The 125,412-nt window shown below is 42.8% G+C and overlaps 2 protein-coding genes, 1 long non-coding RNA gene and 2 other non-coding genes across 9 annotated transcripts; 2 read left to right on the plus strand and 3 right to left on the minus strand.

Moving 5' to 3' along the window:
• Positions 1 to 25,883: 25,883 nt before the first annotated feature.
• Positions 25,884 to 31,675, minus strand: NR4A2 (nuclear receptor subfamily 4 group A member 2). Of its 2 annotated transcripts, none has more exons than XM_061363785.1 (8): positions 31,410 to 31,675; positions 30,746 to 30,868; positions 29,709 to 30,574; positions 29,053 to 29,182; positions 28,876 to 28,964; positions 28,250 to 28,452; positions 27,547 to 27,725; positions 25,884 to 27,456 (listed from the first exon to the last, which is right to left on the minus strand). In XM_061363785.1, exons 3-8 carry the CDS (start codon positions 30,570 to 30,572, stop codon positions 27,200 to 27,202), a joined length of 1,722 nt encoding a protein of 573 aa, XP_061219769.1. In that variant the 5' UTR covers positions 30,573 to 30,574; positions 30,746 to 30,868; positions 31,410 to 31,675; the 3' UTR covers positions 25,884 to 27,199. The 2 variants fall into 2 exon arrangements, with proteins under 2 accessions (XP_061219769.1, XP_061219768.1); XM_061363784.1 differs by having other exon boundaries at positions 28,801 to 28,964; positions 31,410 to 31,674.
• Positions 31,676 to 49,760: 18,085 nt separating this feature from the next.
• Positions 49,761 to 49,832, plus strand: TRNAA-CGC (transfer RNA alanine (anticodon CGC)). The gene has a single exon. It is a non-coding gene; the product is annotated as a tRNA-Ala (tRNA).
• A 196-nt stretch (positions 49,833 to 50,028) lies between these two features.
• On the minus strand, positions 50,029 to 50,099 carry TRNAG-GCC (transfer RNA glycine (anticodon GCC)). Its single transcript has one exon. It is a non-coding gene; the product is annotated as a tRNA-Gly (tRNA).
• A 2,012-nt stretch (positions 50,100 to 52,111) lies between these two features.
• LOC133217929 (uncharacterized) lies at positions 52,112 to 58,290 on the minus strand. Of its 2 annotated transcripts, XR_009727010.1 has the most exons (5): positions 58,167 to 58,290; positions 54,710 to 54,815; positions 54,170 to 54,263; positions 53,877 to 53,920; positions 52,112 to 52,355 (listed from the first exon to the last, which is right to left on the minus strand). It is a non-coding gene; the product is annotated as an uncharacterized LOC133217929 (long non-coding RNA). The 2 variants fall into 2 exon arrangements; XR_009727009.1 differs by lacking the exon at positions 58,167 to 58,290 and having other exon boundaries at positions 54,710 to 55,860.
• Positions 58,291 to 59,829: 1,539 nt separating this feature from the next.
• Positions 59,830 to 121,300, plus strand: GPD2 (glycerol-3-phosphate dehydrogenase 2). 3 transcript variants are annotated; one of them, XM_061363786.1, is made up of 17 exons: positions 59,834 to 59,936; positions 73,991 to 74,098; positions 82,083 to 82,254; positions 85,629 to 85,753; positions 86,797 to 86,894; positions 87,952 to 88,115; positions 103,525 to 103,689; positions 104,463 to 104,607; positions 109,443 to 109,636; positions 111,667 to 111,801; positions 112,057 to 112,232; positions 112,731 to 112,862; positions 113,333 to 113,491; positions 115,997 to 116,109; positions 116,205 to 116,283; positions 116,403 to 116,501; positions 120,246 to 121,300. In XM_061363786.1, the coding sequence occupies exons 2-17, from the start codon at positions 73,997 to 73,999 to the stop codon at positions 120,369 to 120,371; spliced, it is 2,184 nt and encodes a 727-aa protein (XP_061219770.1). In that variant the 5' UTR covers positions 59,834 to 59,936; positions 73,991 to 73,996; the 3' UTR covers positions 120,372 to 121,300. The 3 variants fall into 3 exon arrangements, with proteins under 3 accessions (XP_061219772.1, XP_061219770.1, XP_061219771.1); XM_061363787.1 differs by lacking the exon at positions 59,834 to 59,936 and adding an exon at positions 73,402 to 73,496; XM_061363788.1 differs by lacking the exon at positions 111,667 to 111,801 and having other exon boundaries at positions 59,830 to 59,936.
• The last annotated feature ends 4,112 nt before the right edge of the window (positions 121,301 to 125,412 follow it).

Raw genomic sequence — 125,412 nt, forward strand, 5'->3', positions numbered from 1 at the left:
CAAATAAAAGATCTGTCACATACCTACACCCTAAATCTAACAGAAGTTCCTTAACCTTGAAATTCCCTAACCCATCTGATTCAGATGTGGCCAAGCCTCATGAACGCTGTTTCGATACTGTCTTAGTTCTCTCATAGCCTTTTTACAGTGAAACCTTCCCAGGAAGCAACATCTTCCTGGGGAATATATTTTATTGAAGATCCATGTGACATGTTTCAAAATACAATAGGAAACATTCTCCTTTGCCCACTGCCCCACCACCTAAGATGCCAGAATCTCAGCAAGACAGGTAAAAGTAACCTACCATTTTAAAACTCCCATTAAAGTATTTAATATTGGAAAAAGAAATAATCATAAAGTGAGAAGCTATAAAATCCAAAAAGTTTCTGTAGAGTGTGGGATTTTTAAAAATGTCAAAGAGAAATGCAATAAATATATGCTAAGATAAAACTGTAAGTCGCAAATTATTAAAGTGTGAGGCCAGTATTAGAAAATTCTCCTTATAAATAAGTAGAGAAAATGCAATCATTCTGCCAATGAAAAGCAGTTGATTACAATAAATAGTGTTTGAATGCATCTCATATGCTTTCAATGCAATACACACCAAAGAAGAATTGTAAAATTGCACGGGACAATTACAATGAAGACAAAATATTCTTTTGAAATGCAAGTAATTTTTTTTTATTTTGGAGTTGCCATGATCAACAGTGATCCCCTGCATCCAAATCACCAGACAAGGCAGTAATAACTTGCAAGAACTTACACTGTAGACAACACAGAGTCCACCTTGTTGAATTCAGAAAGCCCTGTTCACTTCACCAGGGAAAGGCAGATCTATCCCAGACAAATATCTGGTGGTACTGCCTTTAGAAACAAACTTGTCAAACCCTGCTAGTTGACAATTCTAATGACAGTATCAGCTTTAGTCATCAAGAGAGCTTCTACATGGCAGTCAAAATGCCCCCAAAATGCAAAGTTAAGCATAACATAGTTTTCCCAATGTGCTGAAAAGACTGTGATAAGAAAGAACTCTAGTTTCTTTAAGCCCTCAAGCTTGATGTCTGCATTGGGAACCAAAAAACCTCCAGCTTTTACAAACAATATGACAAACAATCGTAAAGTTTTCAATTGCATTTCTTTTACTACCTTTCTTCTCAAGTAACTGGTTTAATTCACTCAGAAAGAATAGCCTCTTAGCACAAGTCCGTTAAGTACTGGCGTCTTGACAATTATGGTGTAATGAACAATGAAACCCTCTGCCGTCCCATTGGGGTTAGCTGTGGGGTACTTTGATTCCTTTTGTCAGACATGGGAAGGTAAAGCAGACAATGCCATACACAGCTATCTCCTTGCTAAGAATTTGCAGAACTTCGTGAGCACCCTTTCCCCTATAGCTTTAAATTTCATTTTTCCTACTTTCTGCTGAAGATCGGCAACACTGAAGGGTCTTTGACCTGGCTGCCAGTGCTCCTTTGTAAAATAAAGACACGACCAACAAAAAGTCAGATTTTCTATAGTTGGCATGGATTTCAACTGGTAATATGCCTATATTAAGACAAGGTAAACACAGAGATAATTTTGACATTGCTGTAACACTTACCTACTTTGGCGTTTATTTGCCCAGTCAATGTTGATGACTGCCATCCCCATAAATCAAAAAAGTAGAGAGAACATACAGGTGATGTAGTACAACCTTCCAACCACTAGCAATTTTATGCACGTTCTTTGGGCTTATGTTTTACCTTAGGTGTTTTTCCCCCAGCTACCTAACAAGTTACAGGGATTCCGCCATCCCAGACAAACACTTCCTAATGTCTATGGGTAGTTAAGAGCCAAATAAAACAAGAACACAACCCTGATTAATCAGTACTGGTAGCCATTATTTCATTTCCCTTCTGGTTTCTGTAAACTGAGTACTACGTTCTGCCAGAAACCTTGTATTTCTTTTTATCTGCTGTTTATAGTGTATTATTAAAAGTAATGAATTATTTTATTGGCCTCATAATCTCCATAAGAGACACATAAATGCTGTATGTTGCTTTACTTGCTCGTTGCGAATCAGCTTATCTTGCACAAAATGTATATCCAGCCTGGAACACGAGAGCTCCATACAAGGAACGCCGTATCAACAACTTTATGTCAGTTTCCAGAAATAGAGAAATACATGAACAGATGAAGATGCAGATTTCTTCATCTGCTGATACTTTAAGCTACCACACCTATCGTAGATCTGATGCTATCTCTATAGAGAAAACCCTTTAGCAAAACAATCCCACTATTTTGTTATATACCAAAAAGAAAAGAAAGAATATAAGCTGATAAAAATTATTCTATATATTAATATTTCTATAAATGTCCAATATCTGTCAGAAGTTCTCTCAAAGAAACATGATTTTTTTTAATATATTGCTCTGGAGAAAAATTCACATTTCTGACTAGGACCAAAATGAAGAAAATCTTCTTTGTACTCAACAGAGAGCAACAGGAATGCAACCATTCAGCAGTTTTGGTGCATTTGAACTGCAGAACAACCAACTCCTCACAGAGTTCTCAGTCTGAAATGGGAGAATTACCACTTTCCAGGATTTTTAAAGCTTGGATTGCTTGTATTCAGCTAACAAAAAATTTTGGTCAAGTAAAGGAAATCAGATAAGGGAAGTTCTACTGCAGGGTAGGCATTCCAAAATGTAACGCTTGGATTACTTAAAAAATAATTTTACTGAAATTAATGGGCCTCATGTCTTTCTAATTATTCTTCTAGTACCTCCCTACTTTCAGTAGCACTTTTATTTTTTTTTTTTTATAATTGATTACAATCAGATATCTTCAATTTATCCCACATTCCTCAAAGTCTGGTAGTCTAAAGACTAATCCTTTGGAGCTACTACCTTTCATATAAACCCCAGGTGGATTCCAAGTGTGCCATGATTACTAGACCCTGGATATTCACCAGTTTCGATCATATTTATCATACTTGCTTCATTTCCTAGGAGAAAGGGTCTGATTCATTAAAAATTACATGCCCCATTTAAGCAGGTTTTCTGCATACTTTACTCGAGAAAAAATGCTGAATGCATTTTTTCCACATAAAAGTATGTCTTTTTTTTTTATTTATCAACCTTCTATACCCTACCTGTAAGTGGATGCCTCTCAGTCATGTACCCTAGTGGTACATAACTCCTGAGAAGGGAGAGAACAAGCATTTCCAACTTCCAGCTCAGAAACTACAACTATTTCAGACAGAACAAATGCCACACATTTTTACTGTTTATGGCATTTTTGTGGTTTTATTCAAGCACTTCAATTCACACCTTGAATGCCCTGGAATGGTTAAATTCACATGAAGCTTTGAAAGATGATAACCAAGTATTTGTGGGTCAGATGCAATCCAAATAATACCAAGGGCTTGAGGTTCTTTATTTCAGAAGCACAGACTTTCACATTACTGTAATTTATCTATCTTTATTACTTTGGAGATTTAAGTGATCATTTGCTGTTAGCCAATGCCACACTTAAACTCAGGAACTTTTAATAACATCTAGGATGAAATTCACTCTTGGGCACAGAGCTCAAACACAGTTCTCTGGTCCACCTGAAGGCTTCAAGACAGAGTTTACATAGTCAGGCACCTTTGCACAACCCCTATATTATGACAAATTTCATAGCTGAGGGAAAGATAAAAAAAAAAGCCTTTTCAACACTTCCCTCATGAAAGTTTTTTCCTTTTATTTTCATTTTGATTGGGGGTGAGGTTATAGGATAAGGAAAAGGCATTAAGACGAGGTAAAACAACCAGCAAGAAACAAATACCTCTAGGGATGCTGATGATCAAAAAGAGTAAGAGAAAGCTGTTCTCTATTAGCACACTGTTGTTTTGGAAAGCCTGAAGTCAATACTGAAACTAATACTTCCATATCTTTTAAATCATAGGAGATCTGAGAGCAGAAAGTTGGGTTTATAATGATCCCCTCTCATAAATGACTACCAGAAACTTGGAAAAGTCATTACTAACATTTCTAGAGTACAAGTGAATTCTGAGCATCGATATATGTCAAAGCATGATTTTTACCTAATAACACATTAGTCACTGTTAACCAAAACTCCCCAGTATTTGCCAAGTCTTGCGGATATTCAACCCATAGGAAAATGAAGGTGGTATCTGATACACAAGAGCATTGGCAGAATTGACAAGGACTACCTTTTAAGCAGTGACCAAGCACTGAGCACTTCCATAAGAGAAGCTAGTACTAGCTTCAGAGAACACCCACTGAATATTACATGTAAGAGTTGCCACATACCTTTATGGTTAGTATATTCAGGCATAAAGAAACTTAAAAGTATAAAGAAAGATTCACCTATAGTTCAAATGTATAATTCTAAGTTTATATTTAACAATAAAAGATTAGCAAACTGAGTAAAGCACTGCATCTCTTAATCTTGCCACTGTTTAAAACGTGATGTTGTGCAACTGTTGCAATAATCTAAACCCCATCTTAAGCAAGCAGCAGTGGTATTATTAATACACTAAAACACTACTAATTACAACACACTTCGATTAAGAAAAAAACCACCCCAAAAATCAAGATATTTGCTTGCAATGCAAGGCGCATTTATTCCATAACACACTTTCATGATACCTTGAACTGTTATGCAATATAACCAATGACTGAATCATGCAGTGTCATGGATGTTCTTGCAGAAGATGGTTACTTGCTAACCTTTACTAAGGTGTAGTAACAGCAACAATGAAGAATACACATTCTTAGTCCCTGTGGGTGTCATTGAGTTTTGCATGTAGAATTGGAATGCCCAAGAAATGCACATATCAATGAGGAAATAATCTTTTACGTACCCATATGAAGAACTGTCACAAAAACATGCCTAGAATGTGACTGCACTAAAATACAAGTTGTCTGCGTAAGAACAGGGAATCAAGCTGTTCTCTAACTTTAAGCTTTTGAGCTCCATTTTGAACTCAGTAATTATACAACACGAAAAGTTGGCAGTTAGCATGGAGAACAGATTTAGCTGCTGACAAAATGCTACTATTCACAAAAGTTCAACCAGTCAGAATTTCAGTTATTCGGAAGTGAACTACTTGCAGAGTTATGGGTACGTTATTCAGTAGTGTCTATTCCTCAGCCTAGCAAAAGCCATGACAAACTATACAAAACTTTCCCATAGTATATAACAAAACTGAAAAATGCCAGTTTCAATTTTATCTGGAATAAACAGAGAAAAATCACACTGCAATCAAAGTTTGACTTAGCTTTTATTAGTCTCCTGTTAAATTAGAACAAGAGTAAAGATGCCAAAGGCTAATTTTTTTTTTGCCATTTTGAAAAAACTTAATCACAGCTTCGCCTCAACATGACTTTTGATACTGGTTACACAGTTTCTCCTGATTATTCAGAAGATGAATGACTCGCTCAGCTTTTGGAGGCTGCACACATCCTAACCCACATATTCAGGCATACCACCTACTTATGCTTACATCAACCTGAAATCTGTGAAACAGTTACGCCAATGACAGTACAGAAAAACATATGCTAGGCATAAACATATCCAATATGTAAGTACCACTATGCGCTCTCATTTCTGCATGCAAACAGCGTATAGTTCTGGAGGGTTTTTTTATAAAACAGGATCCAGTTAAAATTTTTTAGAACTATAAATAAAATTATTTTGCAGAATTTCCCTCTCTTAAACTTAAAATGCTCTTTTTGTGCATGTTTTCCACTTGTTTTACTACCCAGACCACTAATGTCCCCCTACAAATATCTTACAATTTTGTAATCCTGGTGTTCCTACAATTTCATTTTATCTATTTGTTAAGTATCTCATGCTAGAATACATCTTTCTGCAGACACCATTTCAGTCAGCACCTACCTTATCAATCAGGTTTGCTCTTCTTTTGTATTGCTCTGCGTGCACAACTTTGCATTTTTGTACTTTGTATTATACCCAAAACATTTAATTACGTTTAAATGAAATAAAGAAGGCACTTAGTTACGTGCTAGTAAGTTTCCCTCCCTCATGCAGAACATGGCATTCATCCCAGCCAGACCATGGCAGCAAGTTTAAATTGTCCAGAGTGTTAACTGGGAGAAGTGCCTCTGACATGGAATAAAACTCTGAAAGGCATGGGTGGGAGGAACAAGAAGAGCTTTAAAGATTAGAAGGCCTAATGGAGTTTGGAGGGGACGCATTTTAAATCTATCAAACTCTGACATTTGAGGTAGCTTTATATTTTGCTTTAAGAATAGTACAGACCCCAGTGAATTATATAATGGAATATGTCTCCCCAATGTAATCAAAGTTGACCTAACAGATTTGTCTTTCTGGCGATACAATCTACTAGAAATCTTTACTGTAAGGAAATCAGAACCAGATTCTAATGACAAAGAGAAAAATCACTTTTTAAATATATAACAGGCCTAGAGAAAGCAATTCCTACCAATTATAAATACCGCAGTGAAAAGCGCCATCAGGAAACTCATAGCTCTCCTCTCCCTGACCTCTGAGGAGTGTGTGCCCTGCAACACCGTGACGGGGTTCATGCCAGCAGATCCAAGAGGAAGGCTAGCAAGGAGAGCAGAGTTCAACATTGCTTGAAGGAGGTTAGGCGCTGCAGTCCACAGGCCTGAGACAGGGAACAGCTATAATTAAGTAAATATCCCAATACAGCACTTTGTGTAATGCACAGGACTTCACCATCAGTATGTACCCTCAGCTTTCCTAAGCAGCCCATAGGAAAATGGTGTTCCCCAACTCAGAGTACCTGGAGTGCCAAAGGAAGAATCCGGTTTCTTTTCCCTGCCTGTGCTGCTCAGGTACTTCAGATAAGGGTTTGTGATGGGACACCTAAAGGCAGACAACAGCAATGGTTCTGACACTGCACATGGAAAACTGCAGGGCTTGTTTGACCATTACTGGGGATGCTGAATAAGTGCACCCCATTTAAAAAAATACATGCATATATTTATTAGCCTTGAGAAAAGAACTCCTTTCTCATCTAGAGCAACAAAAGGAATGGACACCAAACTTGTATTATAAAAATATTTCAAGAGGCATTTTTCCAGGTCTGTGCAAAAAGATATGGCTCTGAATTTGCATAATAGTGAATTGAATTTATTAAATCCCTCCATTTGAAGATATGCAAATGATTCTTCCTCAAAAACATTTGATCATAACCCAAGTCAAGTTCACCTGTTGCTAACTAACCTCAATTTTAGAATTGCTGTAATTGCAGAACGTAAGGCAGATATCTACGAAGTTAAGAGCGAAGAGTAAAATTCTAGAAGTTGATGCACAAATTCAGATTTACACTTCCAAGCAAATGAGCAGGAGAACCTGAATCAAAATGCAGAGCTGCTGCTAGTCTCATTAACTTGTGCAATAATGCCGGTCAGATTCTATTTCTTAAAATACGTTATTCAATTAATTTTGCCATTAAATAATTTGCTTGATGAATCGATTCTTTCGGTAAACAATGATTTACATATACCATCAACTTCTGTGTGGGCAAAACTGATTTTTCTGTTGGCACTAACTGCCAGTTTTCAGAGCCGGTAGGGGAGGTGACGGGGTGGGTTAGCAGGTGAACTGAGGGAAACTGATACAGAGCTTCTGGTGTCAACAAATCCTCAGGTGACCAAGGCAGCACCTTCCTCTGCAGCAGAGGGTTTAAAGCAAGTTCAGCAAATCAACAGGGTCACCGAACAACCCTGTTAGCTTTCAGCTGCTGGGAACCTGTGTTCATTCAAAGCAGCAATAAGGATGGTGACACACTTGTATATTTTTCCCTGGTTTGGTTAGCTACCAAGATCCCCCTTGGCTATTCAGTGCAATATGAGGACTCTTAAGGATAATTTTTTGCTTAGATATTTATATGACCAGTGAGAAATGTTATAACATTTTTAAAAATGAGGCTTTCCAGTAAGCACCATCAATTTCCTTAAAATGTTTGCTGTGAAACCTTTATCTCATAGAAAAGCTAAACATAAGGATACAGAGTCAGAGAAGAGAGATTTCTGCATCTATTTGAAGAAATCTCATCCATAAAGAAACAAATTGCCATGGTAATTATCACTATCTTACTTGTAATTGTAAGAATAACCGTACATGCTTTATACATATGGACCGTTCCCATTCCGTTCGCTTTAATTCTCTCTAGAAAGAAATGATCTTTTATGAAGCATAAGTATTAAATGTGTTCTGGCAACCAGGAAACAGTGGCTTATTGAGGTGCCCTGCCACAGAGCAAGCCCCATCTGCAGATCTTGAAACGTTCCTGATAGTGCTTCAGAACAGTATGCCCAGAGACTAAAACACCAAAGGTACTAAGAACACTAATTCAATATTCATCAGCAAACCTGAAAATTACCATTAGGATAGTGCTACTGAAAGAATCACAGATGTAATCTGCATTATAGCAGAGTTAGTTTGCATTAGACTTCCTCTCAAAACTAATTACTGAAAAACAAGGGTTTGTATTATCGACGTTATGAATTATTTAAATATCAGGGGGGTGAGGAGATCTACTGTGGTTTGAGTTGTGGAGTTTTTTTAAACTGTGGCAGAGCATCATGTAAAACTAAAATTCAAATTTGCATTATAAAGCTATACATGGATTAAAATTTAGTTCTTCTAGTCACTGCAGATAATCCATTCTGAAAGACCTAATAGTGACAGTACTCATATTCCTGGTCCAATTAGTCAGTGGAAACAAATCGACAAGATTTTCTAAACAGTGTCCAGCTACCTGTCAGGATTGACAGCTATCCGCCCATTCACCCAGTCTTCAAACACAACAGGTGATACCCACAAGCGTAAAACCTGTGTGTTTACTCTCCAAATGTTTGTTAAACGCTTGTTGGCAAAAGCCAGTTTGGTTTCCACTTTCACACAATTAGTTGAAAAGTCATATTGTGGGCTGGCAAAGCTCAGCATGGAGCTGCAAGCCTCCAGGACTGCCCAAGCCAAGAACAGAGGGACTCAACCCTCATTCAAGCACAGGGATGATTAACCCCAGAATATCGGTCTAGGGAAGGTTTGTGGATTGCAGGCAAACAACGTGCACTTAATCCATGCTTGGTGCATGGGAGTTAAGGCAGGCTATGAAAGCACAGCTCTACAGCTACCTTCTAAGACCTGGTACCAAGAAGTGATAAAGACTTGGCAAATGGATACAGGACTATAAGTGAGTCAGTCATTTTGCTTACCTGGTATATGGCTATATATTTTAAAGGCTGCTCTTTCATTGCATACATTTTTCTTGGGGATGGTATTTCTAAGTATATGAAATTTCAGGGAGCACATTTCTATTTCCAAACAGGATTAACCAGGAGAGATATTACCATAGGAATGAGCAGTTAAAAATAAATCCATCTGCTGTTGATGGAGAGAAAAAGGAGAATCCAGTTCACAGCAAGGACCACCTCCCTATCTCACGATCAGGGCTTTTCCAAAGGGTACAGCTCATCACCTCCTAACAGGACCAGGCTACAGGACTTGAAAGACCAATTTCAGCAAGCCCTAAGAGAAGAACCAAGCACTGAGAAAGTGCTTGCAACCATTTAGACATACTACAATACTAACAGCTAACTGCTCTGTGAAAACCTCAAATTTCAAGATTTGCAATAGAAAATTGGCATTTACATCTTAATCTTGGTGTTTGTATGCCTAAACTGTATTTAGATTTTCTATGCTTAAACTGTATTTATTGCTCTTGAGGATTAGTACATAAAAATGATATAACAATTTATTAATCCTTTTGAGTAGAGAAAAATCGGATTCCAACCTCCTTTTTTAATTTAGTCACTATTGGTGCAAATTCTTACTGAAGCTAATGACTGCCTGCATAAGGAAAGGACTAGGTGCATGCTTCAAATGTAACCAAGCACAGTAAAATTATCTCATTAAAAAAATAAACCTTGATTTTCACATTACTAGTTGCATCCCAGCTTTCTTGTCATTGATTTGGGGAAATGTTTTATGACTCATTTCATGATGAGGGTTGGCTCACAGCTGTGAACTTAATATATTTCAGAAGAAAAAAGAAAAAATTTACCTTGCCCAAGAAAAATATTTACAAGTAAGGTACAGACACAGTAACCCCTCATTCATTACACTGAAAGCTTTTTGCATTTCACCTGCTGAAATGAACATTTCTATTAAATATTTTTAATGACAATAAAGCCCTGTGTCTGAGTTCTGAGCCTACAGCTATAACATGCACAGCACACGTGTGTTGGCTTACATTATCCTGACAACATGCAGAACAGAAATTAAGCTTATGTGACTGCATGTCTGATGGTCCAAGGCAGCACCAGTGCTGATGTAAGACAGGCAGGTAAGCGACTGCAAGGTTTGCAGGTAGATCTGGATATTATGCCTGTACTGAGGAATCACCATGTCCCACAGGCAGCAGGGTAGTGCGCAAAGAGGCTATCTGCACATACCGCTGCTCCAAAGACTCACATTTAGCTGTGTCTGATCTTGGCATTTTGCTTTATTAACACAAACCAAAACTACTTCCTCTTAAGATTGATAGCTTCTGTTCTCCTGGACAAGGACTGAACAGCCCACGTGGCGAGAGCCTGTGTACATGTGTACCTGTGGGTATAAGGAGCCGCACATGCCCTTTCGCATCCAAAAGGCTCAGTCAGCAGTCTCCTATTCAGTCAGCAGAATCACTTGCTGCTTTCCCAGAAGAACCAGCCCCAGCTGGCAAGATAAGTATCATTTTTAACACGAGGCAAATGCTACCTGTACTAAAATCATGTCTAACAAAACAAGGTCAAACTCCATAGTGAGAAATACTACATCCAGCAGGTAACTTCTATAACTTAACTTCTGCTGCAGTGTTTTCAACAGGCAGGCACAGACCTTAAATTAAAAAGCATTAAGATAACAAATGGCCTCATTTCATAATTTATATATTTTTCTACTGAGATAAAAGAGGTGGCCAGGCCATAAATTTGCAAGTCCTAGTACTGCAAGAGTACTTCAACTTACTGCTTCAATAGTTCTATCACTGAAAATATTGTGCAAGATTCCTGTCTATAAAATCCTATGCCATAACCATGTCTGGGTACAGAGTGTTTCCCAGCTTCTCAGCCCCAAAATTAAAGCACTCAGAGTATTTTTTGCAATTTGTGTTTCATTAATTTTGGCTCATAGATGCTTACAGCAACTGCCCTTTAGAAACCTGGAATTAGAAATCTCTCATTAGTCAGATTTTTCTTCTGCATGGAACTGCAGTTGTAATATCATTTATGTAATATATATGTAATACCATTTACAAGTAGGGGAAAAAGGCATAGATTTAACTTATGGCATCAAAAAAGAAAGAGTGTTATAATGAGTACTTCAAGCAGATACTGAGGTGGAAAAAAGTGCAGTGTTGCACCCACACCAAGAGTGTGGTTTTGGTTTACACAACAGTCTCCATGGGAATGGAGCAGCATGAAATTGGGTTTCATCTACCTGATACACAACCCATGGAAACTTCATCGCAGCTGCATTGGGCTGAAGGGTCTCAGAACCAGTACAGAATCAAGCCAAGTTTGCCAAGATGAGAGAGGCGTCCTTCGCACTCTCCCCAGTGACACCACTGCCTCCCCTGAGGTGTTCCAGCTGATCCAGGCTTCATCTGGTGGTGATGAGGAAGTCTTGCTTCAAAAGTCACCTGTTCCCACCTTCCCCAAGAGGACAGGGCGCAGATCTATTAAAGCGACTTCACAACTCCCTGACCTTACACTGAGAACTGATCAGCCCTGAGTGCTCTCCAAAGGGCAAGGAATATAAAAGTTCAAAATATCCTACCATGTGCAATCCTCCTACCTTTTACTCCTGACACATGTACATGTAGCAGGAAAATGGAAGCAATGGTTTTTTTTACTATTTTTTTCCTCAGGTTTTTAGCTTTTAAGTTTACAAACGAACAAACAAACAAAAAACACTATTCCTATTAATATATGCAATAAAACTTTAAGCTGGAATATTAATTCTAGCTCTTAGTCCTTCATAATCTCTTTTTTTTTCTACAAAGACAGCTACAGGACTAAGGTGTTCATAAGAATCTGTGCACAACACTTCTGCAGCAGTCATTTAAGATCTAACAAATTTTATCATCCATGTCTTTTGCATCTTCACATATCATAATCATTTTGAAAGCTCCCACACATGTTTTCAAATAGTGTCACTCTATATGAGATAGACAAATCAGATTGTTATGAGAGAGTCTTAATTGCATTACATCATCTGAGTTGTAAATATTTGTCTAATTATTGTCCAGGTAGGCAATCAGCAAAAGAAGAGAAAAATCCATTCTTTCTAACCCCAAAACAAAACAGACTTCCATTACTCGTAGGCATACTGTACTATATCCTTCTCAGACACACTGCAACAGTGGGTAAACACAAATGGCTTGAGGAGATGCATCACTTTTTCCCCTATTAATGCTTCAGGATCCCTGGCTTCCAATGTTTTGCAGTCCTCAAGGCATATTTCATATATTGTTTTTAAAGCTTATTATAGACCCTGAGGAAGAAAACTTAGATCAAATACAGTTTGACAGGTAAAGGGCATTGTGAAGGCTCCGTAAGCGTATCTGCTACAGGGGGAATGTGCTCACAATGTAGAGCACCCTTTCTGTGCCATGCAGAAAGATGTACCTGTATACACTTTTCCAAGCACTCCTTGCTCCAGTTAGGAAAATCATCATTTTACTTCTGTGAAGCATAAGCACTACCTTACTCTTTTCATGCTTTCCTCCTCACTGTCACCTCAGTACTGTGCAGACCAGCTGCAGAAACTGCAAACTGAGAGGGCAGAAAAAACAGCATCACAGAAACTCTTCAGGTTTGAAATAATGCATGTAAAACTAAATCCTTTTGTACAAAAATCAATGCACTTCACAGCAGCTATAGGAAAGCCTAGAAACAAGTGGACATTTTAAAAAGTCCTTCTGCTTGTCCATCAATCCAGCCAAGAGGAAAAGCTTACATTTTCACAAACAGTGAGCATTTTTATGCCTGTAACGTTGGAATATCTTAATGGTAGAGGACTCATTACCTATCTTATCCTGTAAAACATTTGTATCTCTGACATGTCTAGAGGCAGGTACCCAGAGCCTACACACAAAACAAATGGCCCTGGTCAACTTCTTTTAAAAGTTGCATTTTGATATATATAATGTATTTTGTTCTTAACATAACTCAACAATACTATGTTACTCTCTTCAAGACAATAGCTGTTAGACTCGGAAGGGTTCCTGCAGTAACAGTTACAGGAAGAAAAATGCTATAAAATAGTACATTACAGACCTCTCCTTTTAGGTACTTGGGATTATAAAATACCTAAACCTGTTACTGTAATAATTTCCACTTCTACGATTCCATCCAAAAATCTCAAAACTTTCTGCTCAGTCTTCACAATGCTCATGTCTATCTTCTAATTTTTCCACATACTTGACAACAACTGCTTTTAACAGCCGAACAGCCACGTACTGAGACATTACACAAGAAATTGGATGAGGCTTTGAGCAACCTGGTCTAGTGGAAGGTGTCTCTGCCCATGGCACAGGGGTTGGAACTGGATAAGCTTTAAGGTCATTTTCAACTATTCTGCAATTTTATTAAATTTATTATAGGAAAAGCAGATGAAAACAGCTCTGAAAATAACTTGGAGGTCAAAATTATGTCATTTATTAACTTCACGTAATCAAGCTCATTTTAGTTGATGCATAAAAAAAAAAAGAGAGAGAAGAAAACACAAGACGATGACAACCACAGCTATTCCTTCAGTGTCCATCGGCTTCACACACTCAGCTTTGGGCTGAGCCCACATCACTTATGCCATGACTCTGATTCTCAGCAAGGACACAGCTCCACATGGTGTCACAGCTGCCGAGGTCTCCTTGCATGCCCTGCAGCACTATCATCAGGGAAATATGCTGCAAGAAAGATCTGAGAACAACTGACAGCAGATTTACTATATATCTCACAGATTTAGTACTAAAGGCCTTCATAAGACTCTGGAGAAGCAGCTAAGACTCGGCATAATCTAATACACAGACAAAGAAGAACAATGTGACTGGTGGTTATCTTTAACTATATAATGGGGTTTGATCAAGAGGCCACCAAAATGAAGATCTTCAAGTAGAACAGGCAGTTTTTCAAACCTGAGGAATTACACCTTGTCTTTGACCTGGGGGAAACCTATCTATCTTTTAATTGCAGCCTTTAAGTCAACATGCTCCAGCTCTTACTTTCCCAAATGCTTCCTAAACTGAGGGTTGACTCCCTCCTTAGAGCTCCTTTTTCCCAAAACAGGAAGACATTGCTTAAAGCAGCACCAGTCCTGTTCCCAAGTTCTTCTGATGGAAGCAGATCAGCCTCATAACCTGTGTATCACATCAGTTCATATAAGTGACAGAAGGACAGACATTTAATTTACCCCACTCAAACAAGGACCATTTCTTCAGGCCTTCTCAAACAATGAGTAACCCAGACCTTGCTAGCAGTTGTGTGGAGCTGACAGGCTGAGACACATCGCAGTCAGATGTTCATCACACGCTGAGCACACAGGTGGCATCATACAAATACCTCACCACACACTGAGAGAAAGAGAGAAAAAAGGCTGTTAGGTAAAGGAGGAGCTGAACGCAGATCAGTTGCATCCTGCAAGTTAATTACGCTGATTCTTCTAAATAGTTGCATAAAAACTAAAAAATTAAAAGTAGGAACCTGAAATACATGATTGCACAGCAATGTCCAAGAAGATAACAAATGCAGTATTACCATTCAGCAGCTAAAGTTTCTGCTCAAGACCCAGCCTTAATGACTGGCGACTTCTGGATTAGCAGAAGCAGGAGAAGTAGCAGATGATCTTCCTGGGATGTCTGATTTCAGCACTGTTCAGTGCTAAAACATCCTGATTTCCTAGGTTCCAAATACTTGGAACACAAGGTAACTCAAGGGACTGTTCTGTTATTTCGTTAGCGTGAGCCATACGACCTTAATGAGGTTAAAGTAAGCTGCAACACATTAAATTCCAACATTTAATGAACCCAGGGCTCAAAAGGTGCTGTGTGTTTGCTTTCAGAAGTCAGCAGAACTTCAGGTCCCCAAGCTACGACTGATGTGTTCTTGCTTTGCCATCACTAACAGCTTCATTAGGGGCAGCCCTGCTGTAAACAGCTACCTGAGCAGGATATAGCTGGTGCATTGGAGAACAAAGCACCAGTCCAGCAGAAGGACCTCCAAGGCAGAACGGCTCCCCTCCCTCACCTACCTGCAGTTCCTGCCTGAGAGGTGCCCAACACACTCCAGCCTGGTACATCCCCAGCCTGCCCCCTGGCCTTGGGCAAGGTGGTTGCTCTTGCATCAAACTAAACATCTCTAGAGGAAATAATTAAGGTAGGTTTGTTCCCTTGAATAGTTGTGTTTTTTTTCTTGGGGGGGGGGAAGTGTTAATTATGGGTTTTTTTGAGTCTCCCTTAATATTTTGAGTTCATTTGTGCCCAAATCAAGGCGTTCAAGATTTCAGCTCAGAACCAAACCAAAATGAGGTGCTTTTCATAAAGATTTATTGCTGATGCCTACGTGATGAGGACTTTTTCCTTCTTCAGCTTTTTTTTTCTCTAGAAAGTTGGTATTTTTCACTGCTTTAACCCAGGAAATTCTAAAAACGTTTTGGGGGTGGTTTTGGTTTGGGTTTTGGGGTGTTGTTTTTTTTAGATATTTGATGGATTCTATTTGCGTTTTCCCCACTGCTATCTGGCAGGAACATATAATCTTTCCTTCAGAAAGTATGCACATCTACAGGCAATACAGAGAAATGCCACGTGGTAAACTTAAATACAGATACACTCTCCCCAAACCTGAAATTAAGCTATTGTTATTACACCGTTCAAGGGACTGAATGACTACTAACCATAATTTAGCTAAGATCAAGTGTAAAATCTGTTTAATAATACCCGATACATCCTCTATCTGGGAGATTATATCCTGCATTTGCAGGGCATTGACTCAATAATCTAATAGGTCTTTTCCATCTCTGACTTCTATTAGCCTATGAATTATAACAAAAGGACCATTAGGCAAACCATAATTGTGGAAACAGCCTTTGACACATGAGACTAACTACTGCCATGGTACAGAAAAAAAAAAAACAAACCTAAAATTAAAACATGGACAGACAACTGAAAGTAAAGCTTTCCTTTTATCCAAGTGTTAACTTGCTTGATTAAAATAATGAGAAAACCTCAGTAAGTCACAGAGAAGGCACTTTTTCTCTGCATCTTGTTAGGTAAAACTGCCCTGTTTTGACAGCACTGCAAATGCTGTTTTGTCACTGAAGGTGGGACTGGGGTTTATGCGGGACACTTCCCTCAACTGCTGCATCTACACAACCAAACTTGCCTAGAGGTCCAGATTATGTTGGCAGACAGCCTTGGTTCTGCTGGGGAAGGTCCCATGCCTTGGCTTCCCATGAGCTTTACCTGGGGAAGGAAAAAAGACAACCCAAAAAGCCCAGAAAGGGCACAAAGCACGCAGCCAAGGTTCATTGCCTGTGAAACTGCTGGGAACAGCTCTGCTTATCATACATTCTTGCAAATAAGGTCATCAGCTTTGCAATAACCTTAGGGAAAAGAAGAGTTAACAAATGAAGTCACACATTTTAATACATTCACAAGAAATGTAAACCTCACAAGAGCCTAGCAGTGGAGACACCTGCAAACGGGATCAGCAAAAAAAATCAGATTTCATCTCCCTTCCGCAAGGGTTCATTTAGATTTCTGAATGGATGCTGCTCACTGTGTTAGCAGTGCCCAGCTAGTGCTCTCCCTGGTTAGTTCCCTGCCAGAACCAACGTGAAACAGAAGGGCTGCTGACATGGATGTGTTATTTCTTCTGAGCATCCGCCCTTCCCTGATGGCACATGCAGCTGTGGACACTGCACCCCAAGACAGTTCTTCCGCAGGGGGATTGCAGGACCTTTGTGTCCACCTGAAACTGACCAAAGACCTGGGATCCATATCAGATGTGTGAATAGCTGAGTTAATTCCAGAGCTATTCACTGAGCATGAAGGCAACCACACATTCAAGTCCTGCACCGAGGCCTCGATGCTCTCAATGCACCTGCACAATGCTTTCGGCAGGTGCACAGATCCCCAAGAGTGAAGAGATTTAATATCGCAGGTTAGGAAATGAACACATCATGAAGTCCTGTCTCAAACCCACACTTTCACAGTCAATACTGCAGGGAAGTCACCCCTCCATTCACAGAAAGGGTTAGAGGAGCTCATCAGCATTTGGCATCAGCGAAGAAAGCCCTGCTGACACTAGACATGAACCATGATCGCTGCCTTCCTAACAAAAATCACAGCTTTCAGGTTTTTGTTAAATTCCTCAAGCTTGATCAATAAGTACTTTTTTTACATGAACAACTATTCCTTTTTTCGTTATCTTCTAATACAACTGTTTATGCAAAACACATTCATTAAAGACAGTTCTGCAGTATCATCTGTTTATGCTGCTATTTGCAAATACTGCAAAGAAAAAGCACTGGCTAATATCTTACCTTTACAGATTCTACTGCTTCCAAGATGCCTAGCTGTAGGAACTGCAAACTGGAGCCAAGCCCACGCATCCATTTGTTGTACAGGGCTCCTTGCACAGCTGTGACACTGCACCATGGAGCAGACTTGCAGCACATCTGCTCGGCCAGCCCCAGCCCTCTGTGCAAGGATGCTGCCAACTGCCTTGCCGTGCCAAACCGGGTGGCAGAGAGGGTTTATTATTGTTTGTGAAACAGAGGGATATCCAGTAGGGATTAGGAGGACTCTCAAGATCACTTCTGTTTGTGACTCGAGCAGGATTTGAAAACAGGTCTTTTCAAATGGCAGTGAGTAAAATTACACATTTCTGCAACAACGTGCTTAGAGCTGTATTAACACTTTCATTTTAAAAATCAGTTTTCCAAGAGGTTTATGAGTTGGCAGCAAATATTCTTCATGAGCTAACAGAGGCCACACCTGAATTATTTTCTCATTAAAATCAGATCCTGAGAAATATCCATGCAAAGAGCCTGTTGACTGAACAGAACCCATGAAAAAGCATATGGGCAAAACCTGTTTGGGTTAAACAAGAAAGCTTTACCCGTTTACAGTGATGACATGCTTGCTTTCATCACCTGCTGTACTTTATAGCCACTGAGTTCAGCAAACAGCCACAAGCAGTACAGGAAACAATCCTGCACTCGCAGGAGCGACAGTATGAGTTTAATAGAAATGTTAATATTGACTCTATGACAAATACAACAACCACATTTAAACAGGCTACTCAGTATTTCATTCTGCTGGGCTCCTGCGTTCAGAGAGCCTGGGCTGCTCCATTTCGCCTTTTCACCTCAAAGTACATTTTCCAGCTTTCATTTTGTCCACATGCCCCATGACAAGCTCATTAAACTCAGTTACATTTCCTTCCAGCTCAGATTTAAACAGTTTCTTTAAAGTTACTTCCTTCTCACTAATACCCGTGATCTGCATTATTTCTGCACTAGAGAGCAAAGCAAGAGTTAATCTGGAAAATAAAGTCATCCTGAGCCTGGCCCTAATTCCTGGACCAGGCTTGTCTCAGGGGGTCAGAGCAGGTTGCTTTCACTTATCAGTTTCTGTAGGGCCATCTCTAACCTGATTTTTTTAGTTGTTTGTTGTTTTTTTTTTTGGGGGGGGGGTGGAGGAGGGGGAAGAGGAGGGAGAAAGGGGAGGAGTGGAACAAAAAGCCCCACAAAAATATTACTTTCATCTAAAAACACGACAGACTTGCTGTCTGCCTTCCAAATCACCAGTGCAGATGCTCAAATACCCTGAGCTTACCACCATCAGCTGTACCAATGTCCCCAGAAGACTTGCCCAGAGCCAGCCTTACCTTGATGTTCCGCTCGTGGCCCTTCCAGCCATGCCAAGGTGCTCACAGCCTGGCCCTTTTTAATTCATCTTTCATGTAAGATTTTGTGAGGCATCACATTACAGTCAAGTACGTTGCTATCTTCCCCATCCCCATGCACTGCTTTGTAATTCAGTCTAAACCACTGCATTTGATGGCATGGGTTCTTCTGCATTAAAAAAAAAAAAAAGCCTCAGCACTCCTATTTTTCTCCATGTTTGGCTGAAGAAAGAACACTGCAGTATTAATCCCGATTAAATATTTGCTGGACTTGTAAATGAATTGTGGATGTACGAATAAAAACAACACGGGATTTCTCTCTGAAATCGCACTCCAGTGCAAAAATATCTGCAAACGTTCTCAGGGTTTGTGCATCCTCTGATCACCACAGAAAATTAACCTGCTTGGAGGGTCCACAGCACAGCTACCTCTAGGATTACAAAAATAATCATTCCTATTTCACCCTTGTTTACTGCTGCATCTTTCTTGCCTAGGACTTTAACAAAGGCACAGACAGCAGATGCTTGTAGTTCATTTTAGCTAACAATCTCATTGGTTTCACTAATAACTTTTTCCTGATTACTTTATGCCATTATTTCATATTTGTTCTGCATTTCTGTTAAAAACACAACTTGAACAAATGTCTTATAGGAAACGTCTTTCTCCCTCATAGCCATATTGGCCACTTACAAATGGTTACAGAAGTGATGTGAACACATTAAATTTATTTTATTTTGTTAGGGAATTAGTTTAAACACAAATTTTGCAGTTTTCAAGTTCTGTAAGCTCCATCTTCAGGAATTAGCACAAAGCTTTATTTTTGTAGATGTTTTTCAGGAGAAAACACATCCGTATATGACTTGAAATTAATCTGTAATAGGCACAACTGTTTTGTTTCTTTGCTTATGCTCTCAGTTACACAGTAGATTATTCTTGTTATAAATATCATAGATACATGGTTTGGGGTTTCCGTTCTTTGGGACTGTCTATCATTTATTGTGTGTGTATACATATGTATATATATATTATATATATATATGATGTTTATATCTATGGTGCTATACTAACAAGTCCCTAGTTGCAGCAATTCGTTAATGCCAGTATACTCATGTGCCTAAGGTTTGTAAAATAGAGTCCAGTTTCAAAGCCAAATTTGTAGCCAGGTAATGAAGCCACACCAGTACTCAGGAATCACATCCATATTATTTAGACACATCATCTAGGGAAATACCCAGTTTTACAGTAAAATAGTAAAAGGCATATTACAGCATCTAGTCACTCAGCTTCCCAAAATGCTTAGCTGCAGCTGTAGGGAAATACTGTCTTTCGAAAACAAGAGACTCCTGAACCTTCATTAAGTAACCTTCACTAAGTAACTTCACAAAACCCCACAAAAAGCATTATTTGCAGGAGCAGCACGTTCCATGTCCACGGACTCAGAAGATTCCTGCTTCTACACTTCTATGTTTGCCATTTCTTGCAACAGGAGGGTAAAATTGTCAAAACTAAGGATGCTAAATTACTTAAATGGCTCTGAAACAAGATTACCCAGCAGCCTGACACAGGTATGGCTGCTTGCAAAAAGGATGTTCAGAACTGGAGAGGTATATTTAAAAAATATATGTGCATATAAATATTGTAAAAAAAAATTAAAAAAAATCAAAAAAAATCAGAGTTTGCAAGGCTACCTGCTTCCCCAAGCTTTCCAAGGCGATGCCCTGATGTCAATGCAGCAGGCTGGGAGCACAGAGACTGTGCATCTCACCGCGGGCTGTACCCCCCCATGCTCAGTACCTCTCAGCCCGGCTGGACCCTACCCCAGGAGCGAAGTGACCCGGCTAGGGTTGCCAGGAAGAGCTGCTCACCTGCCCTTCAACTGGAAAGCAAGGAACTGTCGCAGCAGCTGAGAGGGAGCAAGCAGAGATAAAATCAGGAGAAATATCTGGGACAAAAAAAATGTCATCCCATACCAGCTGGGGAACAGTCTGAAAGAGAATAACATTTAGAAGCAATCCTACAGAATTAGCCACGTCGGTGTTAACACAGGGCGATCCCTGTGTCTTAGAGCTACTGAATCACCTGCAGAACCCTCCAGCAGAGCTTTGTAGAGGCAGCTGCGTGCACCCCGAGAGAAGTGTGACACCCTGCCTCTGTGCAAGCAGGTGGGGTTGCAGCTTGCACCTCTCTTTTTAAATGCTCATGCTTCCTGTTTCCCAAGAGCACATTTAAGAGGCCGAACAGGCAAGGTTACAGGTGCTGCAAAGCTGCAGAGTACCCATTATGATACACGGAGCACACCTTGCCGCAGCCACAGGCCTTGTAACAGCTCAAGAGGCCTCCAGCTGCTGCTTCCTCCTTGTCCCATGTGGAGATCCCTGGGACACGGCATGCCCTCCAGCTCATCCACCAAATATCGTGGCTGTTCTCCTTGTTCCAAGCCCAGACCAAGTACAGTCAAGCAGACACTGCTTTGATCTGAAATGCAGAACCATCCTGTTTTAGCTGCAGTTCCACTCCCCACACCATGACCCAAGCCCATCCCTGGCTCACGGTGATGTCCCCTCCCCAGCACCAGAACTTTCCCTGAGGAGCTGCTGGTATCCACTCACTCCTCCCGCAGCAGAATCCCTTGCTGGCCTTTTACGTTTTACTCCAGAGCTTGTTGCTTCACTTTATTTCTTTATGAAGAAGCTGGAGGGTCCCTTGGTTTCAGGTACATTACCTTAATTCTTTAAGCAAGATGTGCCACAATCAACACCGGCCTCACCTCTTCCTGACTGCATGCCATGGTAAGCACCACCAACACCTAATCCTGGAATCCATCCATGCAACTGCCGTATCATCGGTTGAGCAGCTGTTTCAGTAAAAACATGCAGGCATTTCTCTGCATTTGATTCCAGATCCAAGCCATTTTTGCATGTTTTTTTGGAGAATGGGAACACATGGAAAACACTTTTTGCCATTTATTTTACAACCGGATTACAAATACATTTTATTGTCTACAATTCTGGGTTGTCATAGTATACAGTGTAATTTGCATGGAACATTAAAATAATAGAATAATTAAAACTTTGTCTTGCTGTCTCCTTGTAGAAAACCAAGTTAGTCAAGAAAAAATTAGCTAAGTAACGTTATTTACTATTTATTAACATGCGCATGCCCCTATGCCTTTAATAAGATCTGCAACGAGCATTAAAAGCTATTTTTGCCAGTGCTGTAGAGTAGATTTGTCCTATTAAAGCCATTACTTCAATCACCAAACCTGAAGTGCTGCGATTTAGAACATTAACCCAGCACACACAGCAATCACCACTGCTGCCGAAAGCTGACTGTAACAGCCACCACTGCAGTGAACCAGAGGGACTGAGGCCCCAGCCCTGCCAAGAGAGGTTACACAAATAAGCTGTGTGGCTACGTAAGAAAGTTGTCCAAGTATCGTTTCCCCTAAACAGAAACAGTAAACTCTTTCTGCATCCTCAAAGTCACTCCGTCATGAAAGAGGAAGCTGAGGATAAGAGTGTTAATTGACCAAACCACCCAATAACATTATAGAAGTTCTCTCATCTTAGTGAGGGTCCCAAATTTACCATCGAGATTCGGTGTCATACAAAAACTATTGTATACAGGTTTGGAATAAAAATTAGAAATTATCTGAATAGACATGAGGCCTATTCAGCTAAACATACTGTTTGCATTTATCCAAAATTAGTTCTATCATCAGTCAGTCAGTAGCCTGGCACGTTCTTCATCTTACAGAAAACACTGCACCGGCAACTCAAGCAATCGCAAATCGTCTTGCGGAATTAAGCAGGGCTGCCGTGCTAGTACTGTGATAAACCAAATCCATTTATATTGCATCTGCACTAAGTTCCAGTTGTGCAGAAACCCCTTGCCTCCGGATTTTTACAAATCGTACGCCTGGCAGGGTTTTTTTGCAAGAGAACACAAATCACCTGTTTTGTCAAAACCAGCTCTTCTGGTCCTACTTACACCACACTAAAATGTAACAATTCCATAATTTACCTAGAAACGCACTTTGAAATAAAATAAAGTAAAAAAATAGAAAAAAATAATCAGACAACCAAAACAACCCCAAACCCACAAAGCTGAGGTTTCTTTGCAGATCGTCTGCCTCCAAACCAGCCCAGACCACAACAGTCTGGCAAAGGCTACTACTTGCTACTAAAATAGGGGAGGAAAGACAGGGGGAAATCAGAAAAACAGAGAGAGCACACCATATAGAAAATGTCAAATATGTCAAAACATTCATGAATACCAACATCTCCCTCTGCACCACAACCAGCTGTAAAGGTTACGTAGGGCTAACGTTTCAGCAAGTGCAGATTATGCAGCAGTGGGTTTACTTATACATAAAAAAATCAGCTACAGGTGCATCCAAAGTGTTTTCATGTATGCAGCCGGCACAGGGATTTCTGCCACCAAAGAAAAGTCAGAAGGGTAAAATCACACAAAACATGAATTTTCCAGCTTTGACACAAATTCCTCTTGGCTGCTCGCTATGTATGTGACATATACAATGAGGATAATTAGGTAAAAGACTAAGAAAGCAAATGTTGCTGATTGCATTCCAAAACTAATAAAGCTCCTACACGGGTCTCGTGCCTGCAGTAATTCATCTTCCTGGTGCTACGCTCAGGGAAGGTGGTTTCAGAATACGTCGCGACACTTTCTTGTCCCTAAGTCACTGATGGTGAATTACATTGGAATTACCTCAGATGAGCACAGTTTTATGGAACTTGAAGCGTAACACATGCAAGGCATACACAGCATTACCCAGGCCCCCAGATAAATGGAGCTTAAATTAAATATCTCAAGTTGAATACGATGTACTGTATAAGCAAACACCTGCCCTGAGCTCATCCCCAGTTTGTTTGGCAAGCGTGTAAAACCTGGTGTGCGTGGGGGGCAATCACACCTTTGTGCGATCTTCTCATCCTTCCACAGCAGGAGGAGAAAAGTGCCCAGTGCTGGAGAGAAACAACAGGACGGTCCACCACAGACCCACATGGGCTTTGCTGGAGATAGAAATGTGACTTTTGGATAGATAAAGCATGCATCAGTGCATTGAAGGATTAACTCTGCTGCGGACAGTGCAATTGTATGAGACAGAGAAAAAAGTGAGGTTCAAATCAACCCAGCGGCCTGATAACAAACTACAAAAAGGAAATCCTGAGGGAACAGAATGGAATGGGTTTTGTCTGCTTTCTCACACTAGACAAACAGAAAAAGCAGTAACAGATTTTATAACCAGCACAGAGCTAAAATAATTAAGACAGTCATTAATCAAAAACATTGCAAGCTTACAGAAATAAAACCTTTTCATAAATCCTCCTAGTGATACTACCACTTAAAAACTACTCCTTCAGTTCCATATTCTGTGTTGAGCTTCCACTACAAACATTTTTTTAAGTGTCTCTACATAGTGCTTGCTTCTTTCCTTCCATCTTTCGTTCCCTTTCTCCTTCCCGGGGGTCTGCAGAGCCAGGAATGATTCAGGGAGACCCGAGACTCCGGTAGCCCTTTCGTCTCGGCCCTGCCTAGCCTGCCGCGGGAGACCCCCTGCCGCGGGACGCCGGGCGTTGCGACGTGGCCTCCCGCGCCATCCGTCCGGCGCCCAGTGCTTAGTGCCCAGCCCGCCCCAGCCCCCCGCCCCTTAGTCACCCGGTACCGCGCCGGGCCCACCGGTTGGGAACCGCCGGAAGAGGATAGCCCCCGGCAGCGAAAAGGAAGAACCGCCGGGTATGAGGCGGCTACTCCGGTGGGAGGGCTCCTACTCTCCCCTGCGGGTCATTAACGGCGCTGGAAAAGTTCTCGCCGAAGCCGCCTCGGGGAGCGTTCGTTCAGGGAAAGCAGCTGGTGCTAGAGGGGAAACGAGAGCGGTGGAGGCTGTGGTGAGAGCTGAAGTCCCGGCAAGCTCAGCCCCGCGCCGGCGGCAGCACTGAGCTCCGGGAGACAGCGCCCGGCATTGCCCCGCGCCGCACCGCTCACCGGCGGCTGCGGCTCATGCCCCTTCTCACGGTTCTTCTTACGAATCCCTCGCCTAACCAAGAGCCACCAAGTCCCTGCCGACAAAGCCTGCCGACAGGCCAGCACCTCGGGGGTCACACACACACACCCGCTACGGCACAATTCCCTTGCTTCCGCGGGTGAGCGGTGGGAGCGGGAGATGAGCGGTCCCTCGCTTTCCTACATCTCTCACAACCCCCATTTGTCCCCCGTGGGTCTCTCCATGGCAAAATGATTTCCGTGTTCGCACTTTATCCCCCCGGGCATTTGATTTGATTTCTTTTTTTTTTCCGTGGAGCAAGAGGCTGAAGTTTCCTAAATCCCCAGCCGTGCCCCCGGAATCGAGTTCCCTCCTCCCGTTCTGTCCTCTTTCCCGGGACACCCGTGCAGTGTGAGCATCCCCGTACCACTCCAAGCCCCTTTTCTCCCCGTGCCCCTCGGGAAGTTCCTCAGCGCTCAGTGGAGCCGCCCGCTCCGGGAAAATTCCCAGGAACCGGGACTATTTGGAAGGCAACGAACTGGCAGCCCGGGCGCAGGCACTCCCGGACCGAGCCCCTCTCTGCTGCGATATCCCCGAGCTCCGGGGGAGCCGAGCTCGGGGTGCGCGGTGAAGGCGCTCGCCTCAACGGGCGGTCTGGGGGTGTCAGGGCGGCGGCGGGAGCGACGCCGGGGAAGAACCCACCTCCGCGCGGCGGCTTCTCATCCTCCTCTTCCTCTTGCGAAGCAGCGCGCCGGCGGCCCCGCGGCTGGAGGGGAGCCGCTCGCCCGCGCGTCTGTCCGTCCGTCCGTCTGTTCGTCCTCGGGGCGGCTCGCTCCGGCTTCGGCACCGCCACCGTCCCGCGTGGGGGAGGCGGGAGGCTCCGCTCCCCACTTCGGCGGAAAGAAGGCGAAATTCCATTCGTTTACATGTTTTATTGTTGTAAACATTAAAATCGTCTTTCTCAAAGAAAGAGTTATCGAGAGGGAAAAAAATGAAATAAAACAAATAAATCAGCGTTTCGAACGGTCGTACACCACAGAGGGGGGGAAAGGCAGTGACTCGTACCGTGTGCCACACCGGAAACGTACAAAGAAAACCACCACAGAATATGGCAATATTAAAAATATTACTCGAACGTAAAATAATATATTAACCGACAATTTTAGACATAAAAAACCGGAACAAAACAAACCAAAAATTCAAAGTGCTCAGTAATTTCCAGGGAGTTATGTATATTATAAGCACTCTGGAAACAGTCAAAAGCTGCTGCATGCAAGATTTGTTTAGCTTTAGACAACAAAATAATCAAGATATAAACTTCTTTTTTTAATCAACATCAACAGTACATACAACACTTACAAACAAGGGGTGTCGGACGGTGTTTACAAACACGATGTGTCCCACTGGGGAGGAGTTCAGGGTTTGTAATACTTGTGCCCACCTATTTTACAATTGAGAAAATGTTTGAAGCTTAGATAACTACCAGTCTTTATAAAAGCTAACAGACTACATAGTGTCTGAAATACTATTTATAGAATATAGACATTACTGAAATAGCAAGTGCCTATAACATTGTCACCCTAGAGTCATCATCATGCTTTCCTGGTACAGAGAGATTTCGTTTTCTTTCTCTTTAGCCTTTCTCTCTCTTTTTTTATCCTTTTTTTTTTTTTTTTTTTGCAAACACGTTTAGCTTTTATTTTTATTTATTTTTTTAGAATTGTTTTCCATATTTCTTCATAAATAGGCACAGAATAATTTTTTAAAAGCCAAACTGCATCTGATAAATTTACAAGCCTTCACCTTCTTTAATGACATGCCACCCACGTAACATTTAGGTTGTGTATATATTACAGCTTTCTTTTACAGCAGAAAACTTTAGTCTTTAGGAGGGTGAGACTTGTGGGTCACCTTAACACTTTGTCACTGTGTGAGTCTTAGCTGCGTTGCCAGATATGTTCATCTTTTTAATCAGAAGTCCTTAATAATAAATTCATTTATAAGCTGATAATAAAAAGTTTATACCATGGTGTTGTGTAGTCCATGATCTGCATCCATGATGGCCCAGAGCCAAAATGCCCGCTCAGGTTCTGCCTGCAGGAGTTAGCAACACTGGTTTGGGGGGGGAGGGTGGGGGTGTGAGCACCCAGGGGTGCCAGTAGGGGCCCAGGCCAAGTCCCCTTCAGCCAGGTGACGTTTCTCTTCAGTTCAGTGCAAGTGCACAGGAAGAGTCTTAAAAAGGTAAAGTGTCCAGAAAAAGTTTGTCGATTATTGCTGGCGGTGGCACCAAATCTTCCAGTTTCAGGTAGAATATGCGCTGCAGCCCCTGCGTGCAAAGCGTGCGGAGTTCGGGGAGCTTCCCCAAGAGTTTGGACAAGTAGTTGGGGCGATTCAGCCCCCCGTTATTAAAAGTCACATGGTCTTTCAGACAATTCACAATCTTGTTTTGAAGCTCTTCTACCCTCTTGGGTTCTTTAAGCCCATGCCGCTCTGTAAAAGAGAAGGATGCGGGAGGTTACGGGTGGGAGAGGAAGGTGGCAGGAGGGGACAGGAGCTGCCAGGGGGCTGAGAGACACTGACCTGTGACCATGGCCAGGGCAGCGATGCAAGAGAAGGCAGAGATATCGATGTTCATGTTTTGCAAGTTGGAGGAAAATTCAACAATGGAATCAATCCACTCCCCAAAGCCGCGGACGCACTGCAACCGGTGCAGGACTACCCCGTTGCAGAAGATAAGCTTGCCCTCCACTGGGTTTGACCTGGAAGGAATGTGACAACCCCAACATGAGCAGATGAATGAATGAGTAAAAAGGAAAAAAATCAAATAGAAAAAGGAAGAAAAGGAGAAGAAGAGAGAAGGACAAAAGATAAAGAGGGAAGGTGAGAAAGAGGGAACAGTGGGAGAGAGAAAGGAGGAAGGGGGGGAAGAGAGAAAAGCAAGGGGAGAAAGAAAGAGACAAGGGGGGAAAGAAAGAAAGAGGCAAGGCATGGAAGTGTTAGAGCTAGAGACAGGGGAAGCATAGAGAGATAGAAATAGAGATGGAAAAATAGAGAAGAGTAAAAGGGAATAAAAGAAAAAGAACAGAGAAGAGAGATTTAAAAACAAAAAGAAAAGAGAAGATGGGGTGAGAAAAGCTAAACAACTAATTACATGAAGAGCAATAAATGAAGGATTTAAGAGGCACCTAATTACCGAGGAGTTAATAAAATGCAGATCAGTGGACCCTGAAAGGATCTGATTCCATAACGGCCCAGAAGCCCCCCCTTGGAGCCAGGCACTCACCTGTACGCCAGCCGCAGCACAAACAGCTCCAGGAAGGCAGATTCGAAGAGTAGGTCCTGGTCTGTCTTTGGGAGGTCAGTGAAGCCAGGGATTTTTTCTGCCCATCCTCGGATGATCTCCATAGAGCCAGTCAGGAGATCGTAGAACTGCTGGATGTGCTGAGTGTCATCTCCACTCATCTGGTAGTCGGGGTTAGCCTGGAACTGGAAATCCATTTTGAAAAGCGCTTAATGAGGTTCTCTAAAGTATATAACCCGTGAAATTGCTAGCCCCGTTTCTAGTCGGGGAGCTGGGTTTTTACAACAATTAAACCTCGCTCTGACCACGGAGGAAATTAGACGTTCTGGGGCAATTAATCCAGCTAGGAGCAGCACTCCAAGGCGGCCGCTCTCTGCACACAGAGGCCAGTGTGTGCATGGCCCATGTGCGGCCACAGGCAGAGCCCCTGCCGTTTGCCCCAGAGCCGGCCCAGGGCAGGGGGGGGCAGCTGGGTCACCTCTCCCGGGCCACGGGGCGCAGGTAAGTCCCTACGCGAGCTCGGTCCAGCTTACCCTGGAATAGTCCAGGCTGGTCATAGCCGGGTTGGAGTCGACATGGGCTCTCACCAGCGCACTGATCAGACTCACCGGGGGAGAGGGGGGAGAGGGCTCCTGGGGGCTCTTCGGTTTGGATGGCAGGCGACCCCTCCGGCCTTTGAGGCTGTCTGTGCGCACCACTGCAAGAGAGACAGGGCTCAGCCGGGGCCCGGCGCGGTGCAGCCAAGCATGGCTTGGGAAGCATGGCTCCCCCAGACTCACACTCACCCTCCTTGACCATGCCGACGGCCAGGCACTTCTGGAAGCGGCAGTACTGGCAGCGGTTGCGGCGGCGCTTGTCCACCGGGCAGTTCTTGTTGGCCAGGCAGACGTACTTGGCGTTCTTCTGCACCGTGCGCTGTGGGGGGACGGGACCAGGCAAGCAGCATCAGTGGTCAAGTCCATGGGTCCACTCCTGGGCCACCTCCATCTCCCCAGCCTCTGTCTTTACTTCTTATTCCCCCCTCTTTTTTTTTTTTCCCTTTCTTTCTTTCCTTTCCCAACCCCCCCCTCCTTCCCAGGGCTTTTAACATGAGAAAATTGATAGCGTTAACATTTGAGCTAACCTTGCAGCTCCTAGCTGTGTTTTATATGCCAAGAGGAGGAAAGGAGACGCTCGGTAAATACAAATCCGTGGGCATTCATATTATTTACATTCCTTGGAGACCTCCTCTATTTAAAATGATAAGATTATTCAATCAGGATGGTGAAATAAAGAGATCACTTAATGTTACCACAGGGAATTCTGTTCCACATGGTTAGCTCAGCCGCAGCTCTCTGTCCTAACCGATTTCCGTCTGAAGGGGAAAGCGGCTGCTGGCCCCAGTGCCCCCCCGCTGCCCTGCCTGTCACCCGCTGCCCATTGCTGATCACCCACAGCTCACCTTGAAGAAGCCCTTGCAGCCCTCGCAGGTGCGGACGCCGTAGTGCTGGCAGGCAGCGTTGTCCCCACAGACGGCACAGAGCCCCTCGTTGGAGGGGGACCCCCGTGATGGTGGCGAGGGCACCTGGCTCTCCAGCAGCTGCGGAGCATGGCCCAGCTGCAGCCCCGGGAAGGCCATGGAGGGCTGCTTGCGAATGGGGTTGGGGACTGCAAAGGCCTGTCCGTCCACGGTGTGGTGGGCCCCGGCTGGCTCGGGGTTCATGGGAACATGGAGTGGCCCATCGAAGCGCATCTGGCAGCTAGAGACAGGGGTGCCGGGGGGCGACTGCTTGAAGGAGAAGAGGGAGAGGCGGGAGACAGGCGTTTTGCGTTGCTCAAGCATGTGCGTGGTGGCCACGTAGTTGGGGTGGAAGTTGTGCAGGGAGCCAGGGTCGTCCCACATGGGGCCGTGCTGCACCTGGAAGCTGGGCGTCGAGGGGGTCGGGGGCGACGAGGGCTTGTAGTACACGGAGCCTGAGTGGGACATCATCTCCTCGGACTGAGAGGGGAGGTGGCCGTGCTGCTGGTAGCCATGCATCTGAATGTCTTCCACCTTAATGGAGGACTGCTGTCCGGAGAGGGGCATTTGGTACAAACAAGGTGGCTTCACGTCGTAGCTTGTGTTGTAGTTGTCCATAAAGGTACTGAAGCTGGGGAGAGAAGTGGTGGCAGTGATTTCAGTGTTGGTGAGGTCCATGCTAAACTTGACAAACTCCGGAGTTAAGAAATCGGAGCTGTATTCTCCCGAAGAGTGGTAATTGTAGCTCTGGGAGGCCGGGCTGGCTCCTTGAGGCGAGGACCCATACTGAGCCTGAACACAGGGCATGGCTGGAAACGAAACATGGTCATGTACACTCCGCCGCACAACGCGCGCCCTCCGCCCGCCCCGTCTCGTCCCGCCCTGCTCCGCGCCGGGCACCGCGATCCACGGCCGCCGGGAGGGAACGGGGCCGGCGGCGGGAACCCCCCTCCCTCACCGCGGGAAGGAACTGCACAAACCTTCAGCCGGGTGAGAGGCGTTTTCGGGAGAGCCGAAGGCGGACAGCGTCGGAGCTCAGCGGGGAGCGGAGTTTCCGCGGCTTCAGAGCACGAAGGAGGGCTCCAGCCTGCCCGGCGCGCTGGCTGAAACACAGACACACCGACCGGCTCTTCAGACGTTACGGGGCGGCGGCGCAGCGCGGAGAGTCCGTGGGTTGGGCTCGGCTCGGGGGGGGCTTTATAAATTGGGAGGAAACTTTCCACCGGCGGCTGCGCGCGGCTCTCGGCCACCACCGGGGTTGCCCCGCGGTGTCAGGAGGAAAGAAGCCGGTCCGGTTTTCCGCCTCTACAAGCAAGGCGAGAGGCGCGTCCCCCGGCGGGGGAGGGGAGTCGGGCGAAGAGCCGAGGCTCTCGGGGACCGCGGGACCGTGAGCCGCCGCCGGTGCTGAGAGCGTTGACAGCCCGCACCGGGCAGCCCACGGGTGACACGCGTCCACGGGCGGTCAGTCCCGGGCTGGAGAAGCGCCGGGCGTGCCGCGGCACCGTGCTCCCACGGGCGATCGGCGGGACGGGAGCGCGAAGCCGCCGCCGCTACCCCACGCCCCCCTCCCGCGCCTCGCGCGTGGAAACCCGGTGTGCGCGTGGGGACGGGGCGGATGGACTGGTTGCGCGCGCGGGCACTCACCGTAGAGCGGCGGCCCGTGCGCGCATCCAAGTGCCGGGCGGCGGCGGGGAGAGCGGCGGCAGCGTCGCGCCGGGCGGGCGAGGCGGGCGGACTGGCCCTTCCCCGCAATGTGCCTTTGTTTATGTGGGCTCCCCGCTCCACAGCCAACGTGCGCCTCGAGCCCCTGCGCGTCACCGCGCGTCACCGCCGCACCCACCAATCCGCTCGCCGCGGGGCCGGCTCGGCCCCGCCCCCGCGGCAGCGCGCTCCCTTTGGTAAATTTCCGACGGTGACGTCACGCAGAGGGACACGCCCCGAGTGGGCGCCCCCTCGGTCGTCCCCCCCCCCGGTCCCGCCCCCCGACGGCAGGGGAGCCCACGGTGCCGCAGCGAACCCGCGCCGCTCCTCGCGCCACGTCCACGCGCGGCACCTTAAGCGCGGGTGGGGCGTGGTCTCATTTGCATAGAGGGCGGTTGCGTCACTCGCCGGGCGAAAGGGAAAAAGTGAGAGCGGGGCGTGGCGGCGGCGCGCGTGTTCCCCACCCACCCACCCACCCCGCGTCACCATTGACGCAACCGCCCGGCGCGCCAAAAATAGCACGCGACCCGACGGGAGCTCCCCGGGGCGGCAGCAGCTCCCGGGCACCCGCGGGTGCGGGTCCTCGGGGCCTCCCTGCTCTCCCCACACCCGCCTTGTTAGAGGGGAAAATCCCGCTCTGTGAAAGCGAGGAGCCGCGAGCCGCCCCACGCAGCCTTTCATCCACCACCTCAGCTCCCTGCAGACGCGCGCGGTGGTCCTTGTTCCACTTCCCACGCAAAACTGAAGCAGGTTTTATTTTATTCGTCCCCCTGCGCAATGCTGACACGCCACCCGCCCATTCTCCATTAATAGCGCGAGTCCCAGGCAGCACGGGCTGGAGCAGCGTCAGGACTCGGAGCAGAACCGTATTTGTGTCCTGGATGGCACCGTGCTCATTAAAAGCCTATCAGTCATCTTTGCTCTGCAGGTGTGTCAGGCAGCAGCCACAAGGGGTGTTGGTGGGGTTGCTGGTCCAAAGGGGATGCGGAGGGAAGGGAAGGGGTAGTGGGCTACGGAATGCAGCTCAAACACCAGCTCTGTATCGTCCCGCAAGACTCTCTATTGCATCCAGCCTGCAAGAAAAAAAAAGGCAGAAGTCAGGTAACAGTGCTTCCTTTCCCACAGGAAACTGAGTCGGCCACATGCACAGTGCGGCCCGGCTGCTCGCAAGTACCTTCTCTGAGATGTTCAATAGACCCATGCATGCGATATGTGCTCAAGGCTGGGAGAAGACGCTTCCAGTCAAACTCCATAAACACCAGTCTGCGCAGGATGACAGTAAAAGGCAACACTCCCAACATGGCACAGCCTTAACCCAGAAAGTCAACATTTCAACAAAAACCCTACAGAGCACTTCACTATGAACAGTTTATGCAAAGCTGTGATTGTTCCTCCTTAATACGTTCCTCTCGCTGTGAGTCCTCACCCTTCACACAGGCTTTTCCCTTTCAGCTCCCAATGTAAAAACTCCAACACCCAACAAAACAAACTGCTCCAACCTCCTGGTTCACTCGCATCCAGAAAGACAATCTCCACTCTGCAGTTGTGCTGTCTTGCTCCTACAGAATTACTATCGAGATCTATCCAAGAGGAGGCGAGATGATAAAGCTGAGTAAAGAGATCATGTAACACTGTAGGATGCCTCTGATCTCAAGGGCTGTTTAACCATTGCATTAGTCATTTAACGTGCTGCTTTGGCTTCACCCCACGGTGCTTGTCCAACGGACACTGGAGGAGCTCAGGCAGTTACCCCGCACCCATGTGTGCCCTCGGCCACCAGGACACCGCCACAGAGCTGTCACATCACGATCAGCACCAGCCAAATCACAGCAGTTCATATAGTTTGAAGATCACATAAGAAACTTACTGCAAAGGCCCTTTTAGGGATAAGTAACACACCTAATTACCATATCCTTAGAATAGATGTAATATAAATTTCATTACTCACTTAAAAGTTCTAAAGTTAACAGCATAAACTTGAAGTTGAGTAATTAAGTAATCCTTATATAGACACTTATTAAAGTATTTATACATATTATCTTAAATCTACATCTATCATTTTGCCAATTAAAATTAGGACTTTAATTGCAATTAAGTAATTTAATTGCCAATTGAACAGCAAAATTGCTAAGTGACTAATTTTAATGCCTATTTTAATTACCAATCATGACTGGGGAGGGAGCTAATCAAGCAGTATCAGAGTAATGATGTGAAAAAAAAGGGAGAACAAACATTCGAGACTACATGCTTTTAAAAAAGAACTCTAAATTAAATAAATGCAAACACAATTTTACACATGTGGCGAAATGCTGTATTTTGGTGTCTAAATGCAGGAGCACAAAGAACACATTTAATTAAAAAGAACCACCACTCTCCCCCACATGCTGGTGGAAACAGGATGGCATGGATGGGCCCCACACACAGCGAGGCCCTTAGAAAGTGTTGTGGTGGTCACAGCAGGAGCCCCTGTGAACATGTGAGATGCCCTCAACTCCAACAGCCCAGGGTGATGAAGAAACACTGAGCCCGGCCACCACAGGGAGAGGGAGTGCCTTCATTTCCCATTCCTGGGGCCCATTGTGTCTCCTTCCCCAAAGGAAAAGCACAGGCACATGCATGCACATGCACACCTGTGTGCACACATTGCTGTGTCATCACTGCTCCACTCCCATCACTGGCTAGAAGACACAAAGGTGAATCACTGGCATTTTTGACCCGCCACCAAGCATACTCCAAAAAGTAAAACACATCTTCGTGAAAAGGTTCACCCACCACTAATGAGGTTTTCCAGCTTGCAGCTCATTAGAACAGCTTCCATGGGATGATGGACTGCAACTGGTCCCACAGGCCATATTTGGGGATCCATTCACGTGTTGGCCCGCTTCAGGCACAATTGTTTGCAATAAAAGCACAAAACTTCATGTCACTCCAATCTGTGAGCATAGCACATTCCCAAGAGAAGTCACGGGGTTTTTAGGGAACTGATCTGTGGTTGCTGTAGTCCCTCTAGTAGTAGAAAGACCACCACTGGATCCCAGTCATTGTGATTCCATTCCTGGCCACCATTCCAACCAAGCACTGCTGCTGTGTGAAGGGTTCATCACCAGCTTCGCAGCCAGCATGGCCAGACACAGTCTGTGCTGCAGCTCACACCCATGGGGACGACCAAGCATCATAAACTCCATGAAACCCCAGCCTCCAATGTTTTACTAATGCTTAGAGCCTGAACTATGCTATGTGCTGGGCAGCTTTGGGCATAATGGTATCACAGGGACTCTGCACAAAGAAATCCTTTGTTTTGTACAGAGACAGCCTCAGATCTGGCTCCTGGGTCAGACATGTGGGTTTGCTTCTTCTCTTCGCCAGGCCAGCAAGCCTTGGCTTGTGCCCGGTACAACAGCAGCCTCATTTGTGCATATGTGTGAAGAGGGTGCTGCACCAGCAATGCGAGTTCTGCACGAGCACTTTCCCTGTGTCAAAGCACTTTGAATACTTGAGACACACACGGGTGTCCCACCCAACCCATACAAGTGTTGCAGGGTGATGTTTTGGGAGAAGGAAGCTTTGTTTCCTCTTCAACAAAGAAAAAGTTTAAGACTTACAAAAAGGTACTGGATATTGGAAGACACGGTATGTACAAGCGGCTGATTTGACTCCTATCAGGTGTTCCTGCCACAGGCCAGGAACACGTTACCCTGCCAGGGAATGAGGGGCTTAAGAGACAGATCTGGGTCTCCTGAGCAATCATGACTGAGCATTCCCATTCCATGAATGCACATGCCACGAACAAATGTTTACACTGACATCCACTGGTGTTATTGCTGAGACATCAAAAATGAGTAGTGCCCCTCAGGGTGTACCTTCCAGAGGGAAAGAAGACTAACATGTCTTTTTGTCCAACCGGCACTTATTTGCAGGAGGTGTGAAACCCCAAATGCAAGTTCAAGTGGGGAAGGAGGCAGGCTGCATGCTCAGCACCAGCGTTGCACCAGTGCCTGGGCCCAGCACCACCAGGAGCTGCTGAAGATCGGTGTCCTCGTTGTGGTGTCTACAGTGCCAGCACTGACCTCCCCTTCGGGATATACCAGCAGTGCCAGCTCTGGAGCAGGGAATGAGAGCACACGCACCATCCTGTTTTCCTTGCAAGCGACAGATGCCATGAAGTTGCATGCTGATGTGAAGTTAGATCTCTGACTTGAAGTTAGAGCTGTCAGGGCACAAGAGTGGCTCATCACCAGGCTTGGATGCAAATGGAGCAGCCCACAAGCACCCTGTTATTTTGTATTTTCCTAAAACTTCCACAGGAAGTTAATTTTCCCTCCTTTGCTGCTCTTAGTCCAGTCTTGATGCTTAGTGGTGCTGGTAGAATTAGATGATGTAAGGTATTTATTACTATGATGTCTATTTCTGCTTGTATTCTTATTAACATGTGATCATTCAATGGAAGACTATAAAGCTGTATTTCTCCTTTCTTCTCGCCACCAGCATGCACGATGAGTCACACACATCAAGCTCTGCGTGCTCTGACAGCTGCAAACGTACGCCCCAGCATTTGAAGCCCGGCTCAGTTCGGCCACATCATTCACCCAACGAAGATCCATTCACCACCTCATCGCTACCTAGGTCAAGGAACCGAGGTCGCACGGAGCCATTCATCTCTCCGAGCTGAGCTGTGACGTTTTTCCTGGGATACGTTTGATTGATATCCGTCGGGGTGGAAGGCTAAACGGACCATATGGCACGTGTTGCATCCCATATGGTTTCTGCCCATCCGTGCCTAAGCTCCCATTAGCAACAGCTGCCCTCCTCGCAATCCAGCTGCGCGGGAGCCGCCGGCGGAGCCGCGCACCGCCCCGACCCGCTCCTGGCCTCCGAACCCCCGCCCCGCCGCCCGCGGTACTCCCCGCCGCCCGCCGCTACCTGCCGCCGCCGCGGAGCGGGGCCCGCAGCCCGGAGCCTCAGCCCTGGGGACCGCCGGTCCCCCTCGCCTGCCGCCGCCAAGCGCGTCAGCGCCCGTCACCGTGGCGGCCCTGTGACGGCAGCGCCGCTGGAGCTGCCCCGCGTCCCCCGCCCGACCCTGCCCCGGGAGCGGGGCGAGAGCCCCCCGCCTACCCCGCCGCGGTCAGCGCTCCCCGATCGGTTCGGGGCTGGCGGGAGGGGAGGGGGGGGGGTATCCGGATTTTTTTCGTTTGTTTCGGGTTTTTCCACACCCCCCCCGACACCGGGCTGGACTCGCCGGCACTGTGCTGCGCTGGAGACGCTGCTGCAAAAGTGGAATTAGCTTGCTCCCATTTGAGGACCCTGCACCTCTCGCTGCTGTGCACCTCCGGGCTTTGGTGTCAGCTGAGCGTCCCCTGGATGGAACCGAGCCTAGAAAACGGATTGTTTTAAATACCTTGTGAAGTTTCTCTACAGAGAAGGCCACGGAGTTGCTCGAGGGCTGGAGCACCTCTTCTACGGAGACAGGCTGAGAGAGCTGGGGTTGTTCAGCCTGGAGAAGAGAAGGCTCCAGGGAGACCTTAGAGCAGCTTCCAGTGCCTAAAGGAGCCAACAAGAAGGCTGGAGAGGGACTGTTTACAAGGGCAGGTAGGGATAGGACAAAGAGAAATGGCTTTAAACTGACAGAGGGGAGATTTTAGCACTGTGAAGGTGATGAGGCACTGGCACAGGTTGCCCAGAGAAGGTGTGGGTGCCCCATCCCTGGCAGTGCTCAAGGCCAGGTTGGACAGGGATTTGAGCAAGCTGGTGTAATAGGTGTCCCTGGCTTTGGCAGAGGCATGGAACTAGAAGGTTTTTAAGCTCCCTTCCAACCCAAACCATTCTGTTAATTCCATGATTCTAAGATAAACCACACATCAATATTACTTAAACATATACCCCACCTCCACATCCATACTACGACATAGACATAGATAGGATTTTTAACTGTTTTCCTAAATTGTTTGGAAATGCCAAAAGTAGTAATGACACTGCAGGGACTGTTACAGCTTCTCATTTGCTGTTCTCTTCTGAGGTGTTGTTATTGGACAGGGATGCCAGCCAGGCTAGAACAACGGCAAAACAAGCCTAAGATGGTGCCACAATCAGCATGGGCCCCTGTGCTGTCACTGGGCTGGCACAAGGATTTGGACAAGGCAGCAGCTGCCTGATGAGCAGGCCAGGGAAGGGACAGTGAACAAACAGAGCTACAGCAACCCAGTTCTTCCAGTAGAATATCTAAATGTAATCATACTTTTTCCCCCTAGAATGCACATATGGAAGCATGGCGCTGCTCCACATTCAGCAGCTTACTGGGGGCCGGAGGTACTGGGTAGGCACATCTGACTGTGAATAAATCAGGATTGCATTGCAGCAGGAAGGGCTGGCTCTGTGGGGAGCGCTATCAGGACACTCACCGGGACTGCCTGGAGTAAAAGAAATCTCTCTGTATTTAAAAGCATGAGAGCCCCAAGCCATGATTTCCAAGTCCTCTTGCTGTTTGCCGCCCACACCTCCAAAGAGTGCAGTCCATGTTAGCAATGCATGAGAAACTAGGATGGTGAAGGCAATGCAGAGCATCCCGATGGCTGGCAGCTGTCTGTGATGATGGCAGAGGCAGCCGGGGTCTGCGCAAGCCGTCACCCGGCTGCTTTGGGGATTGTTTCAGGGTTTGGCTCCAGGCTGTTCTGTCACCTCTGGAAACACCCCAAAAATGACACTCAAGTGATATATTTATGCCACAATCACTCTAAAATAGCATGAACAGCATTATTTTCCCACATTTTGGTAATTAACTGACAAAACACAGAGAAAACTGGTTTAATTACCTACTTTCTGTAAGTGAAACCCTTTTTGTTGTTTTAAGTGAAATACCTTCTTATTTTGGGAGGGATTTTCTAGACCCATCTGGGATCCTTCCCCCTCATACAGTCCTCAGAAATACATTCTCAGGAAGATGGTGCCATATTTGACTGTGGGAAACCAAAAATTCCCAGTTGTTTTGCTGCCAGCATGACCCTCTCCAGCAGCTGGCTGCACCAGGAAGTGTTGCTGGCCCCATCTCAGGTGAACACCATCCAGAGTGCGTTGTGCAAGGGGGCGATCAGTGCCTCCAGAAATGCCTCCAGATCTGTCTGGGGCTAGCGCTGCTCAGAGCGGGAGCCAGGAAAGGCACTCAGCACAAACCAAGTATTATTCCCAGAAATGTTTTTCATTAGTGGAGCCTCATAACAACAGCAGGGGGTTGCTCAATGGTATCAGGAGCTTTGTCTCACAGGTGCCAAAACCACCTGTGCGAGAGAGGGTGTTTCTCAGGATACCATAGCCTTGTTGTCATTCATCCTGCATTGTGGTTGCTTGCACAAAGCCTCACAGATATGAAACATAATGCTGGAGGAATGTCTGGTCTGACCAAGTTACCACGAGTCTATTTCTGTAATCCCCACCTAGAAGCAGTTTACTGAAGACCTCTCAAAAAATTTACTCTGAGATGGAGTCACTGCCAGAAGCAGCACGTGTTTAGCCTGGTGAATTCACCACCGCTGAGGTTGCTTGTGCAGCCTTGCTTGATGAAACAGTTGTGTACAAACACAACAGGGTTCTAAAGCAGTGGATGCACAGCCTGTGGTTTCAAGGGAGGTGGGCAGAAGTGCCGATGGCCTCACTGAATGTGGTTCCAGGCACAGTGCTCAAGGGCTAATGGGCAGTGCTTCAGGGCCTTATCCTGCCCCTTTGCTCCAGTCTTCAGGAACTAATTTTTCATTGAGGCTGTAAGCCTCGAAGTATCCCAAAATAGAGATATTTTGAGTATTTTACACAATATCTTTGAAAACCATTGTGCTCACAACTGCTGAATGGGAGATCTGTGTGTGCCAGCCCCAGCAGCGCCAGACTCCTCCTCCATGGCAGTGTAGCCTGGGTTGAAATAGCCACAGAAGCAGAACTCCCCAGCTCCAGGCTGTCCAGGGCTGGCTCTGCCAGGGTACCCTGTGTCAGTAGCTGGGTCCCCCTCCCCTGGGATCTGGCTTGGGGCAAGGTGCTTTCCACAGGGATGTCCAGTTTTCATCTTGCTCTTTGCTCAGACAACCCCAGTGAAGGCATGGTTTTGCAAAACTCACTCTCGGTTTCTAGGGGTGACCAAGTTGTATTTTGCATTCATTGCTCTGAGCTAAGTCTGAGTTACAAAACACTGCCTCGTTTTGGCATGAGGGCTGTTGAAGGCTTTTTTTCACTGCTGAAGGTACTGACAGTACCAGCGGGCGTGTGACAGCCACTGAGGTGGAGCCTGGGCGTGCTGTGGGACAACCACCAGAAATAGACTTACCAGCATCGTGCATTTGCCCAGCCGTGCAGATGACCATGACTTTCCTCGATAGCCAGTTCTATGTCAGGTGTCGAGCAGTTAGTGTGAATGCCAGAAAACAAGTTCAGAAAAAAATCTCATGAGAATTCCAGTTACCTCATGGTAAGAGGCTCATACTGTACTGCAGGCTTCAGAAAATAGTGGTAAAATTAAGGAAAAACAATCATGATAGTTGTGAATTTGCAAAACTCATCATGTATGTGATGGCTGCTGTCATTAGAGGTAAATGGGAGGGAGAATAAACCCATTAATGGAGGATGTTAATTGAAAACAGGACTTGTGTAGAGAATGGTGTTCGTAATTACAAGAATACTTATTAAAATACCATTTTGCTTTTCAAAATGCCTGACTTTAATACAGAGTATGAAGGAGTTATGTTTTTAAAAGTTAATTATTTCCAGTGCTTTGAAAAGGGAAGTCTAAGCTGAAAATGATTTACCAAAATTATTAAGACCATTTTTTAATTATCCTTTTTAAAACACTGCAGTAGAGTATCGGCTGAGCCTTAGTTTTACTTTCCCTAAGATGTGTGCTTTGCTTCTCTGTGGACCCGGCTCTTCTGCAGGGCTTGCTCTGGAGCTGCAACCTAGCTGCATCTGCAGTGGGGAGCACAGCTGCAGCCTGTGCTGTGCCAGGGCTCCCAGGTATCATTTTTGACTTGCTGTTCTGGCCTTTCAGGGGTGCTTTGGTCACCCTACCCATGGCAGCATTGATGTTGGTGGCTTTTCTTCATGGTCTCCTGGTTCCAGTGTGTCTGCTCAGGCTCATGCTGTGCTCGCTTCACTGCCTCCTCTTCCAGATAGGTCCTGGCCCACACCCTGAGGTGCAGGTAAGTTTTGTGCCCAAGGGTCTTCGTCCTTCAATACTTTTTGGAGCCCTAGGTTGGTGGGGACCAGCACAGGGTCAGGCTGGCTGAGCAAGGGGCACCCTCTCCCTCCTTTGGACTTCCTGGCCTTCACAGCCTCCTGCCACCTCTGGAGGTGCGCCTTGGGGAGGACCTGGCACTGCAGCTGCTGCAGTTCCCAGAGTGGCTACAGACATCTTGCAAGAATCAAGAGCAAACAAAAAGGAGCATTTTTGTGGGGAGTAAATACCAGTTAGAGCTGGGCACATGTCGTGCAGTAAGCAGCTCCTTGGCACAGCAAGCTGCATAGCAACATCTGCTGCACTGGCGTCTACAGCTCATGCATGTGAACTTCAAGTTGTTAACATAAGCACTTACTACAGGGTTCGTGTGCATGGAAGTGAACATATCATCAGCTCGTGTGCTGTGCACAACCACTGTGTCTGCTGTGCAGGCTCGCTAGATCCTACAGGGATCACAGCAGAAAGCACAGCCTCAAAAATACAGTGAGGACTGCATTTTCCACATCTCTGTAGCTTGTGAGGAGGGTGTCAAAGCTTTGGCCACTCTTGCCCTTCCCACAGCACACCACTGATTTCAGCAAGGCTCTGCTGGAATGTGGTGCAGACGTAGCACTTACGGACACCCAGTGGTATGCAAAGTACCTGCTTTCCATGTCCAGTCCATGAAATAATCATGGAGAAACAGGCAAGTAATAAGGCACAATGAATCACATAGTTGTTTTTGAAACATTTGAAACACAGTAAGTAATGAACACTGATTTGAGACAGAAATAAAAATACTGAAACTGTAGCTAAGCCTGCACACAGAATGGAGAAAAATATTGGGTTGGGGTTTTTTTTCCAATTTTGACTGAATGGGATCTGGTTCTTCAACATGAAAAAAACAATTAAAACTGAGGTAAAAAATAATATTATGAGTACATAAAAATACATTAGTTTTTGGATGAGAGAGCTTTAATAATAAGACATATCATCAGAGAAATCAAAACTGGATTGTATATTCTTCAGATTGTTCAATATGAAAGCCAACAAAATTAGTCCATATTGATGTGATAAGCAAGAAGAAATATAGAATCTTAGAATCATAGAATAGTTAGGGTTGGAAAGGACCTTAAGATCATCAAGTTCCAACCCCCCTGCCACGGGCAGGGACACCTCGCCCTAAACCATATTACCCAAGGCCTCGTCCAATCTAGCCTTGAACATTGCCAGGGATGAAGAATTCACAACCTCCCTGGACAACCTATTCCAGTGCCTCACCACCCTAACAGGAAAGAATTTCCTCCTTATATCCAATCTAAACTTCCCCTGTTTAAGTTTTAACCCATTACCCCTTGTCCTACCACTACAGTCCCTAATGAAGAGTCCACCCCCAGCATCCCTGTAGGCCCCCTTCAGATACTGGAAGGCTGCTATGAGGTCTCCACGCAGCCTTCTCTTCTCCAGGATGAACAGCCCCAACTTTCTCAGCCGATCTTCATATGGGAGGTGCTCCAGTGCCCTGATCATTCTTGTGGCCCTCCTCTGGACTTGTTCCAACAGATCCATGTCCTTTTTATGCTGAGGACACCAGAACTGCACACAATACTTCAAGTGAGGTCTCACGAGAGCAGAATAAAGGGGCAGGATCACCTCCTTCGACCAGTTCACAACATTCCAGCACAGGACACCATTGGAAAACTAAGTCAATTTTTATATCATCAAATCCATATTAAATTAGCCCAGACTTGATACTGATATTGATACTGATAATGAGATGTGGATGTATTGTGGATGTGTTTCTTTGGAGTCAATGGTAACTTCTACGTAAAGGGACAAGAACCAGTTTGGCCAAATTCCCTGTTCCATGAGACTTTGGCGTCAGTTTATTGAGGATTTTTAAAGAAATAAAAAGTTTAGTCTATTTTTTTAATAAATGTCATTTCAGCCTTCCTCATTTACCTTAAACAATGGTCATATAATGGCTTTGTCAGAATCTATTCTCTCTGCTGTATGAAGATCCTATTCAACCTGTGTCTGTGGTGTGTCTAATTACCATTCAGCCTTACATAAAGATACTTTGACATCAGAAGCTCACAGGAAACTAGGCCAGCATTTAGGAAAATCTAAACTGATGCGAACCTCATTGGCAAACACGACCAAGAAAGTAGCTTCTGAAGCAGTAAAGCTATGCTTTCGTTTCACTGTCAAACACACTGCACCTCGCAGCAGGTTAACAACTGGATTTGGGAAACTTATTCAGTGAGGAAAAGAGCAGGAATTAGCCTGATGTGCTGTTATATTGAAAATGCAAACTCAACAGAACTCCAGCCCTGTCTTACAAGATGTTTACTGGCATGGTTCATGTCATGGAGCAAAATGCAGACAGCAGAGAAGAGCCAGTTCTCAGGAGAGCTGGCAGGGGTGGGTGGAACAGTGGTCAGGGAAAGGGCACAACAAACAATTATGGGGGTGTGAGAGAGAACGGGGGGTTTTAAATCTTGTCAGTATATTAAGAAGGTAGAAGGGGCAGGTCCACCCCCTTTCCCTACCAATAAATCCATCCATACTGGGATGATGGAATTGGAGGAAAACTTGGGAAATACCTTCAGCTTGAGGCCTCAGTTAAATGCTGTTACTAATAACATGTTTCATTCTGAGTGGCATCCAAATCACGTAAGTCTGGGAAGGTAAAACAAGGGTGAAAGTCTGCCGTAAGATTAACAAGCAAAATATAATTAACCAGTCTTACAGAATAGGCAAATCACTTCTGCCAATGTTTTGACGGCATTCCCAAATACAGCTCTAACCCATGTCACTGTGCCATTGCTGGCGAGGAGCTGAAGCACGGTGCTCACTCCCCATTGCCCACTCATGCCAGGGCTTTCAGTGCCTGCTGTTTGCAGTTGCTAAGCTGATGTTGCCAACCCTCTGAGGAAGAACAGAAGCAGAACCTGGGTCTCCCAAGTCACGGGTGTTTAAGGTGCCATATGCAGAGGAGGTGGCTCGGGCTCTGTGAACAGAAGCACCGCCAAGGCACCAGAAAGGCTGACCAGAAGCTCTCCCTGCACCCCAAAACCTGAGGTTAAAATGCCCGGCACTGCAAAATCTCAAACCTTTTTTGCAGAAATGTACTATGTGCCTAAATCCTTCCTAAATCCCTTTATTTAACTAGTGCCTGAGTTTCAAGGCTGCAGTACAAGATACTGTGGTTCAGGATCCTGCTTTTTTCAACCACTATGGACTGTTCCTACATTACCTAAGTCAAATCTAAAGTAAAAAATACTCTTCAGTCACAGAATTCAATGGGGCTTTTTTCCCCTGTTTCTCTGTGGGTTTTTTTCCATTGCTACTTTCTGGTTCTGAGTAATCTCTTCTTTCTCAGTCTTAGCATCATAACAGAATAGAAAGTTTAACATCAAGCTCCACTGAAAAGGTTACCATGACATGTACTGGTTTCTCTTCCACAAGGTGAACCTGAGACTCCATGCAGTATATCCCTTAGAGGAATACGTTCACTTGAGTAACAGCAATAAACTCCTGTCCTGGGTTTTTTTCATGTTCCTGATGTCCATTTGCAGCGAAACTTTCACTTTGCTCAGTTTTTTAATTAACAACAAACTCCTGTTGTCCTTTGGCATGTGATGCTTTGTCACATATTTTTTTAGGCTCATTTGCTGTAACATGGCTGCCTGGCAGCAGAACCATGCCAGATGTGATAGTTGTGTTCTAGATGCTCTTCTAAGAAAGTAACTGTGTTAATCTGCTTGCAGTGGTGCAGAGGAATAAAGCAGTTGTTCTAGTATTTTTATAAAATGTAAGTATATACAATAATTACTGAATTATTACTATTGTTATTATTATTATTCAATAATTATAGTATTACTGAGATGAGATAAAATGTAAAGCTTCCAGTTTCCTATCAGCTCAAAAGCAGCCTAGTAACAAAAATGAAGTCCAATGGTTTTTTTTGATAGAGCTATTAGTAGTAACCTCCATTTTGGTTTTCTTTCTCTATAAGCCTGGGTGAAGAAGTCCAGTTTCCTACCCAGATCAGAAAAGTGGAAAAATTTGGTTTTCTATAAGAACGTTCATGATTTCTGAGGCAAAAGCATGCAGAGTATAGCAGGGCCCTGGTCTGCAGAGGTGTTGTCCTGGTTTCGGCTGGGATAGAGTTAATTTTCTTCCTAGTAGCTGGTGCAGTGCTGTGTTTCCGCTTTAGTCTGAGAACAATGCTGACAAGACACCGTGTTTAAAGTGTTGCTCAGTAGAGCTTACCTGGATCATAGGCTGGATATTGGTCAGGGAGTGATGAGCAATTGTATTGCATATCACTTTTGGCTTTCGTTTTTTCTCTCTCTTTTTTGGTATTTCCCATTTCATCATCATTATTATTAGTAGTAGTATATTAGAACAATTGGGGTGCTGCCTGTTTGGGCTGACCTGATCCCAACCTGGGGTTCTCTTCCTATCGAGCTGAGCAGCAGGGGGCGATGGTCCACCCCTCTTCTGCTTCCCACCCACATTGGCACCATTTAGCACAACCAATTACTTGCAGTTAGCACGATGATTGGCATGTGGCTTGGGTGGAAAGCAAAGTGTGGCCATGTAATTGCTAATGGCACAACATTAAGACCAGTGCAAGGGAAGGTATCCAAATTGCCAAGGACAAATGCCAGTTCTGTGGTTCTTCAGCCATGCTAGAGATAGCTTGCCCCTAGCTAGCAGAAGGGATGAAGAGACCCACAGTATCTCAAAATTATTTATTTCCAAAAGACTTACATCTTCCTTTTGTCTGAAAGAGCATTTATGTTTTGGATTCCTGAAGTAACCTGAAGGACATGAAGAACAGAGAAGCAAGAGATTCCCCTGGAGAAAATGGAGCACTGGAAGCTGAAACACTGTTGTGATTTGAAGTAAGAATTACTCTTGGTTTAAGATGATGCGTATGAGCCTTGCCTTCTTGTTGTGCAATTTCAAGCCATCAGAAAAAAAACTTACTTAATATTTGTAATGACATTATGGGTCAGACTGGGTTAATGAGCATGTCATATGATACTTATCACTAGAAGGTGATGTGTTTCAATTTCCAAATGTATTTCCAAAGGTTTTCCAGCAACAACAAAGAACATTTGTTTCATGAGAGGGCTGAAGATATCTCTTCCTTAAAAGTACGACACTTAGCAAGCAAACTGAAAAATAATAGTAAAAATTCTTGTCTATTATATTTCTGCATGCAGGGACAGGGAGAACTGCAAGCATGGGAAAAGGCTGAGAGAGTAAGTCAGGAAATAATAATAGTAGTAGCAATAAAAAAAAGTAATAACAATAATGTATGTTTGCAGGGCTGTGGTACAATATTTTGCAGAAAATTTTAATCAGGCATTCCTTGAACAATTATAAAGTGTCCTGTGGAATGATCTGTCCTAACAAGACTGCTGTGTTCATTTCCAGATCAGCCTCTACCATGGCTTTGCAGGTCAGTCTGTAAACTAAAGGCCTGTGGAAAGGCAGGAGCATTTTGCTGTCTCAATGGCCTTAAACCCTATGCAAACTTGTACAATCGTGCTATATTCCATCTTTCTGAGTTTTAAAAAAACCCTCCTATTTCCCTCAAATCCTGAAATGTTAATTTTCATCTCTGATTAATCTGAAGACCAGTTGAGGCTTCTTTTATTAAGTCATGCAGACTCCTACCTGCTTCCTGAGGGCTAAATTTGGCTGAGAAAACCATTGTAATACTGCGTAATTAATTTGCCAGTCAAATAATTTCTTCAGGGCTATAATTTACTTATCTGTCTGCAACCCTAATGAATCTCCCGGTTCAGTATATTAATCCTGTTTTCTGCCTTTTTATCTCCTTTTTTTAACTCTAATTTTTGTAATTCTTTAATATGGGCTGATTTGTAACCTATAGTTTGGGGATGTTCTCGTGATGTTCTCACTGGGAACCACAAAAAACCAGCTAAACACTTAGCCCATGATGACTTGGAACTAATGGAAGACTTCCTCGCCTTACTCCTCCATTTCACTACAGCAAACAAGGGAGTTAATTCGGTAAAAATCAAAGATGGAAAAGCACAGAAGAAAAAACAATTTGTACTTGGAGGACTGAAGCTTGTCACTTCATTCAAGTTCAGGGTAACACACACGCAGAACTTGCCAAAGCTTACTCTGAGCACTGTATTTCCTCATTAGTGGCAGTAGGTAAAAACCAGTCAGTAAATGCAACGTTGGCAATTCTTTTAGTTGTTTAACTTTGCAAATCACAACTTTGTCCTTGTTTGTTTATTTGTTTGGTTTTTCTACTACATTTATTAATTAAAATTGTTTGCTAAGTGGCATGAATAAGTAGCTAGTGTGTTGTTCATAATCTCTGAAATTTGTCATTTTACAGTTTTGCTAACCTCCAGCAGGAATGTGGTTTTGGTGCAGGATAGGAACACTAAATGAAGTAGAAATGATGTAAGAGATTCGTGAATATTTTGCACTGCTTCATTTGGATACTTCAAACAAATGGATGATACGATTGTGTGATGGAAGAAAAACAACTTTAGTTGTTTATTTCTAAATGGCTGATGCCATTGCCACAGGCCTGGTCCAGCCTTGTAGCAGCTGTGACAGGGGGAAGGAAAATGCTCCCAGGGGAGCAGAGACCTTGTTCAGGCAGAGGAATTTGGGATGGTGCAGGGCAGTGAATGCCTGCGGCTGGGCTGCATTCAGGAAATGAATACTCCTCATGTTTGGTTTATACTGCTATGCTTTGCTGCTGTATTTTACTGAATAAGAGTGCCTATTTTAAGATGGAATTTTGAGTGCAAACATTTAATCCTGGGAAGAAGTTCAGTGTTAGAAACCTGTAACAGAAAGAAATGTAGAAATGCCTATATGTCTGTTCAGAATATCACTGTGATCAGTATGTGGTGCGTACATGAGGTTGCTTTGAAACAGAACTCTTTTCAGGCTAGACTTCAGAAATCCATTAGCTTGGAGAAAAATTCCTGTGGAAAATACAGAGTGAGTTTAAGCATTTATCTAACGAGAATCGATGAAAAATGCGAAAACATGAGCAGATTCAATGAAAACACCCTGGGGACGAGGCAGGCCTCCCTGAAAGACCTGAGGTTTGAGGTACCAGGAATGAGTTAATCCCACCAAGGAATGCGGAGGAGCTGCCAGATAACAGTGACATTGTTTTTCCCTGATGTCAGCAGAGAAACCCAAACACAAAGAGGTGAATGTAGTCTTCAGAGGGAGCTCTGGAGAAAGCTGAATGTCCAACTTGTGCCCTGCATCCCGTAGCACTGAAAACTGCTGGGCACAAGAGAAGAGTGTTTCCTGGAACCGGAGCTGCCTCTAGGCATCTGGGCAAGACCTCAGCTGTGGGCGACAGCTGAAGGATCATGAGATGTGCATGTGGCGGCACTGGGAGCTGTATTGCCACTGTCCAGAACCAAAACGGGTCAATTTCTTTTCCTCAAGTTCAAAGAATGTGCACTTCTGGTAGGCTTGGCCTTATAATTGAGTAGATTTATAGCCATCTGTGGGTCACTTTTTACTTTACAGCTCACTGTGAGCCATCTTATTTTCTCCCGTAGCATCCACCAGTTGAGTCTTGCTTGAATAATTCAATTTATTCTGTATTAGGTAGGTGATGGTCCAGGGGATATTTAGATCTAGCTGCAATGGAAGCGTTGTTTCACTTTAATATAGGCAGCACATAAGCTCTTGTATTGGTTTCATGGGGATAGTAATTAAATACTTGGTGATATGCTTTCATAGCTGCTCTTCTCAGCAGCTTGAATGTGCTCTGCCTTGATCCACCTTCCACATGGGAAGTTTCACAATTGGACTGACTGTCCATCACAGCTGAGAAAGCCATAAAGGCATAGTAATATCTGTATTATTCATTTTCTACTATTCTGAGGTCTACAGAAAGGTAAACAAAAAGAGGGAAAAAAAGGAAGAGAAGGTTTTAAATTGCTTTGTGTTTTTATTGCTGTGGTTGGTATTAACCTACTCTGCACCCTTGGCTCAGCCTCGTTAAGAGCTACTGCTATTCTGTGCTTTGTCTTAACAGACAAATCAAACAGGTTGTGTGTTGTGTTAATTATGAAAATCAAATTCAGTAACTCCTCAAAAGCTGCTGCTAAAAATCTGTTTTGAAGAAAGCCAGGCTGTTAAATGCTGCTTCCTGACAGGATGGAAATCCATGAGTCACTGAGGTTATGAATGTTTAGACGGGGTACATAAAAGGAACTATGCTCAATGGTGAAGGGTCCTCCTTGCCTTAGGTCCCCTGAAACAGATACAGCTGCTTGTGGCGCCTTCTTCTAAGAGTGGACATCAAACACACCATAGTATTATGTGTTATGGGACAGAAGCATCCAGAGGGGAGAGCAGCACATCTCAGGGAGATTGTGCTTACATTCTGAAAATAAATGTGGAGAGCAGGACCAGGTAGCTCCCAATAAAGCTAGTGGAAGTTGCTGGTTTTACTGAGTAATGCAACCAAGAGAACCTGTCTGGGTTGCTTTTCCTTGAGTATCAGGCCTCTACACCTGCCAAGTTCATACTTAGATGGGAAGAATATCCTAGAAGAGGTGCATTTTGTGTCACAGTAAGTAATCTCCTACTGGGCAGTTTGAAAGTTTAGATTTCTTAGAAAAATCTGAGATTAACGAAAATGCACTGAAGAAGCAGGCAGGTTAGGCAGGTTTTCAGGGTCTTCCCTCCTAGCTGCGTGCTCCGGTCCCTTTGAAGCCTCCGGGGGTCCCGGAGGGAGTCTGGGGTACAGATACTAGTCAGGCACCGAGAGGCAGAGACAGAGGAGGAGCGCAGACGTTAAAACGCGGACTGCGGGGAGGGGAGGGGCTTTTCCGGCAGGTACTCCCCCGCAGGCGAGGACGGGCCTTGTGCAGCTGTCGGGCCCCGTTCCGCGCGGCTGGTCGCTTTAGTCCACGGCCACGCGCCGTGCTGGGAGAGCCCTGAAACGCCGGAGGCAGCTACATAAAGAAAGGGAACACGGGCGGGTGGGTGAGTGGGGGCGGCAGGGGCAGTAAGGCTGCCTACCTCTGATAGCGCCCGGCAAAAAACGCCCTACAGCCGGGGATGTAGCTCAGTGGTAGAGCGCGCGCTTCGCATGTGTGAGGTCCCGGGTTCAATCCCCGGCATCTCCAGGCGCTTCTTTTCCCTTCTTTACTTTTTTTTTTCTCAACCCTTCTCCCCGAAGGAAGAAAACGGCGGCGCGTCTTCCCGGTGGGGAATCCCGCGGGGAAAACGAAAGGAAAGCGCTCCCGCCGCAGCGGCCTTTCTGCCAAACACAAAGCCAAAGGAAGAAAAAAACAAACAAACAAAAAGAAATCAAAAGCAAGCTGCATTGGCCGGGAATCGAACCCGGGCCTCCCGCGTGGCAGGCGAGAATTCTACCACTGAACCACCAATGCGTGCCCTCTACATATTCGTGGAGGCCCCCTGCATACCTCAATCGATCATCCAAAAAATGTCTTAGAAAGTGAACAGTGTCTATCTACTTTATTCCTGTAGAGTATCAAAAAAACCTAGGAAACTGCATAATACACCCATCATAAAATCACAGAATCCCAGGCATTTCACATTCACTAAAATGTATGTATGAGAAGCACAGCTGTGCTTAACATACACTTCAGGGAGAATGGCCACCTACCACCAATCATTGCAGAAGAGGTGTTTTCTTCTTCAGTAAACACCTGTCTCTATCTGGCACTACAGATAATGTTCCAGGTTCCTGTGTGAACATACATTAACACCCAAAGCTTCCCTACGGGGTCTCCTGCCTGCTTACCAGTCCTGCGGCAGTCACCGAACTCTTCCCAACCACACATTCAGTTTGTGGAAAGGGTGAAATTTTCCTGCACACACAAAGCAGAAGCTGATCAAAACTTGTGTGCTTAATGCATCTAGAAAGAGAGTCAAAACTGCAATTTGCTCACCAGCCAGTTGAATACGAGGGACAGTATTTCCCAGTCACCTGCAGCCCAGAACAACATGGGCCCACAACAACGGCACCACAGTTCCCTTCCCTAAGCTTAATTGCAACTTCTTCCTTTCCACTGGCAGGAGGAAACACAGTAAATACTTCAGATAATAACTATTGTTTAGGCTATTGCTTACAGTTGCATCTGTCAGCCTTGAAAAACTGTTTTTCCCAGACAAGTGTAGAATCAGAAATCCCAAAGCAGTTAAGCAAAAAAATTCATATTGAGAAGACTCTAATTCACTATTTTAATGTCACTGAAAGTTAGTCATGCTGAAGTAATAGCAACCACTGACCAACTTATTTCCCCCCTTCTCCTACTTCTATTCTCTCATTTCTTTCTTTTCTGGAGAGTTAAGGCACTGCAGGCAAAGGTCAGCTGGCAGGGACGAATCGGTGATGTCTCTGCATGGCCATGTGAGAACCAGCTGCAATTTGTAAGAGAGAAGAGTCCTTGGACCGGCTTTCCTGGGCTGATCAGGGTCATTCACAAAACATGCTGTGCTTCTGAACTGCTGCTTGTTGGGGAATCATTTTGCAGACTGTTGCCACAGTAGCAAACTTTGCACTATTAGCAAGCTTCTCTTGTTCCCAGGGTAGAAACAAAACTCATTCTCGCAGTTGTAGTTTATAATTTAGAGAACAGTTTTCCATGTCCATGAGACAATGGCCTGCATCTGCTTGGAACGAACATCTGTGGATGTTGGATGACATACTGCAGAGATCTGTGTAAATCATAAGGAGTTTGGCAACTCACGTGCCTCAAGAAGCTCAAAAGTGGCTCTAGAGCATGCTCTGGAAACTGTTTTTCAAACTTCATGACACAGGCTCGTACTTGGCTTCCCTTTTAAAATGACCCTATGTAGGAGAGTGCTGAATGAAGGAGAGAATTGAGACTTGTAATATTAGACAATGGTGGTCTAGAGCTTCAGAACTGATGAAAATTTCATAGGATCAGTTCAGCTGATTAAGAACCTGCATCCTGTTGCAGTGATACAGTCTTTCGGACATCATTGGCTTAATCATCACAATGGTTAGGAGAATGCTCCCTGAAAAACCTCAGTGCAGAAGGAGATGTTCTGTGCAAAGACAGCAGAGCAGTGCAGGACCATCCAGTGAAATTACTACCTGAAATTTACATACAAATACTTCATAAAAATAAATGTGTCTCTAGCTGCCAGCCATCAAATATCTGTAATTGTAGGAGTTCAGAAGATGGCTCAAATAGCATCAAGAATCCAACTTCATATAAGGTTACAGAATCTAGGGACCTACTTTTTAGTGAGATTGCTTAAAATGTACTTTTGTATATTTCTACCCAGTATCTGATGAATGGGTGGGAGGGTTTGGTCTTGTTCAAGCCTTTCAGGCAGCTAAGGAGATGCCACAGACATTCACCAGAAACAAGGCAAAACTTGTTACAGGAAGAAGGATTTTCTTTGGCCTTTTTATTCCTCAGAACAGGACAAATACATTTTTTTCTATTATGGGTCTCCTTTAAAGGGACTCGTACCTTGATGCTTCTGCCTAAGGCTTGACACACAGGGCCCTTCCCATGGGCTTTGCTGCTGCAGAGCCGAGCCATGGAACTCCAGGTCTGCTGTTGACCCTGCTGTGTATCTCTGAGGAAGATGCTGTAGCTTAGGGTCACCTGTGGACTCAAACATCCCAAGTTCAGCTGCTGTGGCTGCAGTAGGAACAAGGTAGGGATTGACAGATAGGCAGTGGTGAAACAGCTCAAATCAACTTAAAATTGCAGGTGTGGATTACCTGGGGTGGGGTGAGTGGGTATCACTCATTCTCTCTACCCTAGCACACATGGACACATGTTCCCATGTCATTTGTTACAGGTGCAGCCACCTGCTTTAAAACTGGTGTTGCATCAATCCTTATACTGATAGATAAATCCAAGAAAGTGTGATGCCACAAATGCAGCTGTACTCTTTGCTCAGATGGACCTCTTTGTGTGCTGTATGAAATGAGGATCTTGTTAAAAATAATGCCTGAGGAGTAATTCACGCCGGCCTGAAACATAACATACCTCTTTGTAAGAACCAACTGCCCAATCATCGGTTTCTCATGCTTAACACATACATAGTACTTGGAGAAGTCTAGCCAAGACTTCTTACTGGCCCCCAACATAATGAAAGATAACTTCAGGCCTTTCAAAATGGCTTCTAAGTCCTCTTCAGTAAAGGCTTGCAAAGTGTGCTCTTGTCTCTGCTTCCAGAGTGCAGAAAAACTGTACCATCCCTGGTGAGTTCTCCACTGAGTGGAGTACACGCACATCAACTTGATTTTAACAGGTCACGGAATAAGCCAGGCATTTAAAAATATCCACCTACCCAAAAGGACAAATGAATACATATTGCAGAGCCTTCAGCAAAGACTGTTGAAACAAAACAAACAAAACAACCATGGTAATCTTTTAGGTAAGACTTATAATGTAGAACAACTTGTCAGTGCAGGTTAAAGTTTTAAGGCCTAGCAATTTTGACAGCGTCCCTTTGAGCACAGTGAGAGCACAGGGACGAGCAGGACAGCAAAAGGTCACTTGGTCACACATATCTGCTGCCTCTTTTAAGTTTATCTCAAGACCCACTAGGCACGTCCCAATTAATTATTTAAATCTGCAGGGGAAAATATGTCTGCAGATGAGATACAACAATCTTAAATTCTGGGGAAGCTGCAGGATGGCTGGCATGGTCAAAAATAGTGCTAAGAGGAAGCCAGGGTACAATACCCGATCCACAGGCTCGGACACCAAGGGAAGTCATTTACATCTAGGAATGCTGATTTGTTTCAGGTATCAGCCATGTGGGAACTTAAGGATTTTCCTATATCCTTTCGTTTTCAACTGAACAGTTTTGGATTACAAAAGGTCACCAAACTCAAACTGACAATGATATATGTGGTTATTTAAAATAACTTTTCCCAACCCAACTATTGATTATGTTGCTGGCAATCTGCACAAATTCCTTATGAACATGTGGACACCCTGACAATGTTTGTCCCATGTACAGTTCAAATGGTGACAAACAAATGCCATCAGGCAAGCAATGCTAGTGAAACAGGCATTGGAACAAGAGCCCCAAATCCTGTCTATTCATTATGTACTGGAATATAGGTGAGGGATTTCAAAGTGATTGTATATGTCTTTGAATATGTTTTCTAAGCTTTTCCCTAAACAATTCAATGGAGAACATACCTGGATAAAATTGTATTTTCACATGGGCTGATTCTGGCCTGTCACTGAGAGAAAAAAAAAAATACAGCACAAATTCCAAAAAGCTTTTTGTGTTCTATTTTCTGAATATAATCTTTCACTCTGGCACAAATGAAGACAAAATAAATCATGTTTTTCATATTTCATGCAACAACAAAGATCTTTAAACAATAGAAAATAAACACTCTTAAATAGTCCAAGCAGCCTTGCTTTCTATAAGATACTGTCTTTCTCTTCTCTCTCTCTCCCAGTGAAATTCATGTTCTCTGTTAGACCTACCTCAGCTGTTTGCCCCAGAAGAATACGGATACTCCACATGGCTCCTTTTCACTGCCTGGCTCTCTAGTAGTTAAGTTGCTTGTGCTACCACTGCAGGGAGAGGGCAATTAATTATTGCATTTGTTCTACAACAATGAATGTGACCTGTCACCTTATTCTTTTAAGACTGCAATTTTTTGCATTTGTTTCTGTGACTCAGCCCTGATGTGTTACCTTTATATAACAGCAAACAATAAGACTTAATAATGATAGTAACACATTAGTTTTAATAGAAAAATGAGCCTCTTTCTCTTTTCAGATACACGTGCACACAAACACCGTGGACTTTTTAATCTGTTGCAAGGTAGGGGGAAAATGACTCAACACCAGCAATACAGTCTGGCTCAGCCAGCAAACTGGCTGAGTACATCTCATGTGATGTACTACAGTTGTATTTCTGAACGATACCAGACACCAGAAACCAGAGATGGGAATACTTCTAAATATTTAATCATGGCCATGACTAGGTACTGTTATTTTCTAATGGGAGGACCTACTGCAGGTCCTGCTTGAAAAAATCTCTGTAGAGAAATTTTGCTTCTGTTTCTGTCACTTCATTTCAAGTCTCCTGCCATTCTTACCCCTTGCTCCTCCCAAAGACTTCTTCCAGAAGACAGATTAGGAAAAAACATATTTGTGAACATATGAACAGATTTTCTTCTTATGATACATAACACTGGCATATAGTCAGGCAATGGTGATAATCTTTTTCTCCATCTCCCCTTGCTAATGAAGAGAAACTGCCTTCGGGGTTAAAGAGAAAAGGTGAACGCTCCCTGAATACAATTTACACCTGCTGAGCACATGATTTCAGGCATCTAAAATTCTTGTCTTGGCACTTGTCCCAAGGACCAAGCCACATGCACGGAGACTTAGAAGGTAGCATTTTCATCTAGACATTAAATAAAAAAACAGACTCAAGAGGGTTGAATTCTGTGATACTTTCAGGTATCTAATTTTTTTTGTTTAATGTTGTCAAAATCTGTCATTATTCAAACTTATGAAGACCAGCGTTTACCAACCAGTAACTAAGTTAAAAACCCAGCTGGAAAAGTAACTCAGATAAAAAGATAATGGTAGTTAAAAAAGCCTAATAAAGGGAGGAAAGAACAGCCTATCCCTTGCTTGAGGGTAGCTGAACATGTGAACAGGTAGAGAACCACTCCTGGAAAGGGAGATTGCTAGAAAAATGGGATCCTTATAAAAGTTTTCAGTCATTCTTGGATTTACCTTATGCGAGAAGAGCAGTACGGCACTCACGTTTTTTACTACCCTTTAAGATTTTCCTGGCTTGGAAGAGTTTGTGAAACACAGAAGCTCTGGGGTGCAGAACATATTTACTTGGGAACTGGATGTACACACATTTTACACTTATACTGCCTTGTTTTGAATTGAGAAAAATTACGTAAATTGATACTGACAATGCAGCCACATCTGGGTAGACAACAACCCTGAGGGGTGGGAGGGCAACAAATTTGTGATGATGTTTTGAATATTTGCTAGAGACAGATGAAACAACAACATTTAGTATCATGTTAGTACACACATATACGGGGTAGGTATTCACACCTAGAACTTGTGTGTGTTAAGATTATGCCGAAATTATTCAGCACAAATTGCATTTAAATCCATTTTTTCTTAGTCCAATTACTCTCCTTCCTCTCACACTCTAACCCAAACCAACCAACCAAACAAAACACACACACACACAAACCAACAAAAAGCCCAACCTAAAAAAACCCTGAAACTCAACCAAACTGGACCCTAAAAAAACCAATGAATTCACTTTTGGGCCTTTCCCTTTCATTGTCCATTCATTCTGTCCAGCTGAGGTACTCCTGTAGATTTTAAGCTTGAGTATCTGCTAAATACACTAATTCCAGCTGCCACTCAAGACCTTATTTCCTTATAAGAGCACTGCCATGTGCCTGGGATAAAAACTGCTTCCAGCACTGGTGGCCTGAATATCACTTACTTCGCAAAACTTCTGAAATCCAACCCTTGCAGTTGTTCACTGACTTTAAATGCTACCTAGAGAATTGACAGCCATACCTTGCTATTACAGCATCCAGTTTAGCTCATCTGGTTATATCTGACCCAAGAGGGAGGGATTAGGTTCCTATGGCCTTCCCAGATAGGACCTGTTCCTGACATTTCACTGGCTGACAGGAACAGGGAGTATGCCAGAAGGACACCGTGGGAGGGAGGTGTGGCCCATCCTTCATGGCAGCAGCAGGTTGTTTTACTGTGCCTGATAGAAAACACGTCTCATGCTGCCTATAAAGCACGTTGACTAAATAGTAAGCACGGAAGAACAGCAATAAAAGCAGTTTCTGGGAGACAGCCAAGAAGCACAGTTAGAGGAACTGCTGATCCCCATGTGCCTGGAAAGCAGGGAACCACAGGGAGTACCGTGGAAAGGGTGTGGAGAAGCCCTGCGTGTGTGACACCAACTGCAACAGGGAACTGGTACAGCAGTATGTGGGCAGAGACAGACTTGTGATGGGCTTACGGGTATAAACAGTCATAGGATCAGCTTGTGGTTTTGCCCTTCATGGAAAAGGAGATCCCAAACTCTTGTGGAACCGTAACTGCAGTGCACTAATAATGTAAAGTTGCATAGAAAAAAGCCACAGCTAAAAGTTTAACAATGTGTTTGGGGGGAGGAGGAAGATCCTGGCTTATCACTAATGTGTGCCTCACTTTCTCACTGCAAAAGAAGCAACAGGCAGGAATCTCCAGATGATTCCCCAGGAAACACCTCCCTATATCTCCCTAGGAAACACCTCCCTATATCAGCTGTATCCCTAGGACCCTGGAGCATGGGAACAAAGATGAGAAACAAAGATGACTGTTAGAGACCTAACTCTTAGAATCAGCTCTTCCAAGTCTTGTCACTTGGTACCACAGGACAGAAAGAAGAATGAGGGGATACAAAATCATAGAATCACAGACTGGTTTGGGTTGGAAGAGACCTTAAAGATCATCCAGTTCCAAGCTTAAAGCCCCATCCAACCTGGCCTTAAGCACTGCCAGGGATGGGGCAGCTACAGCCTCTTTGGGCAACCCGTGCCAGTGCCTCACTGGAAAACACTTCTTCCTGATATCTAATCTAGATCTCTGCTCTTGTCAGTTTAAATCCATTCACACTTGTCTTACCACTACCTGCCCTTGTAAAAAGCCCCTCTCCAGCTTTCTTACTGGCCCCATTAGGCACTGGAAGGCTACTTTAAGGGTCTCCCTGGAGAGACCCCAACCCCAGCTCTCTCAGCCTGCTAAAATGTCTCACGGTATCACCCTATCAGCAACTTGCAAGCCTTACCCAAGTGCCCAGGGATGCTAAAGACTAGGAATCTGCTGTTTTGGAGAGGTAAAGAATTGTGAAGCTTTCAGCTCAGGAAGCTCTCAGTAGAGAAAAACAAGCTTGCAATACCCTACGCTGCAAAACTAAACTGAGATTCACCTTGTCCCAGCACTTGTGCTCCGAAGTTCCCTCTCTGTCACACGGCAAGTGTCACCCTGTGGTAGGCTCCTGAGGGCCTGCTGTGCAGCCTGTCTGCAGGTGGAAACTGGCTTTGCTAAGGAGCTGCATTAGCTGCTAACTGCTTCTGCCAAGCCCGGTAGAAATCGGGAGGACAGTGGGGTCTCACGAGAAGTTTCAGTCGAAGTAAAAGAGCTGGCAGGTGTATAAGGACGCTGAATCATCATTTCTCAACCATCTTCATGCCATACTGCCACAGTATGTGCACTGGAGAGGACAACTGAAACATACGAGAATTTCTATATATCCGTTATGCACATCTTATTTTTTTTCTTTCAAAGGTGCATCCTCAGAGATGTAGCATTTTTCTGGTCTAGGATTTCCTCTGTGAATCATCCAGGTTATGAATAGTACAGCTCTACTACAGATCAAGAGATGTGTCGGAAAGGTCCTCTCTCTGCTGCACTGTTCACTTACCCACTATGCAAGCAGTGAAGGATCTACAGTAAACAAATGCGCGTTAATATATATTAATATAATGGTTCTGTTCCCCATAAGGAAGAAACCTCTGGTGACCCGATAGCGAACCACCACCAGAATTCCTCACAATCGACGATGATCAGTTCATTCAAATACGAGTTCCCGGCTGAAAGGCAAGGGCGAACAGCCCCAACGCCCGATCCCGTCCGGAGCCGCAGCCGCGCCCGCTCAGCCGGAGCCCGAGCCCGAGCCCGAGCCCGAGCCGGAGGAGGGGCCGGGCTTCACGCCGCTCTCTTCAGCGCCGGAGCGGGAGGCGGGAACAGGCCCCGGCAGCGGGGCCTAGCTACGCGCGCTGTCCCCTGAGGCAAGCAAGCCTGCCGCAGGGCCCGGCCGCGGCCCGCAGTCCGGGCCAAGCGGCGGGCAGGGCGGGGAGGTGCCGTTGGCGTGAGGGCGGAGCGAGGCGGGGGCGGTGAGTTGCCGGCGGCAAGGCGAGGCGTGCCGCGGCCGGAGGAGGCGCGGAGGCAGCCGGCTGGCTTCCCTCTGCAGGCCGGACAGGGAAGCGGGCTCGGCCGGACTCCTGCAGTAAGTGGCGGTCGGGTCTGGCGGCGGGGGTTCGACAGCGGGAGGGGAGCGGAGTTGTTGCACCTGGGCCCGGCCTCGGAGGGGAGCGGTCCGGGCCTCGGGGCTGGCTCTGCGGGAGCCCCGGCAGCGGGCGCTGCCCCGGCTCGAAGGGTTTTTCTGTGCGCGATCTGTACAGGACGCACGTGTGGTAACCGAGGGTTAAACCGTAAAGTTCCTTTTATTATAAATCGCATCATGACCGTCTTTTCGCTTCCCCAGATCTTACTTTTGCAATGCACAGTAGGAGTTTATGCTGCCAAGGGCTCCCAGCCCACTCTCCCTGTTTTATTTAAGCTTTTGGGTGGGAAGAATAGTAAAAAACTGAATTGTGTGGTTGTTTCATGGAAGTGGTACCAAGTCCTTGGCAGCTGTCCCGCTTGCTTGTGCGGTGTCACCCTGCTCAGGGGCTGAGTTCCATCAGTATCCTCGGACATGGAGGCACAGCCCCGGTGTCTATTTGCACCTTTGTGGGTATCTACATATAACAAACAGGTTTGCAGAACTCATCAGCTAGATTTTATTTCTTAGACCTGGTAGATTACAGTGTCTCCTGTTATTAAAAAAAGAAAAAGTGAATTCTGGACAAGGAATAGCGTAGCTGTAGTTAGTCTGAACTTTGGAAAATGACGACAGTTACTTCTCACATTGAACTTATTAAGGGGATAATTTCTGGATGAGACCATAGCAGTCTTAACAAGTAAGCCCTAAACTTTGTTGCATTCTTACCACTTCAGTAAGCATCTAAAAAACCATAACTATAGGAAAAGATACAAACGTGTATATGTGGAGACTGTGAGTTTAAAGCAGCCACTTATTACCTGTGGAACTTACTCTGCTGTTTACTGTAAACTGGTAGTACAGGTGTATTGAAAGAGAGCTCCTTTCCACCTGTTGCTGGGAAGCAAGGGTTCCCTCCACTCTGAGAGCTGGATTTTTTCACTCTACCCTGCTCCTTGCTATGTGCCCTCGTCTGTCATCTGTGGTGAGAGGCCTGCATCTCAGGGAGCTGTACCTGTTGCAGCTGTGCAGGGCTTTCTTGACAGGCAAAGGCATTGAACTGTATCAAGAGTGGCTACAGGAACACATCTCCACCCTTGCTCAGTTGCAGTGGATTCCCAGCTACTCACAGGACAGCTGCAGAGGTAAGAACTGCTTTCTATTGAAGGCCTGGAGCACTGCAGTTGCACGAGTCTGTTACTGCTGCAGACTCTTGCATTTGTCTTTTAGTGGTCCTTGCGGTCATGCCTAGACTTCTCTGTGTATCTTGTTTTCATTCTCCGTGTTTGCAGTCTGCTTCTGCACTCGGATCTCTTTGAGCCATGACTGCTAGCGTGCAGCATGGTTTCCATCCAGGTTTGCTGCCTGAGCGGTTTGCCCAGGTAATCACATACAGTTTGGCCTCAAGATTCTGAAATCCATTTGTGACGTGATCTGACCATGGATAAGAATAAAGCTTGGAAACCCAGCTGTTCAGAGCGTGGTGTATTTTTAATTGACATTAATCACCTTTTCTCACTTATTCATAGGTATGGTTCCTCAAGTGATGAGCACGGACTAACAGTCATTTAGTAAAGATGCAGTCTGATATTTCAAGATCCCTAAGGGTTGATAGCTAAGGCAAAATCCAGTATTGTCTCTTCTAAAATAGCAATAATTAGAATATAATTAATGTCAGATGTTACCAATTTTATTTAGTTTAACTTTGGATGAAAGTTTTGAATAGACACACATGAAAAATTCTACACACACCTTCTGTCCAACTTACAGTGTAACTTTGTATATATATGGGTATACACTTGGTTTTGCTTAATTATGTGTGTGTATATGTATGCATGTGCAGGAGCATAGTAATAATAACTTTGTGACCTAGGCCTGTTTTACATAATGTAATATTATCTCAGGAGATCTTTTTTTACCTGGTAATTTGTTACTAACAGAAATTTGGAAAGCTGGATGGATGTGGTAGGTTCAGTGGCCATTAAAGCAAACCACTTCCAAATGAAAGCTCATGCAGGTTCCTTTCTGCTCCCTCCTTTGTCTTCACACAAGTCTCTGGAAGCTTTAGCAAATATTTAAAAGAAACGCTCCTTTTCCACAGTCAGTTTGCAATAGTTACTTTCTACTTTCACATGGAAATATCCCAAGGGTTTCAAAAGAAGGGTTTGCATTTGCAAGTAGCTCTGTTAAGCAACAGCTTACTTTTATGGGAGTGCTTGTTTACATGCTGTAGGACTTGGATAATTATTTTACTTTTTCTAAAATATACAGGCCTATGCTGCACATAGTTTCAACCTGAGGTCTGATAGCCTAGTTGTATAAGTCAGTTAATTTACTGTATGTTGTTTGGCCTTTGGCTGTAGTGTGAGCCTGCATTTTTCCGGGATTAGCTTTATCAGTGTGGGTGTGCCCACTGCATCTGATGGGAGCTCATGGGTGTGAGCTGGACTGCAGCCCTCTGCCTCCAGAAGGGTAAGGATAGCTGTGCCCATGATTGACCTGGGCACCTGCCTGTTCCCTTCCTTATGGGCATGCTCAGGAGGGTGGAAGACAGCCAACAAGCCAAGTGCTGGGTAAAGAGGGAAACTAACACAAAATAAAAATTTGTGGCTGAGAGAAAGAAGGAAGGCCTTGTGCTCTTGAGTTGCTCCATGAGTATTTGTGGGTCCAGGCTGTATCTGCTTGAGGGTAAATGATGCAAAGTGCATGGACATGGTGAAGACTGTTGTTTCCGCAACAGCCATTTGTTCTAGGGGTCTGCTGCAGCTGTGCCACAGATCTTGCTAATGTAGATGCAGTCTATTTCTTCCAAAAAGCATTACTTTAGAAAACAGTTGTTATTATGTAAGGAATAAACAATTTGAAATAAAAACTCTTACAGTATCAGGGTATTGCTTCTAAAAGCATTCTGTATCCCGACATAACTTTGAGCCAGGTTCTCAAGTAACTCTCAAAGGGGTTTCCAGATGCCAGATGCACTTGCTCCAAGTTATCTCCAGTACTGCTGACTGCTGATGGAGCCCGCCCGGGTTTTCGTTTCTCTGCTCTCTCCAGGTACAAAGTCTTGAGCTGTGCTGCCCTTTTCTTTACTTGGCAACGTGTTTCTCAAACCAAGGATTGATTCTGATTTCGAAATGTTACTGAATGCATGCCTCTCCTCTGGGATTAGATTTGTGTATGTGTACTATCAGGCCTCAATCTTTATTCCAGTGTATAAAACTAGGCTACTTCCTTGACACGCCTAAGTAACCACCTAACGTGTAGCTATTTTTTGAGCAGGTACCTGTTTGTATGTGCAGGTCTATGTCCAGTCTTGTAATAAGGAAACCATTTTCAAATCCTTTCCTCTTTAGTGTTTGACTAAGGTGGGAAAGAAAACCATGGATATAGTTCAGTATTAGGCTCAAGCTGTGTTTGGTAGACTGTCTAATGAAATATCTAAATTAAATACAAGGGGGATGAAGGATATCAGAAGAAAGGGTGAACAGCTGTAAATTAACTCGGTTTAACATTTCTGTCTAATTACAGTGATTGGTTTATAGGTTGATTTATAGTCTACCTGTACTTGTTCAAAGTGTTTGCCACTGTCCTGCATGACATACATGTCTCTAAATTGGTGAGACATCAGTTTGATAGATGGACCACTTGGTGGATAAAGAACTGGCTGGATGGCCGCATGCAAAGAGTTGTGGTCAATGGCTTGATGTTCAGCTGGAGACCAGTAATGAGTGGTGTCCCTCAGGGATCGGTGTTGGGACCGGTCTTGTTCAACATCTTTGTTGGTGACACGAACAGTGGGATTGAGTGCACCCTCAGCAAGTTTGCTGATGACACCAAGCTGTGTGGTTCGGTTGATACGCTGGAGGGAAGGAATGCCATCCAGAGGGACCTTGGTAAGCTTGTAAGGTGGGCTGATGCCAACCTTATGAAGTTTAACCATGCTAAATGCAAGGTCCTACACCTGGGTCAGAGCCATCCCAGACACAGCTACAGGCTGGGCAGAGAAGAGATTCAGAGCAGCCCTGCGGAGAAGGACTCGGGGGTGCTGGTCGATGAGAAAATGAGTATGAGCCAGCTTCAGTGTGCACTCACAGCCCAGAAAGCCAACCGTATCCTGGGCCGCATCAAAAGGAGCGTGATGAGCAGGTGGATCACCAGGAGCTGATCCTGCCCCTCTACTCTGCTCTTGTGAGACCTCACTTGGAGTATTGGGCACAGTTCTGGTGTCCTCAACATAAAAAGGACATGGAACTGTTGGAACAAGTCCAGAGGAGGGCCTCGAGGATGATCAGCACCTCCCATGTAAAGACAGGCTGAGAAAGTTGGGGCTGTTCAGCCTGGAGAAGAGAAGGCTGTGTGGAGACCTTGTAGAAGCCTTCCAGTATCTGAAGGGGGCCTACAAGGATGCTTGGGAGGAACTATTCATTAGGGACTGTAGTGATAGGACAAGGAGTAACGGGTTAAAACTTAAACAGGGGAAGTTTAGATTGGCTATAAGGAGGAAGTTCTTTACTGTAAGGGCGGTGAGGCACTGGAATGGGTTGCTCAAGGAAGCTGTGAATGCTCCATTCCTGGTGTTCAAGGCCAGGTTGGACAGAGCCTTGGGTGACATGGTTTACTGTGAGGTGTCCCTGTCCATGGCAGGGGGGGTTGGAACTAGATGATCTTAAGGTCTTTTCCACCTCTAACTCTTCTATGATTCTATAGTATTTGCAAATTATTGTGTGTGTGGTGGGGTTTATGGCGATACTGCCCCCACTAATAGAGAAAGCAAGAGTGAGTATTTGAACTGTTTAAGTCAAATACAGTATCACAAGAACAAAAAAGTATGGAAATCATACTTTGTACATTTAGTCAGTAATCAGGCCAGAGACTCGTTTTTCCGCTCCTTGGATGGCGGATTTCAAAGCCGTCTTTCAACAGGACAGGAGGGAATTTAAATAATTTTAGCATGTAATTTGATAGATAGATTATGATGTTCATATGGTGGGAAAGCTCGTTATACTCATGACCTCAGTGTTTCTTTGTATTCCTGTTAATTCCTGGGTAAAGTGCTGGGGATTGAAGCCATCTCTCTCTGTAGGGATTGCCTTTTTCTCAGAAACACATTGCTTTCTCTGTCTGAAAAACCAATAAAGATTTGCAAATCAGACTTTTGCTGTCATGATCTGTAAGACATTTTTTTTGGGTAGGAGGGTAACAAAACAGAAGAAAAAGAAGTGTTTCGGTTAAAAATATAAATAGTGGAAGGAGAAGCTCCTTGTAGGATGGAGCTTAAAGCAGCTGGGGTGTTGTCTAATGCTGGGTGGGAAAATGTTGGTACTTGAGCACAGAAAGGAAATTAAGTAGTTTGAAACAGTGGAGACCAAGAGAAGTGATGAGGACAGTATGCCTATTTCTTGCTTTATTTTTCTGCATGACAAGTGCTGCGACTACTTTTGGCCATGGCACATGGGAAGGATTTTCCCATATAAGTAGACTGCTGCTTTGCTCCCCCTGATTAATGCAGGGTGAACTGTTGTTGTTTCAGGTTTTAATTTGATATACAAGCACTTAGAATTTTGTGGTGTGGTCTGTGGCTGTGAGGGACTTGCAACCCTGTGAGCTGTCTAGGTATTGTAGGTTATGTTTCTGTGCTTGGTTGGTGAGGTAGTTCTTGGATAATTCCTTAACTAAAAGTACTGTAACTTGTATTTAAGAACCTGAAATAGCCATCAGAGGTTTCAGGAGAGAATCTGGAGGGTGGACTCTGCTAGGTTTTGTACCCATTGGAACTCTTCCATAGTGTGCAGCTTCATTATAGATACGGCTTACAGGAGTTACAGGTAGAAGCTGTGAGTGCATGATTCAGTGGCCCAGAATTCTGCTGGTGAGGTAGAAAATGAGCTCTGGTTGCCCTTCAAAGTGTGCTGCTTTGTTCTCTTGTTTGCTGTAGTTACTGGGTTGGTTAGAAATACCACAGTGCAGCCCAGAAGACCAGGCCCATGTCAGCTGAGCAGAGATGCTTGATGACTGTTAGGAGTGCTGCAGGGGAAGCATCTTCTCTTGGGTTGGTTTAAGCTTATCACTTGCTTTTAAGACACTCAGTATGGTCTGGCATCCTACGTAATGTAGTGTTAATCACTTCAGTTTAAAAGCAAATAAGAGACAGCTGGTAGCTGATCTTGTCAAGGGGGGTGCTGATAGTATTATTTTCTGATTACATTCCCTTTTTCTTCTGGTTTGGCCACTTCCTGCATTGGCACACCCTACAAACTGCCAGTAAGCGTGCTCTCAGGTTAGTACAGATTTAAATGCTTGAGTTACCCACAGTGAGAACCCTAATTGTGGCCTGTCTTACTGCTGTTATGTGTGCTGTCAGTAGCCACCTTTTAAGTAGTTCTCCAAGAAGGCTCAAAAGCTGAATTAGAGGGAACTGAAGACAGCAACTTAAACTGTTGGGAGAAGCAGAGGCGGTGTGAAACTCCCAGCTCAGCCTGGAGAGACATTGGTCTGGGGCTCTCATCATTCAACACCTACCTGAGAAGCTTTTGGAATGAATGAGGCAGATCAAATTCGACAATGCTACTGCACCAATGGCAGATTATGCAAACTGTAGTGGTGATGATTGTAAGTTTTCTATTTTTAAGTCTTCCATTGAGTGACTCACTTTATTAGATGTGTTCATTTAAAATGGAATGTGAAGCACCCAGATACCATGGTAATGGCCTCATAAAGCACACAGATATACAACATAACAGATTGGATTTCATCTCTTAATTTAACAGATTTTGTGTCTCATAGACCATATCTGATGGCAGCATACAGGGCGTCACGCATTCCTATTGCTAAGCTCTACAGTTTGTATCCATCTGTCTCTTCATTTTTGCTAAAGTAGTCATCTTTGATCTCTGCCTCACAATTCTGCATCTGAATTTCCCACCATTCCCCTTCCTTCCCTCTTCCCTGATTCCTTTCATTCTTTCACCGACTCTGGAAATGCACTGCCTAAATCAATTGGATATCTTACTACTTAGAAAGCACTTGAGTATAGAAATGCCAGCACTTGCTTTTTAGTCACCTGGCCCCCTGAGGTCAGAGTGGGTTACACAACTCAAGATAAGGTCCAGCTGATAGTCTTGCAGCTACCTGACTAGGCATTACAGAAAGGCAAGCCACTCCTAGGATTTATGTCAGCCTAATGAGAACTGTGGGGTGGCAGATGTTGGTTGTGTGAGGCATGATATTCAGAAGCATCTACTGAAGACGGGTGTTGAAATTACTTCTGTGAAAATCAGGATGTAAGTTGCACTTCGCGTGCTTTTTGGTTTTCAAATGTCGGGTTGAAAGTGAAGCAGAGGAATCCTTCATTTAGGAAGTGTGTTAGTTGACAAAGTGGAGCCCTTGTCCATGAGGCAGGAGGTCCAAGGTCTCTTAGTCTCTGAGACCTCGCTGAGGCTGGGTCCTTGCTGAACCTGGACTCTGGAGTGGGAATTTCCTGAGGCAGTGGCCATTGCTGCTTTACAGCAAAGTCAGTATGACTGAATTGCTGGTTAAGTAATGCGCTGCGGCAGGGAACAGTCCTTAATGGGACGACAGTTTGTGTTAACTTTCTTAACTTTTGGAAACTGAAAGCATGATGTTGTCTTGAGAAATCTTTAGTGTAGTTTCCGTTTCATGTAGACTAGCTCCACCCCCCACACCCCCTTGTGTTTCCTTTCAACTTTGAATCCTATTTCTTCTTACAGGAATCCTTTAATAGCTAGAAATTTGAGCTCATGTCCCTGTCAATCTTTCTCAGCTGTTTCGATGAGCAATGTTCCCTGCAGGGTTATTTAACTCTTTGGGCAGATCATGCTGTCCTCAATAGGCACTCCTTGCCCTGGCAGCATGCCGCTGGCTCCTCCCTTGCCAGTCAAGGGCTCCCTGCTCCTGCTGAAGCTTGTTCAAGAGCCTCTCAGGGACTCAGCTCACCCTTGAACTGAGGGCCTGGGTCCAAAGGGTGCCATTTATTGCCTATATCAAAACTAAAGATAAGCTTTAACATGCAGATTTACAGTGTCAGAGGGCACACAGCAGTAAAGCACTCTACACTGAGCCTTTATAAAGGTGACTCAAAATGTTTGTGTTATGGAAAGATCATAGAATGGCTTCTTTCTGACTGCATCACTTCCTATGCTGTTTGCTCTAATAATTTTCATTAAAATAAAATTTAGTTTCCATCACAAGCTACTGATCTCAGCTTGGACGAGACTCAAGTTTATTACCCAGTTGCAAAAGATGAGGGTTTTTTAGGCGTAGGTTCCTCTCTTCCTCCATAGCACTCTGTGTACAACCTTTCCCGTAACTGTGGACTGCATTCTTTTCCCTTTCATCTTCTGTGCTCTGGTTTATCCTGCTGGTGCCAACAGCAGCTTTTAGCATTCATTCTGGGACAGAGCTTGAGTTAAAAAACCACAAGTGTATGTTTAGAGAGCCTCTAATTTCTCTTAGAGGTTGTGTACACTATGGCAATGTTTAAGCCATCCTCCTGCTTAGAGACTTTGTTGTGTGCCGTTTCCCATATGCACTGCAGTTCCCTTCAGAAATAAGCTCGAGCATTTGGGCAGGGAGATCATAGAATGGTTTGGGTTGGAAGGGACCTTAAAGACCTTCTGGTTCCAACCCCCCTGCCACTGGTAGGCACACTTTGCACTAGACCAGGTAGCTCCAAGTCTCAGCAAACCTTGCTTTGAATACTGCCATGGTGGAGCAGCCACAGCCCCTCTGGGCAACCCATTCCACTATCTCATCACCCTCACAGATAAGAGGTTTTTTTCTTAATGTCTAATTTGAATTTCCCCTCTCACAGCTTAACGTCATTCCCCGTTGTCCTGGCATGACGTGCCCTTGTAAATTGTCCCTCCAGCTTTCTTTTTGGCTCCTTTAGGTGTTGGAAGGTGCTCTAAGGTCTCCCTGGAGACTTTTCCAGGCTGAACAACCCCAACTTTATCAGCCTGTCTTCATAGGAAAGGTGCTCCACCTCTGTGATCAGAGCCCCACTGAGGAGTTGGGGCAGAGCGCTGGCATGGCACATGGTGGCAAGGCACATCTGTACTTTCTGTCCACTGGCTGTTTGTCTGGGGCACTGCCTGCTTGCAGTACCTACTAAATGTGGGCTTGCAGGTTCCTAGAATGAAATTGAGATGCTCTAGGTGTAAAAGCACCATCTGTATATTCAAATGCCTGTCTAGCTTTGTGTTGGAGTAGCGTATGGTAGGTTGTATTTTCCTTTTTGCCCCTGAATAAGGTTCTCTTAGTGATGGTGAGCAAGATTTATGTGGCAATTTGAGCAGCTGCTCTCCTGGGAGTGTTTTGGTTTTGGCTTTTTTTTTCCTGGAGAATTGTGTATAATCTGCCTACTAGCTCTGAGGAGAGCTAACAACACCTGTAGCTGGCTGTTGGGCAAACAGGGTGTAGTCCCTTCCCCAGAGCTGATGGCTGAGGCTGGAAATCCCTCCTGTATAGAGAGCACTGAGTCCGACTGTTTCTTTATATTATATATGTTATCTTGTGTAATGAAAGTGACAAACTGGTTTTGGTGGCATATCTAATGTCATTTTAGTGTGGTTAGGAATGCTGTATCCACAGTAAGACTGGTGGAAGGTCCCACTGCAGGAGTGATCCTGACCCGCATTACCTACGTTCCTATACCTTCATGCCTCCTGTGGTAGCGTGCGGAGCTCCCTGCTGGTGTCCTCTGTGTTGCTGTAAGCTGGCTGTGTTAGTAGGAAGGCTTGTCACAGCTCTCTGCATCTTGTATGTGCCGTGAAAAAATGGGGCTTATTTGTGGAGGAAGCCATGGGACGATTGGATAAAGTTTTAACAGTATGTGGGCTGTATTCAAAGGATATTAAACTGGGACAGCAGACATGAGTGCTACTTGGCTGTCCAGTCCGAAGCCCCTTCAAGGTTACTGCCTTTGCTGAATCACAGAATCCCAGGTTGGAAGGGACCTTGACAGTAATCTGATCCAACCTTTCTAAGCAAAGCATGACCTAGACTAGATGGCCCACCACCCTGTCTAGCTGAATCTTAAAAGTGTCAACTGCTAGGGAGTCCACCACTTCTCTGCAGAGGTTATTCCAATGGCTGGTTGTTATCATGGTGGAAAATTTTCCTCTTGTGTCCTGTTGGAATCTCTCCAGGAGTAACCTGGAGAGAGTACCCATTACCCGTCTTCTCCATGTGACTCCTTGTGAACAGGGAATCTCTGTTTTCCTTGGAGCCACCCTCCATACTGCATACTGAAACTACTCTTGAAGCATTTGTTGTCCTGCTGTGGTTTCCAGTCTGACATTTAGGAACACTCAGGTCTTTCTTGTGTTCTCCCTTCGTTAATCAGTGCACATTTGCATCCTGCATCATGTGAGGAAGCCAGCTGTGGGAGGCAGTGGAAGCGAATGCAGGCAATGCTGCTGCAGTTCCCCAGACCTGGTTGCTCATGGCTGAGTGCCTGCACTTCCAGGTGCTGGTGGAACTGTGCAGCCTTCTGTGTGTGTTCTGTTGTGTTGTGTTGCTTCTGCTGGGCTCTGTAGGGTAAAGAGTCACTTGTAGACATTCAAAAGGGGAAAAGGTAAGTATGCCAGAAGACTGTGCTATAATAGGCACCACTCTAAAGATTTTTGTATTTAATCCAAAATTTTTCAGAAACCGATTTGGAGTCAAACTTTCATTTGATTTTGATAATCATTTAACTTCTGAAGACTTGCTGTCCTTTATTTATACATAGGAAGGAATATTTATTGCATGCAGTTGGCACTGGCATTTGGGCTCTTAATAGAGGTTTTACTTAGGAAACTGTTAAATTAAAGCTATTTGCCCCTGTAGTATTGTGTTTAGCTGGTGACAGATGCCTCAAAGCCTCCTGGATCGAAGCAAACATTGTGGAGTCACAGGGGCTTTTGTTGCTTTTGCTGTTTAAATGAATTGTCTTATCTAGAAGAACTAGTGTTTATCCTAGCTAATGAATGAGAACCTATAGCATCCATAACTAAACTGTTGGCACCTATGAGTACATCAGTAGGCTGGGGGTTGTGGAAGGTATGTTAGCGTGGCAGGGTGCTGATACTAATGACAGTCATGGAAAAGATGGCACAGGGAACAGCTTGAACTGAGGCAGCTGAAAACAGAACTTGGGACTGCACCAGGGATTTGCAGAGGCCTGTTGGGAGATGGAAACTGAGGAGATGGAGCTCTCTGAATATGAAAAGCAGGCATAGTATTTGTCATTACCTTATTTCCTAGCACTCGCCAAGTGCGGCTTTTATTCAGTATGTGAGCATATTCTGTTTGAGGGTTGGGTTGGTATTTTTGTTGTGTTTTATTTATTTATTTATTTATTTTAACAAAAAAGCTATCAGAAGAATAGATATTTCAAATTACTGAAAAATAGCACAAGACTATATATGTAACTCAATTGCGGTGAGTGCTGAATTAATTTTGCCGATTACTTCCACAAGTTTGTGCTGCATTGCTGTACAAACAACTTGAAATCTGCTGTGCAATTTTGGGGGCATTTGTGCTTTTTTTCTTCATCTGTACAATGGTATTTCTAGTGTAATTCACAACTTCAGATTTAGGTTGATGCAATAAGGTTTTTTTGACCCATAATTAAAGACATAATGGTAAAATAGCTACATTATTTCTTCAGTTTTAAAAACTTGCGTGTTTTTTGTTTGGGTTTCCCCCCTTTTTTTTTTCCTAGAAGTATTGATAAAATGTGTGCTAAAAAGGCCTGGTAGAACATGAAGTCCTGAAATCATGATTTCTTTGTTTTTAAAAATAAGTAACTTCCAAAGCTGCCTGGGAAACTGTATTTTAAAGTAAACTGGTGTGGGCAGTGATCACGGAGACATTTAGTCAGTGGTTTGCATACCTTGTGCTGCTCTAATTCAGTCCCACTCAATAAAAATGTAATGGGTTAACTTAGGTAGGTATATATCTGGTCTTCAACATGAGGTCTCAGAAAAGGTGTGAGGAGGCAAGTGGCCAGAAAAAACTATTAGCATTGGCTAGGCTTTCAGTTACCTCTGATTCCCCTGGGGTTGAGAGTGCTCATCACTTGACCAGGAGCCCTTGGACTGTGCTTGCCATCCCACACAAGCTGCTGAACTGTGGCACTCTGTTCATGACTAATGAGCCTTCAGAGTTCAGTTGAACAGGGATAAGTACGGATTTATGCGTCGGCCATCACCTTTTCTTACTGATCTTGGCTGAAAGGATCCACTTCCATTTGTTTTGTTGAAAGCCAATATCTCTGCAGACATGTGAGCCAGCTTGTTGGAAGATGCTAATTTGTTCTTTTTAAAATCCTGTGGATTCTAGAGCATATTGTATTCCCAGAACAGGCACTTGTAACGCTTTCATACTCTTGCTTGAAGTGACTCCTTTGCTGATGCGTAAGGTGTGTGAAACTACTTCAAGACTGCCACCAGTTTGCAGCCTGCAAGATGAGTTATTATTCTAGCGACTTGAAGAAACCTTATGGTAGAAGTGTGTGTAGTACACAGTGTGCTTGGATGACGTGTATGTATTCACCATGACCATATGCTTCTGTGGCTATAGACAGTATGTGAGCTGATGTTGATTGTTTTAGTTCTTTTGCAGGAGATGATGAGTTTGGTGATGGCAGTGCAAGTTTTCCAGCTGTTTTAATTCTTGTGCAATATTGAATTTCATATTGTGTTACGACTTCATGAGTATCTGCAGGTGTTCTCAGGTACGTGGAAGTGATAGTACAAAAGGTTGTCTTAACGGATCTAGGGTAGGCTGATGGTTAGGTTTTACTCTTTAGTTTTTTTGGGTGAGGATAAGCCTACAGGACATGGTCTGATTCTGAGACATCCTGCTCCTGGGATAAGACATGTCTCTGACTGCTCAGATGCTGTTGTACAGGACTTATGCCAGACTGTCAAGAGAGGGACTCCTGGGAGGGACAAGCCTACATACCAGTGTACGTGGCTTTCCCATGAGCTGACTGTGCTGGGTTGCTGGTGGGTACCCCTGTGGGGAGCCTTTCTTGCTGGGTGCTCCCTTCCCTCTTGCAGAGGCAGCTGGTTGGAGCCCTGCTCCCTTAGGGAGAGGCAGCCATGCCATGGTGCAGGGCTCCATCCTGCAGGGAGGGAAGGGCAGGGTAGTATCGACACCTCTTCTCTGACAACCACTCTGGCACTGTGTGCTTCTGACAGGGCTGTGTCTTGGTGTCAGTGCGGCTGCTTGCCTTGCTGGCAATGAGGTCCTGGATCTCAGACTTGCACTTACCTCCCTGTTTCTGTGGAGGTGTCACAGCTTGTGAGGCCAGGCCTCCACAGTAACTCCCCTTTCAGAAACCTCCCTTGTTATGGGGGTTTTTGTCTGTTGCTTTTCACTTTTACTCCTCACTGTCATGTAAAGGAAAGAGGAAGTTGGCCTTTTCTTGAGGGTGAAGTATGAAGATAATGGAGAATGTGATTATCTACACACAAATGTTATGGTGGGAACCTTCAAAGGCACATGTGCTGCTCTTCAGAAAAACTGGGAAGCTCAAAGTCTTGGCCTTCTGTACAATAATCCCTTGCATACAACATCTGTACATCAAATGTTTATGTGTAATAATAACATATGGAATTTCCCTATATGCTGAATGTGTTTCACAGGGAATGAAGTTAAGATCTTTACCATCTTCTAAATGAAGCTTTCTTGTTTGACTTGCATCTTAAACATGTTTGGGGTATTTCTTAAGAAAAAAGAACAGTTATGGTAGCTGGAAGAGCTAATGGGAGAAAAAAGATGAAATGTGTACAGATGCATAGTAACATACAGTATTTCATGTTTACTTGTACTTACGAGGCCAAAGAAATAACTCTGGAATTGTAAATAGTGTTCTGCAAATCTTGACAATAAGGCTGTACACTGCTGAAAGTGATGGTTTACAATGTGTTCTGGTGTGTGTATGGGATAGGACAGACAGCAGCTGTGGAGAGAAGGCTGTGAAATGTTTGAATCAGGAGGTGTCCAGTGAGGCACTGTACTGTGCCGGAGCTGTGCTGGAGCAAGGCAGCAGGCCAGCCTAGGGGACCCAAGAGAGGGATGAGACCCCAGCCAGGCTGCAGGTGAGGCTGCTGGCACCTACCCCTTGCCTGGCTTGGGATGGGAGCCCCTGCTGCTCCCTGCTCCTGGCCCCGGCTGGTCCTGTTGTGTTGTAAGTCCGCTGGTGTTGGCATGGGGCTGTACACTTGCCGCCTTCTGCTTTGAGCCTTAATGGTGATAAATCTCTTGTACGTAGACTGCTGGGTGAATGTGGGGCTTGAGCAGAGATGTCTGCATAACTGGAGGGCTTGAAGTGCTGACAGGAATCTTTCAAACTTGATATATGTTGTTTCTAATGTGAGGCGAGCTGCCACCGTCCTGGGAAGATGGATTAGGTTGTGCCTGCTTAAGATTCAGGTCAGTGCCATGCAAATTTTTCATTCAGTATCTGAACAGTGGGTCTTTTAAGAATTTGCCTGACCCACATAGGGCTGGTTTTAAACCCTCTCTAGCCAGATGATAAAGTTCTGTGCTTATTTCAAGCCACTTAATCTTGTCTGCTGTCTCTGCTGCTGCTGCTTCTCACTGAAGGACCAACTTCCTGACTAGCAGCACATTGCTTCTCTGCTATTCCTGTGTAGGACAAGCTTTTCTGATATACAGCGAATACAGGGATGGTAATTCCTGGCTGGAAAGCAAGATGGAGTGCTATGAGGCAAATATGATTGTAGGAATAGCTTGGTGAGATGGGAGGGTACTTAAAGGTGGTCTTGTCAAGTAGATTGTCTGTTCTGTTGTGGTAAGGATTTGGCAGCCATCTGGCTGATGATGAGATGTTGTTCTGCTGTTATCATGGGATTGTAAGCACTTGTCACATATATGAGTATTTAGAGTTTACATCGTGTGTTTATACTCGTATCTACTTGTGCATCTAAATACGCTTTTGTCGTTCAGCTTTCACAGCAAATACTGGAGTTCTCTGGTTTGCCTCTGTCTAGACTTTGTTTAGAAATTATTAGTATTGCAATGAAAATCACTAATTAATATACTGCTACCCTAAATTTCAACTTGTCATGACATTGACATTAGTTTCTACAAATGATCTATTCTGTGTAGCTTAGATTCTAACATGGTAGAACTGCCTATTAATTTTTATCTTTTTCTCTTACAGTAAAAGATGGCATTTCAGAAGGCAGTGAAAGGAACTGCTCTCATTGGAGGAGGTGCCATAGCAACAGTTTTTGGCCTCTCTCAATTTTCTCAGTATAGAAACAAACACGTAAGTATTAATTATGATTTCTGATAAAATATGAAACTTAAAATCTGTTTGAGCATATGTTAGGCTTATACAGATAGTTTTGTTTGGAAAGGAGTGCCAAGAGGCTCTCAGGTTGCTTTGGTGGGTGCTAATCTGGAGGATGGCATTAACAATAGTTCACTGTTGTAGGTCTTTAACCAGTGGTGAAGCGTGATTGTTGTAAATTGTTTTTCTTGTTTAAACAATCACCTTTGTGTACTACTCAGGATTTTACTTAGGTTCAGGAGGAGCGGAAACCTCTGCTGAAGTGTAAGCGCTAAGTAGAGTTTGGTTAGTATTTTCAAACTTGCAAGCTTGAAGTGAAACCAATAGCACTACCTCTATAAATCTCAGCTTTAAACCAGTCATGGTGCCAGCTCTTATTCAGTTCAGAAAGGTGAAGGCTGTTTGAGGGTAGGATCTGTGCCACAGAAGTCAGTGGTGAGGCTCCTGTTGCTTTGGTGGGCGACAGCTTCTGTCTAGGTGGGCACAATCAGACACTGGTAAGCTCAAAGCACTGTTCAGTGCTCTCTTCCAGGTAGCTAAGGCACAGGCAGAATAAATTCCCCACGTAGTGAAGGGTGATGTTGGAGACTTGCTGTTAAGGTAGTGATAGCAGGAAGAGGTGCAGTAGATATCTACTCTATTGATTCTTGCTGTCGTAGAAAACAGACTTCATTGGCATATCTTCTTTTCACAGTAGACTTCAGAGTCACCACTCTCTTTTAGCTTGCTTCTCAATGCAGAAGCCAAGGAGAAATCAGTAAAAGGAACATGAGTTGTGAACTGGTTTTAGGCAGAGCTGGTGTGAATCGACAGCTATTCTTTGTCTTAAATAAATCCTCCTTCTTTTAAACACGGTTGTGCTGTGATTTAGAGTTTTGTAAAATAACCACATCTATACTTAGTAGATGAGTATAAAGGAACGTGTCTTCTTCTCTTGCATTAAATGTGGGCTTTGAGGCTCACATCCTGCAGTTGGCTGGAAGTATTTGCAGTCAATGTTCTGTAAAATGATTGAAGTAGGTGTAGTCAGAGCTGTGGCCTGATTTGCTTCAATCTAGGTTTGGAAAAAGCCTAAGACCAAGAAATACCTCTTTCTTCCTTTGAGATGGTATCAGTGTGAGCAGCTAGGTGAGCAGGTGCTTGTTTCATGTGATGCTTTCTGTTTCTCACCTTAGAAATACAATCAGTAAGCTCTTCATCTAGACAAGTTGTTACTCTGTGAATTGCTTTAGTTACCACACATTTACTGTAAGCTGCCATTCAAATTGGGCAAGCTGAAGATAGGGTGAAGATAGGGAACAGAAGTGGATCTTAATGGTCTAGTTGAAGGTAAAACAGTGGGTAATGAAAGGGAATCTTCATTGAGCTCCATGAAGGTGTGTATGACGTCTGAATAAACGATACCTCAAAGCTTCTGACTGTTTCTGTGGGGAGGAGTAACAGCAGCTGAGGTATTAGTAAAGCAAATGAGATGAGTCATGTCTGAGGAACCTGGCTGGAAAGCGGATAAGACAGGATCCGTATGGCTTTAGATAGTGTTGCAGAAAATAAAACTTCACATTTAAAGTGAGCTTCTTGTTGGGCTGCCTGTCTTGCACCTAGATGATAATACTGCTTCTAACTCTCTTGAGTGTTTAGCACAGGATTTTACAGTCTGGCTTCATTATTATCAGAAATGGCAGCTTCATATTTTAGGACTGCTTAATAAAGGGAGTTGGAAGGGAAAACTGATCTGGATAGCTCACTCGTTGTATATGCAATACTCCAGAATTCAGGACATTCCCATTTTTCTAGGGATTGGATGGCCATTGTAAATTTCCAGAGGTGGATTAAACCCCAAAGTTTTACAGAAGGGACTTATTCTCAAAATGAAATGACTGCTTGTCCCCCAGTTTCTAAACCTATTGCGTCAGATCAGCCTACAAAGGATCTGAAAATTTCCAGCATATGTGTAAGCAAATGGATCTGTCAAGTGAACAGCATGTTGTTTTCATGTTGTACTAACTTGCACATTTCCCACGTGATATCCCTTAAAGCCGCTGCATTAAACACCTAATATAGGGCAGCAGGTGGAACATAACTGGAGGGATTGACACAAAGGAGGACAGTCCATTTGTTGTGTTGACATATCTAAGCTGTGGACATGTCCTCTAGCCCAAGTGTCCTATTTTTAATAATGCCTGCCAATCAAAGGTATGCTAGGGCAAAGATCTTGTCTTCCTTTGCCAGAAGAGGATATTGCCCCAAGATGTGCACTAATTGGCTACACATTGTAGAAAAGCTGTTGTTATTTCAAGAACAGAATCCATCACATAGTAAGACAGAAATAAAATGCTCTGTTTTCTTACCCACATTCATATTGCTTTACTCAGTGACTGGATGTCTGTGCTGTGGCTAGAGTCTTGGAATTAGGGGCACCCAGTTATGGAATAATGACCTTGTCAGGCTAATAATCCTGAACACACAGGCTAGTTGATATGTCTGTCTTTGTTTTCCATGTTCATCCAGCTGGTGGTTAATGTTTCTGTGAAATTTGGCTGTCCCAGGTAACTCCAAGGAAGAAGCTGAAGGATAGTAAAGTTCTGGCTCTTGAGAAAGGGTAAAAGGTCATTTGGACTTGTTAGTCGAGCATACTAGTGAGTGGTTTGCCTACTAAAAGGGATGAGGACTGGTAATTTGAGATGCTGAAATTTAAATTGCCCTAGCTAGATTTGAGAGTCAGAACCTGCCTGTGAGGAGAATGGCATAGTTAGCCTTGTCTCTGTGTAAACAGCTGTAAAGTATTTACACCTTGGAAATAAAACACTCCATAGATTAGCATCTATTCTGGTTTTCAAGATTTTTACCCCAGCTTATTTTTCTGCTCACATGCATGTATGCTGACATTTTGGAGCATGCTTCTGCAACAGCAGTCGAGGTGATATAACGGGAGAATACGTATCTATGTATGCAATATGTGGGCATACAAGGGGTTTAGTAAATTGTCCTTACCTTGTGCTGGGTTTTTTGAGTTCCTGCTGAGCAAGGGAGGATGGGAACATGTTGTGACATTACAGAGCTGTTAGTGAATTTAACACGTAAGCTGATAGATTAATATTGCACTTCAGTGTCTTTTATAGTAACCTTCTCACTGGGATGTTTACTGAATTAATAATGCTATGTGTAAGGGAATAAGTAGGAGCAACACTTAATTGAAGCAAAACCTCTTTCAGGCAACACACAGGAGTGGTTCTTTCATATGGAATAACCATTTCCCTTAAGGAAGCTGGTCAAGCTTTCTGTGCAGCCTTGTTGACCTAGGCTGTGGAGGACACATGCGTAATTGACAAGGAGGCTTTTGGTTAGATTGAAAAGAAAAACCCTTTTCCAGAGAAAAGGAGGCAGTTGGAGAACTCTTCATGGCAGGTAGTGCAGAGGTCTGAGAAAACTAGTCCTTCCTAAACTGTTTTTGGGTGAAGCACAAGTTAGACTCTTACATCTTTTTCAGTGTTCCCACTGTAAATGGGTTTAATTTTAGACCATACAGGAACTGTTGAAATCCATGTATGCTACATTAACACCTAGTCATGAGCTCCTGCGGGGAACTGCTTCTCAGATGGAGTTGGACCCCTCTGAGATCACCGGCTGTATACATAATTGATTAATTTGGCCTCAAATATTCAGATACCTGTATGGCAAGTGTGACACAGACAGCCTTTGCTGGCTGTTTCACCAGGGCTTCTAATGCTAAAGGTGATGGAGAAATGGAAAGACCAGTTTCTCTTGTTTCTTGGAAGTGCTGACTGCATTGCTATATTCTTGCTTTCTATGCCTTTATTTTAATGCATCGAGCCGAGCGAGCTACTACTTGATGTGACACAGGTATTCCTTGATGTGCCAAGTCCGAACTGGAGACGAGGGATTTTTAATTTTATTTTCTTTTCCCACTCCCACACCCTTGTAATCATTAAGAGAAAAGCAGTGCTTTGTTTCGGGGTATAAGAGACCCCTCTCTCTTCCTAACAAGGCCCACCAGCCAGTTGTGCTCTCTTTCTGGCATGTAAGTGCATTGGTGGTCAGTACAAATTGCTCATCAAGGTGAATCCAATCAAGTGTGATAATATGATAATGCATCGAGGCCTGCTTTGGGGAGGTTTAATTACATTTTTTTATGAATAAGGATGATGAATTTGACTCTGCAAACCTACCTGGAGATTTACATTAGCCAATTAACAAGAATGCTGGCTTATGGATTACTAGATCACTTTATAACTTTATGATTAAATTCGAACTGCCAAACCAAATTTCGTCTTGCTAAGAGTGTAATCAAAACCATTCAAGGAACTCTTGCCTGAGAAATTGTAGATATAAACAGCAATTGCTTATTTCAGTAAACATGCTTGTTCACTGCCAAACTAATCACGTTATTGCAGATGGAATCCCTGTATGCAGCTTTTCTTTGCTCTCACATTTAATTGACAGCAAGATGAATCATATCTATATCAATTCCTGGTGCGTTAATCACTGCTTGTATTTCAGCACTAATCTTTATCCTCTTGCTATGCCAGTGGCTGGCTGCTTGGGACTCTGGTCTGTGCTTTACTATAAGCCATTTGTTGTAAATAATGTGCTTAAAAATAAAAAAAAAAACCAAAAATTACAGTCAAACCCAAATGATACTAGCACTTCTTGAGCTCTGAATTTTGTTTTTCTTGTGTTCTCTCATCTTCCTGAAGTTGTACAGTTTGAAAATGATCACTTGTTTTGCAGAAGGCAGCATGCCTGGAAATGTAGTGCAAAACTAATTTTGAGATGGGGGAGTTTAGCTTTCTCAAAGCTCATGAAAGTTGAGAGTATGTAGCTGACTTGTTCGGCCAAAACAGATGCAAGGCTAAACTGCGGGTGGCTTTGGTCTTCACAGTTTCTTCCTTGTCACTGTTGTCTCCAAGTTACAGGATGGTATATTTAGGGAAGCTGGAACGTTGGCATCAGCTGTCTGTCTTCTTTTAATGATGCAGGACTAAAAAACATGCTTAATGCCACAGCTTACCAAGGTAAAAACAGGGATTATACAGAAAGCTGGGCGGTAGCATTTGCTATGCAACCCAGAAAGCTGCAGCGTTGTTGCAGTTTTCAGGCATTAAAGGGGAAAAACCTTTAATGCGCTGCTTATTCACTTTCAGGGGGGAGGTTGCACAGAGCCGCCACTGGAGGCAGAGGGGTCACGGCAAACCTCTGCAGGCACACAGGTGCCAGAGGGTCTTCGTTACAGCCGCCATGGAGGGAATGAAGACGGGAATGGCAGGATTGTCCCAGTATCTCCCCTCCTCGTGTCCGTCACTCCCTGGGAAACTGCATTCTGGAACTGCATTCGTGTGCTACAATTTAGGGCTATACAAGTTCCTACCGTATTTTGGAGGATGTGAAAGGTTTTAGCACTGCTAGAGATGAGGAGGCTGGGAAGAGAGCACAGCAGCAGACAAAAGTAGTTGGGAAAGTGCAAAATTCATTGATCAGAAGAATAACATGGAAGTTGAATTTCTTCGAAGGGCCAAAACTTTGTGCCTTCTGTAGTGATCTTTGCTAGCTGCCATATGTTAGTGTAAACCTGTGAGAGCAAGGGGAAACTATAATTGGGAGGCTCATCAAGATTCACCTCTGCTTTGCTTTGACTCAACCTCTCTGCTGTCTGTGTGTGTCTTGTAATTTCTTGAACTCCTGGGGCTGGCAGCGCGTCTGTCTCTATTTGAGGGTTGTGGTGGGTTTAAACAAGCTTCTAATTAGGAGACCTTTCGTTACTAATTTGTAGTCAGGGACTAAGCCTGGTTGAGTGCTTGGTGTGGCTGCTCACGCGCCCAGAGGTGAGCCTGTGCCCAGGCACTTTCTGGGCTGGGCTCCAGGACTGCCTGTGCTGGAGGGGACCCCAGTGGGACTGCAAGCACTGTGATGGAAAAGTTAGTGGTGGTACTAGAGCTTGGGTTATAATTGTACCAAACTCTGGTTGTTTTAAATCTGAAGTTTTGCTATTTTCTGGGAAGGTATCAGTCCTTAACACGAAGCAAAGCACTCTTTCTCACGTCCAGCTTTCCTACTGGTTGATTTATAACACATGTGCAGTGAAAGTGGTTGCTGCTATCCAAAGTAACATGTATGAGCTACTTATGTTACAGTCAATATAATCTATGATTACAGGATGAACTTGAACATTAATTTACTTTTGATTATGCATTTCCTGTAGATGTGGCTACTAGTTATTAGCCTTTATTTTCAGTTGTATAGTTGTGATAGCAACATTGAGGAAGAATGTGTTTCAATCATAATACTGCTGAAGAATGAGGAAATCATTTTGAACAAGAATATTTAGGTTGCATACACCATATAATCTGAACTCAGGCTTCTTGTGTATGGCTGGACTGGCTGTTAATGTGGATGTGTTGCAAGAGGCAATTTTACCCTTCCCTCACAAGGTCTGCTGACAGAGCTCTGTGACACCTGGTGAATTGGTTGCTGAAGAGGAACTACATTGCTTGGGTAGCTTCTAGCAGGACGTGTTCAGCTGTGCGTGTGAGCAGATGGCGGCAAGCGACTGCCTTACCCTTTGTCAGTCAGGCTGTTTTCATATGGCAGGTGTATATTCCGTCCCCATTGCACATGCCGGGGAAGGTGGCTGGAGTTCCTAAAACCTGGAGATGGTGGATTATCTTAGCAGAGAGCTTTTTGTCTCCACAGTGATCTGGGAGTGTCTCTCTAGGAGACACAACATGGGCCAAGCAACCATAAAGCACTGAGGCAGCACCTGTGCTGGTGTGTTTGCAGCATGGGACTGGGCTTAGGGGCTGTTCTGGGGGAATTGTAACTCACTGTTAACCGTGCCATAGGCAATAGAGTTATAGAAATAACTGAACAGCATTCCCTAGGGAATGCTTGGAAATAAAAACTTAATTGAAAAAGCTTGCATGTTGTAAGCAGCGTATGGAAAGAAATTAGACAAAGAGATTGGTTTAGATGATGTAAGAAAGTACTGTTTTGTCACTTGAATTTGTGTAAGTTTACAGGGGTGGTGCTCATAACATAGGTTAAGAAATATATGATCATTAATAGAGGCTCAGGAGTCCTGTGACTGTAAGGGTTTTCAGGATACACTTTAAATTCATGTTATCAGAAGACAGCCTTCAGAAACTGATTAAAACCTTAAAATTTAAACCATAGTCCCTGTTAGTTGACTGAGCAAGCATGGCTGCCTTTCTCACCACTGTCACTAAATGGAGAACAGAGGTGGCTCTGGGAGTATCAGGCAGAGAACTAGAGACATTATTGAAGCCATTGCAGTAAAATTTGAAATTCTCTGGAAACTGCCACATTATTAAGTTTTGTCGCTTTAAAGACAGTTATATTTTACCATGCTGTAGGACATAAATTGCTTTGCTTAGAAGCTTTTCAAAAAGGATATGGAAACAGTGTTTCTTTGGTGTTTCAATAACACTATTTCACAACAAACCCCACATAATCTCATGAACCTGAGCAAATTTGAGCTTAGATTAATGCCACTGTACAACTAATCAATTTTGAAATATAAAATGTACATTCAACTTTAAGTCCTTTGCTTTGATGTTTTTTTTGGGTAGTGAGTTGAGAGCCTAACCATGCATCTGTTTATTAAACTTCTTCATGAACATCCTGTAACATTTGATATAGCAGAGGACAATTCCTAGAAACATTAATATAGGTAGTAGCCCTTGACTACAGCTTTATATTGAAGCAAACAAGATGAAGTTGGCGTGCTAGCGCTTTATGGGTTTAGTACTGTTTGTTGCTCCATAGTGTTTCAATACAATATTTTTATTAAATATAGGTAAAGCAACTGGGAATATTTATAACATTTATGGTTGTAGAAAATGCTCTGATTTGGTTCTGTGTATGTATACACGTGTGTGTATACAGAATAAATACAGATCTTCATGTGTGGTTTTAATCTTTGTAGGGTACCCTTGTGAATGTTCAGGCTGCAGAAGCTGTGCCTGTTCCAATGAAGAGTCATCTCCCCACAAGAGAGCAACAAATTTTGGCACTGCAGACCACAAGCGAATTTGATGTCCTTGTTATAGGCGGAGGAGCAACAGGATGTGGCTGTGCTTTAGATGCAGTCACTAGAGGTAAGGCTAGAAGATGTAGTTGTATTCTTATTCTTGGATTACAGGGTTTGAGGTTAAGTTTATCAAATTGGCTTTTCAGAAGTACTCTGAGGTAGAGAAGGTGTACTTTGAATGCCTGGTTATAAACAGCCTTTGGTCAGAAGCTAAAATGGACTTGAAGAAAAAAGTAACTGCATTTTGTTTTTTTCAGCAGGGTCTTTATTGTCTAGGTGTTTGTATGCAGTTGTCTAACATACTGGGTGCTGTTGGATGGTTTCTCATTCTCTGTTGCTCCTCGTTTAGTGGGTTCACATATCACTTGTTCAAGAAAAAATTTGCAGGAAAAAGAATGCAAGACTTGCACAATGCTTTTAGCAACTGTTTTTAAAGGGCCAAGCATGATTTCTATATGAGGCACAGTGGCTCTCCAGCTTGTGTTTCTTATAACAGGAGAGATATCTGCAACTTCTGCTAATGCTTTATAGCTGCTCAGTACAGGACAGGTTTGGAGAATTCTGTTTTGATTTTTAGTGAAAGATACTAGCACCATTCAGTCTGAAGGTACGGGTGGAATCTGTGCTTCAGTTTCCCCTTTTTGGGGGATTAGCTGTGTAACTGGTAGTAAAAGCAACAGAATTGATTGTAACTTTACATGTAGCTTTAACTTAGGGAAGGCTCTAGGTGAAATGAGTTTAAGCTAATGCTTTTTACCTGACTTGTTCAGAAAGTTGAAAGCATGTGTGGTGACAGTCAGTTGTTGCAACATCTGCACATCTACTGGGCCCTGTAGTTTGTGCAGTTGGCTGGACGTATGAAAAGCTCTGTTCAGGGGTTGAAAAAGCAGGACACTAATGCCCACTCTGTGTCATCCACCTCACACAGTGACTTTGGAATTGTCCAGCAAGTTCAATCAGATTTTACAGTTTTCAAAGAGAATAAGTAATTTCACAAGTTTTAATGAAAAATAGATCTTCAGATATGGAGAGGAGCACGCAGGGGTACTGAGGCTGTAGCATCAACTCCTGTTCTACTAAAATGCTGCATTCCCCCCGAGTAATGTATTTTTATTCAAAAAGCTATGTAAAAGATTTTTTGAGAAAAGCTTGTTTGGGAACATGTTTCCTTGGTTGTCATTTCCAGGGCTGTGAGCCAATGAGAAAGAGAACCAAATTTCCTTAGTTTCTGTGTTTGTAGATCTTGTTTGTGGGTTTTGAACTAAAATTGAAAAACAAAAATGCAGTGTAAAATATAGTAGATAGTAATAAAATTCTTCAGGTTCTTTAACCTGTACATTACCTCAGAATAAAGAGTCAAGGTCTAACACCATGGGTGTTTTGTAGTTTGATTTGGAAAATACTTGTCCAGAAGGTAAAGAAGGAAGGTCTGCACCACTGGCAGGATAAACAACCAGATTTGAGTTTTTACTTGGTTGGTTGTTTTTTTCCTGTATATTATTAAATATAACTTGGGATCTTTTCACTTCTGCCCCAGCTATATTGTGGAAGATACAATTGTAAAGTATACAGAAATTATTACAGTTGATCTTTGTTCATCCTTTTACCAGATAGTCTGATTATATCAGTAGACTTCTGAAGTGTAAAATATTCCTAGGCATTTGGTTAATGAATTGTGTATTGTTGCTGTTCATTCATGGAACTTGCTCTTTTATTATGTTTGCTTCACTTAACAACAAATTTTGCTTTTCATGTGTTTGATATATCTTCGCCAAATTATTTCTGATTGTATCCATTAATCTTCAGTCACATTTGACAAAAATAAATTACTCTGATCTTTAGAAGTTACCAGTAATAATTAAATTTTTTTAAGGACATAAAAGTTTTGGGCGACCAAAAGATGTTAAAATGTGTGTTCACCAACCAGTAACATGCAGCATCCCAGAAGGAGGACGAAAGAAAGACCCAGGGAGTAACTTCTAGAGCAGATGATGCTCCCTTCCTTGGGTATTTGTTGTAGTGCCGTTGCTGTTTGGTAGCAATATCACTGAATTTAATATACTTTTTTTCCTTGCCTGCTTGTCTCAGAAATTCTGCCAGTGATAGAGGGAGTCTGTTACGCCGACTTCTGTAACACGGATTGTCCTTCCACATGTGTTTTAAGTGAAAGATTGTCATGCGCTTATCCTGGTGTGCTTATTTTGGTTGTGTTTACTTACACTGGATATTGGAAGTCAGTGGTGGGTGTCTTGTGGGTATGTGCCAAAAGATGTGATCATTGTCTGTATCTTATCATTAAAAGGCATCTGTTAATAATCTCTTTGCTACCACTCTTCCCATGACTGAACTTCCATCATATAACCTGATGTCAGTCTCCTTCACGAAGAGGATGCCAGCACTTACAGTATTGGGGTATATAGTTTCTTAACGATTTCTGTATGAAGCAGTGTGCCTTCACCCGTGAAAGCTTTTTCCTGGCCTTCAGGGTGACTGGGACCACGACATGTGCAACAAATATGCCATCATCATTCCAAGTGTTTGGTGCAATAAGCTTTATACTGTTTGGTTATGAAGCACTTTGTGTTCTGGATTTGTGTGAATGTCTGTGAGCCATGTGTTACCCCCTGCTTGAGCTGGTCAAACTGCCAATGCTGGCTGGTGCCAAGGAATATGCTCACATTGTTTTGAGTAGATGTTTTTTTTAAAATACTTGGTGATATCTTGCAACTCGTGTTTTGTGTATGTGTGCCCTTTGCATATGTAATGCCTAAAAGGAGGATGTCTGTGAGCTGTATGTAATATCTGCATAGTAAACTGTAGCTAAACTTGCTTCTTCATTTTGCTACACATCCTAGGTAAGCTACTGTATTTCATATTAAATCTTATCATACTATTTCACATGAATGGCAGAATTCTGCGTACATGGGCATCATGTTCCTTCACTGAACTTTCCTGAGTGGTAAGCGTGCCTGTGAGCTGCTACACTTTGGTTTTGGGTACCTCTATCAGACTATAAGTAAGCAGGCAAGGATGACCGTTGCTGCCCCCCTCATACAACATTTAAGTTGTTAGTGTGACTGGTTTAGAGCTCTCTGCTATGAAGAGTTAAAAGTATTCATGAAAATATTCTGCTCCTGCCATGAATATGAACTATAATTTGCTTGAGGGAGCATGGCCCCTATAATGTACTGTAATGCCTTTCTATTGTGAAATATCCAGGTTTTAATGTGCTTCTGTTTAAGTTCTGTTTTGACTTTTCCCTTAGGAAGGAGGCTAAAATTTTTCATTACAATATAGACAGTGCACTACACTTTGAATACAAATTTATCCATGTACAGAGTAATTTTTCTTGTGATTGTCTCTACCCTAGAGAAGTGTCTTTAATGAATTACATACAAATTGTGTAATTTAAGAAGTTAATTTGGTTTTCTGGTAACACAGGACTAAAAACAGCCCTTCTAGAAAGAGATGATTTCTCATCAGGGACCAGCAGCAGGAGTACTAAATTGATCCATGGTGGAGTGAGATATCTTCAGAAGGCCATCATGAAGTTGGATTTTGAGCAGGTAATTGTTTATGCTGGTTGTTAAGCAAAAATTGCCAGTAGATACTTCCCCTATCTCAATTATATCCAAGTCTCCTTTTTATTTTTTTAATACTTGACTGTTTTATTCTCCAGCCACTGTACAGAGAAAGTGCTTTCTTCAGTTGAGCTTTCCAGACTAGGGAAATTGGTGTGGCTGCCTTTTGCTAAATTGTTTTATGGGCAATCTAATTGCCATAGCTTGTAGACTGTATAGTTTGGGGAAGGCAGGCAGAGACAGGGCTGGTTTCAGACTAAAAGGATCATCCTACCTGTATGATTAGAATTTTCGGGGAGTGGATCAGTGATTATCCTGTTTATTTTGAAATGGGTAAATAAAATATGGTAAATGAGTGATTTATTTTGGAATGTGGAAAGAAAATGGGTAAATGAGTGATTATACAAACGGTTTTATGTATTCTTGTGGAAGCATGATATTCTTGTTTTGATAAATTAATTGATCTTCTCATTGAAACCTTTGTGACCTAAAGTATGTTTTGATGGTTATAATACTGCTACAGAAACAGTGACTTGATAGGGAAAAATATATAAAACATGGAGCTACCCAGCTACAGAAATTAACCGTGTTTTTGCCAAAGAATAACTTAATATTGATTCATATTGATTGATTTGGAGAACACTTTCACGTTTGCAACTCAGCATTAGGATGGGATTTAACTGTGGGAATGGCCCACAAGATCTACTTTGGAATGAGTTCTAGCCCTTCTCATGTGCTTCCTGCCCATAGTTAGGAGTAACACAGCTTTAATGCTCTTTACGTTGAGATGAAAAGTTACTCAGCTGACCTCCCAAGACACCAAAATTGAACTAGTGGAACTTAATTTTCTTGGGAAATAGTTTCCTTAATTTTTTATTTTTTTTTTTTCAGCAAATCTCAGTGTGGTTTTGAAAGAACAGTAAGGATTGTGGGAGTTCTTTGCTTTGATAAACAGTTTCTTATTAAAAGATGCACATGGAAACAAAACTGAATAACATGGAATTTGCATGTGCACTTGTGTTTTTCAGTACAAGATGGTGAAAGAAGCACTTGAGGAGCGTGCAAATCTGCTTGAAATAGCTCCTCACCTATCATCTCCTTTGCCAATAATGCTGCCTGTTTACAAGTAAGCTCTGCTATAATACCACTCCTTTACCATTGCTTTTCACAAGCAAGCTATTTCCTTGGAGAAGTTTCTGGGCGCCTCTTTCCAAGCATGTCTTTAAACCTGTCACAAGCTTTGTCCTTTAGGAGGTGAGATGTTACCATATTGTGGAAGCATGAAATTTTCTCAAGGAACCAAGCAGCTATCCCAGCTGCCTAGTAACCCATTTTGGATTCGAGCTGTTTGCTGCATTCCTGCCACCCTGCAGGAAGGGGAAGGGGGGTGCTTGTAGGTGGAACAAACTCTCATTCCCAGTATGTTTTTTGCTGTTCTTTCTAGTACATCGTCGTCTTCAACACAGGCTGTCTTAGCGTTCTTAGTAATGTGTTGTTTAGTTCATGCAACCACCAGTGCTCAGTGTAGTAATTCTGTGCACTTGCCTTCTATAGCACATGACAAGTGAATGTTGAGAGAATAGTTTTCTTTTCTGCTACAAGAAGGAAACGTAAGTGATTTGGGTTAGGTTTTCAGATCTCTAAGAACAGTTACTGTAACAGGCTACTCGGAGCTGTGAGTGTTTGCTGAATGATCTTAGTGTATGGCTTTATTCTTGTCTTTGTAGAGAGGGGCTCGTAATAGCTGGAGCTCATGTCAGTCAGCAGTTGACTGCATTTATTTGTCGTGTTTGTGCAGGAGGCATTAGTCAAGATGTGCATTTAAGGAACCCCTTCAGCTTGACAAACAGGCAGGGTCTCCCCTCGACACATAGCTTTAATATCTCACTCTACACTGAAGTACATAAAGCCAGTTTGTGATTATAATTCTAGGATAAATAAAGCCTTGAGTCTGCTTAACTAACTACAGAAAATAGATCAGTTAAAACCACTAGCAAACAATACGTAAGTTCTTACATATTTGCATGATACTGCAATATTACGAACTTTTATGATGGTACAAAGCAAAAGTGGTGTAATACAACATACTGTGTTACTTAACATGTTCTATGTCATAACAAGCGTGTGCATGCACTTTATTTCACTTCATGGGGAATTTTTTTTGTTGTTGTTGTTTCCTGCAGATGGTGGCAGTTGCCATACTACTGGTTTGGAATAAAATTATATGACCTCGTTGCAGGAAGTCAGTGTCTGAAAAGTAGTTATGTCCTTAGCAAGTCAAGAGCCCTGGAGCATTTCCCAATGCTACGCAAAGATGAGCTTGTTGGAGCTATTGTCTACTATGATGGTATGTTGCCCTTTTGTGCTTTCATTATTACATTACTATGTGTTTTGAGAGGGGAGAAACAGAAATATGCAACTGTAGATCACATATGTTGACTTTTTAAAGGGAAAAACAACTTGAAGGATTCAATATGCCTCTCATAAGCATTGATTTGGTAGATAAATTGTTTTTTATGACAGTAACTTACTGAATGTAGGGGGAAATATATTAGTTTTCTTGGCTGGTAGGTATACTGATATGTGAAAGCATTCTCGTGTTTGGTGGTTCCCCACAACTTTGTGGCTGTGCATGATTTTGCTGTACATTTCTGAGGTATCGTAAGACAAGAAAATGCTTAATGGTTTGCTATAGCACTTTCACTGTGCAAATAACTCCAGCCCTGTCAGGATGATGTGGCTGCTGGTTCTGGTTCTTGGCTGCATTGGATGGAGGATCAGTTACTTTTTGTATCACCGGTAGAATTGGTTGCTACAAAGGCAGCATTCATTGTAATTATAATCAAATACTAGAGGTAGTTTGAGTAGTTTGAGTGCTTTCTGTGAAAACCCTTTTAAATAAAGGGTTATAAATTCATAAGAGGAAAAATGCTTCCAGCTTGAGTTATTTATTCTATTTTATCTGCTAGTTTTAGGTATGTTTGTGTTTAACACTTACACAAATTCAGTGTCTGAGTGGAAGAAAATAAAGATGCTTTCTGCAAGTCATTTGGTGTTTATTCAAAATAGAATCATGATTTAATAGAACTCACTGCAGTCATGTAGAAATAGCAGTTTTCATGTTTGAAAGTGTTCATGTGTTCACATTTGGAAAGAGTGTCACTCTTGTTTGTAATGCAAGAAGCGTCAGGAAGCCTTTTTTGCCTTATTCTGTGAAGTAAGTCTGGTCATTAGTCCCTGGCATAGCTGTGTGGCAGCAGATGCCGCAGGGGATCTACCCACCAAAGGGTTGAACTCATTATCTTCAGACTTCACAGAGACACAAGACAGTCTGAAACGAAATTAGAGAAGGTTTAGTTGGCTTACTTAGCAGAAACTTTGCTTCTCTGGAATGTTAGCACTTGTGTTGAGGTAGAGGTACCTTGAGCTTTATCCAAATTGCTGTAACTTTTTATAAGAGCAAGTAGTGACAGGGTGTCATGGTTTAATGACTTCAAACTGACAGAGACATAGATTAGATATTATGAAGAAGCTCTTTACTACGAGGGTGGTGCACTTGCACAGGTTGCCTAGAGAAGCTGTGGCTGTCCCATCCCTAGTAGTGTTCAAGGCCAGGTTGAACAGGGCTTTGAGCCTGGAGGCTCAAAAACAGTGGAGGGTGTTCCTGCCCATGGCAGGGGGGTGGAATAAGGTGATCTTTAACCCAAACCATTCTGTGATTCTATGATCTCAATACTTTCTAATGTCATGCAAGTTACATCTCCAAACAGTATTTAAAAAGCACTGAGCTTACACACACTCTAAATGTTGGAAAGCTCACTGCTGAAGCTGGAGTACCAGGGTACATGATCATAATTGCTTTCTTGCTGCACTTGGTCATGTTGGCCAGTCTCACAGGTGGAGTATCTTGTCTCACAGGTGGCGTATCTTTTCTTTACAGCAGACTTCTATGTGTTTTTCAATGTGTTTTAATTGGATTGATATTCCTCCTTCTCCAGTCCTCTTCCCCTTCCCTTCCAAGACAGAAAGTTTGGTAAAACTTTCTTGGTATTGGGGCCAGCTAGGTAATATCAAAATGCCACATGTGTTCAGGATAGGGCAAAAAGCCATGCATTTCTTGCAGTCTTGGAACTCTCTAAAGAATAAATAGCTTAAATACTGATTTACTTCAGTAGTGCTACAGTTCTAGTTAGTTTTACCTGGAGATGTAATTTCTGACCTTCTGGCAGTCAGAAAGGTCTTCACGCAAAATTGACTGTAAAGGTAGTTCTTTTCCCTTTTTAGAACTGCATTTACACTATTCATCAGCTCATCAATAGGGGCTTTTGTACTGGGAAGAAGTAGGAAGGACTCTTGAAACACACTGGAGTTGGTATTTATACGGCTTCTGGCAAAAGCATATGTTGATAATTTCAAGTTGTTTCGTACAGAGCTCAGGAGAATGGAAAAAAAATTATATACATGTATGGCATCAGATATGTGTAGATTCTTATTTGGAAGTAGGGCGAGATTTAAAGGATGGACTTGATTTTTACTTATCTCTGACGGAGAGTGCATATTCTCCACCTGATTTTTAAGGTCTAGAGGAAATAGGTTATTTAGGAGCAAAATTTGGTATGGGTTTATGTGGTATTTTTTGTATACTGTAGTGAGAGCTGCTGTAAATAGCATACAGAAAAGTAATTCAGATTTACTTTTTCATTATCATAACTATCAAATGTAACTTAAAACAGTCCAAGGGATCCCAAGAGCATGCAAGAACGAAGTGGTTCTCTTAACTGTAATTACACTTCCCATAAGAGCACTGTGACTTGAAATCTATTTATAATCTATTGAAGTTTTTTCTGATTAAATAAATGGTTTGTATGTATCATAGCTATTTTCTACCCCAGCATTCCAAAGATATGCATTTACAAGATAGTCTTAAAATTAGTCTTCAGGTTTCTTGGACAAATAATTATTTTAAACAGTGTTGGAATAAATCTAAAAATTCAGCACCAATATAGCATGTGGTCTTTTAGTGGAAAACCTCAGTACAGTAATACAGCTTGAAGTTCTGCATGCCTAAGGGATATCTCTGATGGGTTTGTTGCCTTCCTAAGGAATAAGAAACAAATGCACAAGCTGCATATTGTAAACAAAGTGTAAAATAAAATAATAAAAAAAAAAGGAAATGTACCAATTATTGTAGAGCAGTTTAGTGGAGAAAATTGCTCTGTTCTTTCATCAAGTTTCATGAAATTGGGCAGAGACCCTTGATGATTCTTCCTCAGAGGAAGAGCAGCAATGCTAGCAGGACTTTCTGGATAAATTTGGTGAGAGAATCAAAAATAGACTTGAAGCTTTGCTGCCACTGAAACTACTTGTTCATGCTAGGATAGCTGGACTTACTGTGTTTTCCTTGGAAGGCAGCAACTTAGTTATCCACATTTTGATGAGAATGTAAAGAAATGGTAATTTGCAGCGAGAAAAATTAGAACACCTCTCAAAGCTCCATCAACCCTCAATTTCCTAGGATAAAGCAGTACTGAAGGACTAAAATACCACACTTGTGAGTTTATAATATACATTTGGGTGCTTTGAGTCTGAACCTAGTCCAGGATAAAAACTTTACACCTATGATGTTAAATCAGTTCTTATCTTGCCCCATCTTGGAACTAACTGAGGAATGGCGGACAAAAGGAGAAGGAAATTATAATAGAGAAAGGAATTGTAAGATTGAATTAAACTCCTTTTAGGCCTTTCAGAAGGATTAGTCATAAAATAGAGCATTAAATAATGGTAAAGTCATAAAATAGGTTATATCTATTTTCTCTTCCCATCCCTTCTCTGTTTTCCCTAAATAAAGAAATTGGCCTTTTAGGACTGGAGCATCCTAACTGATTTGTGTGTGTAGTTACATGTAATTTTATCTTGCTTTCTTGCTTTTTTTTATTCCTGTCTCTGCCATGTTTTCATTGTATCTGTAGTTCCTAATAACACGTACTAGCAGTGTCTCACTGTTAGGCATGTTGGTCACCACCACCAAAGATGATCTTAAGGTCCTTTCCAACCCTAACTATTCTATGATTCTATGATTCTAATTAAAAGCATTCATTATTTCAGTTACTTTTTAATTTAATAAAATCACCTGTCCAGTTATGACTTACTGGTGGCAATGTTCTTTTGCAGAGGAAAGATCAGCTCTTTGCTTTAGTTTGTAATTGTTGGTCAAACTAGTGGCTTGTCAGATAATCCATTATTCATGAATATATTTTGTTCTGAAATGTTGCTGTGGTCTTAATTACATTTAAAAAAAATCGTTTATACATCTTAAAGAAAAAAAAAAGGAAAAAAAAAAAAAAAAAAAAAGGTACATTATAAATGTTGCAAGTACCAGCACTAGCAAATCACAGGCTTTACCAGGGGCTATTCTTGCTCTGTCTCGGCATTGGGAAACTAAAGCATATGTTGGATGTTAGCCTGGGTGTACACAATGTGTCCTATTTATTCAAGGTTTCCTTTGAAGCTACAACTTATAAGTTTGTTTCTTAGGGGTACATGTCAGACTTCATTTAGCATTTGTTGGTATTAGGATACTCCTGAATAGCAAAAAGGCAACATTTTGGGGGAAGAATGCGGCTGCTATCTGAGCAGTGATCTGTCAGTTCCACTTAGGTAGCTCAAGGAAAACTGGAGAAGAGGCACTGTGGAGACGCTGGGCTGAGAGCTCAAGATCATAGGCGGAATTATTTTAAAGCACTTTAAATGGAAGAATTAATCTCCATTTAAATTATATATAGCTCATGATGCTCAGAACCAGGAAAAACATTAAAGCAGAGATCTAACTGGCCAAAATATTTCAAGTTGAAGCATTTAGAAATTCTAAGTGGTGCAGTTCTTTTTAGGATGCATTATTTTTCTATCTCTAGGTCCTTGCAGACTTTATTAATGCACTTTGCCTTGCAAGATGAGCATTTAGGTGTGTAAGGAAAATTTGTCTTCTGCAATCAGTCATGAATTTGAGATTTGTAGAGCTTTGTTGACCCTGTTCTTTGAATTTACTGCTATTTTCCAAAAAGCAGGAATTAACATGTACTACTTCTTTGACTGTTTTACCACATCAAGGTATTTTATTGTTTAATGTCTTGTTTTACAGATTTCCAGTGTACTTGTTGAGGTGTAAGTAGTTGTTCTTTATATATTGCATTCTCAGTATTTTTTTTTACGTATTCTCTCCTGAAATATTTTAATATGGAGGTTATTTAATGGTTGAAAAAAAAGCTTTGGCAGAGGATTTAGCTTTCCTTGTTTACAGCAAACCCCATGAGAAATCCTTCCCAGGCACACATGTACGCGCACAGACACGCATACACACAAAAATCAATGCAAAAGAGTAGGGCATTCGTTAAGCTGTCAAAAATGGAATAAATGCTTTTTTTTTTATTTAGGCTCTTGTAGCTATTTTTCCTAGTATTTGAGTGTGTCCTGAATTATGAAATGTTATAGCTTTATAATTCATATTTGACAAATTAATATTTTGAGACTGTTGAGCTGTAATAGGGGTATTACCCTATTACAGATGCAGACAACTGTATGACTTTTTTTTTTCTTCCCTGGATATAAAAACTCTTTGACAGTTTGTCACTAAAAAGACTTTCTATAGGTGAAATACATGGCTAACCATATTTCTTGGTATTTCAAAACTGAAGCTGGATGAATGAGAGAAGCCTTGCAGGCACACTAACTGTAGGTATAACCTGGAAAATGCTATGTGCATTCTCCATATCCCGTTGCTTTCAAATACGTTTTGTCCCATGTTCTGTGTAATAGAGTTGTGTATGAAATCCTGAGCAAAATGGGCAGCCTGCTATGAGAGGGCTTTGAGAGGTAAGAAGAGCTGCCTCTAGTGGAATGAACATAAAACAGAAAGCAGGTCTCTGGCAGAACCTCTAGAAGCCATAGGATTATCCCTTGCTGGTTTTAGTAAAAACACTGGTGGGCATCCCTTATAAATGGTGCTTCCCAGTTCTCTCAGAAAATTCACTGGGTCCCTGCTTGTAAAGCTTCTTGGTGCACGGTGGCTCAAGTCATGCCGTGCTGTAGCCATCGTAGCTTTATTATCATTTTCAGAAGGGATAAAATCAATTGCCTAAAATGGCTCATGTCTTTAACCCAGTTTTGCCTCTGTCAGGGTGCAGCTGCAGCAGTGGCCCTGCAGGAGCGGCCCTTTGCTCCTAACAAAAGGGACCATGCATCCACAGTGCTCCTCTTCCTTGTGCTGGAGGCATCCTTCCCAAAAGCATGGTGATGATAACTGCAGCTCCTGCTGTACCTGTAACAATTTAATTGTGTAAGTCAGCCCAGTCAAGCATCCCCAGCTCATGACTGGGAGACATGAAATTCATTGTCATTATTGTCCCTGTCATTTTGGATCATTATATCCTGCTGCAGAATTTTCCTCACTCCAGTGCTTTCTTACCTCCAGGAAGCAGGGATTATGGCTGAGGTTGGGGTGGGGGCAGGACTGTGAACTACATTTACCTCAGGGGAGCCACAGATTAAATTGGCTTTGCTTTCTGACTTGCTGGATTCATCTGTTTGTACGCTGTGGGTTTAAGGTTGGAAATGATGAATATTCTAGTGAATTCTGTGTCTCTCTTTTCTTTTTTTTTAATGCTCATATAAGCAAAGGATGGGTTTCATGTCCCTTAAGAAGTGAATGGGGAATAATTCTTCAGATCATGTTACCTAAAAGATTTAAGATTTTTCCTGAGCAAAATGACATTATTTGCACATTGTGCCACAAACATCTGAGCATTCCCCAGTGTGTCATGGCTTTTAGGGGAAAGACTCCACCAAAGCATGTAACTCTGCTCTAATTTATATGTGTGCGTTTTATGTGAACTTAATAGTCGGTCATTAGTTAATATGTACTCTGTTCCATACTGCTGGTATGATTATTTGTATATTGAAGAAAAATGGATTGTGGGGTGCCTGTCCATCATGTTGTTCCTTCCCCTGCTCTGGTGGCTGTCCCTGTGTCTGTCAGCATGTGGGGCTGGAGCCACTCCACTCAGGAAGGGTTGGGAAGGTGCACATTGTTCATCTTCCTTGCCATGCTCTATCCTCTCCCAGTTCACATCACCCTGCAACCTCTTGGCCTGTTTCTGTACCCCCTCATGCTCTGGTTTCTGTAGGTACAGGGGAGAATTATCTCAAAGCGTGGCTGCACTTTGGATGGGGTGGATCCCTCCATCAGTAGCAGCCCTGTCCCCTGCCTGCTTGGTGCATGGGGTGTCTGCTGGCTCACACCCAACTGTCTCTCCTGGGCATGCACAGCATGCCACATCCCTGTCCTTGGGAGCAGCATGGCCTCTCATGAGCTCTGGCATGGTACTCCATCCCTCCCATGACTGCTGTTCCCTGCTGGTCCCTCTAGCCCTGGCTGCTCTCCACTAGGTCATGCAGTGGAGGTCAGCATCCCACCTGCTGAACACAACATGCAGTAGCTGATAAACCCATCACTGCTTCAGTTAGGCTTAGAAACCAGCTACCGTGGTGTGCAGCACACGGTTTGCACCAAATCTGAGTTTGCCCCAAATTAAGCTGTTAGTATGAGGGCTGGGAGTGCTAGTCTCCTCTGATGCCACATGGGTCCATGATAAGCTGTGTTATCATCGTCCTGTTTTTCTGGTGCAGTGGGACAGCTGCAGCAGACCTGCTGTGACAGTTGCTCATGGTGACATTTTAGCGCAGTTTCCATAAACTGACAGTGACAATGTTTAGTTTCATTTTAACACCGTGCTTTTACTTACCCTGACATTGCAATATGATTGTAGTGACAGGTTGAAGGCTGATACAAAGAAGTGGGGAACAACATAATTATAAAGCAGTAGCACAGAACAATAATTCCAAGTTTTGTCTCTCAACTTTATATGCCTGGATATGGTGTCTTATTTTTCATTCTGGTATCTTAGTTTCAGTATGGCTTTTAGCATCTGTACTGTAACTTGGCATTAGACTCGATTAGGCATTCTCAGACTATTGTGATTCTAATTTTTTTTTAAAAGCTTCGAAGAGTTTCCTGTCTCTTGATTATGTTATTCATTTGCTTGTAACTCTGTATGTAAGTTGGAACACGTACTTCCATTTCCTGATCTTCATTGTGATCTTCTTTGGTTTTATCCACGCATGCAATTTGTTTAGTCACAGGTTCCCCTTTTCCTTTAATCTTGCCTTATGGAAATAGTCTTGATCTGAAGTTTCGTAAGTTCATCTTGTAAAACTGGTGTTGGTGTCCTGGGTGGTCTCTGCAGCGTGTGCCCAAGCTGCGCGTGTTAAGGTTTGATAAATGTGGCTGTTGTTGGTAAATAGGTATTACCTCTTTCAGACCCTTGAAGAGTAGAACCCGGGGGTTGGATGCTGCTGGTTACCTTTCCACCTCTGACACAGGAATAGAGAAGTTTATTTCTTGTGGTCTAAGCTGGTGCTAAATGGAGGAAGCAAGAAATTATTAAACAGTATTTCTACTGGATTGTTTAAACTTGATGTGTCAAATCTGAGTTTGAATCTGCCAGAATACTTGTGAGAAGACCAAAGTCAAGGCTTTCCTTTCCATTACAGCTCCTACAAAACAAAGGCTGAAAATACATTCATTTTAGGGCAGATCTCAAAGAACTAAAATATGTGGGGTACATGGATTTTTCCGGTGCATATTTAGATGTGTGTCATTCTTCCCATCTGATTGGGCCATGTTTCAGCAGCACAGATAACACAGTGGAAAGCAGAAATCAAATGATACATATTTGTATGAGACACATTAACAGTCTGATGTGATATCACTGGGTTGTTGCATGTGGGTGTGATAGAAAGGAGTCAGCTGAGTCAGAGCGCTTGTCCCTCGGAAGCAGGCCAAGAACAAATGCGTGTGTGCTACGTATCTGAGGAAGTCTGTCTGCTTTTGGCAAATTTTTGACTTCAGATTCAGAGAGCAAGAAGTAGTCCAGGTCTGAGGACATTCTGAATGACTTGTGACTTAGGAGCCAAATTTGATGTTTACCTCTGAACATTCTACTACCAACATATTGTACTTATGTTTGGGGAAAAGAACTTGCTGAGCTCTTTCTCAGAGAAGTCTGGAGCAATTCTGAGTCACTCCAGCTGATTCATAATGCCTAAACTTGGCTATAACTGCTTACCGTATGTACAGCAGATGTTGAGTTCCTGTTTTAATGCTTGTAATAAAACTGTTCATGCAATTAGGCATTTATTTAAAAATTAGAGGATGCGGGCAGGCATGGTAACTTAGTTATGTAGAGTGATGTATAATTATCACTAATCAACCTTAAATTAGGTGAGGTTTTGGTAAGGTTTGTATAGACACAACAAGAAAACTTTCATGTACATGAAACTGATTTTTCATACTGCTTTTCTTTACTGTGAGCATGCAGTTACCTAGTGCAAGGCTGACACAAGTATATAACATGGGTATAGGAATATACTTGTAAAATATCTTTTAGAATATCAGTGTTTCTGGGGACAGTGGGTGTCATTATTGTGGTGATCTGATAACATCCCTATCTTGAGGCTGGGGACAGACCGTTAGCTATGTTCCAAATCCAAGGGACTGCCTTGTGAGGTGCAGGTAAGTACTGTAGTTCAGTAAGTGGAGCTTACTCAGTAAAGGAATAACGTACAAGCAGGAGGTTAATTTGCAAGTATTTGTTGCCTTAATCACCCCTGTTTTTTTTTAAAATAAATAAACCCCAACCCCTGTTTGTTTGTATGGCTGCATTAGTAGGGATATAAGATTGTGACCATGATGTGGGCCTGGTTGTCTCATTCAGATATTTCTTTTAATGTATTTTTCCTTTCAAAAGAAATCTGGTACGTGGTTCTGTGAAAAATTTGTCGTCTTGAGAGTTCATTAAGACTGTCATACAGCTTCTTGAATGGCTAATTTCCATTCTGCATTAAAGTTGACCTCCACAGCAATAGCTAGATATGCTTAATCAGAAAAGACTGTAAATTGAGAAAAGATGAGAAGGCTTTCATGTATGTTGCAGGGACCAGCCTGTTTTTTAAAGCAAGGAGAGTTGCAATATGAGCCAGGTGTATTTTGGGCCATCATCACAGTGCTTGTGTGCATCGTTGGTACATGACTGCTTGTTGGGCAGCAGGTATACTCAATAACAAAGTGCTAGTTCTTAACATAAAAAGGTTAACATGAACAAAAGTTATGCTCTTAGGACTGAGTTTCCAGCTTCTTAAAAAGAAAATAAATGTGGTAACTAGCTACTCGGTGCTCTTTATCTTCAACTGAATAGAGTTGCAGAGGAGGAAGCAGGAATTGGTATAAAAGTAATAGGAGTCAGAGTGTGGCAGAGGACAGAATATACCAGAACTGCCAGAGTGCCTTATTAATGCAGTGGCTTTCACACAACTCTACTGAATCAGTCACAAACAAATTTCTAAGTCTGTGGGCTTTGTTACCACTACTGGCTGTGGTTCAACATTGATAAAAATAAAATTGAATGTACACTATGTGCACTCTGTGGGAGGATTCTTTTAGTGCCAACGGAAACATTGTCTGTTCCTCCTTGAAGAAATACAACATTTGCTACTAAGGAATGAAAATAGAATTTTCCTAAATTACACACACACACACACTAAAGAAATCATAAACCAAAAGGAATCACTGTTGGTCTTAACATGATGTAGGACATACTTATACAAAATGTCTTCACACCCTAATTGTCTTCAGTGGTATGTCTTCTAAGAATAAGGTGAGGTTTTTTTAAAGAGGATTTAGTGATAATTTAATGAAAGCACTTAGGCCAGTGTTTTAATAAAAGCTAGGTTGAGTGCCCTTAATTGTAGAATCGTAGAATCGTAAGAGTTGGAAAGGACCTTAAGATCATCAAGTTCCAACCTCCCTGCTGTGGGCAGGGACACCTCACTCTAAACCATATCACGCAAGGCCTCATCCAACCTGGCCTTGAACACTGCCAGGGATGGGGCATTCACAATCTCCCTGGACAACCTATTCCAGTGCCTCACCATCCTAACAGGAAAGAATTTCCTCCTTATATCCAATCTAAACTTCCCCTGTTTAAGTTTTAACCCAGTACCCCTTGTACTATCACTACAGTCCGTAATGAAGAGTCCCTCCCCAGCATCCCTATAGGCCCCCTTCAGATACTGGAAGGCTGCTATGAGGTCTCCACGCAGCCTTCTCTTCTGCAGGCTGAGCAGCCCCAACTTCCTCAGCCTATCTTCATAAAAATTAAGGCCTCACCCTATTTTTACTATATTACGGGCAGATGACAATAATGAATAACAAGATGGATGATTCTTTCATTTGTTTGAAATATCCTAAAGGGTTTAAACATCCTTCTGAGAGGTATCATGGGAGGAGTTGCAAAGGACACTCAGCATGTGCATCAGTTGCCTCTTGGGTGCTTTTCCCAAGGATACCTTTTGCACCACCATTGAGATGCATCCAGCTGACAGCTGATATGTGCACAGTGCACAGCAAACAAGTGCTCTCCAAGGTAGCCTCCAGCAACAGTTCTGGACAACAGAGGACAGGGTGTTTGCAAACATCTGTTGTGGTGAAGGTCATAATTAGAATTTCACTGTATTGCCTACAGGTTAGGAGCTTACTCATTTATGGAAAAAGACACTAAATTAATTGGGCTTAGCCATTTTGTTGTTACAAAACAACTTATGACTTTTGGGAAAAATTCCCATGGAGTCATGAAGTGGTTTCCTCTGCTAGCAAGGGGCAGTCATTGTTTTTGTTGCTTTGCTTTGGGGCACTAGTGCCTGATGTGGAGGATGATGGATGCAGAGATATCTTTAGGTGGATAATCCAGGACCTCCCATGCAAGCTCTTGGTTACCTAACCATTTACCACAAAACTACAGCTTGGGTTTCCTGGGCATCTTTTCAAGGTGGTAACAGTGCTTGGGTCAAAAAAGCTTTACACATCTGTTCTGGAGGAAGTTAAGCTTGGAGGCAATTTTATCTTGGTTTTGGTGAATCTCCTAATCTTATCTGGGGGGAATGGCATTTAACTGAAAAATTAGAAAGGTTGAGGTATGGATCATTGCTTCACCCTTCCATTTCTCTCTAGAGCAGTAAAGATCATCCAAGTACGAGGACACATGAAACCCCAGAATGGTTTATAAGGGACATCAAATATCATCTATTTCCAACCCCCCTGACACAGATCTTCCACTAGACTAAGTTGCCCAAAGCCCTTTCCAAGTGGCCTTGATCACTTTCATGGATGGAGCAGCCACAGTTTCTTTGAGCAACCTGTGCCAGTGTCTCACCACCCTCATAGTAAAGAACTTTTTCCTGATACCTTTTCTGTGTCTACCCTCTTTGAGCTTAAAGCCATTCCCTCTTGTTCTGTGTCTATGTGCCCTTGTAAAAAGTCCCCCTCCAGCTTTCTTGTAGGCCCCTTTGGGTATTTTTTACACCATCTTTAACCAAATATGCTGGGACCTTGATGTCTGGTTACTTCTAGCTGTGATGCCAGGCTGGGAGGTGCCCACCATCCCTCATATTCTCCTTATCTCCACTGAAGGAAGGGCCAGGCATCAAAGCCTGGTTCTGCCAGCCCCCAGAGGCTCCCCGACCCATATGCCAATATCACCCTGTACCACAGCAATACCTCTTGTCACTGAGCCACCTCCTGTGCAGGCTGCAAGAACTGCAGAGGGGGTTTATTAGGGAGGAGAGTTTGAAGGACAGGTAGGAAGCAGTACCCTTTCATCTTTCTGTTGCTCACGTACCACTCTCTTTGAAACAAACATTCCTGACTCCAAAGTAGTAATTAGCTAGTTTTACTCTAATTGGTAAAAAATATGCTTTGTCAGCAGTGAATGTGCTGTAGTAAGAAATTATTTGGCTGTGCTGCCTTTATACTGGGGGTTGTGCATGGAGGAACAGCACCTGCTTCTTCAGACATCAAGAAAAAAGATTATTGCATATAAAGTGCAGGATTTTAATGTAGTTGTCTGGGGGAAAAATGTGCACATGTGAGTTGGGGGCTTTAAAAAAAAATAAAAGTAGTTCTTTGCGTATGAAAAATACTGTATTGTGACCCCCATTTCTACCAAACTATTGCAGTATTATTCTCCACAGATGATAAATTTCTGAGCTAGTAAGTCACTCTTCATTTCTTTCAAATCTAGACCTCTGCAGATCTCTGCTGTTTATATTGTGAAATACTCGAGGACTCCGCACTGTGATCACATCAATCTGAAACCAGTGGGTTTTCTAGATGTGTAGTTAATCAGGAACTGGTTATTTCCCAGTCCTCCTCCTGCAAATACATTACATAGGCACTCAGAGTTCCTTTTGGACAGCTGAGATTTGAGTAATAGCAAGGGGTTTCTTGCATCAGAATAATGATGAGGGGAAAATGGATGAGAGTTTCAGAGAAAGCATGGAAATGTTATCTTGAGCACAGTGGTCCAAATCCTGCAATGCACTGAGCATATCCTTAACTCATTCTGATGTTACGGGCATTAGGAGTTTCAACAAAATGCTGATCAGCTCTTGGATTTGGGGCTTAATAAACAGTTGTTACTTAGATGTTTGTTCTCTTTAGAAATCACAGCTGTTTTCACGTTATTTGTTCTGCTGATGGCTTCTCTGGATTGCTTTTGGTCTGGACAAATAAGTCACAAAACTGTGAAGAATCAAGCTTGCAAAATGTAAACAGTAAGACTTCCATTAGACCAAAGCTAATATTGGCAAACAATGAAAGTTGGGCTGTTTTTGTGTGATAAATTCACACCCTATGTTAGCTGGAGAAGACCAGTTTGTGGGGGGTACCCCCTTAGGCACTGATGGCAAGGACTAATTGATGGAGGATAAAGTAACTAAAGAAACCCCCTTGGTCCTACGATCCTTCTACAATGAAAGAATAAGTCCTGCTGCATGGAAACAAGTACTCCAGGGTTGCTATGTATATAGACAGCACTGGTTTGAGGGTGGCATTCCTGGTATCTGCTGGGTTCCTTGTCCTGCAATATCAAGACTTGCAGCACCCTATGGGGCAGGCAGTCTCCCAGATCAAGTACCACTGTGAAGAGAGATGACTCCAGAACGCTGCCTTCTGAAAGCCTTAAACTTTGGATAAGAGGAGCATTGCCTGGGTTACTCTGAAGCATGTCCTGTATTCTGCTTTATGTAGAAGGAGCTGCTGTAATGCAGCTCGTCCGTCACTGTTGTCTTTTTTTCTGTCTAGTGCTCCCTCTATATATGAGATGTGCATTTGCTCAAGCCTGTGTTAAAATGTGAAGGTTTGAGGTAAACTGCATAAGGTCATTTTATCCATTCCCCAACACTACCACAGCATAAATGTTGTTGCATTTATTTAATGATTTGCCTGCCACTTCTGACAGATGGTTGTTTCATCTTACGCATCTTGTGTGATGGAGTGTCCCCAACTTTTCTTGACATCTTGCTCAGTTGTTTTGCTGTTCTTTTTTGCAGTTTATTTTTGGCATTGTTTGCTTAGTTGAATTGGAGTTACTGTTTGTTTCTTCATCGGTGCTTTATCATGTTACTGTTCCCATATGTTTCGCATAACTTTTTTTCTTGTAGTTGAAGACTTATTGCACTGTATCGTCTGGGCTGTGTTAGAATGAGGAGTTTGGGGAGGGGATGCGGCACCTTCGAGGCCATTGATCCCATCTTTATAACTTTGCCCTTTTAGCTAGGAGCAGATTATTTGCATAGTGGCTCAAGATTGCACAGGCAGAATCAAAAGAACCAAATTTTACATAAACCATTTATACTAAATGTTGGGAATGCTGGCAACATAAGTCAACTACAGTGTCCATTTGGAAATTTATCACTTTATCCGTATTATCTTTAATAGAAGTGGTCCAAACACGTAGGGAAGTGAACCATGCCTTGGGAAGTTTAGCTTCTTTTAAATTAATTATTCAGGACACACAGAGCCTGGCCCCTATTCAGTGTAGTAATTCTTTCCAGCCAGCATCCAGGACTTTTAACTTCAGTGGCAATAACAAATAGGAGGAGTCTCAGGTGAAGCCAGCATTTCCAAGTAATTAATCATCTTCCCCTCATGGTCCCTCCACCTCTTTCTTAGTTTTCTTTAACAAGGGAATTTCAGTAATAAATCTTTAATGATACATGTTAAGAATCCTTCATTAGTTCTTGTCTGCTTACTTCTCTTTCTTTGATGCTTTATGTTGTATGTTAGGAAGTTAACATGAATAAAAAACAGTTCTAGAGAGCTGGTAAATTGGCACAGTCTCTGAAAGGTTATTTCTTGGCTGTTGGATGCTGTGTGGCATACTTGCTAATAGGGATTGTTGATTAATACTGGTTGGAATGTCAAATGAATGCTTGGATACATTTACAGAATTGCAGCACAGTTGCACAGGAAAAGGTAAAGAAAAAAGTAATTTGTCTGCTCCTTAGGTGGAGGTGAGCCTGATTCTAAGTTTTATTCTAACCTAATTCTAAGTTGCATGTTCAGAGGCTGTGCTTGTTGTATACTCTTGGGTACCCAGCAGCCCACATAGGAGCACAGCTGGGCACATTGCTGCCGATGAAGCAGAGGGGATGTATCTTTAAATAATTCTCGTCAGATGCGGGCAGCCATCAAACCTATTCAATGTGACAGGGACAGATGTGACAGATCGGTTCTGACACACTTCCATACCACAAGTCTGTGGCTGGAGGTGACTGGTGTCCTTCCTCTGGTCCTATCCCTGCTGCAGGACAGCACAACGATGCGCGGATGAACCTCGCCATCGCCCTCACTGCTGCCAGGTACGGCGCTGCCACCGCCAATTACACTGAAGTGCTGCGCTTGCTCAAGACGACAGACCCAGCCAGCGGGAAGGAGCGTGTGTGTGGTGTGCGTTGCAGGGACATCCTAACAGGTGTGTGCCTTCCTGGTAATGGGAAAGCTGCGGTACACTAGGACAGCTTCCTGCCCAGCTTTGCCAGATGACGGGCTGGCAAGTGGTGGGCCCCCAGTGTCCTTTGGTCTGCAACACCCTGCTCAGTGGGTGGAGGTGATGGCACTCTGCAGTGGGCTCTACCACACCATGGTTGAGCAGGAAGAAGAACCCTTCAGGAGGGCCTGTTTTTCATTAAAGACACAAATAATGAGACAAGGGAGGAGCAGGGAATGCTGCTGTTTGTAAATATCAATGAACCAACAAAGGAGCCATCTTCCCAGGGTGCAGTAGCATACCATTAGTGTCAATCATCTTTAACTTCTGTCAGATTTTTCACTTGAATCCTAGCATTTTGGCAGGGTAGGCTAAGCTTTACATCCAAACCCTTCTGTCAAGCAAAGATGATATTGTAAAATGCTACGTGCTGTACAGTAATAGTCCCATTTACCAAGTCTATGGATTGAGACTGAAATCTTTCATGTTTGAGAAGTAGATTTCAGCTGAACTTCTTCCATCCAGTCTCCCTCCTTCTGCCTTTACAGATAAGATGGAATTTCACTGTAAAACATTTTCTTTCAAATACGGCGTTACATGAAAACTTTGTTAATTTTTAAAAATCATTCCAGCTGTTCTGTTCAGACAAGCAGGATGTGTGTTACAGTAGGTGAAGTTCATAGACAGATTCACAACAGAGGGTGTCAGTGAGCAAGAAAACAAATGGTTTATGTGATTGATACTGTTTTCTTTCACAGGGCAGGAATTTGATGTCAAAGCCAAATGTGTTATCAATGCTACGGGACCTTTCACAGACTCTGTGCGCAAAATGGATGATCAGGAAGTACCAAACATCTGTCAGCCAAGTGCAGGCGTGCATATTGTGATGCCTGGTTATTACAGGTAACGATATTCAAAGCCTAAACCATTTGTAACAATCTCTCCTGGTGTCTATAATAAATAGGCTTGCAGAGACACATTTCTGGGTTTTATGGTAGCCTTGAATGCATTTGACTTTTATTTTGAGTGGAGTTTTTTTTAAGAGGATTCTGCACTGTGCTGATTAGAAGATCAATTTCGTATATTCAGAAAAAGACTGAAGTCTCGTAGTTCTTAGTTAAAACACACCAAAGCAGAATTCCTGCTGAAGCAGAAGGGTATTTAGGCAGGGCATCTGCAACAGACTTGTGAAAGGCATATTTTTCAATAATGAATTTGAATTGAGTGTACTGGCTACTTGTTCACTCCCCTTAAGAAGCAGCATATGAAACCTTCCAGAGAGGTTGCTGCCTTCATACATAAATTCTTGTCCTATTAAACATGAAACTCTCTGTGTAGTGACAGTACCACTGTACTTTGCCACATTATGGCTCCACTTATAGTACATATGAAGACAGCATGTAGGCCATAGAATAAGTACTTCAAAATAACATGATTAAATTTTAATGCTGCTGTGGCCACCAGCCCACCCACCATTCTGGTGGAGAAGACTTGCCTCCACTGCTGACCTTGTCACAGAGGTCCCTGTGGCACTCTGTGAGCACGCACTCTGTGGGCTACTGCTTCTGTCCGTATTTGCTGTGCAAAACCAAATCCCCTTCTACCAAGCAAGCTATGTCAGTTGAAACTCAAATATTACCTTTGGTTTCTGAAGTCATTAGCATCCTAATGGAAATTCACATTTATAGACTTAGCTCAATTCTGTTGATACAGTGCACTTACAATAATGCTTTCCATATCATCGTTGCATTCCTCTGTGAATATAAATTTAGACTTCCAGTGCACAACATTTTTTTTTTGCCAGATCTGTCCCAACAGGACATGACCATGGCTGTAGAATTAAGGCATTTCTGGATTAGTGTAAAATCATTCTTGCATTCTGTTCTTTTTTTGGTGTATTTCTACATGAAAAATGGGAAAATGACTTGATAGCTGCTTGAAAGCACTAGCAATGTGGAGGAATGGGTTGTAATCCTAGTTTACTCACATGCTATGAGAAGGATATGTGTGATTGCCTTTAAGGCCCTACAGCAAAACCATATAAAGTTTTAAAACTTTGACTCACTTTGTAAATTCAAAGTAGAAGATGGCTTGGGATGCATGAGGACTCTAATTTATTTATTCTGTAATAACCTAATAATTTTAATTGGAAATACAGAGAGTTCTTGTTTTCCTTGTTCCCCTGTGTATGTCAGCATGTGGGCATTACTTTTCTTGTGAAATAGTATCTACCCACATGCTGCCTCCACAGTGTAGCTGATTAGATAAAACTGCACTGAATTTCTATGAAGTGGGATAGCTTAAACCAAGGAACTGTCTGCTAAATAGAAAATACTCGTGGTATTTAATGTTAGTTGTATCAGGTCGTCTCCTGCTGCCAAGGAACACTCCTCAGCAAACGAAGATTGTAATTTCACTGTGACTGCTTTCCTTATGGTAAATGTTTTATAGAGAATTTTGCCCATACTCACCCAAATTATTTTTTTTGAAGAGGTAGAGTTTTTAGATATAAACATAGTTAAGGTTTTGTAAAACTAATGTTAACTTAATGCCTTTATTTCCCATGGGTTTCTTATTCATATGTGTTCTTCATTAATAGTCTCAGTATTCCTCCTCTCATTAATCCTATTTTTAGTATACATCTATTCTGGTAGCTGCAGCAAGTCCCTTTCACTCCCTATTGTCCAAGTGTATTATCTGCTAAATGAAAGTGGTTTTTGACTACCTCTGTTATGATAGGCTTGCTGCCTGAAATGTGTCTGTGGATGAAATACTTCATTTCGCCTCCCTTCTGACAAATGTCAGATGCTTTTTGTCTGTCTTGAGTTTTCTTGTCTGATCTGCATTCGGAATCCCATGTAAAATTGTCTGCTCAACCTTAGTTCTACTCTATGGAAAATTGCCTATTTGCTCTTTAACTGCATTTGTGGTGCTTTGGTCAAAGCTTATTTAACTAGAGGTCTTCCGTGTATCTGTTCTGTTCCATAAAATGCAATGTCCAGGAAGGAACCACTTACTGACCTCAACTTTAAGACTTGCTGATCTTCCCCTCAGTTAAAGCGTCTTGTCTAGTTCAGTAGTCTACAGCTTCTTACATTCTACAGGTACTTTAGTCATCTGTTTTAAAGATTTTTTTCCTGGTTTTTCATATGTTCAATATACATTGTCCAACTTCACTGCTTTTTGGAAAAGGAACCTCCTACCACATTCAGTTGTTATAAGCTAACTCTTCAATAATGTACAACTGGTTAAACATTAGACCAGGTGTCTTAACGGTTGTTTTGCTAACAGCCATTTAAGATTCATCTGTATTACACTCCAAGACCATTTGCCCCTATATTTCTATGTAAAGGCAATGCTTTATACTTCATATTAGAGTTCACAGTCCTGAACTTACCCATTTCAGTAGTCTTTAAACAGTGCTAGAGAAATCTTAACAATGGCTGATGCTGCTATACTTCATAGCTCATTTTCACGTCTATTCTGTAGTCGCAAGAATTCGTGTCTTACAAAAACGTGCTGTTTCAGGACCATTTCTAGTGTGCAGCAGATGATTCCAGAGGCATTCCAGATCAGACAACATTTGGGTGTTAGGATGCTTCTTTTCAATGAGAAACAATTTAATTTGTTTTGGTGGCTCTTTAGTTATTTGTGTAAGATGGAACAAACATAGCAATGGGAGATTGAGAGTGTGCTTCCTGGGATAGCTAGTAGTCATTAATTCAGTAAATTAATTGGCATATGGAGAACTATTTCATCCTTTCTCACCATTTGCTGTGTAATCAAATTGAAAACACTTCACACCATTGGTGTTGTGGTGGAACTTAGTTTTAAGTCTTTACTTGTTTATCTTCCTTATTTTAGAGTTTCTGTGAGATCACATTTAGAAAAACCCATACTTTTGAGAAAATGTCTGAAGTTTTCTGAATATTCTGATACTGTATATTAAATCTCTAGTTTCCTCTGTCTCTAAATCAATAGCTTTTTCATTTTAAAAAGTAATCATTTGTCTGACGTGATTTACCTTTCACAAATCTGTGTTGACTTCCCCTATTAAATTGTACTTTTCCAACTGTATGCTTAAGCTGTCTATAAATATCACCTAAAAAATGTTCTAATATACATGCTATGTATGAAATTTTTAGCTTCTCTTCTAGCCTTTCCAGATATTGAAAACTTACCTTCAGTAATCTTAGACTTCCTAAAAATAACAATTCAGTGGTTTGGCTGGTGGCTCCCTAGAATAGGTAATTCATATCCAAGCAGGTGTTTGTCTGCTTTCAGCTTACTGTGTTAATAGTTGAGTCCATTGAACTCCTCTGATGGTCCGTATTACCCCTTAAATACATATCCTCCTGTCCTCCTTCTGTATACTTCCTATATGCTCCTTCTGTTACCAGGATCAGAGGCAAAACCTGAAGACTGCTAACCTGGCTGCAGGTGGTTTTGCAAGTACCTACAGCACTGCAAATGAAAGTTGGCATCTTTTCTTTAAGTAAAAATGAACAAAAAAAGGGGCAGCTTAAGTGTTCCCATATATAAAAGCTGTTTACTTTGAAGTAATTATAGAAGCCTTTTGTTTTCTGAAATACAAGCAGAGATATTTAGTAAGTAATGAGGATAACTGGGTTTGTACCTGTGGATTTTTGGTTTGTTTTCTTTATTTTTCTTTTCTTTTTTATGTTCTATCAGGAAGCATTGATACAGAAATTAAAATTTCCTATATGAATAACTACTGGTTATCTTCATTTAACTAAATCATTGTTTGTTGCACTGGCGTAAATAATTTACAAAGCTCTGAATAGTAGCATCCAGTTAGTGTTTTTCTTGTCTTCTTTTCTCACAACATGGTTCCCTGTTCAGGAGCACAGGAGTTGGGAGTATTCTGAGTGTACATCTTGGTCTGAGTCCTGTGGGAGTCTGGGCGTTCGCTCCTGTTGAAGTGGCAGATGGTTAACAGACCCAGGCTGTGGTATTGCTGGATGTTTACTGTTGGAATGTGCTTATAATGCTTATGATTTCAGTGTTGCTCTTCTCTTGTTTTCTTCATGGTGTTCTGTTGTGAACCATTACCCCTCTCCCACCTCACACCATTACTGAAAATGCAGGTTGAGGCTGTCACTGGGATTCTGTAGGTCTTTGCTTTTGTCCTCTGTTTAGGGCACAGATAGTTGAGAACTGAGATTAATAATACTTAATTTTTAATTTTTCTTATTATGTACTTAGATGCATCAAAACAGAACTACGGTTCTGTTCTTCCATTTAAATGTGTATTCTGTTTCAACCTTCCCTTTCTTTTGAAGCATATTATAAATGATTGGCCTTTTTTTGATCAAAAGCAGTTGTTCATTCCATAAAGAGTTTCAAGTAATTGCTGTTTTAAAATTACGAAATGTTTGTATTTGAAATTCCAACGAACACAGCTTTCCAAAGTGAATGGAGAGGTGAGATGCCAAAGACCTGGTCACTAGCTTTAAGGTTGTGGTCTGCTAACCTGCTTAGCGAAGCAAAAAAGGAGCATCACTTTCAGGTGCTGTATTTCTTAAAAAATCTGGGACTACTTTTTAAAGTCAGGTGAAATCTCTGATTTATTTATTTATTTATTTATTTTTCTTTTAATCATTTGACCTAGGAACGAAGGTAACATTCTAATACTTTGTATGGGGTACAAGGTGTGCAAGAACAGAATCCCTGGTGATGCCTGCCCTGTTTTGAACCATGTCCATCCTTTATTTCAGCCCTGATCATATGGGTCTGCTTGACCCAGCCACCAGCGATGGCAGAGTGATTTTCTTCCTGCCATGGGAGAAGATGACTATTGCAGGGACCACGGATAGCCCGACCGATGTTACTTCCCATCCAATACCAACAGAGGAAGATATAAATTTCATTTTGAATGAAGTGCGCAACTACCTTAGTGCTGATGTTGAAGGTAAACCTTTGCCCACTTGGTTTTAACCTGGGAAGGTGTGGGTGAGTTTGTGGCATTTCAGTTTGAGTGCATTCTCTCTCTCTCTTTGGCTCTGATAACTGTGGTTCTTATGCATCTGGTTGTTCCTAAAACTAGCAGGACATAAGCGTCATCATGATCTATTTTTCAGAGTTATAAAATGGTGCTTTTCAATACACCTGCATTCTGGCCTCTCCAGGTGGGAGATGAAAGGTTTTGCAGAACTGGAACAGTTCCACCATACATCATTATGAGTCCATCAAATAATTCACCTGTTTTTTTCTAAAAGAGAAGTTGTCCTGAGTTTTCCCATGTCTTTGTTTTTATTTCTAGTTTTCTAGGCACTTTATTCTTAACATTTGACTCTTCTTGATATGGTAATTATCTAATAGTGTCAGTGTTCAGTGCAAGAGGAGAATTTATAAAAATTACTTGGTGCCAGTTGTTCCCTTCAGCAGCTGAGCTGAGAACCCATTTGTTGTAAGAAGCTGGCCTGCTTTGACTTGATGCTGATTTAAAGGAGAGAGGGTTTTTTCTTTCTTAGTGATTCTTTTATTTTTCTTTTATTTTGTGAAAACATTTGTACTTCTGTATTTCTGTTGTATAGCAGCATTAAAATAAATCTGAAAAGTACTTGGTTAGGAGGAGCATTGCAGCATCCTCAAATTTAGGAAAACTTGCTGTCCAGAGATTGGAAATGCTACATTACTTGTTTTCTGAAGTGGATAATTGATTGACCTGTATTGTGTGAACTTCAGAAGTCCTCAGGAAATGTACCTTTAAGCTTTGTGAGTAGAAGTCAATATAGGTATGTGTGGTGGGCCAGCAACATAGCTGGTAAAGGTAAGAATGTGGGTGAGACAGAGATTTTGTAAGGTATTTTACAGAAGTACATTATGAAGTGGTTAATTCTTTTGAATGAAACCTACCTAGGTGCACGCTGTTTTTCACATATGCAATTAGCAGTGTTTATAGATTGCTTGTTACTGAATTAACAACTGTGCTGGCCATATCAACTCGCTGCAGACCTGCCTTTTAGCTGCCAGAGACAGTGCCAGGGTTATCAACTTACACAGGCTTGGATGAGTTCCAACTGTTTAATTATAGTGTCACGCATGCTGCTTTTTCTAGTTTCATTAGTTTATAAACGTAATATGGTATCTTATTTCTGTGATTAACACTTCATTTTGGCAGGTTAAACATGCTGGCAGAGCACCATTGATTTCTGAAATCTATTTTGTGTTCTTTGGGGGATATTTTTACACCCTTTTACTGATTTTCAATTATTATTTATTTGAAAGTTGTATTAAAAAAAAATGTTCCAAATGCTCCAGCATAAAGCAAATTGGCCAGTTTTTCTATTGCAAATTTAATAAGCAACAGAATTAATTTCATTAAAATATGTTGGTTTCACTTTCTTTTATGTATATATATATATATGTATGTGTGTATATATATATATATATATATGTATTATTTTTTTTAAGAGACTTTCAGAGGCTAGGGTATTTTCATACAACTGCTAAGGGCTTTTGTGACTACCTGGTGCCTTCAGGCTCTCTTCTTCCAAGTTTACCAAGAAGTCAGGGCTGGCTTTAGGGATATACTTGTAACTGGACAGGATGCAGAAACGGCATTGGGGTTTTTCTGAGGCGATAGTTGAGTTTGACAGTTGGATCTCTCTTGATTGATCAGTTACCAGGATATCTCTGTTCTGTTGGATTTTTAACCGGTGTGAAAGACAGACCTCTCTGACTTTGCTCTGGGCTAGAGAGTATTACTGATACTGCTCAGGACAGTGCTGATTTTAGTTCTGTAGCCCAGTTTATTCCATTACTTTGGAGGATCATCTCCAGGTTTTTTTTGTTGCTCAGCTAACAAGCATGGTGTGCTGCAGTCCTTGTTTCACAGTGAATATCCACTTAGAGGCAATGCCACAAAGACCACAGGAGTGATATGAGGTAAATACCCATCAGTTCGTAGCTGATTAGCTGATCTTTTGCTCTGGACAGTGAGAAGAGGAGACGTACTGGCAGCGTGGAGTGGCATTCGTCCTCTGGTCACAGACCCCAACTCCAAAGACACACAGTCGATATGCCGGAATCATGTTGTTGCCATTAGCAATAGTGGCCTTGTCACGATAGCAGGTACTCTTAAACTAGGAGTTTCTCTTAAAGTATAGCGTTGTTGGATTTACCCAGTGTCTTTTATTCAAAACCTTTCCTTGTTTCAGTACAATCCTTCATGCTCCTATAGCCAGATAATCATCTGCCAGTAGTAGTATGACTGGCTTATTGGAGCAAGCTAATAAGAGTGATGTGATCTACAAAATATATATAGTATATACCAACTTGGTGTTCCCCTTACTTTCCCCAAATAAAGGGGTAAATGTGTGGTTACAGGTGGGAAGTGGACAACCTACCGTGCCATGGCAAAGGACGCCATTGATGCAGCTGTTGAGGCACACAATTTGAAGGCAGGTTCCAGTAAAACTCTTGGACTGCAGCTGCAAGGGGCTGAGGACTGGAGTCCCACTCTCTACATTAGGTTGGTCCAAGACTATGGACTTGAAAGTGAGGTGAGTCATGGTGTCTGTTGATGCTCAGATGTTTCTTTGTTGGAGGGTTTTGTTTTTCCACTAAATCTGATACCATAATGACTTGTTTAAAGGTCTGTTGAACCTGATAAGAGCTTATTATCTAGCTGGGGGGAAAAAATGTAGTAATTGTTCTTTTATTCCCTTTTTCCTTCCTCCTAATTTTGACTGTTTCCTGCTTTAAAATGTTACAACATCCTAGGATCTGTCTTCCTTTGAGCCCAAAAAAGTCTGTACCTCAGATATGATCACAGCGCAGCAGAAGAGTTGGAGCATCGTTAGTCACAGTTACACTGATACATACATAGTGGTGTCAGTGCTGGCCTAACCCATTCTCAACACAAATAGTTTCCTCCCACATAATCAAAATCTAATACCCTCTTCAGCCTGTTTGTTACAGTTGACAAGAGAATTGACAAGAAAAATGTGCGCATTTGATGTGCTTTCAAAAGCCTATTGAATTTGTTTTCAACTCCATAGGTGGCTCAGCATCTAGCTTCGACATATGGCGACAAGGCTTTTGAGGTGGCCAAAATAGCCCAAGTTACAGGAAAGAGATGGCCTATTGTTGGAAAGCGTCTCGTGTCTGAATTTCCTTATATTGAAGCTGAGGTATGTGGAAAAACTACATGCTGTTCTCTCTTTTCTTCTTGGGATAAGCAGGTTCTAGAGCAGGTCAGTCTTGCTCTGTAAAACATCTCCATAAACCTTTTCCTTTGGTCAGATGCAGAGTTTTTCCTGTTCTTGTTTTTCCCCTTCTCTGGAGCGTGCTTTATTTTTGTTTGTACATACACATATTAATATATTTTTTAAAAATTAAACATTTGTAACTATATAGTGTCTATTTTTTATTTCATATATACATGTTTGATGCCAAGTTGATTGTATAAAATGTCCCAAGGAAGATTTTATGTTGCTTTATAAAATGCCTCAATCATTTTGAACAATCTGCCTGCCTGGGTGGGAGCAAGTTTGTTTTGTATAGCCAACCTAGCAGGACAGTTTGTGATGCTAAATGTAATTTCTGACAGTGCCTGTTTTCTTTCTCATCTGCATTTTTTCCCCTTCTCTTATTGTTCTAGGTTGTCTATGGTGTCAAAGAGTATGCTCGCACAGCAGTGGATATGATTTCCCGACGTACTCGCTTGGCCTTTCTGAATGTGCAGGCTGCAGAGGAAGCCCTGCCAAGAATCATAGATATAATGGGAAAAGAACTTAACTGGAGTGAGCAGAAAAAAAAGGTACAAAGGGCCTTTTTCATCTGAAACTGTTTTGTTCTTCTTAAGTAGTTTCCATGTTAACGATCTAAATTAGTTGAATAGAAAAATTCAAGTGATGCTTTCTTCCCAAGAGAATGATTCACTTGGCATATTTCACTATAAAGACTTTATCAAAATAGCTGTGAAATGAGTTGGCATTGGCTGGGGGGTGGAGGGGAAAGTGAAGATCTGTGTCCTGTTGTTCCCCAACTTTAAAAATGAAAGCAGACTTGGCATTACTATCCTATTCCTGTACAATTATTTTGTTTACTGACACTTTTCAATAGATCTACCTCAGAAAAGGAGGATCTTGTAATATGTGTCATTCCTTTTTGTCTGCTGTGTATTTTGAGAAGTGATGGTACTGAGTTTGCATAATTCTTTGTCCTAAATTAACGTTTAAGGTCGTTGTTACCTTCCTTTGCCCACAGTGGGTCTGTGCACAGACAAACCGTGTGGGACTCATCTTACTGTTACTTGCAGTCCTGATAACAGGCTGTCTCTATCTAAGCTGGTTTCTGTGTGCCTGCTCTGTAGTAAAGATCACTTACCCTAATGAAGGCATCTGCTGTGTGCATTGAACTGCACCCTACAACCCTGCTTAGATCCCCACGAACTGGCAGGAGTACCCTGGATCCCTGGAGATCTAAGCTTAGATGTAGACATTCCACTTACTGACATGAATTTTGCCCCTACTGAACCATCACGTCATGTAAGCTTCTGATTATCAATTCTTTCTGTTGTCACAAAAGAGGCTGCATGTGTTATGTGGTCCTGAGTATGGTGGAGGAGAGGCAGCACAACAAGTGCTGTAACCAAATGGGACCCGTGGTTTGGGACTTCTTTCACTCTGAAACAAAAAGAAACCTGTAAATGCTCACCTAGCTCTTCCACTCCAAAGGAGATGGGAAGTTTCCTTCAGACTGTTCATGAAACCCTTTAGCAAGGTAGAAGTGTGATTAATGTTCTGGAAGGAGCTCGTTTGAATCCTGCTAGCCAGAGACCTGCTGTAATCCTAAAGCTTTCCCACAGGAGTGCATAAAGAAAGGGCTACCATCATGTCACCGATGTGAACTGTGTTGCTTTTGTGCGTGTACATTAAGCAACCTTGTAGTTGGAGGTGTTTGACTGAACTTAGAGGTGTCCCACCCTTACCAAACAAGATTTGCTCATAAAATAATTTACTGTATTAAAGAAAGCTGTATCTATTCTTCCATAAAAATAGATTGGAAAATGGGAAGCTTACAAAGCAAAGAGTTTGAAATTAGCATGATGTTAGGGTTGCATGGACAGCCTTAGCTCCAGCAGCTGTAGTTGGGGAGTTAAGCTGTGATTATATTCTCACTGTAACCTGCAGGAATGAAAATTAACACATACTGCATGCACCTGTAGGACTGGCAAAACCATCTATGCTTGCATGAGTACCCTAATGCCAGCAAGACAGTCTCTACATTCCCCAAATGTCTGCTGGGCTTTCTTTTGGGAAAGTTTCCTTCTCTTTCAAGTGAGTCTAAACTTCCACTGAGTTACTGAGCATTTCTTCTGTAACCAGTCTCAGCCATTTTGAAGTGCTACATTTTTACAGCAATCTTGCCCGTGTTGTATTTTGACTTGATGGATGAGGCAATTCAGTGCCTATCCAGAAGAGCATTCTTTAATTTAGATCTTACAGTAAGACCATTAAATAAGTCTTTGTTGGTTTGGGACTTTAAGGCTAATTTCTTTGCTTGTATTGAACTATGTAAGAGTAGTACGCCTTCACGAACAAGGCTTTGCTAGATTAAATGGCTTATGTGTACGTGCCTAAGGAATCTTTTACTGCTGCTGCGGCCATTCTGTGGTGCGTACTATTTAATATCGGTGCCTGCATAGGAAACGCTTGTATCACTCTTAGAACTGTGATTGGTCTACCCATTGCTGTAGAAGGAATTCTGCTCTGCAGTACTCTATGTGTGTCAGGTGCATATCACTTACCAAAAAACTGGCTGTGGAAGACCTTCCACTGAACTTTCAGATAACAAATCAGTTTTACTACCATCCAGAAAACTAGTTTAAAACTTAAAAGAACCTGCTTGGTTTTGAGCCTCCTGATTTTTTTGCTTGCTGATTTGAGACAGTTAGGTGAAAACTTGCACTAAGATATCAGCTGTGAGTTAAATGGCATTTTGTAGGCCTGAACTGCAACTGCCATTTGTCATGAAACAGGTAGATACAGCTTGTGTGACTGAAGGCAGTGTATAGTCAGTCCTTAAATCATTTACATGGTAATTAGAAGTCTTTACTAGTCTTGATACCTCTTTTCAAGACTAAAAAGTGCCTAAGCTTAAGTTGTTTTTTTTTTTAACACTTCTCAGGTACCATCTGCTTAATTTTTGGACCTTAGATAAATTCTAGTTAAGTGGAAGAAACAACTAAATAATACAGTAAAAATAATTGTGTGAAAGCTCCATATTCCTCAGATACACAGTTTTTCTTTTTTTCTTGTAGGAGGAACTTGAAGCTGCTAAGAAATTTCTCTATTATGAAATGGGCTACAAAGTAAAATCAGATCAATTAAGAGACAGCTCTGAAATCAGTCTAGTGCCTTCAGATATTGAGAGGTGAGTAAAGTAAAAGAGTGCCCTGTGCTGCTAGGAATTAATACCTGTCATTCTTCTGAGTGTTGTTTTTCCCACTGATAATCCTTATCTTGCAGGTACAAGAAGCGATTCCGCATGTTTGACAAGGACAAGAAAGGGTTTATTACTATACTGGATGTGCAGCGTGTCTTGGAGGTAATGTTTCCTTGTGTTCTTTCGTTTTCCTTTTTAAGTTTCTTACCTAAATTTGAGAGTGTGGCATAAATAGTACTGAACAGTGCAGCTGATGTACTTCTGTGCTTTTATTTGTCTAGAGCATCAGTGTGCAAATTGCTGAAAATACTCTTCATGATATTCTAAATGAAGTGGATCTGAACAAAAATGGACAGGTTGAGCTCAATGAGTTTCTGCAGGTAGGTGTCTCTTTGTTAAGAGAGAAGCTGTAGCTTTAACAAAGGTGTAAGTATTTAACTTTTTTCCCCTCTGCTTAAGGGCTGGATTGGAGACTAGGTGAGTGTTACTTGAGTAAACGCTGTAGTGTTGATGCTATTTGCCAGATCACAAGGTGAGTGACACACACAACAATCCTCAAGCAGCTTTGAAATTCAAGGATTTTTTTTTCATGTGGAGAAATAATGAGACCCAAAACCCAGTTCCCATTTACAAAGTATACTGCAGTACAGACCTGAATTTGGCCTTTTATAATACAGAAGTGCTGTTTAAGTATGATCAAAATGATAAAACTGTCCATTGGAAGGTATATGGCACAGTTGGGCACACTGACATTTATCTTGGTCTGTTGATTGATTAGTAGTTTCTAAACTATTTTGCCTATTTTAAAGAATGAGCTTGTAGCTAAAACAGAGTTTATATATAAACCTGTAGCACTGGTTTAAACCCTAGGTGGAATAAGGGTACCTCAGTTTGTATGGAAGACGTTACATTGACAACCCATGTACCTGCCTTTTGCGGGGCTTTAAAATAAAGCAAAGGGTACTATGGAAATGTTTGTCTGCCCAGTCTCTCGTGCATATGCTGTTTGCCAGTCAGTGTTGTTTTTGTGGCGTCTTCCTTGGTGTGGTATTTCAAGTGACTGCCATGTCTTCCCTGCATGGTGGCAATGATGAATGCCGAACATGAGATAAATTCATGCTGGGGATTTTGGTCAATGTCAGCCTTTTCTTCACTGTGTCAAGTTAAACAAACAAGATCAAGGCAGAGGAAATGGTAATTGTCTCTCTTGAGATGAGCTGTAGATAAGAGCAGCATTGTTGAATCTAAATGCAGAAAAATTTCACAGGTTGTGTCCAGCATTAGAAAAAGGGACTATTTGCCTAAAATGCAGCAATTTAGCTGGGTAACTGAAATTCACTTGGGGAGAAGGGTCAAAAAAAAAACCCCAACAGACAATCAGTGGTGGCAGAAGAAGAACAATGGCTTTGGGAATTCATGCTTATGGATTCAAATAAAAGAGAAAATCAGGGCTGGTTTTCTGGCTATTGAAAAGGGTCTCCCATTTACACCCCTGTGTGAAAACTTTTAATTGATAGGGGGGAACCCATCTTTCACTGTAAGGGCTGTGTTAAACTATGATGTGGCTAGTTTGGATACACTGTGGTTACAAATTTGGAGTGACTTATAATCATGTCTGCGGTGGATTTTTGGTGGCTTGTTGAATTTTTTGCTCCCCTGTGCTAAAAAGCCTCAGTTGGGGTTGCATGCCCTAAGGTACTGTATCTGTAAAATATGAAAGTCAAGCAACTGTTTTGGTATAGTTTCAAAGGTGCTGTTGTAAAACTGTGTAACTGTGGCTACTGGCTTCTCCTATGCATTTCACAGTTGGAATATTTAATACTGGTGACTGGCACTGCAGTAAGGATCACTTGTGCCTGTGCACCTCCTTTCCGGGGAGGCAGGGAGCAACACACAGGTTGCTCCTGCACAGCTGAGTGCCTAGGATGAAGTGTGCTAATAAAATTAACAGGTTGCCATGGAAGGAACAAAATACATTAAATGTTTGTTTAATTTATTTTTTTTAATGGATCTGTTATGTCAGCTCGCAATGCTTTTGTGTTTGCTTTCTGAAAACTTTGAAGTAATTGCATTTTACCACAGGATGCTTGTGGAAAGCCATGTGCAAATATTTGTGGACATTTATATTAGAATATAGGAACACAGCATACCAGGGTGGCAGCGCAGCTCTGCAGACAGGGAGCGGAGCAGTCCCAAGCACTTCCTTTGACCAACTGCAGGTGCCCATGTCACTCCTGTCACTCCAGTAACAGTCTGGTGAGCACCGATCTTGTCAGGCGCTGATGCCAACAGGTTTTTGAGAGAGAAAGTGGCCTGTGTTGGTCAGGAACACAAAGGGGTCGTTCCACGTGACAGGAAGGCAGAGCACTGGTGGTGTTTGTGTGCACATGATGCTGTCCTACAGCAGTGACTGTTTTCTTGAAGCTTAGTGGTGCTGTCATTTAGGCTCAGGAAAAGAGGGACTAACTTGGGAACTAGTTTTGATATGCAAAGTCAAAAACCTTGTTAAATCAGGAAGAGGCTTTTTTCCTTTCTGATCCTCACCAACCCACTTATCAGGTACTCTTTTCATGGCAGTGTCAGGGGATCAGCCATCAGCAGCCACCATTTTGTGGTTGCTTCCCCCCAAAAGCATGCCATATAGACTGTGGTTGGTATAGTTTCAGTTACTGCTGTAAAATTCTGTACCTCTGTGGCTACTGGCTTCTCCTACACAGTGGTATAGTCAGACCAGACAGACCCAGGACTGATAGCAGCATATATTGCCAGGCAGTGTGCATGGGTGAGGGCAGGGCCTGTCCTCTTGGGACCTCCCTTGCTGTGTGTAGAGATCACTCTGGAACCAGGGTGGTAGGTGATGGGGAACACAAATCCCAAGTGATCATGGGCTTCCCTTGCTGGCTGTAGCTACTGCTCTTCCTGCTGTTGGTCCTCTCCTTCCCAACTCCATCATTTGCCTTGCCTCAGGGCTGCACAGGGTCAGTAAACGCCTTCAAAGTGCAGGGAGGTTTTTCCACCCTCATCTGGGTCTGCAAAGCACAGAGTTTCCCTCTGACCTTCTTCCCTCCAGGTACTTATTCCTGTTTTGACAGAGTTGATGCCACATTTGCATAGGTCCAGCTGCAGATATAATTAATAGATTTTCTTGTGGAGGGGAAGAAACCTGAAGGATTGTCAGCACTGGCTGGGAGTAAGAAATTGCATTTTGTAAGTGCCAATTGCTTTCCATAGTAGTTTTTGACAAGCTGGCTGCATGTAATTTCAAGTCTAATGCTTGCTTTATCCATGGGATAAAATAGAATTAACTAAAATCTTAGCACTAGTGTGTGTTCGTTAAAACAGAGCCAAGTCCAGTTTCCAGGACTTAAAGGCAAATTAGTTTTAAAAGTCTGTAAAGGAACTTGGATTTGAAAGAACTGTGGAAGTCAAGTGTGCTGTTTCTACAAAGAAGGACATATAAATGAAAGAGGGTATGGTCTAGGATTAGTGGTGGATCAGAAATGGGGTTCTATTAGTTACATCTTTCAGATACTATAAAAAACCCCAACAAACTACCTCTGAAATGGGTGGGTTATCCTCCATTCTTATGTGCAAAAACCCTGGGGTTGACCGTTGCTTGCACCGTTACTTCCAAGCAGATCATATTTGGTACTTCTGCTCTTTCTGCCATCCATGCCTGGCCAAAACTTTCACTGGTATTTCAGGGAAATGTAAATGAGCTCAGAAACCATACAGCAGTATTGCTGTATATATGGAAAAATCAGTTATGTGTATTCATTAACACTTGCTAATGGCTCTTGAACAAAACAATGAACTCTGCCGTTGTTCAGAGTGGAGCTATGTGGGTTTTTTCCCCGCTGGTGGCCCTTGGGTGGGACACCCAGCAGTGTCTGTCTGCCTCTCATGCAGGGAAGACAATAGCACCAAGCTGCATAGCTCTGCCGGGGTCCCATGTCCCATAAGCCATATGGGCAGCAGGGGTTGGTGGTGTCTGCCCACAGACTGGTGTTGGTTGCTATCACTCTGGCTGCTTGCTGAGGCCTTTCATGAAGTGCTGCACCCTCTGCCACTCTTCTTTGCCTTGCAAAGGAATTAACAGAGTGCTCTCTCTCTTGTCTCCTAAGCTCATGAGTGCTATTCAGAAGGGCTACGTGTCTGGAAGCCGGCTGGCTGTGCTCATGAAGACTGCCGAGGAGAATCTGCATCGGCGCGTGGGGATTCCGGTGGACCGGAGCGGTGGTGGACTGTGAGTTCAAACGCAACGTCTGCTCACAGCCATGGCTAATGGAGATGCATCTCTGCTAAAAAACATTCCAGTGCTTCTGACTGGCCTTGCTTGTTCCAGATGACTGGCGTCTGTCCATGGGTGTAGCTCTTACAAAAATATATTGGTGCATTTGTTTTCATTATTAATGGTTTTCTGTGCAGCTCTTAATACTCCAGTATGTGGCCTTTGGACTGGGTATTCTTTAGACACAGGGGTTCATTAACAAGAGTTCAGGAATACAGGTTAGAAAGATTTGGGTGCACACACAAGCGCATGTGCACGTACTGCCTCATTCATTAACTTCTATATCACCTTTACCTTCAGAGAAAACAATGCTCAGAAAGTGCATCCTGCCTTTAAATGCATTGCATTGAGTTCTGTGAATACACATTTAGTGTTTAAAAGTTGTTGATCTCTGCTGAACAAAAGTGAGACAGGGAAAGCTGGTGATCTGGATTGGAGATAATAACACAATAGGATCAAGACAGACACTTCCTGAGGCAGCAGTTGCGAAGAACTGTTGTGAGGTTCTGTAGGTGGCTGGTTTTGCTCTTCCAACTGCTCTGTTATTTCAGTGGTACCAATACTTGGCCAGACAAAAATATTGGCAGTATGAAGCTGGAAAACTAGAAGACATCTTGATTAATCACCCAAGCTAATAATTTATTTAAAAGCATGGGGACAGCTTTCCTTTCTCCCATATTAATAAAAATAAGCTTCCTTTATTAAGTAGCGTAGTCTTAACAGGTGTTGGTTTATGCTATAAAAGGCTTCATACTGTTTTCAGTTTTGGATAAACCCTGATGATCTTTAGAATATAGTAGGTTTCAATAGCACGATGGTCTTAATTCTTCATTTAAAAATGGTCAAACACAGAGTGAAACAATGAAATTTGTCTTGCATTACACTAAATCGTCTGTAAAAGTGAAAGGGCTATTTTTCAACAGATAAATTGCGGGGGGGGGAGCAAAATAAGATCATCACTTGAGCTGTTTTCAACCATGTTGTGTCTGTCTGTTTGCCTTTCTATTGTTGGATCTACTAGGTTCAAGATCAGGTGGAAGACTCCTGCCTCATGTAGAACATGGAAGGGAAAAACACAACAATGGGTTATTGATGAATTTGTCATTCTGTTATGTTCTTTAAGTACCAATTTACAACTTAAAGCTGTAGTTCCGAGGTGTTAGGTTCTCTACTTCTGTAGAATCTGATCTATTTTAACCAGTGTCACCACTTTCACTGATGGAAAATAACAGTACAGGACTGACCAGCAAGGATTGCTTTGATATTTTGGAAGGGAAGACGATTACATACACAAAATGGAGACGCTGAGGAGTGTTCATATGGAGCGTAGTAAGTACCGAGGTTGTGTTTGGCTGGAGAGGCAGAGTCCTTTAAAAAGAATTAAAAATTCAGGTGCTAAAAAAAAAAAAAAAAAAAAGGGCAAGCCTCATTTAAAATTCAGTAAATGGTTATATTTCTGCCCAGTTTGTAAAATCTGGAGTGAAGGAGACAGTCTTATAAAATGCCTTTGAGATGGTTTTTTGCACATTAAATTTTTCTTTGACCCTGCCTTTTACCAAAATGATGGTGTTATTCAGGGTTGTGGCTTTTTTGCTTGGAGTCCTGTGCTGGCGAGGCATGGTCTGGGTGACTGAGGACTTAGCATGTTTGGTAATGTAAGAATTATTTTATGGACAAAGGGTTTTGTTTCTGTGGTCCTGCAAACTTTTCTTTTTTGATTGATGTTCCAGTATATTCAGGTGAAGTATGTAATGTTGGGCGCAGCATCGTATCTCCAAAGCCCTCTTCAGATGAAAACAGCAACAAATTTTACATACCCTGTAGAACTGCGGGAAGTGAATGTAGGATACGCAGGCTGTTTGGGTTCAGTGAGGAAGGTCAGGACGAAAGGGGCTTAGGATTCTACTACTAACAATAAGGAGAAAAAAGAAAACAGAAAGAAGAAAACATAAGTAAGGAGACCTCTTCCAGGCCACGTAAAGAAAAATATCTGCAGCATTTACAAAGAAAAATTCTCCTTTATCAATGGCACTGTTAAGAACTAATAATAAAAGTTTACCTGTGAAGCCAGGACTTTCTGCTTTGCACCCAAAGTATACTCTTCGTTCTCTTGTTTTAGTAATGCTGCATACAGGATGAGACTGTGGGATTTTTCTGGCTCAATATGTGTCCTCCGATAGGAATTTGCTTTGCATCTTAGGCACTTTATTGTCATGCTTCTCTTCTCTTTGTATGCCATAGCAAGATCTTGTATGACCACCCTGTGTAAAGATTGCATGTGTTACTTAAAACAGCTAAATCTGTTCTTGGAAAAATCTAGAAATATTTATTTATCACCTCACATCTTTTCAGAAATGTTGGCTTTGGTTGGTTTGGTTTATTTTGTTTTCATGTGAATGTACTGTAGAACGAGTTGTACGGTGTCACTGCCTTGCATTGCTATGGTGGAAAACCGGTAATGTGTTTTGGGGTTTGGGGGGGGGTTGGTGTTTTGGTTTGCTTTGGGTGGTTTTGTTTTGTTTGGGTTGGGGTTTTTTATGTTTTTGGGGGGTTGGGGTGTGTTTTTTTTTGTCTTTGAGGTGGGAGTTGGATTTCTGGATGTGGCAATATTTTGGATTTTAAATAAACTGCATGCCTGGAGGGGAGGGTATGCATGTACATGCAGTGTGTTTATATATGTGTGTATAAACACGTGTGTACGTATGTGCACACATGTATACGCATTGCCTGTTTTACACATGGCACTTAGGTATTTTGTGAGGTTACTGTTCTAGACTGAATTGTTAAATACTGTGTTTGAGGTTGAGTAGTCATTTTTATAACTGTCTTGGTCTTTTACTGCCATTATTTATTACTTTTGATATACACAATGAGCCGCATGCATTTATAGAGCAATAAGAGGATGTATTTAATGTGCCTTGTTTTTAACTGAGCAAGAACTGAAAGCATGAATCAATAAAACTGATTGGAAATGGTCCCTTCACTGGCAGTTTGTTATGGCAGTTACAAAAATAACTTTGATTATCCTTGAAAAAGTTTATTTTTAAGGGGAGAATGTTCAGATAGATGCTTCTTCGTAAACATAACATAATTTTGTCCATGCTTTCCCGTTTCAGCTCAGAATTTAGCGCTTCATAGTTTAGAAGTGAAAATTGAGAGTTAATGCAGCACTTAGCATTCTTGGGATGTAGGAGCTGTGTGTGCTCGCCACTGACACACAGGGTGAGGTATTCTGCACAGCCATCTCGTACTAAAATCACAGCCGGCCAATTGGCCCGGATTTTGGGGGGGTTGGAAATGGCAGTCGCAAGTGTTCCTTTGCACACTGATGAATTTTATCAGAACTAAAATCAATAGAAATGAATGGAAGAAATTTTATAATCCATTTTGATCATTTTACATGTCAAGTCAGTCCAGGGTTGCCATGTGTTGATAAATGTTCTTACCAAAAAAATGCTATATATTTTCATTGTCAGTAAATCAGTAAAGCTCTTATCAGTTTTAACGCAATTTTTATAATCTCCATATTATTTTATAGGTTTTAATTTTCACTTGTAATAGGGATATTCCACAACTGTGATGCAGCTGTGCCGAGTACAGGGTTTGTGTACGTGCAGGCAGGATAAGTCCGCTCCACATGTCCCCCACAGAAATAAGCAGGACCAAGACCTCCAGAGTGGAATTACAAAGATTATAAATTTTATCTAATTGGTGGTGTATAAGTAATATGTCAGAAAATGTTTGCTGCAATCATTTTTGTCCCAAATATTTTTTTATAGCACTAAAATTGCCGTGAGTTGTGATCTTGATTTTGCTGCGCTCCACAGAACTGAGAGGAATGGGAGTTTTCTCGAGGATGGTGTTTTGGGACTGGGTTCCCTTGCTTTGCACAATTTTCTCCACTGAATGTTCAAATTTCAGATTTATTGCAACTTACGTTCTTTTATACTCTGCAGCCTGTTTTAGAAATATGATATAGAATATCATAGCAACATTAATATTTAAGCGTTGCTGCCTGAGCTGGGTGTTTCCCCGAGTCAGATATGAACTGATTGTACCTCTTCGAGGAGAGAAAACCATCCTTGGTGAGGGTGAATCTTTGCTGCTAAGTGAGCGTTACTTCTCCTCACTGGAAAAGAGGGAGTTCACGTTTGTGGGAGAGTTCTGCCACGAGGTTTTAGTCCCCATTCCCCTTTCTAACGTTCCCCCCAGTTTTTGCATGTCTGTACCCCAGTGCAGGAGCACTCCCGGCAAAGCGTGCGCTCAGCTGCGGAGGCTGGAGGTTACAGGCTGTGTTTCAGGATCGATACCTTCTCCACTCAGAAGATGCCGCTGATGCAGGCATGCTCTGGGATAATCTCATCTTTTCCTATTTTGCAAATAAAGGCAGAGATTAAATTTTGCTCCCTGAGCAAGCCTTTAGCTTGCTTGGGTGTTTTTTTCCCCCCACAAAAAGCCCTGTGCAAGGGCTGTCATGTGTGTTAGGTTATCCAGTTGGATGTGAGCAGGGGGCTGGTTTCTGGAAAATTTAGGGAAGTTTTAACTGTGTATTTCACTGAACTTGATCCTCGGCAAATGCCAGCATCAGCCACCGTGTTTTGTCTGCCTCCTCTGAACCATTGCAGCCTGAGACTGCTCAATGCACTCAACAGGCTGGGGCTGCGTTCAAACTTTCTGTGTTTCAGCAGGTGAGGCTGTTCTTTCTCCATGACAGCTGTGATTTTGAGCTACACTCAGCCAGCATGGTGCTGCGGCGTTGTGCTGGCTGTGCAGGTGCCTGGGACAGGGCTAGGTGGTGTCACTGGTTATCCTCCACGGGCTTTATTTGACTAAACAAGGAGATCTTGGTTCTGTCTTAGTGAGATACCGTGATCTGTTTATCCAACTGATGTAAATGTAATGAGATTGATCAGTAAAGCTGACATGAAGTGAAGAGAGGTGAGCTTGTGTGGCCGGGCTCGCGGTCCCTCGCAGAAGCAGCCTCCTACCACCCCAGGACA

The sequence above is a fragment of the Neopsephotus bourkii genome, unplaced genomic scaffold (genome assembly GCF_033783945.1).
Source record: "Neopsephotus bourkii isolate Nb327-2 ecotype Australia unplaced genomic scaffold, CSIRO-AGI_Nbou_v1 NB_1181, whole genome shotgun sequence".
Taxonomy (NCBI): domain Eukaryota; kingdom Metazoa; phylum Chordata; class Aves; order Psittaciformes; family Psittacidae; genus Neopsephotus; species Neopsephotus bourkii.

Bases quoted from the DNA above. Each gene is read 5' to 3' on its own strand.
- NR4A2 (XM_061363784.1), bottom strand. From the start codon at position 30,572: ATGCCCTGTGTTCAGGCTCAGTATGGGTCCTCGCCTCAAGGAGCCAGC. The intron at 28,453-28,800 runs GTAAGCTGGACC...ATGGATTTCCAG, and splicing joins CCAGCCTGGACTATTCCAGG to TTCCAGGCTAACCCCGACTA. The intron at 27,726-28,249 runs GTGAGTGCCTGG...CATTCCTTCCAG, and splicing joins GTGCTGCGGCTGGCGTACAG to GTCAAACCCAGTGGAGGGCA.
- GPD2 (XM_061363786.1), top strand. From the start codon at position 73,997: ATGGCATTTCAGAAGGCAGTGAAAGGAACTGCTCTCATTGGAGGAGGT. The intron at 82,255-85,628 runs GTAAGGCTAGAA...CTGGTAACACAG, and splicing joins TTTAGATGCAGTCACTAGAG to GACTAAAAACAGCCCTTCTA. The intron at 103,690-104,462 runs GTGTGTGCCTTC...TTTCTTTCACAG, and splicing joins TTGCAGGGACATCCTAACAG to GGCAGGAATTTGATGTCAAA.